This window comes from Lytechinus variegatus, chromosome 18 (genome assembly GCF_018143015.1).
Source record: "Lytechinus variegatus isolate NC3 chromosome 18, Lvar_3.0, whole genome shotgun sequence".
In the NCBI taxonomy this organism is placed as follows: domain Eukaryota; kingdom Metazoa; phylum Echinodermata; class Echinoidea; order Temnopleuroida; family Toxopneustidae; genus Lytechinus; species Lytechinus variegatus.
Window position 1 is genome coordinate 22752661 of NC_054757.1, and position 144179 is coordinate 22896839.

The 144179-nt window shown below is 36.6% G+C and overlaps 8 protein-coding genes across 12 annotated transcripts in view; 7 read left to right on the plus strand and 1 right to left on the minus strand.

Annotated features, from left to right (window-relative positions):
• The window catches only part of LOC121405568 (nuclear receptor coactivator 4-like), a 13898-nt gene extending 1636 nt beyond the window's left edge, over positions 1-12262 (plus strand). Inside the window, exons 2-8 of the mRNA XM_041596496.1 lie at positions 3041-3244; positions 6062-6291; positions 7108-7261; positions 7932-8079; positions 8722-8938; positions 9794-9863; positions 10691-12262. Of these exons, the coding sequence (XP_041452430.1) occupies positions 3125-3244; positions 6062-6291; positions 7108-7261; positions 7932-8079; positions 8722-8938; positions 9794-9863; positions 10691-11563 (1812 nt within the window). The 5' untranslated portion in view covers positions 3041-3124 and the 3' untranslated portion in view covers positions 11564-12262. The remainder of the gene's footprint in view (positions 1-3040; positions 3245-6061; positions 6292-7107; positions 7262-7931; positions 8080-8721; positions 8939-9793; positions 9864-10690) is intronic.
• Positions 12263-19342: 7080 nt separating this feature from the next.
• On the minus strand, positions 19343-28741 carry LOC121431837 (thioredoxin domain-containing protein plp1-like). 2 transcript variants are annotated; one of them, XM_041629597.1, is made up of 7 exons: positions 28646-28741; positions 28325-28511; positions 26905-27029; positions 26391-26505; positions 22026-22144; positions 20827-20903; positions 19343-20005 (listed from the first exon to the last, which is right to left on the minus strand). In XM_041629597.1, the coding sequence occupies exons 2-7, from the start codon at positions 28412-28414 to the stop codon at positions 19911-19913; spliced, it is 621 nt and encodes a 206-aa protein (XP_041485531.1). In that variant the 5' UTR covers positions 28415-28511; positions 28646-28741; the 3' UTR covers positions 19343-19910. The 2 variants fall into 2 exon arrangements, with proteins under 2 accessions (XP_041485531.1, XP_041485530.1); XM_041629596.1 differs by having other exon boundaries at positions 22011-22144.
• Positions 28742-31920: 3179 nt separating this feature from the next.
• LOC121431950 (biogenesis of lysosome-related organelles complex 1 subunit 2-like) lies at positions 31921-38719 on the plus strand. Its single transcript, XM_041629744.1, has 5 exons — positions 31921-32131; positions 32775-32897; positions 33718-33837; positions 35631-35735; positions 36295-38719. Exons 1-5 carry the CDS (start codon positions 31978-31980, stop codon positions 36324-36326), a joined length of 534 nt encoding a protein of 177 aa, XP_041485678.1. The 5' UTR covers positions 31921-31977; the 3' UTR covers positions 36327-38719.
• A 1681-nt stretch (positions 38720-40400) lies between these two features.
• LOC121431731 (stearoyl-CoA desaturase 5-like) lies at positions 40401-61767 on the plus strand. 3 transcript variants are annotated; one of them, XM_041629419.1, is made up of 5 exons: positions 40401-40549; positions 54037-54283; positions 55625-55755; positions 57056-57261; positions 60558-61767. In XM_041629419.1, the coding sequence occupies exons 2-5, from the start codon at positions 54058-54060 to the stop codon at positions 60985-60987; spliced, it is 993 nt and encodes a 330-aa protein (XP_041485353.1). In that variant the 5' UTR covers positions 40401-40549; positions 54037-54057; the 3' UTR covers positions 60988-61767. The 3 variants fall into 3 exon arrangements, with proteins under 3 accessions (XP_041485353.1, XP_041485354.1, XP_041485352.1); XM_041629420.1 differs by lacking the exon at positions 40401-40549 and adding an exon at positions 48498-48698; XM_041629418.1 differs by lacking the exon at positions 40401-40549 and having other exon boundaries at positions 53842-54283.
• Positions 61768-68397: 6630 nt separating this feature from the next.
• Positions 68398-89441, plus strand: LOC121432073 (acyl-CoA 6-desaturase-like). The gene is made up of 12 exons (XM_041629917.1): positions 68398-68678; positions 71865-72068; positions 76665-76820; positions 78754-79002; positions 79646-79705; positions 80793-80919; positions 81494-81570; positions 82676-82773; positions 83278-83377; positions 85823-85902; positions 87312-87437; positions 88567-89441. The coding sequence occupies exons 1-12, from the start codon at positions 68496-68498 to the stop codon at positions 88634-88636; spliced, it is 1530 nt and encodes a 509-aa protein (XP_041485851.1). The 5' UTR covers positions 68398-68495; the 3' UTR covers positions 88637-89441.
• A 3066-nt stretch (positions 89442-92507) lies between these two features.
• Positions 92508-93139, plus strand: LOC121431913 (late histone H2B.L4). The gene has a single exon (XM_041629694.1). It carries the CDS (start codon positions 92662-92664, stop codon positions 93031-93033), a length of 372 nt encoding a protein of 123 aa, XP_041485628.1. The 5' UTR covers positions 92508-92661; the 3' UTR covers positions 93034-93139.
• A 3868-nt stretch (positions 93140-97007) lies between these two features.
• Positions 97008-97954, plus strand: LOC121405574 (late histone H2A.2.2-like). Its single transcript, XM_041596501.1, has one exon. It carries the CDS (start codon positions 97070-97072, stop codon positions 97442-97444), a length of 375 nt encoding a protein of 124 aa, XP_041452435.1. The 5' UTR covers positions 97008-97069; the 3' UTR covers positions 97445-97954.
• Positions 97955-127695: 29741 nt separating this feature from the next.
• LOC121432091 (neurogenin-2-like) overlaps positions 127696-144179 on the plus strand; it is a 17589-nt gene continuing 1105 nt past the window's right edge. Inside the window, exons 1-2 of one of the 2 annotated variants that reach the window (XM_041629939.1) lie at positions 127696-128091; positions 143334-144179. The exon at positions 143334-144179 is cut by the window's right edge and continues 1105 nt beyond it. In XM_041629939.1, coding sequence (XP_041485873.1) covers positions 128062-128091; positions 143334-144179 — 876 coding nt within the window. In that variant the 5' untranslated portion in view covers positions 127696-128061. Of the gene's footprint in view, positions 128092-137892; positions 138346-143333 lie in introns of those variants that run through there. The other variant, XM_041629941.1, reaches the window with a different exon arrangement.

Genomic DNA, 144179 nt, shown 5'->3' on the forward strand with positions numbered 1-144179 from the left:
CAAGTATTGGCGTGTGAAACCCTACCCTTAACAAGTATTGGAAACAAAACGATACTCTTGGACAATATTCCCTGAAATGAACCCCTAAACAAGTACAGGAATGTTTTATTGTTACGGGTCCTTCGGTCGTCGGCTTTACCTTGTTTGGTTTAGTACGACCCCACCTTCTACACCTCTTGCAAATCGGACTCTAAACACGAAGTGTTGGGGGAAAGAGGACATCCTTTATAAAATACTTTTTTATTTTGTTTTATCATCCCCGCAAATTCGACCCTAAACACGTTATTTTCCTAGCGAAATAGATACCCTTTTTTCCTTATTTTTGTGTTTTTGACACCCTAATCACGTTACATGTACGTACGTAACGTTACATGTACGTACGTAACGTGCCCTATCGTGAAAAGGACATCCTTTTTACGTGTTTTTTTGGTCGCGCATGGTATCCACTCGTCAATGTAAGTGGCCCCCCCGGGGACCACACATGGACATGCATGTATTGTAGGAGAAATTTTACACAGAGAAAGAGGTACATCACTACATGTAATATATTTTGCATACCAGTAATCTGGTCTAAAAATTGCTCTTAATTGGATGAAAATCATTTGACTTATTGAAACTAGACCAGAGGACTTGTTAAAATTACCTGTAACCATCTATCTGACAAACCTGTTACACAACCAAGGTTTCTCAGGAAATGAACAATTTCTGCTGCTGTGTGTTCTGACCTTGTCCAAGGTTAGATTGTATTCTGTATCTAAGTAAAATTGCATAGTAAAGCTTCACTGTCTTCACACTAACTATTTCTTGGTCGCCCGATCAGTCCACCAAAATCATCAATTTTATATGCTTGGTTGCCCTAAAATAATGAAAACATTAAAATTTATCAAAACTTTGGTAGTCCAACTGGGCCAGCAAGTGCAGGCTTTTACAGAATTTGGTTGCCCAACTCTCATTTTTTGGTTGCCCCAGGCCACTGCTATAATGAGTATAATTTTTTTTAAGAGGAAAAAATCTGAAACCTGTGTTCTGAAACCATCTACATATTCTGGTCAGTGGAGGTACAACAACATGTATGTGTAGTAGATTTAGCAGCACTTGACACGTTTTTTATGAGACAAGATTCAGCAAATTACCTGCTGGTATTATTTGTCTTAAATTAAATGAAAATCAAAGTCAGATGTTTCAACAGTACTCTAGGACAATTCAGGAAAGGTCAGGTCATTAATCAATTGTGCCTCATGGTCATCAAAATGAAGACCATACAAAGACAGGAAATCTGGCAGCAATCGCAAGACAGACAATAGGCTGTGTTCCTTTGATTTGATCCATATATACACGACAATTGCTTCTTCATGTACACCTGACTGACCTGGGATGTTGATTTATTTAGGTTTTTAAAAGTGCACAAATTAACCTATTGCACAGTTTCCACAATGCACAATAATACTCCTGTACTTTGTGACCTCCGTCTTCATCATCATCATCATCCTCATACAGGAAGAAGCCGTTATTCTATTATTCTTGGTCACTGCTTGTTGGTTCGTCAGCCTAATGTCTGGTTATTTGCATGCAGAGGAGTGATAGTCTTGAGCAGTGAGCGATACTCCTCCTTTTAACATGTTTGCCAATTTACCTTTTTAGTTCTGGTACATGTAGGTGAATTTGTCTCTTGTTCAGACCACTTTATATTTCTCAGCAAGCTACATATGATTATCTTTGAAAATTTTTGGATGAAGATTGCACCTTAAAAGATAGTGAAGATGATTCTGAAAAAAAATTTTGTTTCTAGTCTATTAATACTGGTCACTACATAAAGGAACTTTTTCAGTTTCCTCTGATTGGACTTGTTTACCTACATGTATTTAAGTGTGTGACTGTATGTGGTAATTTTCTTCTGGATTTTTCTTGACGATGTGGACAATCAACTACCTCTCGGAGACTCGGACTATCTACATTTGTACATGTATGCAGGCTTAGGTATGCTTGAAGCTGTAAACAACGTGTATTAAGGTGACAGGGTCATCATTGTTGATAGTGGTTAGAACCTTTTCAGAAAAAAATTGTCTAGTATGTCCTTTTTTTATATTCCCTTTCAAATTTGACCTGAAATGGAAATTATGTTTTGTCAAAGGAAGTGTACACAGTCAGCATCAACTTCAAGGGCCTGCTTCATAAAGAGTTGCAACTGTTGTAACTTTGCCATTATGGCAACTACCATGGCAACCTTGATTTTGATTGGCTGCTGAGCCCTAAATCTGTTTTTGCAACTTTGGTAAATATTTATTCAATGAATTTAAATTAAAGTAAAGAACCAAGTAACCAATTGAACCAAAACATATTTTCTGTTTTGATTTACCTGTAAATAGAAAATCACTGTCCCTTTTGTTGTTTTTGTTTTCTAATACTGTGTACAGCATTACACATTAAAAGGAAATGATACATGTAATGCACATGTAGAGAAAATACAAGTTTTTATACTTACCTTTCTGTAGGGCTACATGTGAAAACACATACAGGTAAGGAAAGGTAGGGCATGTGTGCTGTAGCATGAACAGTATACTGTACAAACAACAAGAGGATATTTTATCACTATCAAGTCAAACTTAGATTAGATACTTGTATTTAGATTTTCAGTGTTTTGCTTGCTTGATTTTCTTAAAGTTTGTAACACTAATTGTAATAATAGACCCTTCATAATCATTTCAGGCAGCAGAACCCATGTAAGCATGGTCTTTTTTTGTTCATATGTTTAATAATCCTATTATATCTTAATGTACATACATTGTAGGTAAATGTATGCACACAGTGCATGCCCACAGTGTATGCCAGTAAATGATAAATATTTTTTCTTCTATTACAATTATTCATTGATTATCTAGATTTATTATACAAGTATGTACCTGTTTTGTAGTTTGCTTTTTAACACAGTATTTGCATCTTGTTAGTCAGATTCTTGGCTTATATCGATTTATGAAAATCAAGATGAAAAATATGAAGAAATACTATAATTGCCTCTTTTTTCTACCAAATTTGTATTCAGTGAAGTGAATCCACCATCGACCACCAGCCTTCATTCCAGTTTAAAGCAATCTGCTTCCTGCAACCTCCATCCCAGCATCACGGTATGGACATGTCGCATCAGAAGACGGTTCTTCACAACCTGGAGCTGAGGTTGGCCCACATCCGTGCTGCCCTGTCAGAGCTCACTGATATTCAAACTGAACTGCAGAAAAATGCCACAGAGGTAAGAAAAGGGATTTTGAAAATTCATTTTATTGCACGCACTACAGGGTAAGTTGCCGTTAATTTTTACAAGATAACCTATTTTTAATAAGAATATTTGTATTTATGAAACATCTCGGTATTGTCTTGAATTGATTATTTTGGAAGATATCAATTCAGCCATGTATACTCTTGCAGGGGGTTTCTATTTACTGACACCCCAATTTCTGTCACCCCTTTTCCCCATTCACTTTTTACATGTGAATATTCATTAGTGCCTCATGTATTTTTCGCCAAAATAGGCGTGGTCACATTTCCTTTCTTTGATTGGCTTTTATTACTATTGACTATCCACTGGCCATCAACGCAATCTTCATATCGAAAAAACAAACTTTTTCAGAAAATAAACATGCTCGTATAACTTTTATGCGAGAAAATTTAGAAATAATGATCTCTAATGTATGGTTTTCGACCCTGAGATATTCAAATGTTATGAATCTGATAAATATTTGTTCTCATAACCAAGTTTTGGGGGGTGTAACATGGTAAAAATGTTTGTTTTCAAGTTATCTTGGCTCGTCGTCACTTGCTAAATGGGCATAATCACATGTGTGCAAGTGACAAAAAGGGAACCATGTCCAAGCATGGCTTGGCAGTCGACTAGTCAGCAGCGAATTTTGTCTATTTGGTGGGTAGAATACCGGTAAAATAATAATAATAAGAATACTGCATTATTGTTATCCGTAACCAACCAGGCGGCTGGGCGGCCAGCCTTGGCATATCCTGGCCTGGAAGGGATGGCAGATCGCTAGGGCAGGACCCTGGTACAGTATACCATTCTTGCCCTCGCACAAAGAAGCGTTGATGGCTAATGGATATTCAATAGCAATAAAAGCCAATCACAGAAGGTGAATTTGGTCACACCTCTTTTTGATGAAAAATACATGAGACACTAATGAATATTCACTACATGAACACTACATGAATGCAGATAGCAGGTTAGCTATTCCATTTCCATAACTGGCAGGCCCTTCTTAACATGCTTTCATTATTACCCCAGGTTTGGGGCTTGGCTTCCTTGAATATCACTTGACCAGAGCAAATAACGTATGCTAGTGCATGAAGGCCTACAACATACTGTAAATGCTGCAATGCTGTACAGCAGTTGTGTTTGTTCATGTACAATGCAAAACATTGAAAATTATACCAGATAGCATACTTACCCATGATAGTGTCCATTTTGGAAAGAAAATGTACTGTCATTCTTGATTTCACCATGTTGCACTCCTGACTGAGTTAGGGAACCAGATCTTTTTATTTTGTAAACAATTTTGTATTTTTAGTGTCCTGCCCAAAATGACACAAACCTCAATATTTTCTGTTTATGTGACTGATCATGTGACTTCCTTTGGGCTTCCCTGACAGGATATGAGCGAAGATACGTACCTCCTCTGCCAAAAAACAAACTTAAAGTATTTTCTTGATTCGAGGCCATACAAGTATATGTTGTGACTTGTTCACATTTTTACTTGTAGATAAATGTTAGCACTGAAATGGGGAAAAATTTGTATTAAAAAAAATACAATTTTGAATTATCATTTATGTAGGTTTTAAAATATAAAACAGAATGAGGATAATGAGCAAGAAGTTTAGAAGATTCCATAAGTTTTAAAGAATGGAGAGAAAAATAAATGTTCAATAAAAGAAAGGAAATTTTTATGAAATAAGAGGTGGTTAGTTGAAGATGACTTGACTACAGTGGTGCCCAAAGAGTTAGTAAACCCCACCAGAAAATGAGCTTATTTAAAGTGTTCTGCCATGTTTTTGTGATACATGTATATACTACAATTTACACAGGCACCTCTTCCACTAAGAGCACATGTGGGTCTGCTTACATTTAATAACATGAAACAGACAGAAGACAAATTCTGCTACTTAATACAGTATGTAGTCTAATTATTTTTGCCTCTGTAATCCAGTGATAAGCATTGACAGCTTCAATATTCACCTTGTGATAGGTCATTCCCCACTTCACCCCTTGATTAGTTCTCCTGAAATTCCTGATCACTCCCATAAAGAACATGTTTGCAAAAGCTGCCTTAATAGGGATGATGGGTTGATTGTAACCAGATTTTGCTCCATAAAGTACATCACATGACCACAATGTTGCCAGGGTGACAAAAGCTCTTATCTCGCATTCAGGGGAAAATCAGTTTTTTCTGTTTTTCATGATATGTAGATAAACCAACCAGTTGATAATGATATCCAAATCCTAGCCCCCTACATGTACATGTACATACATCTTGGAAGATGAAATTAATTTCCTTTGTGAAATTGGAGACTGTTTTTCTGATGGCGAATTGTCTCAGTGTTAAAGCAGCTATGTTGGTCTTTTTTCTCACATATGATGTTTTGTTTCGCCATCAGCGGCATGATATATCATAAACATTCCATTCAGGAAATCCTTTGATCTTGGGAAAAAAATGGTGTAAAATTACACTGGGAAAAAGAGTTAATCATGTACATGTTGCTCATCTGTATGAACTGTGTACATGTATGTACTTGTATGTACTTGCATTGAAGTTCAATGTTCATTCTTTGGTATGCTTCCTCATTAGAAGTTGGCTATGTGTTTGTGTTCTGACATCTTTATTGGATACATGTAAGATCAATTTGAGCATAAACTTGATTTTCTTAATAAAATTGACAAATTTGTTAATGTGTTTTTAATACAGACTGTTGAATTTCATTGTCCTTACATAATCTTTTGCCCCCATAGTCTAAAAACAATATCCATGTCTGATGTCATTGTCTATGTGAATCTTTTTTTACCCAACAGTCCAAGAACAACATCCAGGCCAACTTCAGTCGTCAGTTAGAGAACCTGCGGACCAGAGAGGTTTACCTTGTAAATCAAGTGGACACACTGCTTCAGGTCAAGCAAGAACACCTTCATCTCCAAGCCGATAGCTTGAAGAAGGAACTTGGAGCTCTCCAGGCCCTGCAGGAACACACCAGGTCTGCCAAGAAAGCCGTTGACTTGCAGGACATTGAAGACATCATGAAGAGGTATTGTCAGATTGATGTTAACTATGTTGAGTTTGTCAGATCTTTGTGAATATTGAAATCATATTGTTAGAGCAGGAATTCTCTTATAACATGATAAAAAAAAATAAGTGAGTGCCAAGCCAAGAGGTGTTATTTTGTTACAGGAAAACTGTTGATGCATACTGTAATCAAATATCATGAAGATGTATTGTCTCATTTCGTAGGATTGTTGGACATACAGTGTAGAGTTTTGCGGTCAACATTTGGTATGACAAAATCCTTTGGGAGCATTACAATCATTGTTATAGCAGGGATTCTTTTCTACTTCAGTAAAATTAAAATGGACATTTTGATATGCAAAGAGTCATTACTCTGTTACTAGTGCAGACATCAGGAACATACATGTATGATAACAGACCACTTTGCATCAAGTTTAGAATTGAACTTTTCCACTCTTCATGTGCCTTTTCCCATCCTGTTTAAATAATGAATTTTGTAAATTGCCATTGCAATGTACAGAGACCACCTACATGTACGCACAGGTTTTAGCCTGAATAGATATCTCTAAAGCTCCCTGTCCTTTTTAAAGTGGTCAGACAAATGGGTCCACTTATAACACTTGAATTGTAACAAATGAGCATAACAGTGCTGGTGCATAATACAGCTTTTAGAAGAAAAAAATATAAAGTTACATGGGCAAAGTATTGACATCACGATTCATTCATTGTGATGTCATTTTGTTTTAATTATGATGTCCCAAGTGTTTTCTCTTTGAAATATTTCACAGCATCTACCTGGTATGTTATTCTTCAATTTTCTATTTGATCATGTTTACAGATTCCAAGAATTTCACCTTGAACCGGAGGAAAATGGAATTCTAGAGTTTGTGAGTGATCCCAAACGCCTCAAGAAATGTATATTGACCTATGGAAGCATCAACCCAAAGCGCTTTTGCCCTTCCAAAGATGATGTACAAGGCGAACCAAGACAGGTATGTAATGATAATTGATGTTATGGGTAACAATGTGGCCAGTTAGATGAATTGAAATGAGTCACATGTGCAATTTTTAGTTTTGCACTAACATGTACCAACGGTGTGCAGAAAAACATATAGCATACACTCTGAATAGGCATATACTATATATTCTCATTTGATTATTTGTGCATGGTTTTATTGGCCTAGAGTACGGTATATGAAACAGGGACTTTGAACTTTATACAATAGGGGTGAAATGTACCTTTTGGTGTGATGTCTTTAAATTTACAGCACTCATCTGCATTATTTATGTGTTGCAGGATTGTAATCAGATAGTCGCATCAAAGAAAAGATTGATCGTGAGAATTACATTGATAACCCCAACTAAAAAGAGACATACATGTACATTAAATTGGTTTAGCATTCAACAGAGTTATTTCAAGATCAAGTTTAAAAGTTCTGGAGGTGTTTCTTTAATCAAATTCCATTCTGTACACACAGTTGCTTTAAAAATGATAGGTACATCGATTCTTTGTACATAAAAATTCAATGCATAAATTCCAGTGTAAGCCTAACCCAAAATAAAAAGAGTAGGGGAAACCAGTTTTTCATATGATGATGTAAATGTTTTAAAATTTTCATGATATGATTGATCCACCTGTTCCTTGATGTACTTCACTTATAGATTATGGCACCATTTGAGAAGTATGCATGTGACAAGGTTTGGTTGACACCAAACGGTAGCAGTGGGATCAAGAATGGTACTACACACACAGTCTTTCCCATCTTCCAAGAGAACCAGGATGCAGAAGGCTGGTTGGCCAAGGACCATGGTAAATTGTCTTGTCTTCTTGTAAAAGGGAATGTGCACCCTGACAATGAATGTTTTTTAATAGAGTAATAATAATAGTGTATATTTGTAGAGTGCAAATCATCTTTCCTTTAATCATATATGGAATACAATAAAATACATTTAAAATCAAGGGGAAATATATGATAGGAAATTTTCACATCCCTTCCCCCATGAATGGTGATGGTCAAAGTGGTCTTTAGCATCTTGAACGGTCCTTCTTCTCGGGATTCATCCTTGCCCTCTTCTTTTCTGGTTACTATGAATCACTGAGCAGGCCTTGGGGAAAGTAATCTCTATCTTGTGCTGTATGTGACAAATGTGCTTTTTCCTTATGGACTGTTGTTCATTTTATGATTTTATTGTACTTTTTGAATGAAAATAATTCCATATATACAGGAATATAGGTTTCAAAAATTCAGATTTTCATAAAGATTTTAAAAAATGGCATTGAAAAGTTAAGATAGCAAACTAGGTATTCTTGACTTTGATTGGTCTCATAATAGAGTAAGAGAAGTGGTCTTTATGATTTTGATGGTGCAGACTGAAGTTAGAGGACATTTTTTAGATCTTCTAAATAAGAATTCATTGATCAAGATAGATATTCAATCTCTGTCCCATGCAGACATTCCAGTGATGGAGACATGCCAGAGTGAGAAGAGTGACGACGATCAAGATTCCTTCGTCATGATCCCCAAGGAGCATGAACAGAGCTCACGTAGTACCATCTTGTCTCAGTTTGCTAGCATCCTAAACTCACCAAACATCCAGTGGATTCGCCGAACCCCAAAGACTGATGGCAGTGGAGCAAGCTGCCAGCAACTTAACAAGCCTGCCTACTAGTAAGTATCCTATTAGCTCACACGAAGCTGCCGTGCCACAGCTATTTTGAATAGTATCATTTCAGTTATGTATAATTCGCTGACAAGATTTAATGACTGACCAATGCAGATATGAAATATTGAAAAACTCAGTTTAAGGCTAACCCAAGTAGTCACAGCTCACAATGATTTGAAACAAGTATTACTGAACATCTTGCCTGAGTTACAGGTCAAATGACCAAGGTCAAAGGTCATTTAAGATCAATTAACTTTGCCCTTGTTGGGGGAAATCCACATCAACAATTTTTTTTTTACAATCAAGGTTAGTTGTTATAATAGGGACCTAGGTCCAATATTACAATGAAGATCTCCAACACAAAAAGCACATATGGGTACATTATTATTATTGCTTTGAAAATTATCCATGGGCTGACAGGAAGGGCTTGCTTGTTTTACTAATGTTTCAAGAAAGCCATGCTTATATTTCTTTACTAATAATCTCAACAATTGCCTTTTCTACAACAATCATTATGCTCATGTTTTTAAGTTATACATACTAAAACTTGGGTTGTTATTTTATTTGAACCTTGAGATTGTTACCACGACCTGCACTGTAACATACAATTTACAGGTAACTTTGTCTAATTCAAATCTCATGGGACCAGAAATATCTGGTTTACTTTGAAATTTGACCTAAAAGAGATAACTAACACATTTTTAATAATCTGGTCTAAACAATTGCTTCAACCTGGATGATTAATCGAACTTCTGGAAGGTTGACTAAGGCAGTGCTACCTGTACGTTTAAATGGATTATATTTGTTTATCTGAATATTAGTCCAATGATTGCCTTTTTTGTTATTTGTAAACATTGCAGTAGCCCATCAGGAGGAACTAAGGGTTGGTTGAAGAAGGAGACATGTCACCCAAGTCAAGTACCAGTGAAGGTAAACAAACTCAAATTGTTTAAGTTCTCAATATAACAAATAAATGGCTAATTTTCTGTTAATTTCATTACTATTGGATAAATAACAGAACATTTGTGGAGCGCTTCATCAATAATTTCATCCAACAAGTTGTTAGATCGGGCATCTTATCTTGATTTTGATTGGTTGAGAAGCACTGTTACTGTGGTAACTGTTGGATAAAATACGACTTCTTAGATAAAACATTCTACAAGTCCTCTCATGAAACGCTTCCCAAGAATCAATAGAAGGTCAATTCTATGAATTATGTACATCGGAGTGCGGAACCTTCCTGAAGTAATTTCATTTTTAAGTAAAGTAAGAATGAAAAAAAAAAAAGAGGTGGGATGTACAAAAAGGTTGATTATTTTAGGGATTTGCCCAGAAGTAAAACATTATTTAAATGATAAAAAATGAGCCCACTTTTTGTCTGTTAATAATCAACAATAATTCAGTTTTAGAAGAAAAAAGAGAGAAAGTTTATCATTTCATTGATTATACTAATTAAATGTAGAATCACCCTTTTGTGATTTATCTTTATTGTAAGACCAAACATATAAGAGAAACCAAATCACAGTTTTTATTTCATTTGGATCAATTTTCTCTGGAGGATTAAGATGCAATGCTATTACTGCGGCTTTTTTAAGATGAATTTATTCCTCTGTTATTTGGTTGCATCACATTACTCTTGAAGATGTAAAATAGTAGAATTTAAATCAACTGATTTAAGCAAGTAGCTTTAAATGTTGAGATTTGACTCCAACTGGTGAATTAATTCAGATTCTGGTATATTCCATTCTTTTCCACAGCCCATTGAAATAGAGGATCTGGCAGAGATGGCCTGTGTACAGGACACTCCATCTGGTGCTCCGAGTCCATGTGGCCCCAAGACAAGACCTAGACAACGTACCCAGCGCAACCAGAAGAACACATGCTGCTCATCCAAACCAGTCCAGGCCACGACCACTGATGTCAACATTGATGACGTCTGCAAAGGTAACGAGAAGTGCAAGACGTTTGACGAGTGCCTCTGCGATGAGAACTGTGCTGATACTGCAAAGGGTGGCTTTGATGGCTTGCCAGAATCTTCCAAGAATCGATGGCTCTCTAAGGGACAAGCTGGAGAGGAGAATCGAGCTCAGGAGGCCAAGGATGCAAGACCAGAGGAAGAGTTACCCAAGGAGGACTTTGTCAAAGAATGGCTCGCCAAAAAGACCGCCCCCGAAGAAGGCTACGAGTCGGTGATAATTTCATCCTTCCTGAAGTGGCAACTTGAGGAGAAACCGGCTTGGTTGAAGAAAGGGGATTTTGCCCAAAAGAAGTCAGACCAAACCTCTATCAGCCAGTGGCTCTTCAAGAAAACCGAAGCTCCAACAGAGCCGATGGTTGTCGACAACAAAGAGATCTGTGAGGATGCCCCTTTGAAGACCGAATGGTTGCTTCCGAGGTCACCTGCCTCTGATGGCCCTGCTCTGAAGGTACCCACGCATGATTCCACATCCTGGCTTCTGAAGGGAAAGAATGAAAACTTGCCACAAGAATCCAAGATGGACACCAACCAAGATGGCTTACAGGAAAAGTGGCTCATCAAACAAACCACTGGAGGATTCGCCCTTCCAACTAACAGTGGATTCACTTTCGCAAGTATCCCTAAAGGCATCAATCAGTGGTTGAAGCAGTAGAGCAGTTATAATTTCGAAAGGATTCTGGGTTAAATAAGATGGTTTATGTTGCCTCTATGTCCATTATATAGCCCAATCCATTCTGAATAATCATTTCCAATTAATCAAATTACATGGCATTTTCCTTTCTTTGATCCTGAATCTATGGAACAATTTCTGAGAATTTGAACAAGGCCTTCATGATTTTTAAGATGAGAAAAAGGCAAAGAGCAGACTGAATTTTAGAACTTGTTGTAAAACTGCATATGACATGTAGGTAGCTAAATTCATACCTTTATTATTGAATGGGGTACAACACTTCCTCTATATTCTCTTGAGGGACTTTCATTTCTAGTAACCTTCTTAGATGTAACCTCTTATTTTATAACTGTTAAAAGCAGTCTGTTATAGTGTTGCATAATTACCCAGGCTGTAGCAGAACAGCTTTTATATACTCTGCGTCTCAAGTAATAGATTCTATCCGGGTTCCCATTCACCTCGCGTATATTCTTACGTATGTTGAGTGCAACACAGTAGAAATTAATATTATTATTGGACAGATATGTAAATCAGGGATATTTTGGGTAGTGGATGTGATGTCAATGATTGACTTACAGGTTAATGTCCTGTCATATGGTCCTTAACCTTGATGCCATGCTAAATGGCATAAGCTTTTCATTATGGTTTAGGGTCTCTGTTCTCATAGTTTGTAATGAATTCTTGGATCCATCGTGGCTTTTTTCATCACATTTATGCTGCATATTCTCAAATTTGATGTTCCATCGTGTGAACTATATTCATGGCATCAGTGGTAATGTGTGGATGAAACTTCAGAAAAAATAGCATACTGCATGTACATGTGTGATCCGTATTCTATGGTATACAAATAGCGAATAGGCATGAGTGCGATGGTGCGAGATTTCGCATGAGGTGAAAGAAAGATGCTCTATTCAACGAGGCGTTAGCCGAGTTGAATAGAGCGTTTCTTTCTTTCACCGAATGCGAAATCTCGCACCATTGCACGAATAAGAATATTCGCTATTTGTGTTGTACAACGCCTCGGAATCTAGCGAAAATATGAAAAAACACAAGAGTTTTTCCCTCCAGTAATCTATGAAAAGGGAGCAAAAATATTGAAAGCAAAAAGCAAAATCCCACAAGCCGGGCCCACAAGCGCGCATGATCTTGTACAGCATTGCGCATTTAGCCAGCGGGCTGTACGCGCATTGTTACCTTATTCAATGAAATCGCATTGTGACGTCACCTCCTAAGGCCGTGCAATGGTACATTTTGGATGGTACGTCTTGTGTGCAACGGTACGAATGTGTGACATTCAGCCTCCCATTTGATCGCGTACAACAAGCTTAGTAGGCGTTGTACAATAATGGTTACACAATATGTTGGAAATATTCTAATTTTATACTTCCGGCTTCCATAATGAATGAAATTTAGTGTAGTATTGGAACTTGGCAATTGGCATAGTATTTATCCTGACAAAATAAAGATATGTATTGTTTAACTTAATTTAAATGTGTCAAATTGACCTTCATTGCATGTCGGGGAAGAAAAGCTATGAAGGCTAAACATTATTCTTGATTCATTTCATTAGGGAAGGCAAAAGATATGAGAATTGACTCTATTTGAACTCTTCTGATCCATCCTAATGCATACACTCTGTAAAGTGTTTTTAGTTTGCAAGCATTGTCTTATAATCCACTAGGGGGAAAATATTGGTCCATCATTTGATTAGAATAAGAAATACCCACATACAATATTATGCATCCTTTTATCAGGCCAATACATGTCATGTGCATAACTCTACAATTTAACTTTTATCTATCTAGGAAAAAATGGGACTAATCAGTATCAAAATATTGATTTGATTGATTTTTTTAATGTCTAAGTATTGTACCACTTGACACCGAAAAGTATTTCTGACATTTTTAATTTTTAGGGGGAAGGGGGATTACCAAAATGAATTTTAGATGTTTTTATCATTTTATCTAATTTTGAATCATTTCATCTTTTTTTTCTTAAAAAAGGAATTGATGTACTTATTTGATAAAAACCATGAATTTCCATTGTGCTTGACCCTTGATGCTTTGGAAGGCAATGCCTTTCAAGGACCTCCCGCAGGCTTTACCAAAGTCAACATAGTTTTTCATGGTTTTTGTCTTTTTTTGTTACTTTTTAGACCAAATTGCATTGTTGGAATATGGGGTTCTGAAGATATTGTGTGTAATCACAGAAGTACTCAAATATCTCTGTCAAGAGAGGGTATAACACTAATTGTATTAATGATGAATTTCAATCAAATGTAATATCTTCTTTCCATAGATATATCCAAATTGGATGAATTATTTGTGTGAAATCTGTGTGAATTAAGGCGACCGCACACCTTACGATTGGTCTGCGACTCAATTTTGAATAAAACGTAGAATTTGATGCTAATATTGAGACTTGGAATATCTTACTGTGAAATGTTTGAAATCATCGTAGGAATACGGAATACCTATGTTCAAATCTGTGACTATGCTATCATCCTTAATAGAATAAAAGCAAATGTAATATCTAGTTGTAATGACGTCATAGCAGTCGTACGATTGGCTACGATTTGAAACTAACTTGGCCTTTACTCCAAAATAGGGTTTGAAATCTTTCAAAATGGTTATATTAGTATTTTCAATTAATTTTAACCTAAAAAAAAATGATATGTTCCATCCACGTTTTAAGAAAATGAGCAAAATGCGACTTGTTCCAAAATCGGATCGCGAACAGTCGTAAGGTGTGCGATGGCCTTTATAAATGTTAACTGTGTCAATTCATTTACATGTATGATGAATGAAATGGTGTAAAAATAGTAATGTTTGTTGGTGTGTATTTAAAACAGAAAAAGAAAACTATATTTTTATCATCTGATTGAAGCATATTGCAGGTACAGGTACTTCATGTGCTCCCAGATACAAAAAAAAAATAAGTGTAAATTCTCTATTAGTGTCACAATAATGACAAGATGCTGTGCATTTGTCATGTTAAACTACATATTGTTATGTGACCATCAAGTTCATAATCCACGATAGGGCATCAGCCAAGCTTCACAATATTAATAGACATGTAGTCCTTTCAGCTTTGAAACAAAACGTGATAAGCTCATCTGATAGAGGAATTCTTCATATTCACCATCACAAAATTTATTCTGGCTGCCCTATTGTGGGTTTCGAGTTGGATAGTCACATAAAATGGTTAGGGGAGAATAATATATGACTTTTTTATGTTTAGTTTCATTTCATTTTTGTTATATCCCATTTAGTTTCTCTCGCCAAATGAATCAAATGGACTTACAAATTAAGCGAGAATAGTTTAGCATCTAATCATGGATGTTCTTGAGCTCGACAAGATTGAATGAATCAAAGTGTATAACATTTTATCTCAAAAGCTAGTAATTTTTCATTGCAAGGTATCACTATTTTTAAAATCTGATTTACAAATTCTCTGTAGGTTTTTATCTTAGTATCATTGAAACTTTGAAGGTCAGCATCGAATAAGCTTGATAAGCTGCACTTTGCAAGTGTGAATAGATGATTTTTTCCGCAGAACTTACTATACATGTACTGTATGTTGCAGTGCACTTTGTAGAACAGTAGCATTTTTCCTTCTGCAGCATAAAAATGCAAATGTTTTATTTGGCGAGTCCTCTGCATATATTCGCTTGCATTTTCATCTATCTTAGGGAGCACATGGCACATAATTAACCAAAAATGAAAATGATGAAGTGCAAATAAAGTTGTTTCATTTCATACCAAAATTCAGTTTGAATTCTGCTTTGTAGAAATGAAGTGTTGGTTGATGGATTGTGTTTGTACAGGAGATGGGGGTTGGGAGTTCCAAACCTTTTTCACTTCAGGATAGTGGTTTGAATATGCAGCCTTAAAGGCCTGGTCACACCACCCGAGCGTTGTTGGAGCTGTCGTAGAGCGGAGAGAAAAAAAATCATCACCACTCGCTACCGTTCACCATTTTCGATTTCGATTGTTTTTTATTTGTTTTCGATTTTTTTCCCAAGTTTGTGAGCGAAATTCAACCCTCTCCCTACCGCTCCAACAACGCTCGGGCGGTGTGACCAGGCTTTAAGATCCTGACTGAACCTCGTGTATTGAAGACCCGAAACTAAAATGAATTGTATTTGTGCTAGTCTTGTGTCGAGGCTCTTGGGTTGATGAAGTTTCAGTCAGGGTATATGTCTGCAGACTAGTGATGGGGGGGGGGGCTGCATTTGGTTCACTGACAGGTACAATTATGAAATTTTGAGAATTTTTAGAACAATCTACTGACCTTTGTGTGCATTGATCACATACAGGCGCTTAGATCCAGCAAGCAACAGGTTAACACTGGTTATATTCTATAAATTGATTTTGCTCCAAGTAATTCCATCCACCACAAAGCTTGCATAGTGATCCGAGTTTGACCCAGCTGAAACCATGTCTACCTTATCGATCAGCTTTACTACCCACAACACTGTTAAAGGGATGGTCCGGGCTGAAAATATTTTTATCATAATACATGAAGTAGAATTCACTGAGCAGAATGCCAAAAATTTCATCAAAATCGGATAACAAATAATAAAGTTATTGAAATTTATAAAGTTTAGCAATATTTTGTGAAAATAGCCGTCATGAATATTCATTAGGTGGGCTGATGTCGCATCTCCACTTTCCGTTTTATGTTATTACATAAAATCATAATTTTGTCATTATTTCATACTTGTGTGAATAATGTCTCCCTTATAATGAAATAAGTTGCAGCAATAAATATGTAATGCACTAAATCAGCTGTTAATCCAATTTTTCTAGTTCTTGGTGGAAAAAATGAATAAAGCTAATTTCATGTATTAAATACTAAAGAACAAGTGGGGATGTGACATCAGCCCATCTAATGAATATTCATGACGGCTGTTTTCACAATTCATCGCTAAACTTTAAAATTCAAGAACTTTATTTTTATCTGATTTTGATGAAATTTTCGGCATTTTGCTCAGTGAATTCTACTCTATTTGATAAGCTATAAATACTTTCAGCCCGGACCATCCCTTTAATCTTGCCTTCAATCTTAAACGCCATTTTGTGTCCCCTCAACCGCCATGTCCGTCACTCCCTAAAAGTAGCGTATTTTCACAATCAATACGCAGAAGCTTTCTACAATGCACCAATTTCTTTGAAAATGCATGTCAAATCACTATGGACAGCCAAGAGGTTTTTGTTTAAAGTGGGTGGGACCGGGACAGCAGATCGTATTGCAAGTATGCCACTCCGAGTCCAGGACGATTCTTTTGTTTTGATTCACAGATTTTTTGACAAAGGCTGTTTTTTCATTGAAGGGCCTTTGACAAGCCATTCTCTGCATTATAGAAAGTGTCTGCATAGAGTAATTGGAAAAATGTAAACAAATTGAATGTTTGTAAGCATAATTTACATGCTTAAAGGGGAATGAAACCTTTGGAACAAATAGGCTTGTGTAGAAACAGGAAAATCAAAGAATAAGAATAAACTTTGAGAAAAATCGGACAAATAGTTAGAAAGTTATGAGCATTTGAATATTGCAATCACTAATGCTATGGAGAACCTCACTTTGGCAATGCGACAACGATGTGTGATGTCACTGATGAACAACTTTTCCTTTGGTGGACTATAAAATACCTTCAAAATGTCTCTTTTTTGCTTTTTCTTATGATGATACAAACTCTTTATGCATGATGTATTCTTAAAAAATATGTATTACATGCCCTCATGTAAACAGAACACATGATTTATGGATAGATGTGATAAAAGAGGCAATTCTAGTGAAATATATACCAAAGTAATGGGAGAGTTGTTCACAAGTGACATCACACATCTTTGTCGCATTGCCAATTTGCTATCTCCATAGCATTAGTGATCGCAATATTCAAATGCTCATAACTTTCTCATTATTTGTCCGATTTTTCTCAAACTTTCGTTGATCTGTTTCTTTGATTTTTCTGTTTTCACACAAGCTATCTTGTTCCAATGGTTTCATTCTCCTTTAATAAGGCTGGTCTGTGAGCTACATGTAGGGTAAATGTATCATTGTAGGTAATGAATACTCATACAAAGTTGTGGCTTGAATTTGGAAATGTTAATTTATTAAATAAATCCACATCAATACATATGCAAGAGCATAAAAACGGTACATCACAAACAAATGTTTCAAAAAAGACATACATACAAGATACCACACTCTTCCCTTTTTCCCCATTGCTCCCTCCAACCCAACCAGACCCCTCCCCTCCAAGAAATCTAAGCATCTCATTCAAACTGCAGCATTTTGTGTACAACCTCAATGGCATATAAGGCAATCAAAAATGTCTTCTGCATCTTTGCAAGCCAACAAAAAGCCGTTGTCCGATCAGATTCCCCCAAAACTTTGTGGAAAATACACTTTCATAAAATTGCAAAGGATGTGCGGACATACTCATTACACCTTGCATGGGTCATGGCATGCCATCATTGTGAAATTATTGTGATGTAATTAATTTGTCTAACCATATTTCGAAATCGACTACAAAAATGTTGCTGAGCTCAGGCGTGGATCCAGCCGGATTAGACACAATGTTTATTGTAAGGGTCATTATCATATTGTTTTTGCACAATAATCGGCCTCTCAAAACCATTGGCCCGTATTCTGAAGTCGGGTTCTACTTAAACTCAGGTTTAAAGTTGGGGTTTAAGTATGGACAGCCAATTGTTACATAAATCACTAACTGTAGGGATATCATATTTCAGCTCATGTGGCTCTCAAATCATTTATCATTGTCCAGGAAATATAAATAGATGATTGTCTTCACCATCGATGAATCAGGAAAGACCACAGTAAACATAAGAAACATACAACTTATTAAAAATTTTGAAACTTCTGGCTTCCCATAATTTTAGTACAGAGTTAGACCATGGTCTAAGCTGAACCTGACTTCAGAATACGGGCCATTGTGTCTAATCCGGCTAGATCTACGCCTGGCTAAGATCTGTCTCACCATATCTGACAAGCCTCGAACCGATTACCTGTGGTTTCTATTCCTCTTCAATGACAAATTGCACATTTAAAAAGATGATCCTAGAACAGACTTCTATTTATAGATATCGGGTAGAAGCAAGCGGTAAAGTGAAATGAATGTAGGAATCTGACAGACAGAAATTGAATCAATCCCACTGGTCTTGTAGGTCTGATAAAGGAGAAAAGTATAAAAAGTATTACATAAACACATGCAAACACTTTCAACTAACAATAAAAAAAGAAAACACAAATGTACAGATATTTTAGCATTATATACAGAATAGGTGTATACAATAATAAATGAAAGATACTTAAAAAAAAGTCTTTTAAATCTTCAAATACAAACAAAAAATGTTTTTATTAAAGTAGTTTGGTAATGTATAGTCCGTTTATATACAAACTACTCAGTGGAAATTTGAAATATATTACTTTTATTTCTTCCTAATAACTTGATTGTACAATAAATTTACCCTGGAATGTTGTACACATGTGACCCTCCAACATAAAGGAATCTGGAAGTTAAAGCCATAACAGGAGGGTAAGGTGTATCTGTCAAAAATTCTGGGTCAGATATTATATATGCACGTACTCTACAAATACAAATTTTCAGTTTTTGAAAATGGTGTGCCCACTTCCATTAAAATCCCAAACTCACAAAATCTTGGTCTACTGATTAAGATAATTTTAACATAAGTGAACATGATAAAAAGCTATTGTCAGACTTTTGCGTTCAGATCAGGAAGAATGTAAACCTAAAGACTGCCGAGTTTCAGGTTAATCCCTTCACACTGAAAGAGGAAGTTTGATTAAACCTTTTAAGCATAAGAAGAGGTCTGCATGCTTGAGTTATCCCAATTTTTGAGACTCATTTTCTCCCTTATTCTGGAAACTTTGGAAAGTTACAAGTCAGACTTTCTCACATTCTTGGTGATATTTCAAACAATTTTATTCTTCCAATCATAGCAAATTACATAGTACTTAAAAACCATTTTTAAGCTTAGAATTTCCTCTTTGAAACGTACATCTTAAAAACATTGATACTGAAATCAGCAATTTATTGGTTTTTGTGTGGTGGAGTGTCACATTTGGTTTACCCTTTACACCTACATCCTGCACCTTCAAAATAATGAAAGGAGGGTATAAGAGCCTTTGATACAGGGTTCTTATGATAGAGCTTTAGCCTGGGATGTCTTCTCCAGTGGCTGTGTGACTTGGATCTACTGATCTTGACTCCATCCCTGTCTTTGTGGGAGGTTTTACTTGTTTATTTAAAGAAGATTATCAGGTTTCCTGGGAGGTGTCATCAAAAGTCTTCATCACTGCTGTCATCTCTTCTCCTCTCAAACCCAAAGATTGTTTTGTTGGTGGACCCAGCAGCAATCTGAGGCTTGATGATTTCTAGAACAGGGAAAGGGATTACCACAAACTAATAATAATTTCAATAATATTTAACATATGAAGCATTTAATACAATGTTTCTAAGCACTGTATAATCTATTACCTGGGCTTTAGCACAGCCACCCTGAGCAGGTGTTAAAGCATTCAAGGGATTCCTTCCTACCACGCATCTATATACTACAACTGGGTGGAGGGTGGCAAATGTAGATAAATGCCTTGCCAAAGGACATGGGTGAGGCAGTGAGATTTGAACCCTGGACCTTATCTACTGAGCCAAAACACCTATATAATAATGATATGCGTTGTGCAATTCCAGCATAAAAGACATGACATTCACATTGTTCTCAACCAACCCTATTTAAAACTAACAGTATTCAAACAGTTCTTGTTTAGTCCATCATACACATACATTTAACACTCTGGTACGGACAAAACAGATTTTCATTGGAGTTGTAGATACATGTAAATGTAATGCAACTGTTTTGATCATAACAAACACAAAGTTTGACATAACAAACACAAAGTTTGACATGTTTTTTGTCATGTCCTTTCAAAAGTGTAATTTCTCTCCCTTTTCTAAATAAAGTTTGGTAAGATTCATTGTGCATGGTAGCTGAATGGTTAATCTGCAAATCTCTCTGGCACCAAGTAATTGATGAGTGGGTTGAGAATCAAACCAAAAACAGGAATATGGTGGGATTTACATGCAGGATCTGGTCATGCCACTTGAAATAGTTACTTCTATTTTATTTCAGGTACTTGGCATTCCAGAAGTCAAATATATGAAGAAAGAGGGGAAAAATCAGAAATGGTGATCTTACCTGATTTAGCTATCCTCTTTTCTAAAGTAGCTGTTGTGAATGAATCTGTATTTCCTAATTCCTCAAAACCAACAATCCTGAAGAAAGCAGAAGACATTCAAGATAAGGTTGAAAGAATCATTGCAAGACTATGACACACAACAAACTTAATGTTCTACCACAAAATATGATTGGAATAAAAAGCGTAAGTGTAAGAATGACAAAATTATGGCAACTTAAAGTTTTCATTAGTTTTGTGATGCATGTATTAAGAAATATGTTTTGATTGATTGATTTTATTTGTCAGGTAACTGTGAACAAGTACATGAAAATATGAACAGTAGTGTATACCTTGACAGGATTGCCCATGAAAGCCGAGATGGCTTATTTCCAATGGGGTCCTTACATCAGTAATTGACAACAATGTACATCTATGAAAAACACCTATAGAAATCTACAAACTACATCAATTAAGTCTAGACCACTAGAATTACACGAAGAATTGTAAAACTTAATATATAAAAAGACAAAAACAAATAGGTTTGCCATGAAAACCATTTTCTTTTGCTTTTTATTACATGAAATAACAATTATTCAAATATTCTAGTGCTTCAGAATTTGTGACACAGGCAGAGCTGCCAACCTGGACAGGCATATTTCAGTACTGTAAAAGCTGAAAATCAGTATTTTGGTGACCAATAGAACTACACATAAAACTGGAACTTTAGAAATCAGTGTTTTGCTTAAACAAATCAGGATTCTTCTAATATTCAGAGCTAAATATGGAAAATCCATACTACTCGGCAGCTCTGTACAGGTGTTTTAGCTAAACAGAACTGATTTAAATTCAAGTAATTTTGACATGTGCCATCTTTGGGCCTCTTTGAATTAGGGCCACATTTCACTATGATAATTTTCATAAACATACCTTATACCATGGTCACATTTGTTCTACGGCGGCCGTACGGCGAGTCGAAAACAGCCGTTTTATCAATTTTTATTCAAACCTCCTATATGTAGTTGGACAAAAAATGTTAAAACGACTGTTTTCGACTCGCCGTACGGCCGCCGTAGAACAAATGTGACCATGGCATTACTAACAAACCAATCAAAATCAAGGTTTCCATAATGGCATAGCTACCTAAAACCTAAGTATTTATAAAAACATGATCCATTGTTCCATAAAAAGAGAACATCAGAATTACCTATCTACAACAAACCCGTCAATAAAGAGGAGAACAGCGGGTAGAACTTGAATCTGGAGTTTATCTACAAAGAATGGTACCAGATCAACGCAAACCTTGCTGAACTTAACATCTCGATATTGCTCCGCTAGTACCTAATGATAGGGGGGGAAAATACAGCTAAAAAATGTGAAATCTTTGAAAAGTCAAATATCAATACAAGAATCCTACTTTGACCCCATCCACCAACCCCTTGAAAATATACACTGAGCATGTACTAAAATGCACAGGGACAATGCCATAAGAATAAGATTCTATCAAACATTTCTTTTGCACTTTTGCACATCTTCAAACACTACACTGGTGGCATAGATAATAATAATAAACAGTTCTTGTATAGCGCATATCACAATTATGAATAATGTCTCTATGCGCTTCCAAAGGACTTGGATATTATTACCCCAGCTTTAGCTTGGCTGCCGTAATTACTATGATTACAGCGCACACGCATTTCAAGGAATAAATTCCTGCCAGGTACCCATTCACCTCACCTGGGTTGAGTGCAGCACAATGTGGATAAATTTCTTGCTGAAGGAAATTACGCCATGGCTGGGATTCGAACCAACAACCCCTGTTTCAAAGTCCGGAGATTAATCCACTGGGCCACAACGCTCCACATATGTAGATATATAGGCCTAATTTGAAAATGTTCCTGGATATTTCTATTGTAAGTCATCAGTATATTTTTAAAACATGATTGAGTAATGATGCTCATGTGAAGATAAGACCCAAGTATTTATCAGCAGACAGACCTTGGGATTGGTCCAGATTTAATTTCTAAAATAAATTTTCAATTTTGAAAGTATCTTACATGTGTATTCAGTTTGTACTAAGAAACCTCTCATACAGGTAAACTACTGCATGCTTATGCTGTAGCAGCCTAGTGACATCAAGTTCTAAAACAGAATTCATGTTCTTGTATCTATTCAGCCATCTCCCATCACTAATCAATATTGACAATAAATGTACATAATGTTCATTCAAGTATATACATGTATGACAAGACCATCTAACAATGAATTTATATAGGGAAGGGGTATAAGAATTCTGCTAATTTGATGTCAAAATGTATTTTCCATGCAAAAATGCATATGTATGTCAAAAGCAGAAATTGAATATGTAATCACTAAAAGCCAAGAATCCCCTGTAACTATGTTGCCCGTATTTCCTTTAAAAGTACAACAAGAGAAAGTAAAATACAGTGCGTCCCAGAATAAACGAAACCGAGATTTAGCGATCATTTATCATAACTTAATCATAAATAGAATAGACAAATGACCTACCAATTTAAAGCTTAGAATCTCCTCTTTCATCTGATATTACTAAGGTTATTTCTTATCCACGCATGAGTGAGCAAAAACAATTTGAAGAAAGGATACCAAAAACTAATTTGGCGGGGGTTATCTGGGTTTCAAAAAGAAAACCACATTTCTGAAAAGTTCAATATCTGCTCTTTAATTTGATACCAAAATTACAAAAAATGGTCAAGAAATAAAAAAGTTCTGTTCATTTGAAATAAGGCTTGTATTTCCATAATTTCATGAGATAAACGTGTTTTCACCGGTTTCCCACAGAAGCTTTCGCATGGTGAACAAAAGATTTAATGCATGGCTGATCGTCAACAAAACAGAGTGTCGAGAGATTTTGAAAGCCATCCTGGAGAACCTCTTCATTTTATGAAATTATTGAAATTCAAGCCTTATTTCAAATGACCAGAACTTTGTTATTTCTTGACCATTTTCTGTAATTTAGGTATCAAATTAAAGAGGAGATATTGAACTTTTCAAAAATGTGGTTCTCTATTTGAAACCCAGATACCCCCGCCAAATGAGTTTTTGATATCTTTTCTTCAAATTGCATTTGCTCACTCATGCGTGAATAAGAAATAATCTAAGTTATATCAGATGAAAGAGGAGATTCTAAGCTTTAAATTGGTAGGTCATTTGTCTATTTTATTTATGATTAAGTAATGATAAATGATCGCTAAATCTCGGTTTCGTTTTTTCTGGGACGCACTGTATAAACAAACAGCAGACTACAGGCTGGCTGTCTACATTTGGAAAATAAACCTCAAATAAATAGGCTCATCAAATATACCAATAAATAACATTGCATCCATAGTATCAAAATGAACAGAGCTATATCATAATCATTTACAATAAATTACATGTAGGGCACAAATAAGAATTCAAAAGGACAATGCCAATTTGTAAGAGAACCATTAAAGGAAAGGCAAGACAGTGCTCACTTTAGCAGTCAGACTGCAGGTCCCAAGAAAGTGGCTTCTTTCATCCAAGTGATATTCGTGACTTGAGTTGTTTTGCATATTTAATGAGCTTGATACGGACCAAAACACCTCTTTTCATTCGGTCATTGCTACTCTAATTGTGCATCGAATTTCATGAATTTGGTACCATTGTAAAGAAGAAGAATTATTCTTTCAGGTCATGTGTTTAGATTTATTCAAAGATTTGGTAATATAGGTTAAAATTTTGATCTAAAATATGCTACAAAATAAATATTTTCACCTTACAAAAGCTGCTATTTTCACACTTTATTTATGTTTGAGCCCAAATGATTTTTATATCATGATAAATCTGAATATGTATGCTTTTAAATGATATAGGTTTCAAAATAAGAATTGGTTTAATCAGGTCAAGATCACACTTTTCATTTGCCAAGTACATAAAGCAGTTTGAAAACAAGAAGAGACCACCCAGTGGCAAATTCCAACGGTTCCAGTGCCTGGGTTCGTGGGAAGGTCACACTTCCCATGTGGTAATCTCCTCAAATACCCCGCGCCTGTTGTTCTGTGAACCTTATCCAGCCAATCAAGACTCTGGATTTCATGCAAGTACAAAATCTCCGAAATCTCGTCATGTACCTTGGTGGGAAAAGTGTGATCTTGACCCGATTAAAAGGTTCCGCATATCAAGACTGGCATTGTGAGAAAGTACAGAAGTTCAGCTTTATGGTGATATAGATATCATTGAGGCTCAAAATAAAAAGTTTTGCACAATTTGCAAAAGAAAACAGAGGAAGAAAATTCAGTTTTGAGGCACACTTTCAGGCCAGAAATTTACTTATTTAACAAAATATTGTATACAAAATAAATGACCAATATGAAAGAGTAACTTTTACTCTATCTGATGGTGCAATAATATTTCATTTAACTTTAGGTTAAAACATGTAAGTTCTTAGAGAAAAAAAATCTCACGAATCACGAGATTTTGCAAGGAGGAGGATTCAGCCACGAGATGATTTGGATGAATCTGGCCTTTTTGCTCATCAGCACAGGGACCTGTGGTCTGACTGTTAGGGGGCATCCAAGACTACATGTATTCAAAAGAGCATCAACAGAAAGTGTGCTCTTCAATGAAAAACATGCACTGGATTACAGCAGGGCACCAAGGTGGCAGGAATAAAATGGCACTTATTTGACCTTAAGTCTACAAATATTTGGAAGGGTATCCAGGCATTTTCTGAGGGCATCGGAGGCCATGACCTTGGAACGATTAAAGTCCTGATCATTTCCTTACAACAAAGTAAACGTCGTGGTGTAGCGGTTCTGACTCTTGCCTTATAATCAGAGGGTCGTGTGTTCGAATCCCACCATGGCCTAGCGTCCTTTGGCAAGGCGTTAATCCACACTTTGCCACTCTCCACCCAGGTGTTAAATGGGTACCCGGTAGGATGTGAAAGCCTATATGTAGTCGTATGCCTAGCAATAGTCTTGGAACTCTTGTTGGAATGCTCCCCAGGGAGTGGAGAAGGTGCATACATTGTATGCGGGTATGCAAGGATCCGATGACCGGGGTAATAATATGTCTGTAAAGCGCTTAGAGACATTGTTTCGATGTATTAAGCGCTATATAAAAGCGGAATATTATTATTATCAAACTTCTAGAAGACTAAATTTAGAACAAGGAAATACTGCAATAATCTCACACCAAGCCTTGAAATAAGCAGCTGCAGGCCGGGGGCAATTTAAAAAAAGAAAAGCACGTGCGTGCATGTATTATAGAAAAAAAAGACGGACGTAGCTCACTTTTTATGATACTGAAAAAACACGCACTTGGCAATTTGAAACTGTGCTTATCGTAAATTGAAAGTTACTTGATTTCAGTTGGCTTTTCAGATATTTAAGTTACATGTATGATATGGCTTCACTGCTCACTCACGGCGGGCGCAATTACCTGGAAAATATTTGCGCCCGGTCTTCAAAATTTTTATGATTTGGGGGCTTTATGGGCGCAATTGCATGGCTTATGAGCGCGAATTTGTGCTCAGCGCCTGCTTATTTCAAGGCTTGTCTCACACTGTCAGATAATTAATACTTACTTTTAAATGTTTATCAATTATGCTACAACTTTTGAAGTCAGTGTGGTAGAAGTGAATGATAATTTTAGGAATAGTAGTCGTTAACTTCAGCACATCACCTTCCTTTTCAATCTCACTGTATCAAGAAATGGAGAGGAGGAATTAAAAGAAGTATGCAAAATCAAACTGATATGAAAGCAGTTCATGAACAATTTTATTCATTTTGTTTGACCATGAAATTTACGTCTCTTTATTCTAGATTTTGACTACAAGCTAAGACTCAGGAACATTTTTCCCAAACTAATAAGATTATTTTTGAAAATGAAAATTTTGTAGATTGAGGTATTTTCAAAAAATGTGACCAATTTTTTTTATGGAGTTTAACATACAAGTTAGGAAATAATTCTTAGTCCATACTGTATGAGGGCTTAGTAGGAAAGTGGTATAATAAATATTGTCCTTGCTGTAGATCTTATCAAAGCAAATTCAGCTCTAGTATGTCCTTGACAGATTCAATACATGTTCATTAACTTACGTATAAAGTCCAAGTCCCTTGTCTTCCATGGCTCTGGCCGCTTCAGCTTCTCTCTTCATCTGATCCATCCTAGCTTCACGGATGCTCGCTGGAATGTCCTCATTTTCTAGTTCGTCAAAGAGTTCCTGTACAAGTACATGACACATATGTAATTATAATACTCAGGATGCCTATGTGACGTTGTCCATATTATCAAGTTTACATGCTCCTCTGATATCCATCAGGGGGCCGTTTCATAAAGCTGTTCGTAAGTTAAGAGCAACTTTAAGAACGACTGGTGATCCTTTCTTTTTTGTAAATGATATTCACCATTAAAAGTTCATTGGTGATTATTTAGCTCATAATAAATGTTCACCAGTCGTTCTTAGAGTTGCTTTTAAGTTACGAACAGCCTTATGAAACACCCACCAGATATGAGAAAAGAACTTATGTAAGATCAATCATAGTCTGCTTTCATTATTTTGGGGATTTTAACATGCATCATTGGGATGCATCATGCTTGTAAAGCAGAAACATTATCAAGGGTGAAAAGCAGGTTGTACCAAACGGACAGTCATAATGCACTGTGTATTCCACTCATTCTATTTACAACATGATTATGTATTAAAACTTGTCATCCCCCCCAAAAAAAATCTACAAACAAATGCTCTTATTTTAACTTTGGTATGAATACTTTGCAGAGAATCAAAGTAAGAAAATATATATTGAGAGTTAAGGGGAGGTGCACTCTGACAAAAAGTTTGTTGTAAAATAGCATCAACAAAAAATTTTAAGAAATATTGTTGAAGGTTTGAGAAAAATCCAATAAAGATTAAGTTTTTAGAATTTCAAGTTTTTGACCTGAGCATCATAAAGGAGCAGCTGCCCCATATTTTGTTAAAATGCATGAATTTCATTTTTTTAGTGGTTCGTGATGACTTTATTTTTTTTAAAAGCTGGTTCTAATTATTTTAACTTAAGTCACTTCTTGCCATGGCAGAAGAAAACTACAAACTCAACTGAGTCTGTTGTAAATAGGGTCAATTACCTCAACTGAAAATCATCCTTAAAAAAATTCAATTTTCATAAAATTTGATTTTATTCTATTTAGGCCTGGATCTATTCTATATTCTCTTGAGCATATTTTTCAGGTCAGGTATCAAAAGCCTAAAAAGGCTGTCAGTAGAACCCACATTCTTTTCACAATTCAAAGGTCAGCAAGGTCAGCCCACTCCCTATACATTTCAATGCCCTTTGCCAAATTTGCTTACACTTCATGCTTTTCTCTTTTTTGGGGGGGTGCACATTTTGTGGGGTCGCTGGCCACTGACATTGAGACTTTTTCTAATTAAACTTTCCAAGGCCAAGCAGAAAGCACAATAATATTTATTTAAAAAAAGAAATAACCCACAAAATTGATGAACTTATTCCATATACTAACATCTTCATCAACAAAACCATCATCACAATCCTTTTCCGTATCTCTTCCAACGTATCCCGATCCGCTCGCTTCACCGGCCTCTGTATCCATGGTTTCCAAATTTCAATTCCAAGGCAACACGGATTTCAGTAGATGGGACTGATATTGAGAAATGGTATTCCGGCTCCCTCTGTATTCAGCTTGAACCCTGAAAATGAACCATGAAAATCATGTTTAGATATAGGTCTGATTATTGCATCATCTAAAAAAAAATTTGTTCCATGCGTTTTGATGGATTAAATTATCAGGAAATCAATCAAATATCACTTTAAAAATACTCACTCGCAGTCCGTTTTGAGTTTGAGCAAGACGCTTTTGAAACTGAAGTAGGAGCTTAATTTCTTACCCATCCCTGGCCCTGCCTTGCACCCAGCAGTAAAAAAAATCTTCCCCAACCACTGATCTGTTCAGATCAGGGATCAGTGTCCGCCAGGGTCCGCCGGATTGTTTGTATCCTGGGTTGCAGCTACACTGCAAAGTGAAATTCAGAATCATGAAGAAGTGAGAATGCTTATCCGTATTGTTATTTTATTTATGCTTCCCATTGGCGGCGAACCGTGCACCCCTCGAAAGGTTCAAATGTTTGTACAGTCTCGCTGTATAGTCACTTCTTAGCTTTATTCTTATAAATCATAATATATTATGATCTCATTCAAAAAGTCTTGCTTTAAGTAGTGCGAAGCGCGAGCTAATTTTTTTATATGTATTTTGTCCTAATATTCTGGGCAATATATGTGAACAGATGTGTATGCAACTAAGTAATATATCCGTTTTTATCTGATCGAAAAGTCACTGCTTGCAGTTATAGACATCAAGACGCTACATATTTTACTGCAATCAAATAATGTGAGCGCAAAAAAAGGCTTAAGCTGAAAATTTTTGATATTTGTACCAAAAGAATGGAAATTCCAAGCACTTTTTGTAATCATGAACAGGATAGGTAGGTTTTACATAGCCAAACGATTGATGCGAGCGCGAAGCACGAGTAGAAAAATTCTATTAGACCTAAAAACGGGACACATTTATGTTTTAAAAATCATTAATCGGGGATCTTCCTATACAGTGCGTTTAAAAAAAAATTATACTTTGAAAAAATTCCTGTAAAATTATACATTTGTAATATCCTGAAGATTTTTCCCATTTTCACATTGTTACAGATCCATTTAAGCAAATGAAGATATAACTATCGAAAAATATTTCCGCTTGAGTGAGCACCACTTACTTTTGAAAAGTTGGTGAAAAATGATTTGCGCAAAACTTTGAAATAGCTATGCGAATAAAATAACCTTTATCATGAAGAACACGTAGAATTTAGCAAGTAAAATTGATTTGGAGATATCTTTGACCTCTTTTAAGTTGTTTCCTTGCCCAATACAGTTCAAAGAGTGCATTGCGCCCCTCCCCACTCCTCCACACACCAAGGCCATCAAGACGATATTTGAATTACACCGAGCTGTGATTTACATAAAATTAATTAGGCTTGATTTTCATTTTGTTAATCATTGTCAAGATTGGGAAAAGTGTATTAAATGAAAAATTACATGTCAACCCACTTTAAATAATAGAAACTTAGTGAAAAAGTGCTGGAGATGTCTGATGATAACTTTTGTTCAGATTCATTTATGTCCTCAGATCCAGCTGGCACAAAAAGGGTAAAAGTTGTGCTTGCTAAGTGTTGAAATTTCAATTCGGGTGGCAAATTTGTTTAAAAATGCTTGAATGTATCTGTTTCATTTTAATTGACTCAAAGTGCAAGGGAAATGTATAGGAAAAATGTATCGCAGGGTAAGTTTAATTTCGCCCTTTCCCCTTGACACTGCGTGAAAACGAGCATTTCTGCGCAAACATATTTCTGCCAGCTTTATAAAAATGGACAGTGCTCACTCAAGTGTAACATTCTGTCAAAACTTTTACTTTCATTGGATAGATGAGACCCAAACCCAAGATTATATGTGAAAAAATTACCCGCATGTTGTATATATTTGAATTCCCAGAGCTTTGTCAAAGTGTAAACTTTTTTTTGATACATTAATAATGCGAGCCGGACTCGGGAAGCGCGAGTTGAAAAAATTGACATTTCTGCCAAGTGGAAATTCCAAGCACCTTTTTTAGTAATCCGTGATATCTAAACGATTGACTGTGAGCGCGAAGCACGAGCGGAAAAGTTCGAAGTTCGGAACTAAAAACGGGACACTCTATTCATGTTTTGTAAATAATGATGAACTGGATAAGTAATTGGAGATCTTCCTACATTAATAATGCGAGCGCAAAGCGCGAGCAGACAATTTTTTATATTCTGATCTGAAACTGCATGGATCCCCATATGCATGCTTGCGTGTGTTTCACGGATATAGACCTAGAATCTGGGCATTCTGAATGCCTTTCGAGCATGAAAATAAATAAAGCGAGCGCGAAGAGCGAGCTTAAAATATTTATATTCAGATCTGAAAAGGGCCAATTTAAGCTCTAGTTTCAAGCACATGGTAGGAAAATTATGGATTTCACTTTACTTTTTAATAACAAAGAACTAATATTTTTCATTATCATTGGGTTCTGAGTTTTTGACATAGGACTGAGACATTTTAAGGATATTTTGTCATCATATGAATATAATGCGGACGATCTCCCTATTCTCTTAAGTGCGAGATGAAACTTGTCGATATTATTCCATTCTGAAGAAAGGACAATTTAGTTATTGACTTAATAACTTATTAATTAATTTAACAAGCCCATCAGAGCGCGAAATTTGTTAATATTATGGCCTGAAAACTGGACATTTTAAGCACTTTTGTAATTATGATAAGATGCATGCATGAGCGCAAATCTCGTGCTGAAAATTTTGATAAGCTTTCATGAAATGTGAATTTTAAATTTGTTAAAGGACAAGTCCACTCCAACCGTTGATTTGATTTGAATAAAAAGAAAAAATCAACAAGCATAGGCACTGAAAATTTCATCAAAATCGGATGACTAACAAAGTTATTGAATTTTAAAGTTTATCAATATTTTGTGAAAACCGTAAGTACATCGTCATGAATATTTCTATTTGTGAACTGATGATGTCATGTCCCCACTTTCCTTTTTCTTATATGTTATTACATGAAAGTATAATTGTTTCATTTTTTCATACATTTGTAAATGATGTGTCACCATTTAAGTTGCAGCAATTAATATCTAAAGCACTAAATCAGTTGTCAATCCAATTGTTTAGTTCTTGGTAGAAATTTTTTGAATAAACCTAATTTAATATAATAAAATACAAACGAACAAGAGGGGATATGACATCAGCAAAAATTAATATTCATGAAGACATGCCTAGAACGTTCATCGGAATAATGCAAATCTTTGAAATTCAATAATTTCGTTATTTGTTATCCAAATGTGATCACATCTTCAGCAAATTGCTCTGTGAATTTTACTCTAATCATTGAGATATAAATATCTCAAGCTTTGACCTAACTCCCAAACATACGTCCACCATGCCCGGTTACCCTGAATTTCAGAACCCGTCATCCATATTCTATGGGCTACCATAACTTCAACACCACCTTCCTTGCACATTTATCGGTTAATTCAGTTACACAGTACATAAATAAAACACTGACTGGGCTAAAATGTCGGATAATCAAAGGTCTTCTGAGCCTGAAGGTGGGGCTGTAAGAGGAACGGGAGAAAGTAGCTCTTCGTCTGAAGCTGTACCTCAGACTGACAATGAATCCATCACTAGATCTACACTAGAATTAGAAGCAGAGGATAAGAAACGAAGAGGTAATATGTGCAGATGCAGCAAGAACTCGAGGCGCGGCGACGAGAGAGCTCAGCTCAGCCGGCTACTCGGCGCGCCGGGTCCCCACCGTACCGGCCCACCTAGCCCCGGCCGCGCTGCAGTAGGGAATGGAGCTTCTTCATAAATCGTAGACTGTCTCAGTGTCTGAGCACAAGATAATTTTAAATAGATCTAGGCCTATGCCAACTTTATTGGCCACCAAAACCTATACTTAATACTAGGCCTACTGTTGTACTTGTAGTGTATTAATTTGTAAAGTGACACAAGTGTAAAACTAAAAGCCCATGATGATGCACAGTGCTAGTGCCACTGCCTGCGCCTGCCTGGTGGCGCAATGGGGCTCCCAAAGTTTTGATAATAAATGTCTCTAATAGTGTTTGAGGGCCTCAAAATTTGTTTCCGGGCCACCAAAAGGCAAAAGCATGAAATCGATTATTTTGATGGACTAATCAGGCCACCAAGAAAAAAAGAGTTAGTTTGGAGCCTTGCTTGTTTAAGCCTTTGTATTTTGTTCTGACAATTTCAATGTTCCTAATGTTCTAGTAGACTATTGTCTCACTGCACTGACATCAACTTGAAATTGTAATTTTTTTTTCATTATGATAAAACTTCTTTTATCTTCAGAGAGTACAGATGCTGCTGTGGAGACGGCTCAAGAGGCAACAGTAGAAGCAAATGCAGATATTGCAGAGCTGACACGAGATATGTTTCAGAAGATGATTGCATATCTTCAGGGTGATCTATCAGGTACTGCTTCAAGCCAATTCAGGGAGAATCTAGAATTTCCAACTATATATACGGGGCAGGAGGGGGGGGGGGGGCGCAGAATAAGTTTGTTTTGAATTCGCCTATAAGCCACTAAAGATTGAAGGTGGGCAATTTCTCTTGCCAGAAATCTAATCAGAATTTATGTTCTTTATAAACAGACATAACAAAGCAATCACTCCCCCCCCCCAGAAAGACAAAATACCCAAAGTATTTATTTGTCTGATTTGGAATAGTAAGTGCATTGTAGATGATGGTGTTTAGGTAGAATTAATTTCACCTCTTTACCAGACATGGTCTCGATTAAGCTAAGAAAATCTTTTGTCATTGGGGCCGTCTCATCATTTATTTTTTTTTCTAATTTTTTGATAATCCACAGCCAAAATACTTTAAAACATTGCATTTGAATACTGAATGATGAAAATAAATATTCAGTTCTGTTGTAATGCATAAACATACATTATAGCTAAGCACATGAAACAACAAAATTAAAGAAATGAAAAGTAAGTGAAGAGTAAAATATTACTGATGAAGCTTGGAAAGTACAAGAAAGCTACATGTAGTTTCCAATTGTTTGATTCTTAATCTTATTTCATTTTGTTGTTTTTTTGAGGGGAGGAGGGCATTAGTAATAGGCCCTACCTAGTATCTGTTTAATCCCATTGTTGTATATATATATATATATATATATATATATATATATATATATATATATATATAATATTCTTCCAAGCAGTAAAAACATGTAATTGTTTACCTCTTTCCACTTCTCTTTTGTCTTCCTTCACACATTTGTCTGCAGCAACTGCTGAGGATTACAAACTTCTAGAGCAGATGAACCTGGTTACTGCTAAGAAATATGGGGACATGAAGAACATAGCTTTACAGATAGGGGACTCAATGACTGGGCTACAGAGCAAATGTTAGTAAAAACACTAGTGTGCTTTTGTTCATTCATACTGTTTATTGTACTGGTAGTTTGGCTCTCTTAGCTATGTTATTTATGAATGGTGGTATAAGAATTCACCTAAAGTTTAAAGGCTTTCTTTCAAGAACTGCTACAAATGATGTTTGGCTTTAGTTGAATTGCGAAAAGAAACCCAAAATATTGTTAAAGACTGATTATGATAAAACATTAAGGCACCCTATATAGGAATTACAAAAAGTTTTTAAGACTCAACTTGTATTCTGTCACAATTGCTTATTATGAGTTTTTCTGTTTGTTTAGGGGTAGTTGTGTTTTCTTCCTCCTCTCTCTTTTGGTGTTGTTTGAAGGTGAAGGTTAGCTTGGTGGCATGTACAATCGTTGATGTGGTTTACGGTACACCATGTGGAGTGTTAGGCCTATAGAAACAGTGGATAAAAGAAGAAAAGAAATGGATAGGCGAGAAAGTGGAAATTTGAGAGTAGAGAATTCTTGAATGTAGTCCTGAAAAGGACTGTAAACTAGAAGAGGTTGATGAGTTGAAAAAACAGCTTGAGTATTAGGATGGATGAGGAGACGGACAGTCAACCTGCCCGAAACATCGAGTCTCTCTACTGCTTCTACCTAGTCTTGAGGACGCAATGATGATGATTTTTTTTTAGATGTCATATATACTTCATCATTGACGTCTTGACACTCTCTCCATAGACTCTTCAGCGAACGACCAAAACAAAGATGGATTCCCCCAAAAAATCCATCTTTTTAAACCGAAATCAAGAAAATTCATTTACTTTTATTAATTCTTACACCTTCCTACGCCTAATGCGTAGGAAGGTTTTAAATATTACTTTCAAAAATGTAAAAAAATGAAGATTTCTTACCTAACTGATGCCGCGTAGACCCCTCGTTCCACATGTAAACAACGGAAATACAATAGCGTCGACCCTTGAACCGCTTATGTATGACGTACTTCCGGAAAGCAATGCCGGCTTAACGAACAATTTAGAGATAAAAAATCTTATTTAACAAATATCAAAATTTATTTTGTGATCATAAATAATTCATATTAATATATATAAATTATTTATGATCACAAAATAAATTTTAATATTTGTTAAATAAGATTTTTATCTCTAAATTGTTCGTTAAGCCGGCATTGCTTTCCGGAAGTACGTCATACATAAGCGGTTCAAGGGTCGACGCTATTGTATTTCCGTTGTTTACATGTGGAACGAGGGGTCTACGCGGCATCAGTTAGGTAAGAAATCTTCATTTTTTTACATTTTTGAAAGTAATATTAAAAACCTTCCTACGCATTAGGCGTAGGAAGGTGTAAGAATTAATAAAAGTAAATGAATTTTCTTGATTTCGGTTTAAAAAGATGGATTTTTTGGGGGAATCCATCTTTGTTTTGGTCGTTCGCTGAAGAGTCTATGGAGAGAGTGTCAAGACGTCAATGATGAAGTATATATGACATCTAAAAAAAAATCATCATCATTGCGTCCTCAAGACTAGCTTCTACCCATCATCTCTACTCCCCGACTCAAGCCAGCATCTCCTCATCCATCCTACTACTCAAGTTTTTTTTTTTTTCAACTCATCAATCTCTTCTGGTTTACAGTCCTTTTCAGGACTACATTAAAAAAAGAATACTCTACTCTCAAATCTCCACTTTCTCGCCTATCCATTTCCTTTTTCTTCTTCTATCCACTCTCTCTGTTTTCTTTGCTTGTAAAGTACTTTTAGCAGAAAAAATAATCAGATTCTTAAATGATGTTTCATTGCTGTAGATCAGAGTCTTCAACCATACCTTGACCAGATAGATCAAGTGGAAGAAAGTGTAACCAGTCTAGAACAAGCTGCTCTCAGATTGGATGCATATTCAAAGAGACTAGGTAATGTTTATTTTGCTACGTGTAGTAGAAAATGTATTGCTACAGATATTATCTGTAAAAACATGCTTGAAGACAAATGTTTCCAAGGAAAGTATGATCATAGAGCAATGGAATAGGGCCGAGTCATGTTAGAAATCCCCCCCCCCCCTTCTGAATCCAATAGTTTATTATCAGTTGGAATTTGATATGCCTGAATATGGATGTTTTTCCACACTAAAAAGGAATTAATAGATTTTCATGATCCCAATGACTAAAATTCACTACCTTTGAATAATGAACAATATTGGCTGCACTACATGTGTATTTGTCAACACAGAGGGCACTTTGCTGTCTCCTAAGTGCAAGTATTAAAATATGATCTCCACTTTGGGGAGAAATCAAAGACTTCAATGAGTTTTGACGAGAAATTTAGGAAATGTAATTGTAAACCTCCTTCACTTGATGAAAAGACATAACATCCATTTAAAGAGTGAAATCAAATCAAAATCAAATTAATTTTCTTGTAACTAAAATGTTATGATTTATTATCCTTTCTCCCATTTCTCTGTCTCTCTTTCAGAAGCCAAATTTAAGCAGCTTGAGAAGAGATGAAAACCTATTTGAGGAGATAGAAGGACGCTTCGTAAGATAAAGTGATCAATGTATTAAGTCATTGATTGTCAGAACCAGATTGTCCCAGCTTAAAGCCTGTGGGAGTAAAAGAATCCAGTAATCAACGTGTTAAGTGCTCTCTACAATAAACATTGAATCTATATAGAGCTGAACCATATGCAAGAGATGGAATATGTGACTTCTGTATCCAGTTGGAATTGATCCGAGATGAATCAAAGACAATGACAAGGATATACATGCAGCCTTGACACGTGAAAGCTGATCTTTCTGGGAGTGATATGAATCATGATGAAGACATCTAATTTGATCTTCAGAAACAACTGTTTGTCAACATACTGTACTCTGTTTAATCATTTTACATATATTTGTGATATGAATACTGTAAACAGTTTAAAAGACAATTCTTATACTGTGCATGAATGTAATCTTCAAAGATCTGTCCGGCCATGTCTTACATGCAATAACTACTGATCCGGTCAATCTGAAGTATATCGAAATCCATGAACATCATAAAAAAAATTTAAGGAAATTTGCACATTGCCCTTTGATAACAGAGAAAAGCACACTTAATTGTCAAAGAAACAGTAAAGGTATGAATATACATTATATCTTGAAAGTATTTTGAACAAACATGTACTTTAGATGTTGACGTTACTGGCTTTCCATAGTTGTGGTCGATTGGATCAATCGTAACTTTTTGTAAGACTGGGCCCTGGTTTCGACAGTGAATAATATAGCATGATTGATCTGAAAAATAAAGAAAAATATGTAGAACCAGTAGGATTTGAACCTGTTATTTACTGTTTGCTGGATGGGAACTCTACCACCTGGCCATGACGGTTTCATGGTACAGTCTTGGTTCAAGTAGGGAATTTTTTTCATGCAATAATTTTCAAAGAATGCATATCACCTGGTGGACATACATGTATCCCTTGAGTCAGGGGCTAATCTAAGATTTTCCAAATGGGGGGGGGCATATTTTCCCGAGGAAAAATTTGACGAAAAAAGGTCTTCGCTTTCAAATGCGGGGGGGGGGGGGCACTCTTCTGTTTTAACAGCACTTTTACTTTATAAATTTTGTGCCTCTCCCCCCCCCCCCCTGAATCCACCAGTACCTTGAGTAGCTGTTTTGCAGAGCATAAGGCGATAGGTAACTGTAGCAAATCAGATTACACTCTTTGTAACAGGAAGCAGATAACAATCAGTCGCAGATTTGCAAGACATGATTGATTTAGGGACTGAATATTGACTTGCAATTGATTATAAGTTTCTTGCAACTCTCCATGATTTATTGTGGGAGTAGTCCTTCAGGGAAGGTGCCCTGGAACTGTTGTAAATTTGGATGATTATAACTATGCATAGAACCTAATAATGCTTGAAATAAATGATATTTATTACTTATTTTATGTAAAAAATCAGTACTGGTTGATAGACAAATAAATGCCTGGTCATGTTTATGCTCTCAACCAAAATGGGTCTGCTTTTTCCCTCATATAGGTTCTCCCATGTGTGTTCTATGTAATTTTTGTGAAGAATTAATTAAGTACTGATTGAAAGAAAAGATCTATGCTTATATGAAAATGTACTTTATAATTCTGGTTCATTGATGCTATAGATCTATAAGAATTGCTTTGACTACCAGCAATTTCTATGAATGTTATGTAAGAGAAAACTGTCATTACTGCTTTCCTATCTCTTGCCAGAATATACTGTCTCACATAACATGATAGTGCATATTGTAGAGTGTTGGATCATACATTTAATCTCATGGGCATTCAAGAAACTTGGAATCAACTGGAAGTCAATTTTAGATCCCAATACTATCATAACTCTGGCAATTAATTGCATGATCATAATTGCGTACTTGTCTTGAAGCATGAAGTAAAAATACATTTTGCTATGTACTTGTAATTGATATATCAATTTTAATTTAGCAACAGAAATTTGCATTTGATTGCAAATATTTTCTTGCAACACGGCCTTAGATTTCTTATGACATTAATACATGCTTTTTTTTATGTTAGTCCATCATGGAACCAGCAGACAGCATAACATGCATACCAGCTTAGCAGGAGTATAGTGTATACACAACTCACTAATGATAATGTAATGTATGGAATTATATGCACAGGGAATCGTTTGTTATAATCGGTGAAATATCTACAAGGGCAGACAATTAAGAGAATCTTGTGAGAAAAAGGAATGTAAAATAATGTGTAAGAGACAATTGGTATGTTCAATATTTGTAAACACGTGTACATAAAGTAGTACAAATATTTCAAAGAATTTATGGATGTTTTTCCAAACTCAGAAGCATTCCTTATATTTGTTAAGTATTGTATACAATGAAATAAATATGTACATCATAGGTATGATTATTTCTGTATTGTATTGTATTTGTTCCCCGTGAGAACACGTGGCCGTGATCACTTCATTGACAATGATGACCGCAATATTTGATATTACTGATCAATGAATCTCTTTTGAGGATAACAAGCATTTGATATAGCGCCATCTATCTGCAGGTGCACTCAAATGGTTGATTATCCATTCACAATGTCCTCCATTGTCATCAAATGATAATTATTCTAGGATGATGGTGATGAAGATGAATGCAATGAGGGTGATTATGAGGAGGATGATGGTGGTGGTGGTGATGATGATGATGATATAGTGATGGTGGTGGTAGCATAGAGCTATTACAGATAGTTCTATGGTGGTAGTAATACCAGGTAGTATTAGTAGTAGACAAGTAGTGATGGTAGTGGTGGTGGTGGTGGTGGTGGTAGTGATAGAAGTAGTAGTAGTAGTAGTAGTAGTAGTAGTAGTAGTAGTAGTAGTAGTAGTAGTAGTAGTAGTAGTAGTAAAGGGTTTGCACAGCAGACTAGTCGCTATACTGCGTGGGTATTTCTCGTTTGAGAGAACTTTGATTTATTTGCCTCTGTATGTTGGGGGCGGGGGGGGGGGGTCATTTGCCTCTCTAGCCTCTAAAGACTGTTTTTATTTTTCAGAGGGCTGCAACTCTCTAAACAGCTTTACATATGACACTATATTTCAGTCCAATTTCAATTCAATTCAATCTTTATTTCGCAAAATAGGATAAAAATAAAAAGAAACATCAAATAATGTGATTAGATAATATAATACATTGCGTGGCTTTCCATGAAGGTTATCAGAAACCTGTAAGGCTGGATCGCCAAAACATAGTAAAAAGACAACAATATTAATGAAAAAGAAAAACCACAATATCATATCATTGTAGTGAATACAATGTAGGAAAAGGGACAGAGAAAACAACAAAAAATACAAAAAGACACGAATCAAAGGGGGGGGGTAGATAGGGTACAAGTAGTGCATTGCCATATCAACTGCGAAAATTAATAATCATTCACTAGAAATTTTTTGTACTGTTTTCTAAAGGAAGATATAAATTTGGTCCATTCACATGTATCTCTCTAATAGAGAATAACGAAAATTAGTATGTTATATATCTATGATCTCTTCACGTCGTTGGCATTCCATACACACACCATCGTGCGATCTTCTGCTCGTATCAGAAGTTCACCTCGCAAGGTCATGCGCTGTTTATTACCGCCACAGACACTCCATTTATCTGTATGCTCTCAGAAACAGCACGGCTAGGACCACTCAATACCTTTTTTATTATTATATTTTATTATTCCTATTCCATGGCTCGAATAAGAAAATAATAAATGTTCGCACTTAATATGTAGCCGATTATCCAGACAGCATACAAACGGATAAAAAATAGTTTCCTATCGATTATGCTGACAGAAGCGCTGATCTAAAATTTCAGAAAAAAATGTTCCAGGCGTCTGAAAATATTTCAAAAAATTGACCGTGCGATGGCAAACGCGAGATACATGTATGTGGGGGTTACCTGTAGAGATGTATATCTCTATGGGGTTACCCAGCCGTGGTGGAGTGACGAATCAGATCAGCTGTCCAATGAAAAAAAATATGCAGCTAGCTAGCACGCGTGTAGGGAGGTCAAAGGTCACGATCACCACAACAATGTGGAGCTCACACGATCGGACTAACTGTGCATATCATTATCTATAGCTATGTCTGGGTATGTTAGCTGTCTGGCTAATGTTGACGGAGAGTGATAAAAGAGGACAGCTTCCGAGATTTTCAAGTAAATCTTCAGAGGAACATTTCGCCGGCTGAAAGCAAGCTCGGTAAGTGAGGAAATATGTTTAATTCAACATAAATGTTCTCATTAGGTCTGTCTTAACCATTCATGTTACCGGTCGATCTTATGTTAAAAATAAAATATTTTCATTTTACTACGATTTCACCATGCAGTGTTATTTCAGGATCTTTATCTTTCCTTTGCTCCTGGTTGAAACACAAATATGTTATTGATATTCAATATACTAATGTAATGTTACATATGCTTGTGTTGCTTATAAAAACATTGCTTAATCGTGTTAATTTGAGGTCTATTTTCTTTGTAGATATGACTTTCGCCCGACATTAGCCTTGTCGGATATGCATTTTCCATGTCCCATCCACGAGCCTCAGTCGTGTACTGTAGTGTAGGCCTATGTAGGCCTAAATCATATTTATAACTGCAATTACTGTAAGCGCTTTATTATGTACACCAGATATAAGCCTTTGGATCCCGGCAATTACAACATGTAATTATCATAGCGTTTATAACGATACAATATTTTCATAAGGCCCTCTCAAAATGTTATTTTTATGTATTTTTGATATTATGAACAGCATGAGTAGATGAGTAAGCCTAAATTTCCTTGCTATACGTTTTAGATCACTTTCATCCAACCTTATTTTCCTTGTGTTCCTAATTATGCAACTGAATAAAACATTAATATAAATCTCTTTTTGAAGAAACTGAAAACTTAGCCAAGATATTTCACTTTTTTAAGCTTTTCATGAAATACTGAAGAGAGCAAAACACATCTTGATCTTTGGAATCCCGGTTTGGAATATTGGCCCGTTGATACCAAGACATGATTTGTTTTAAACATGCATGTTTAAAAAATTTTTATTGGTATTCCAGTCAACATGATTTTTTTTTTGGGGGGTATAATATTTCAACATGAGGCCTTTAATATATTTCATTACACATTTTTAATTTCCATAGTAAATATCTATGTCATCTTCGTCTGCATCAAGACCAAGATGATTGAACTGCATGATAGGCCTACAACTTCTATCACGCTTATTTGATTATTTTCTGTCAAATTCGTTCAAATGAAGTTATTGCTTGAGTGGGATTTTAGAATGTAATGTTTTGGATGTGTGATACTACCCCTGTTTCACCAGTTATACCCAGCAACCATGCAGCGTTCTTAATTTTTTGTTCAATCCTCCTCTCCTACTCCAACAATCCGACATAGGCACTGTAAACCAATTCGGTTGGATGCTTCTTTTGGTAATTTCTACCTGGGCACCGTCTTACAAAGAGTTACGATTGATCTGATCACCCTAAGCTATATGGAAATCCATCAGTGTCATAAATTTTTTTCCACATGTAGCAAATTTGCACAATGTCCTTTGTAAAGAAAGAGAAGTATACACTGAATTCTCGAAGAAATGATGAATGTATGAATATCATAATCCAGAAAGTATTCTGAACAAAACGTGCATAATTAGATATTGACGTTGCTGGCTTTCCATAGTTGTGTGTGATTGGATCAATCGCAACTCTTTGTAAGATGGGGCCCTAGGGGTTCAAGCATGCCTAAAAGGGATATTTATACACTGTCATGGCAACGCACCTGGCTTATTGCATTCAGTGAAATAGCTTTTGTTCTCCCAACGGGAAAAACCTCAGGCCGCCCTAAAGTTACTCCAATTCTGTACCATGTTGATCATCGTCGGATCATGACCATGCAGGTGCAATCATGTTCCTTTGACATATATACCTCAGTTACATTTCATCTACGGCGAGTCGAAAACAGCCCTTTTATTCAAGCCATGTAGCTGATGGTACGAAAAATGTTAAAATGGCTGTTTTCGACTCGCCATACATAGGGTATCACAGGCCTAATTCATTTCCCATAGACTCGTGTGTTAAAGTGGCACTTAAAAAGAATTCATAAAAAATAAGGAGGAAATTCGAGGGTTGAATGTTTACTACCAGTGGATAGGATAAATGTCTGACATTCCATATCTGACCAGAAAAGTGTACCTCCACCGGCTCATTTTAAAAATAAATCAGCATATAAGACTACACCTGACGGGACCAAATTCATCACTTGAGAGAGTAAAATTATTCTAATTCTTCCGCCAGTGAAAATATAGTTCCATAGTGGTGAAATATCTTTCCAATTTGGAAAAAGTAAGTTCAGTAGGTACCCTCCCTAGAATCAGTGTTGGATTGTCAGTCATATTCATTCATTTTTGTCAATCAGCAATATCAAATTTAAAAATTGAGCAATGTGGTTGGCTCAAATGAATATCTTTGGCCTGCCAGTTGTGATTAGGCCCGTGCAGCCATAGCCCTAGGGGAATGTGACTGAGGTATTAACCAAACTATATTCCCGACCAATAAATCTTGGGGGGGGGCAAAATAATTAGGGCTTATATAGTCTTCTAAGAGTTACGACTGATCCGATCAACCACAACTCTGGAAAGCCAGCAACTTCAAAATCTAAAATGCATGTTTGTTCAATGTAAAGCCATTCATTCATCAATTTCTTGAAAATTCAGTGTGCTTTTCATTGCTTACAAACGACATTGTGCTATTTCCTGGAGAAAAAAAATTATGACAAGGTTGATTGGATCAATCGTAACTCTTTGTAAAAAGATGGGCCCTTATGAACACAACCATCCCTATATACCCTTATTCAACTTATGCACTTCATGGACTCATGAAGAATTGCGTCGCAGTGTTTGTTCTTCTTACCCCCACGAACGAGAACATTTTTTTCTTCGTCTGCTTCTTTGAATGATCCGTTTTATTTCAATCAATTAACATAATTATGAACGTAATAATCGCCAGTTTCATTACTGCTGTATCAGACTGGATCAAAAGTTTTCAGCGACGTTCATGTATATTATAGAAAAAGAAAAAACGCACCCAGAGCAATAGTGCACTATTTTCATTTAACGACTGAGCTTGAAAAAAGTAATAATACATTTTTGACACAGGTATATTCGTCAGATTTATACACTCTTAAGGATGATTTTGTTGTTGTTGTTGTTATTTTAAAGAAAACAGATATGTTCGTTTTCCCTCTCTTCGATCCATTCTTTAAAATACCCTTGAAATTGGCGCCTGGGACACGTACACCCATGCTCCTTTGTTGATACGCCACCCTTAATATTTACTAATAGATATCGCGCAATGCACGTGCTTCTCTCTTCAAAACTAAAACGATTCATCTTGATGACATGTTGACAATAAACATCCATGCCATCCTGCCATGGAATGGATTGATGTAATCATTTATCTATTTCTCAAAATTGGTGAGACGACAAAAGCTGTCCTCACCTGCTCCCCTATTATTTTACCCACCCTTTCATATTGACGATATAACAGTCATGTCAATTCATTTCATCATGAATCTGAAATGAAATACCTTATAGAGATCTCCTTGTTTTCAATGTAGTGAAATTTGAAAGTATTTCAGGCTTCCTCCTCGCACTCACAATAAAGCGCGCTTCGCGCATTGTACCAGATCCTTCCCTTTTAATAGCCACAGGAAACGTTATGATGAACTGCTCATGTTGGGAACGATGTGGAGTTGGTCGCTTATCACGACTTTCTTAGATAGAATTATAGCGGGATTAAATAATCTTATGATTCCAATATTTACTGTATAATGGATTGAAGAAGAAAAATTTTTCCAAATCGGTCTGAACTCTGAAATACGGTATTTTTTATAATTCATAGATCTACTTAAAAGTACTATTTGAAAAAAAAGATAGCAGATCAGTTAATTGCTGTACTGTTCCCCATTTTGTCAGGCAATGTGCCAAATTGAAATCAGGGAGAAGATAAAAGCTAGCGATCTGGAAGGTATCCAGTTGATAAGAACTCTTTTTGGTAGCCTATATTCATATAGTAGAATTAATTTTTAAGAAGAAATGTCGATATAATTTGTAAATCTGATATCGACAATTGACACAATTGACATGATTAAAGTGAATGAAATGATTGATTGCGTTTTGGTACTGACTTAACCCCGTTCTTTGCAATTAAACAATTCATTATTTTATTACCATACAATAAAATAATTTAATAAATACATTCGTCTGGACTGCAAAGAAAATACTCATCAAAACACAAATGAAATACCAAACCGCATGCCATGCCTTGTGATATTGAGTGGAACGGGAGGCGAGTAGTTCAGCTGAGGATAGCTTATTGAATAACAAATATTTACCTCTTCATCATCGAGATAAATTACAATAGACTACCGTTTCTCTGTTATCACTAATTAGTTGGTTAATTGGAATGTCAACGTTAATATTTAGGTCAAGATAATATATTGAAGTGGGACTGTTATCTTACGCAACGTCTAGAGGTCATTGTATTTCGACGTTCAACCTGACCTTCCCACAACGATAATTTCAAGATACAGAGTGATGTAATAGAACAGAATCGAGATAAAATACTATCTACATAGTTAAAGACATGCAAGCTTAGTAAGAATGTGCTGGCGGTGCAATATTTCATTTTCATTTTTAGTGGCGTTATCTTTTAGATTAAAGGTGTAATGTTGTATTTGAGTTGTCTGTAAAGTAGTTACGAACCAGTATAGCACAATCTTAAGCCCTCAACTATTCACACCTTGGCGCCGTTGCAGATAGAGTTGCAATCAATCGCAACTCTAAAAATCATACGCAACTTGATTTTCAACCAATCAACAGCGCGCATTTGGGACTTTCGATTGATTTTTAGAGTTGCGATTGATTGCAACTCGTTCTGCTACGGACCCCCTGGGCCCCGTCTTACAAAGAGTTACGATTGATCCGATCAATCGTAACTCTATGGAAATCCATCAGTGTCATAACTTTTTCCTACGAAAAATTTGCACAATGTCCTTTTTATGCAAAGAGAAGCGTAGTGAATTTTCAAGAAAACAATGAATGCATGAATATACATCAAAGCTAGAAAATATTTTGAACAAACATGCATAATAGATGTTGACGTTGCTGACCGTCCATAGTTGCAATTGATCGGATCAATAGCAACTCTTTGTAAGACGGGGCCCTGCATGGCCATGTTCCTAATTAACCCATAATGCAACATTCTGGCCAGTGTAGTCTTGTGATATAGACCAACTTGAATGATGACAATCTAATTCACTACCCAACACTCTTTAAGGGCAACAAATACCCAACTTTTAACCAACCCTGGGCAACGTATACTGTCCACATAACTATTGGTTAAAAGTTGTCTAGACTGGGTATTATAAAGTAATAATTGGGTATTATTTGCACAATTGGATAATAATTGCACAGAATATATATATTTTCAACCAACATACATTACCCAACACAGTGGACAATATGTTGCACAACATTTTAATTGTGAATACATTCATATCGCAATGTATGTTACCAAGTCGCAAAATAGGTACCTTTCCAGTATAGAAACCAGTTTAGATACACATAATTGGCTGATTTATTCTCTATATTACTTTTGTAAAGGTATATTTTTAGACCAACTATTTTTTAATCTTTCAATATTCATTGAATATAAATCGACATCAACAGTTACAAAATATTACAGATACAAACCGCAGTCTTTCGTTCCGGTCATGCCCGGATACACTCTTTCCGGATTTCTTGAAACAAGACCGGTGCCGGTTATCCGCTAGGTTTTAAGATCATGGATAATTTTCAATCTAATTATTCAAAGCTGATAGGCCATGCAGATTGATTTTTTTTTAAGCTGGGTTCAACTTCAGGGATGGTGCCTTTTTCATTTTATTTTAGGGGGGGTATTCATTTTATTTATTCTTAGGCTGGGGGGGGTAAGAATACTACCTGAATGTGACGTCATATTTTGTCCTCAAATTTAAAGTTACACGAGTCGGACCTATCTCTTGTGTTCTTTTATTTCCTCCTTTCTATCACACGACCGTCGGCCTATATACCCGTCGGTTCTTTCCCCTTCTATAAATTTGCTTAAACTTTATTTCGCATTAGAAATATTCATTAAGTCTTACTCATTTGGTATACACTAGATTTACCCCTACCAGATCCTTCAATGTCAATTAATGGAGGAGAAATATATCGTTTTCCTTACAGTTATATGATCGCCATTGTCGTCCCTCCCTCGTGTATGTGTCGCACATAGCCACCAAGGAAAACAAAATCAGCCATGTTTCCAGATAATTATGTAATCATTTGGATATAGGGTGCGTTTATTCGACACTTTTTTACCCTAGAATCATGATTCAAATCACGATTCTGCAGAATCACGATTGCGTTTAAATGGATACTTCTCTTTTTAAAAAAAAATAATAAAAAAAACCGAGGGCAGTAAAAACCTGTAAAAATTACCACCTGATTGTGTGTATTTAAGTCCCCTACTCCCATGCACACTCTCAATACCGTTCCATGGGCCTACTCTGGCTTTAATTCGAGGAGTTATTCTGTTGCCAATAAGTAGAAAATGATCTTGCGAAATATTAGAAATCATCATCACATGTCTGATATGTAATCTTCACAATAATAGACCGATCGGAAGCACGACGTGTGAGCTATCTCTACGATGGAATGTCATTGACTTGATTTTGTTATTGTATCTGGAAGTCATTAAGGTCCTTCTGTATTTGCACGATCACCAATATATCCCCCTGATGTTAAGATAGTTGTAACCATTCTTAGTTAGGTCATAGGGCCCCAAATTAACACACCTAGTTACCAATAATGCATATAGCATTTCCATTTATTTGAAAGCATGATAAAAGAGTATTGTAGATTAAATGCCTTGCTCACGGGCATAGGTGCCGCGGCCGGGGATCGAACCCCGGACTTTCCATGCCTGATAGCCAGGCGCCTTAGACCACTCGGCCACGGCACCTCCCAATGTGCACACCCACACTCACCCCACACACACACTTGTAAATGTGTCACTAGTGGACTAATTCAACTTTCAATGCCAAAGTGGGGGCGTGCGTGTGCGATGTTTCTATACACTGCATAATTATTTTGAATTTAAACAACTGATCAGACTCATTTTCGGACATATACTAAACACAAAATATGAGCGTAACCCGGGAACCGAGGACGCTACCTACATCCTACAAATACAATTATATCCAAAGAGGTAGAAATTCCCCTTGATTAAATCATGCATTGACCCCTCGAAAGAAAAGCCCGCGGCTGAGAATTCCATACATCTCAGAAGTCTAAAAGAAATGAATTAATGAAACAAATGAGTAAAAGTAATTAAAAAAGATAAATTATTGATTAATTAATTAATTCATTAGAAGATAAACAAAGAAATGAATTGATGAAATAAATGAGTGAAATGAATTTTAAAAATGATTAATTTATTAATTGATAAATAATTAAAGAAATGAATTAATGAAATAAATGAGTAAAATGAATTTAAACAATGATTAATTAATTAATTAATTGATAGATAGATAACTAAATATTTGAAGAAAGATGAAAGAAAGACATAAATCAATCAATCAATCAATAAATAAAAAAATAATTAATATGAATTGCATTAAAATGTGACTAGGTAATATACAGGGAATATCCCCTTTGTATTGCGTCCACGGTTAGTAGATTAAAACACAAATTTGTCCCCATTGGTATGCCCATCACTCCCCTTCCCCCAGACACACTGCACATACATTTTACCTCTGTCACATTTGCTCTTGGACGGCCGTACGGCATGTCGAAATCAACTGTTTTATTTATTTTGTTCAAGCCACCTAATTGCACCTATGTAGCTGGTACAAAACTGTGACTGAGGTATTCCAAATAAAAATGCCTTTCTCTCTTGGCTACAATTTGCCATTGGAAGATATGTGTGTATACAGCACGAGGTACGACATACGCCTGTGTGACCTTCACTTGACTTTCAACGTTGCAAAATGAAAACAATTTTTTTTTTTCATATTTATTCCCCAGTTGGCAAATACAATTGGACTCGGGGGTTGTACTGTAACTGTCTGTTAAGCAACATCATACACAGTATGCTAAATATAACTGATGAACACTCGATATACGTCATAGCGAGATCTACCTCAATTGGGAATTGAGAGTAATTCGATTCATTGTCATGAATTTGTTTGATTCTGTGTGCATGTGATGTTTGGTTCTTCTCTGGTCCTTGTGTTGTATCCGTCTTCTTCGTAAGCTTGCTAGCTGAACTTAGTACCGGTACGTAAATCGTTATTATTTATAATGCTCGGTTTAATGTCAGGCTCAGTAACTTGTATATCAATGATGGTGCAGGCATTAATTGCATTTTAACTCATTGTTTCTTGAATATATTAAAATCTTTGCAGTTCATGTTCAAGCCAATAAGTGAGTGAGCTTCCGAGTGCATGATTCGAGCAGGCCTAGCTATTGCATGGATGTATAGTTGCGCATACATTGACATATACGGTAGAGCAAGGGGCACTCTGAAATTCCATGCTGATTAAAGAAATATAATTGATTTTTTATTGCAAAATTCCTTCATTTTTATTTTAAATGCAAAATGACACTTGATCATGACAAGCTGAGAAATGCCTGCCCCCACAATTTATTAGTGGAGGTGTCGCGGTGTGGTGGTTCAGTCACTCTTCATCCAAGGGTCAAGGGTTCGAGTCCACCCGGCGCGAATAGCGTATTTTCGCGTCCACCTCCCAGACCAGACGCTCTCTGGAACGTTGAGAATCTATTGAAAACGCCCTTCAGATCACAATGGACAGATAAGGGGTCATTGTCGAAAGTGTATCGTCACAGCACATCGTCGATTCGGACCGGACGGAAAATTGCAAATACTAGTACTAGTATGTCGTTTATCCATACAGAGTCCAGTACGACACTGCTGTTTAATTCACTGATTTTCGACAAAGACTACTTTGTTATGAAGGGCTTATACCAAAAGATAATTTGCGTTATAGAAAAAGTCTGGGAAGTGATTGTTAAATCAGGGGCTGTTTTGACACGCAAAAAAAAAGTCTTCAATTTCAAAAGAGGGGCACACCTCTGTTTTAGTGGCATTTTTATACAAATCTTTATTTTACTTCTCAGAAGCGGGCAAGTGCCCTCTGTACCCCCCCCCCCCGACCCGGATCCGCGCCTGCTAAATGCGGTGGCAAGGCAGTTATCCACGTTTGTCACTCTCCACACATGGGTAAAATGGGTATCCGGTAGGATGTGAACGTTGATTAAATTGGCATGTGTGCAACCGGTTGCCTGGCTATGATGCTCCTCGAGGAGTGGATATGGTGAAATTTATGTGTGGAACAGCCTATGACCGGAGTAATAATAATTACATGTAAAGCACTTAGTAACACAGAGTATATGAAGCGCTATATAGGCCTAAATGTAAATATCATTTATTAATATTTACCCGACCCTTGAGTATTTCTTGCTTCCTATAGTGACTCGATGTTAGTTAATGTTATGATATAGAGGCATTCAGCAGTGTTAGCAGCAAAATGAAAAAAAAAAACAGAATTAGTAGAATATATATTCATCTGAACCTGATTAAGGATTGTGTGAATTCGTTTGCACGACAAAGACTACGTTATACCTGTGCGAAATTACTATCAGACATTATTTCTCAATTGGGTGCTATCGAGGTGAATTATGTATTGTAACCAACCATCGTATATCTCCTTGCTTTGACATACTTTGTTGCGTGTTACCATGGACATAGACCTATTGTGTACATTGCATTCATTTCATATAGTCATTGTCTCCGTCAATGTAGTTTCTTTCGAGAATGAAATGGAGAATAAATGATATTCGAACTCCATATTCTTTGGTTTGAGCTCATGAGGTCTGCCAGTAAAATGGAAAAGAATAAGAACAGTGATTTTATAAATGATGATATCATGGAAAACAAATCTGCATTTGTCCGACCGTTGTGCCTGGGGCAGTTCAGGGGTGGATCCAGCCTTCGCCAATAGGGGGGGGGGGGGGGGGCGCTTGGATTTTTTTAAGCCATGCACATTTCCCCCGATCGGCCGCTCGGGGTTGATTTTTGAAGGGGTAGTCCCAATAGTCACTTCTCTATAAGCTTTATACTTATAAATGAACATAAATATATAGTAATCTCATGAGCCTTTTAAATAGTGCGAGCGCGAAGCGCGAGCTTTTTATTAATTTCTTGTGTTTTGTTCTAAATTATAAACAATCTTGGCAATGTTTTTTATCCTAAAAGAGGTGTGTATCTAACTATTACTAAGAGCGCGAAGCGTGAGCAGAAATGTTCAATGTACGTTTTTATCTGATCAAAAAAGGATCTGTTAAGGGCTGCTAGCCTTTGATCAGATAAAAACGTACATCATTTTTTTTGCTCCGCCAATAGGGGGGGGGGGGTCAGCCCCCCGGTAGATCCGCCTATGAGTTATAATTAGAAGTTGTTACATTAGTTACATCTTGAAAATATGTTTAGAATTATAAACGAGATTTGATTTGATTTTTATATTATTTTATTCATATATGTATTATATACATCATCATTGTCAACATTACAAACACATCACACACAAAGGATCATCATATTATACAATGGCTTAAAATTAATGATACAAGCATCAAATTAAAAACGGAATAAGAATTAGAGAGAAAGGGTGGGGGTGGTTAAAAACACAGAGTGGGAGGGAGAAAACTGAATAGAGAGGTAAACAGTCATGAAAAGAGGAATAACACCGCATAGAATATAGAAGACATGATATCCTGCCTGAAAACCTAAGACTCGTTGCTTTATATACATATAGGTTGTTTGTTTGCATAATAATACTCGCAAACAAAAGATACATAATTTATGGTGGCACATTATTAACCATGTATTAAAAAAAATAACATATGATATACATCAGCTTTGTAATTCATATTTGGAAAGAAGGTATTTTTTTTTACTTGCCTCAAAGGAATTTTTCGTTGGGCATGATCGAATATTAAGAGAAAGAGTTCCAATTGTCGGGGCCTGTATCATGTCTAATAGATCTTTGGGCACGAGCTTTTCTTGGATTCTCTAACATGTCTTAGTGGATATTTGAAGAGGATTGGGTTGGGTAATTATGAATAGACGTATTGAAACGGAAAATTTTAACAAGTTGTTTGGAAGTTCGCTGATTTGGAATCTATACATGAAAATAGCAATTTGAAGGTAATGAATGTCATGTATGGTAAGGGTACCCAGCTTATGGAACAATGGGTTTGAACGAGCTCGGTGGTCTGAGTTTGTACAAATATACGGACAACTTTTTTCTGACAAGCCCATACAATATTATAGTATGAAATATAAGGCAGTATGATAGAATTATGTATAGTAAACAATGTATGGCGAGGAAGATAATGATCTGACCTTATACACCGACTCCACGTGATACAGAAGTAACAACATTAGCTATATGTGATGTGCATTGCCGTTTAATCTGCAATCGATAATACCTAAAAACTTTGGTTTCTTTTTGATCGAAATTCATATTATCAATAAAAATATCGAGATAATGAATATCAATATTAGAGCGTTGACATTTAAAGTATACATGTATATAGTTAGTTTGTTTTTGTTTACATTTAATGATAACTTGTTACTGGGGCCCGTTGCAGAAAGAGTTCCAATCAGTCGCAACTCGAAATTTGGGTAATTCTTTTCAATGAGATAAACATTGGTCATGGTGAGAGATGATGGTTAGATGTCGAGAAAGTGCGATTTAAAAACACTACTTCTCCTAATTGTTCCACAAATTGGACGTGTATTTTGCTAATAATGTTCTTTGTGGTGTGTGTAAAACGTCCGAGTCAGTAACAAAACACCTTTTTCTTAAATATCACCTGCTTGTTCATTTTAATTTTGCTGGTCTCAGATAGCATCGTGAATATCTTTCCGATATACTCTCAAAGAACACCATTAAAAGTCATCCCGATGAGATCGAGGATTGTCTTCTTTGCCGTTTTTTTTTAACCAGCACAAGGGTATTTATGTGTCCAACCAATTTTTGGCAGTATTTTACCCAATGCGGGAAGCATATATCCTGATAAGGTTACAAAATAAACAGCAATTACTTTAGAATAGGCTCCATTTTCATCACACTGGATAAATAAAAATGACCAAAGAAATACCCAATGTTGGTTGGACACGTAATTACCATCATGGAGCATTTATTTTTCAGAGTGTATGTTATCATTAATTATGCACATAACTAATCAGCAGGCGACGAATTTCATGACCAATATGGAAAGAAACATTCCCATCGAATGTCCATCTATAATAGGTCAATATGGCGTTACTGTGTGGGTCCATGACATTTGCTCCGGCGACAATAATATTGGTCAGAGAGAATATCTGCATGTTAAGCCAAATATAGTATCCAACCTCCATAACTAAATAAACCCTAATGATTATCTTTACATTATTCTGAACACCAAACTCTATTTATTACAATGCTAACTCTGAGATATCAAGACCGAAAAAAATCGTAAGAGCAATTGTGTCACCACTGTTTGATCCCCTGGGGTCCGTTGCAGAAAGAGTAGCGTTTAAACGCAAGTCAAAAAATCAATCGCAAGTCCCAAATGCGCGCTGTTGATCGGCTGAAAATCAAGTTGCGTTTGATTGCAGCTCTTTCTGCAACGGGCTCCTGGAGGCCAAACCCCTTAAACCCCACAGTGCGTCGGTGTGCCGGGCGCAACACAAGCCCCCTTCCTCCCGCGCGAAGCGCAGCCATTACGACTTAAAAAAATATCACATGCATTTGAGCTTGTATTATTTCTCTTCTCTGGGAACCTAGCAGCAAGTTTTTCTTTGAACCTATAAAACTTTAAAAAAAAATCATCACTTTGAGAATAGGGTTCGCATACCTTACTTGCTGCAGGTAAGCTTTCCCGTTGTCAAGAATATCACCTTTTGTTTAAAAAGTATGCATAAAACTTGAATGTTCGTGAAAAGGTCTAAGTGTATGTTATCGGTGACGTGTCTTATCGTTTACCGGTATGTGGATGGATCATGGTTTATTCATTTCAGTTAAACATGATGCAATAAACAATTTAATGAGATTTTTAAATCAAATTGCATGTGTGTTTTTTCAAAAAGCATATCATGTACGAAAGTCTCAACAACGTGTATCTGAGACGTTATTTGAATATATTTTTATTTGCACCACCTATAAGACGGCGTATAAGGACAAGGATCTTACCATTCTTATAAACGCAGTGAACCAATAGTTGCTATGGATCTCTCTGTTCGTTGGCTATTGTTCACAATTGTGATTTAAAAAAGGACATTTTAAACCTTTAATAATCTGACCACTGGTCAGTGGTCACCAATATATGATCTGCATTGTGCAACTATCCAGTCGAGCGAACGGATGGCGTGATCGGGTTTTAACCCTTCCCTTACAGAACAGCTCCCCGTCATGCTCGATGGGTCATACTCTGAGCAGTTCTCTTCTCTGGGGTTAGTTATGCATGCACTAGCATTGCTTGCAAAAAGCATTCTGATGATATGACCGGACACACCATACCTAACAATCTAAAACAACTCCCCCAACAGGTTATCGAGTATTCCACCACCATGGCACCCAAGAACCCGGTGATGAACGTGGCCGTGTCTCCGGAAGACACCCCCCTGGATGACCTGGAGCACACACCCTACCCATCCGGGTACCAACAGGAGCAGAAGCGGCCACCTTCAAAGATCGTCTGGAGGAATGTCGTTCTCATGTGTCTCCTGCATCTGGTATCGGTCTACGCTCTCCTCTTCACCATCTGGAAGTGCAAGATGTACACCATTGCCTGGAGTAAGTTACATAATCATGTTCATATTATAGTTTTAATCTGACCTGAACCAGTGGGTGACCAAAATTTCCCTACTTAAATCCATTTGAGAAAGTACGAATGTTAACATAGGCCTAGCGAGGCAAGAAATGACTGAGCGTACGTCAATAACTACACATAAATTATTTATACCTTTATTTATCGTCATCATCATCATCACCATATCATCACCCAAACCACCAACAGTCCAGCACCATTATCATCACCACAACAACCAGCACCACCATCACCACCACCACATTACCATCACAAACATCACACCACCATTATCATCGCCACCACCACCATCTTCATCGCCACCACCACCATCTTCATCGCAACCATCATTATCATCATCATCGCCGCTGCCATTATCACAACCACCAACAATAAAATTGTCAATATCGTCATCTACCGCACCATAACCATTATCATATTCGTCACAAATCTTATCACAATCACAAACATTATCAACTTGTCAACCCCACCACCACATATAATTGTAGCTCCCTTAATTTTTTTTTCAAAACTCTGTCTACTTTTTGTCAAATGATTGCATGGAGAGTAAGGGGATTTCGGTTTCCTGAGGGAAGTTCTATATGAATTAACAGACAACAACAACGGTGACGTTCGCGAATCACTATAAGGAGGGGGGGGATAAAGAACTTCGAAGAACTTTATAAGATGTTCAGATGTTTAAAAACCATAAGAATAGAAAAGTAGTTAATCTAAAAACGATCAGTGTTTTTTCTTTCTGATATTGTGTTGCTTCTCCGTGCGTCATATAAGACTTCTATAAATTTGTTAAGATTCTGAGTATTATCAGCTCGTAATGCTAAGGTGATTGTCTGTCTCCTCGGGATTATTCTATACTTAAGAAGAAAAGACAGAATCAAGTCTAAATAAAACGAGGTCGATTATACAACACGCGTTTTTCCTTCTTGGTTTACCCACATCAAATTAAATGGTAGATGTTTTTATAACTCTTACACATTTATGAATACATATATAATTTGTCAATTTGTACCAAACCCGTCAGTGAGCACATTTTCACCACCCCAAGTTTAATTAAACGTTATGCCATATAGAAATAACAGTATTTTGTAAAAATTGAATGTGAAATTGATTGATTGATTGACTGACTGACTGACTGATTGATTGATTGATCAACTGATTGATTGATCGATTTATTGATTGATTGATTAATTGATTGATTGAATTTTTGATTGAGTGATGATTGAATGATAGATTGATTGACTGATTGATTGCTCGATTGGTGACTGATTATTTGATTAATATGCTTTTTTTCTCTCATATCCATCCAGCTGTTTTCCTTTACTTCTTAACTGGTCTCGGAATAACCGCTGGAGCACACAGACTTTGGGCTCATCGTTCTTACAAGGCAAAGCTCCCTCTACGAACATTCTTAGGCATGTGCCAAACAATGGCCTTCCAGGTATATAATCCCAGATTTGATGACCATACATCTTTCTTCTTTGTGCCTTACAGTGACAAATCCAGGATTTCATTGTTAGGGGAGGATTTTTTTTTCCCTTGCTGGTTGAAATTATCATTTAAAGTAAAGATTTGTTGTAGAATCTTTTTAAAGGCAAGGAAACACGAAAAGGTCATATTTTATTCTCACTGCCAGAAAAAGATTAGCGTACTGTTTTTCGACAAAAGATCATCTTGACCAAAGGGGGAGGGGCTTGTCTTCCATCCATAGTTTTAATTCACCCTGTCAGTAATTCAAGTGATTCGTCTGGTTTCAAATATAGCACGTACTGATTCAAGAGGGGTTTTATACAAAAGGGACATGATTGGATTATCAATATTATCAATTTATTTTTGAAATGATTGATACGAGTCATTAAAGGAGAATGAAACCTTTGGAACAAGATAGCTTGTGTGAACACCGAAAAATCAAAGAAACAATTCAACGGAAGTTTGAGAACAATAGGACAAATAATGAGAAAGTTATGAGCGTATGAATATTTTGATCACTAATGCCATGGAGAACCTCAAATTGGCAATGTGACAAAGATGTGTGATGTCACTTGTGAACAACTCTCCCATTACTTTAGTATATATTTCACTTAAATTGCCTCTTTTATCACATATATCAGTAGACCATGTGTTCTTTCTATAGGAGGGCATGTAATACAGTTTTTTAAAGAATACACCGTGGATAAAGAGTTTGTATCACCATAAGAATGAGCAAAAAGATACATTTTTAGGGTATTTTATAGTCAGTCAAGGGGAAAGTTGTTCAAACGTGACATCACACATCCTTTCGCATTGCCAGTAGGAGGATCTCCCCAGCATGACAGATTGCAATATTCAAATGCTTATAACTTTCTCATTATTTTTCTGATTTTGCTCAAATTTTCTTTGTTCTTATTCTTTGATTTTTCTGTTTCGACACAAGCCTACTTGTCCTAAAGGTTTCATTCCCCTTTAATGGCTTGATTACAATATGCTTAATTAGGAAAGAAAGATATCATATGTCCTCAAATATTGTACTGTTATCTGTTATTCATTTCTCATTGGTAATTACCAATGTGGCCAAAACACATTGGTAACCAAAGAAGTGAACAATAACACCCAATTAAATGCATGAATCAAATCAATTCGTATTTATTTTCACTCATAAAAAGTACAAACATATAAATCGAAATAGAGATTTGCAAAACTAGAATTATTTTTTTTCCTCAATGATTTATGATAATAAATTTGTCATCCGAATTGTTTTTCAGAATGATATATTCGACTGGGCACGAGATCATCGCGTCCATCACAAGTTTTCCGAGACGGATGCCGATCCCCATAATGCATTGCGTGGTTTCTTCTTTGCCCACGTTGGCTGGTTGCTAGTCAAGAAACACCCGGATGTCTTCGAGTACGGAAAGAAAATCGATTTCTCTGATCTCCTGGCAGATCCAGTAGTCAAATTTCAGAGAAGGTAAATTTGATTCAATAAAATTTCATCTGATACAAGGTTAATTCATTGACCTCCTCGCTCTATTTATTAATTATTTTAAGTCATTCCAACGTGTTTTAGAGATTACTGCATAATGTTTTTCAGGTTTCTTTGAAATCCAGTGGTATTTTCTTTTCCAGTCAACACATCCTCCACACCTGTGTCACCGCCCTTGAGTCGTAGAAGTATAGTAGTGGTGGTAGTCATAGTGTCAGGAGCCGTTACTCGACTGCAGATGGCAGGTTTGAGGTGACTTGTCCACCCCCCCCCCACACACGCATAGAATGACCAAAGATGGAAAATGAAATGGACAAGGATAGTAGTAGTAGTAGTAGTAGTAGTTGTTGTTTTTGTTGTAGAATAGTCGTAGAAGTAGACAGGTAGTAGTAGTACTAGTAGTACTAATAGCACTAGTAGTAGTAGTAGTTGTTTTTATTGTAGTAGAATAGTCGTAAAAGTAGTCAGGTAGTAGTAGTTAGTAGTAGTAGTAGTAGAAGCAGTAGTAGTAGTAGTAGTAAATGTAGTTGTAGTAGTAGTAATGTAGTTGTAGTAGTAGTAGTAGTAGTAGTAGTGGTAGTAGCTTACAAGACATGCATGTCATTAATCATTTATGTATTTATTTGTTTATTTATCTAAATGGGGGACCGGGAACTAATTGATAACAAACTGGCCTTTGTCAGGGCCCAAGTGCTGAAATTGTACTTAAATGGAATTTCAGTGTTTTCATTTCAAAATAGGTTTGCCATGAAAGGAAAACTGTGGCTCATTTTTTAGTAACTTGAGACCTTTTTTCATTAAGTTCCATGGCATAGATAATTTCAAAATATGTATATTTGTATTGTGTTGCGTGATAAGCACGTACGAGAACACGCAGATATGAAGCCATTTTTTATTGTCTCACCTGCGAAGCAAGTGAGACTATAGGCGCCGCTTTTCCGACGGCGACGGCGGCGGCGGCGGCGGCGGCGGCGGTGGCGGCGGCGGCGGCGGCGTCAACATCAAATCTTAACCTGAGGTTAAGTTTTTGAAATGACATCATAACTTAGAAAGTATATGGACCTAGTTAATAAAACTTGGCCATAAGGTTAATCAAGTATTACTGAACATCCTATTAGAGTTTCATGTCACATGACCAAGGTCAAAGGTCATTTAGGGTCAATGAACTTAGACCATGTTGGAGGAATCAACATCGCAATCTTAACCTGAGGTTAAGTTTTTGAAATGTCATCATAACTTAGAAAATATATGGACCTAGTTCATGAAACTTGGACATAAGGTTAATCAAGTATCACTGAACATCCTGCATGAGTTTCACGTCACATGACCAAGGTCAAAGGTCATTTAGGGTCAATGAACTTTGGACGAATTGGGGATATCTGTTGAATTCCCATCATAACTTTGAAAGTTTATGGATCTGATTCATGAAACTTGGACATAATAGTAATCAAGCATCACTGAACATTTTGTGCAAGTTTCAGGTCACATGATCAAGGTCATAGGTCATTTAGGGTCAATGAACTTTGGCCGAATTGGGGATATCTGTTGAATTCCCATCATAACTTTGAAAGTTTATGGATCTGATTCATGAAACTTGGACATAATAGTAATCAAGCATCACTGAACATTTTGTGCAAGTTTCAGGTCTCATGATTAAGGTCAAAGGTCATTTAGGGTCAATGAACTTTGGCCGAATCGGGGATATCTGTTGAATTACCATCATAACTTTGAAAGTTTATTGGTCTAGTTCGTTAAACTTGGACATTAGAGTAATCAAGTATCACTGAACATCCTGTGCGTGTTTCAGGTCACATGTCCAAGGTCAAAGGTCAATGAACTTTAGCCGAATTGGGTGTATCTGTTGAATTACCATCATAACTTTGAAAGTTTATGGATCTGATTCATGAAACTTGTACATAAGAGTAATCAAGTATCACTGAACATCCTGTTCCAGTTTCAGGTCACATGATCAAGGTCAAAGGTCATGTAAGGTCAATGAACTTTGGCCATGTTGGGGTTTTTTGTTGAATAACCATCATATCTCTGTAAGTTTATTGGTCTAGTTCATAAAAAGAGGACATAAGAGTAACCATGTATCACTGAACATCTTGTGCGAGTCAGAGTAGTATGCAAAGTCAGCACTGCTGCTATATTGAACCGCGTGATGCAGGTGAGACGGCCAGAGGCATTCCACTTGTTATGTTTTATATGTCTCTCTTTTTCACCGCATATGGGTAGGTTTATCACGCGGTAGATCCGTGCAATACCTCTCACAGCGAACCCCTAATTCACCATGACTTGTCAATAAAACAAACAAAATTACCTTTGAAAATCTGATCAAACTATTAAAGAACCATAAACCGCCCCTCGAAAGAAAAAATGAGACTTTGATACAGTCACAGTCGTAAAACATGTGTTTCGTTTTTTATTTGCTCTTGTATTATGTTTCTGTGACATAATGTGAAGCGAATGTTTCTCAAAAACGGGACCGCCTGTATCCATTGACGTTAAACAAATTGCATATATATCGGTAAAACTTTAACATATTTGGATATGAAAGTCATTTTCATAGTCAATTGGAAAACGCTGATATGTTTATCATGCTTACTTTTCATGTACACTGTACAAACGCTGTTAAGCAACGCTGTTTAAGCCCGCCACTCTAACATATTGCTTAAACTTTTAAACAATTAAACTTTTTCAAACTCAGCTCGCCTGGCATACCGTGTAACATATTCACATACTTTTAGAGCTTTTTCACGTTTAAAGTAAGACATGATAGGTGAGCTTGATCCGATTAGGTTCAACTATGGAAAGCCAACAGCGCCATATTTTCTTTGAGAAGTGAATGTACAATATTCGTTTGCAAACAAGATCACATTGATCAAGAACCAAAACAATATTTGATTTCTTCATCTGTTTTTATATTTTCTTATTGTTGTTGTTCTTGTTCTATATTTCTCCTTTTCCTAGCTCCTCCTCTCCTCAATATTCTTCTCTTACTTCTTCATTTTCTAAATCTTTCCCTTTTCTCCTTTCTTTTCTTTCCTCCTCTTCCTCTTTTCCTCTTCCTCTTTTCCTCTTCTCCTTCCTCTTCTTCTTCTCCTCTTCTTCCTCCCGAGTCTATCCTCCTCTACTTCTTGGCTCATCTTCTTTTCCTCTTCTTCCTCCTCGATCCTCTATGTCATCCTATATATTCTTCTTGTATTACCACTTCGTTTACTTCTTTCTTTCTTGTTATTATACTTAATTCTCCTTTTTTTTTTTTACTCTTGTCCCAGGTTTTATCTACCACTCGTTATATTATTCTGCTTCATCATCCCTACGTACGTACCTACCTACTGGGGTGAGTCTGCGTTGAATGCTTATTTGGTGTGCGGTTTACTCCGGTACTGCCTCAACCTGAACGCCACGTGGCTGGTGAACAGCGCCGCCCACATGTGGGGCCAGCACCCCTACGACTACACCATCCACCCAGCTGAAAACCCCCTCGTCACCACTCTAGCCCTGGGCGAGGGCTGGCACAACTACCATCACGTATTCCCGAACGACTACCGTACCGGCGAGTTCGGTTGGCGGATCAATCCGACTTCGATATTTATCGACGTCATGGCGTGGTGCGGTCAGGTTACGGATCGTAAGTTGATCGCTCCTAATATCATCGAGGCCCGTAAGCAACGCACTGGGGAGAAGGTTCAACATAGTGATTAGATCTCGTTTACGACACTTTTTTCAGCGTGTACAGAGTAAAGACTGAATGATGTATTATGGGAGAGGGATGTAGTAAATGCGTTCTCTTTAATTCCCGCAGCAGTATTCGAATTATATTTTAAACGAGAATCTAGTTTTCTTTATATATTAAGGCGCATGCACACCGAATACGATCCGGCAAACCGTTCCCATAACCGTATAATAATTGCGAAATAACAGTTCAGGCAATATCTTTTTGCCTTATAGTAACGAAAATCATCTTCACTTTTCTGTGAACTGTAGTGCCGCTGAACCGGATTTGATCTATTACAACAAGTTTATTTTCTTTAGGTGAATATCTTTTTCTTGTTATGAATTCGTTAGTCTTCAACTTTTTTCAGTAAACAAGTACAAAAACTCTGTTTTGATAAATATTACTGATTTTTAGCATGGTCAGCCGCCCCGCCCCACTTATAAAACCTTTAGGGCGATTCGAACTCAAACTTAGCATTTGAAAGTTGATAGATGTGTTTGATTTCAAACAAATAAAAAAGGGGTCATTTATTGTATGGCCCATTCATTCGGAACATGAGCGTGATGAGAAGAAATAGAAGTCTTATTATTCAGACAATATGTTCACATATATTATGGAGCTGTGTAGAAGAATTAAAACGAACGATGACTATTTTTATGCGTAAGTATTGAATATATATTTTTTAGTCACGTGATGCATTTCGCAGAAAGGAAACAGCCGAAAATCTTTTCAAAAATGGGAAGCAATCGCGCGCGCTGCTTCAATGTAAGTTATCTGGGGTAAAAAAAAAGTATTTACAGAGTTATTCAAATGAGAAGACTTCAGAATACTGTTCTTCCCAGTGTAAATATTCATTGATTTAGAATTCAAGAATCTATTTGAGAATGCATTTGTGCGCTTTGTGCTTATAGTTTCAATTTTGAAGAGGATAACTTGATGTATAAGTGTTTCGTAATGAGTATAGTCTTAGAAGTCGATATTTGAAATTGATTTTGACGACGAAATGTAAGAATCATTGTATATATTTTGTATACAATTATATATAATTCATCTTGGTTGAATTTTTTTTTAACAACTGCCCTAAACACTTGGGGCCTAGAGTATGTATTATCATCTCTGGAGATTATTATAATATTTTTTTGCAAGGTCGATGAAAGCTGATATTTTGTCTTTCGGTAGTATTTGTTTTTAGAACACCGACGTCTGAAGAACATTTTAAAGTGAATGTTATTCTTGTAGATCATGAATGTAATTTTGCTTGATGGTTTTTGCGATAGATTTCATTATGGAGAGGCATTTTATGTTGTTTAGGGATTGGTGATGGTTAACCAGTTTGATGTAACGTACATGCAATGAGATTGTAATGGTTGATTGGAAATTGGAGATATAACAAGTGATCAAAATCACTATCAGAATAAAATAAGTTTTGATCGGTGGATTTTGTGATAGATTTCTTTATGGAGAGGCATTTTGTATATTGTTTAGGAATTGGTGATGGTTTACCAGTTTGATATAACTTGCATGCAGTCAGATTATAATTGGTATTGTAAATTGCAAATAGGAGATATAACAACTGATCAAAATCACTATAAGAATGAAAATATTTATATTGTGATCGTAACAAATATGTCTACGCATTGATTGAAATAGAAATGTTTAGGTATGGTGCTCGTGTGGTTCTTAAGATATCGAATATCTCCTTTGTACCAAGGATTTATTCTTCTTCTTCTTCTTCTTATTCTTATAATAATTATTATTGTCATCATTATGTTCTTCGATTCTTCTACTACTTCTTCGTCTTCGATTCTTCTTATTATTCTACTTCTTCTTCTACTACTACTTCTTCTTCTTCTTTTTTTTCTTCTTTTTTCTTCTTTTTCCCCCTACTTCTTTCCCTTTTATCTATTTTCCCGTTTGTTCTGTTATTCTTTTAATAACTTTTTTTGGCCTTTGTTTAATTGAGAATACTTTCCTGCGGTCAAATCGCTGACTTTTATGTGTTTTAATTCGCCCCCCCCCCCTGTGCCATGTGACATAAAGCTTGGTGCTTAATCTTTGGACAAATTTCTGCGATTGACTGCATTTATTAAAAGTGTATCGTGCAACGCACAGGTGTATCATTGGACAGTACACTTAAGTGAAACCTGTATGCAACACACAGGTTTGTAATAAGCCAGTTGGGAGTTACGTTCTGCGCATGATCAGAAGGTCATTTGAACTCTTAATTGCATGGTGGTTTTATATTTAATGAGATAAGCACCAACTCTGATATCTGTATTATTCATATATTCCTTTTAAATGTGTTTCCACCATGTTTCCACTGGAAAGCAACAATGCGTTCAGAAACAACTGGTATTTAACAGTTGGCCAAGTACAATGTAATATAGCAACACGCGAATGCATTCAAAGTAGAAATGCATCAAATACCTTTATAAAGTGTTCATTGATGTGCTATTCTAGTCACATGGTCTATGCAATTTGTGCATCCTGCTTTGTCAGACCAGCTTACGCAATATCTTCCTTTGAAATTAGCCTATCCAAATGGAAGAAATGAGAGGTCCATGAAGTAACTCCGAACTGGTCTATTGACACACCGATTTGAGCTGTTAATATTCCTCGTCCTTCAAGTTCTCTGCTGTATGCCATTTGAATCTAGAATCTTGATTACAAAGGATGTCACCTATACAGATAAATGTTGAATGTATTGTTTGTTTTATTACAAATATTTGGTTGCCTTGGTCATGTTCGCTTAACATGTTCAATGTGTGTGATCCTTAGCAGTATACCCTAGGAAATTCTTCATGTTTTTTGTCACGTTTAAAACAATGACTTTGTAAGTAAAATTTTGTTTACTTTTGTTTTGCGTTCGATGATGTGTTGCATGTAAATATGTTAATTTGAACATATAAATACAACAGGAACGTATGTCATGGCACCAAGAATTCTTTTTTAAGAATGTGTCTCGTCATAACTGCAAAATAAGATAAGGATTTCTTATATATTTGTCTTCGTTTTTATTAGCTACAGAGAGTACCGAAGCGATGACGTCAGTTGTCATCAAATGAACCCGACGAATGAAAGCGTGTGTTTCTCATATATAGGAGAAAATTGCTGCTATCTCAATTTTATCGCTTGCAACCCTTTTTTCAGACGAGCCAGTCATTTGCAAAGTGTACAGACGACCGTCAGCTGCGACTTTGTTTAGAACCAGCCCGCCATGACACCATGGCAACTAACGTCACATTTCGGTACTCTGTAACGACCTTTTAATTTGACTGACGCAAGCATTACTCGTAGGAGTCTGATGTCCCTTCAAACAAATATTTTTAAAATTCTGATTTATTTCTTCTGTAATCAAGTGCCAGTCAACTTTTTGTTTGCGTTTGTTGAAAGAATGAAAATTTATAAACGACTAAATAAATGCACGCAATTTATCAGTGTAACGTGATAAATTATATTTGACTGTGTTGCATTTTATTAATTGAGGTTTTTTTTCTTCTCTTTCTCATAAATTTAGACCTATTAGTGTGTTGAAAATGAGTGATTAAGATTAAAATGCAGAAGATGGCAGTTAATGGAGATGGGGAAAGAGTGATTGATAGAAAAAAAAACAGAGTGAATGAAAGTGAAAAGTAAAAAGGATTAAAATCAAACCCTAATCACGCTTACGTAGGAAGAACAAAAATACATATGATCATGTGGAAAAGGGATAGCATATACCAAAGATAACATGAAAAATAAAAATGATTAATAGTTAAAAGATGCGATAAAATTAGCGATTTGTTTAAAAAAAAAGATTGAGAGAGAGACAGTGGTCGGGAGGGGGGGCAAGCTCCCAAAATTCCCCGGTCATATTCTGATGTGAACAGGATTTTCCATGATGCTCTATATGCGCAGGGGTCAGGCAGGGGTAGCGTGATGACCCCCCCCCAAAAAAAAAAAAAAAATCAGGGGGGCACAGTATGGTATGTGTGGCAAATATTTGACATAAAGCGAGCGAAGCAAGCTAGAATTGTTTGGCTTCATGAAAATGACGCTCTAATTATTTCATCAAAGGGGCGTGTTTAGCCCTCGGATAGTCACGTAGGTAATGCTTGGGCCCTGATTGCGGACCGTTATTGCATGACGTTAAACAAGCTATTCTTTTTACCTCCTCTTGACCTCATGCACATATGCCATTCAATTCTTTTTTCTTTAATTCTCAGCAGCCCGGTCGTATTCTTAAATTCTCTATTGTTTCCTTTTTTATTTTTTCTTCACTTTTCAATGCAGCTTTCCATAGCATTTTAGCGCCGTCCTTTATTCTACCATTTCCCGCTTTTTTATTCTCTCTTCTTTCCCTTTCCCACCATGATCAGATGGTTTCACGTTCCAGTTTTGCTATCTCATAATTAATTTTCTCTCTTTTAAAGGGATGGTCAATGCTAAAAATATTTATATCTTAATATATAGAGTAGAATTCACTGAGCAAAATGCCGAAAATTTCATCCAAATCGGATAACAAATTAATAATAAAGTTATTGAAGTTTCAAGGTAAGTAATATTTTGTGAAAACGGTCATCATGAATATTCATTAGGTGGGCTAATGATGTCACATCTCCACTTGTATTTTATTACATGAAATTAGGTTTATTCATTTTTTTTCCTGCAAGAATTAGAAAAATTGGTTTGACAACTGATTTAGTGCATTAGATATTTATTGCTGCAACTTATTTCATTATAAGGGAGACATTTATTCACACAAGTATGAAGTAATGAAAAAATATGATTTTATGTAATAACATAAGAAAACGGAAAGTGAAGATGTGACATCATCAGCCCACCTAATGAATATTCATGACGACTGTTTTCACAAAATATTGCTAAGATTTAAACTTCAATATCTTTATTATTTGTTATCCGATTTGGATGAAATTTTCGGCATTTTGCTCAGTGAATTTTACTCTATGTATATATTTTCAGCCCGGATCATCCCTTTAATAATTTTTTAGTATTTCGGGATGAAATTTGTTCCTTCTATGGCATGCTCTCCGTTGTTCCTCTTTCTTTCCATTTTACCTTTCTTCTATTCTTGTTCTTTTCCCTTTTCCTTATTAGTTTTGCGTCTCTTGCGTTATACTAGAGGGCGACAAACAATATTCACAGGTGGTCCAATAAATTATCTTCATGCAAAGCTCATTTTATAATACAGTATTGGAATGATATATAGCGATAAATTCAATATTATAAAATGTATCATAATACCATTTTGCATGGCTAAAAGGTGAAAGAGATGGCTTTCAGTTTGGCTGCTCTCTCTTCAATTTTGTTGTTGTTTTGTCTTTGTGTGTTTTATATATAAATCTTTAGTCAAATTGTTGTACACTTTCTATAAGCATAAACGTAGAGACTTGTTTTTTGTGTGTATTGTCTACAGAATATGGATATATATATATATATATATATATATATATATATATATATATATATATATATATATATATATATATATCACATAATTATTGTCGAAATTTCGAAAATTTTTACTCCCTCGCTTCGCTCACTCGCAAGTTTTTATAGAGTACCGTAATACGACATATCAGGCGCCACGAATTGTTTTGCTCATTACGCTACTATTATGAGTCCAAACGGAACGTAGACAAAACGGGTGTAGACCAATTGGCAATTTGAAAAGTTCTTTGCCCCCTAATATCAAGAAATTCACCGGAAACTTTCCGCGAACACAAACTTGACCTTTCACCTCGTGATTGTTCACGTGTTTATGGTACGAGCAATTCAAATTCAAGTGTGATATTTCCGTATTATGCCAGCTGCATTTGAATATGGTGCGAGTCGAATAGTCTCAGCACCAGGGATCGTCCCCCTCCCCAGGAAGTTTATGTTTAACTGTTGCATATACCATGACCGTATTTTCCCCAAGCTGTAGGTAAATAAAGATGCATCGTGTGTCTTGTTGAGAAGCTATCATCTATGTGGCGTGTAAATCGTCTCATTCAGCGTTCCATCATCAAGTCTTCATGTATTGCAAGGGCAAGGTCGATCGTACGATCCTACGTCACAATATGGAGAAAGCTGGAGACCCCCCCCGACGAAGGTTCACCGGGTGCACTACTTAAAATTGTAACCAAAAGAAACCCTAAATTCCGTCAATGTTGTCAGTGATAACCATTTTTCTTTTCTTATACGAATTTCAAGGACTATAATGCACATCCTTTAGAAAAATCATGGAGTCGCCCCCACCCTGGTCGAACGGAAGAGTGAAAGAAAACAGAGGGGAAAGCAGACTGTCATGAAAGCACCGAACTGTCCTTTCATCCTCGTCTTCTTTTTTTTAATGGTTTATCGGTAATTTTTATCTTCTCATTATTTAATGTTTTATTGATTCCAGTCATATAAGATTCACTATATTTACAAATTTATATATTAGCCAAAATAAAAATGAAATAATGGTAATAACAACCCAGAATAACAGTCGATTACAGCTATTGAACTTGTATTTGTGGGTTTCATTTACCTTTCCCCACAAATCCAGGTGTTATGTAACAGTTTATAGAAAAATAAGCTTTGTCTTTTTTTTCATAATGTCCCTTTTGCCGTCACTCTCCATTATTATTTTTTCTTTGCATGCATATTATTAGGCCTATAAAATTTTTTGTTCATAGCGCAAAAGTTTGTTAAGGTAACCTTACAGTAGCTTCAGTCCTCACCCACCATTTTTTGTCAGAATATGGTGCACTATTTACGAATCGGCCAAAATAACTGGGCGTTGTGGCGTGCGCCTGTAATCCAAGCTGTGGGGAAGTTACAAATTGATGCAGAGGTTCGAGGTTCGAGCCCTGGTCACGTCTTTCGGATGGTGACGTTAAAGGTCGGTCCCAGACGTAAATAATCATATCTGATTGATACACGTCTGACAAAACTCAAATACACACACACGATAACATTTTTGATAAGTGAATTTGTAATAACTTGACTTGTATGGTCAAATTTGAAAAATATTTTTGAATATTGAGAAGGTATCATTACACAAAATCCCAATCCCTATAGGCCTCTGTATTGCTATTGAATTAGCACCCTTCCCTTATTTAATTGATTTATTTAAATGAATAAAATTACCAAGAAGATTGTGGGGAATTGCAATAAAGGGGTGGTTAGCTGTTTTACTCCATTCCCCGCTCCATTCCATTTTAAATACCCTGGTTGTTTTTTTCTCTATCATGAAACAACAGGAAATGATGAAAGCACATCTTACCATAATGATTTATTTGTTATAAATCACAGGACTGTAGGGATTCCTCAGAAAAAGAAGAAAAATATAAACCGTAAGCAGCAGTCAAAGTTTGTTGAACTCGCCCTTCCACAAAGAGCTTTCCATAGTCATCGAGTGGCTCATTCGACATGCGTGCGATTCGTGAGCCGAGCGCTTTGTTCATTAATATTCATAGGGGGAGAGAGAAAGAGAAAACGCCGGTGAAAAAAGAAGCTGTACGAATGGATGAAAATCCTGAGTTTAATACATTCATTAGTGAGAACACCACATTTCACAATACGACCTCGGTCATCTGATAATCGGTCGTCCGCAGCAGCAAGAGGGAAAGATATTACGTTGTTTTTTGGCAAGTACACTTCCTTGAGCGTCTGGTCATCATTTTTTTGTTTAATTTATTGCTTCTCCCAGGTAAGCTTTATTCGTTTTTTCCATTTAATTATTACCAGACAGCGGAACGCATCAAAGTGTTTGCTATACAAGACTTATAGAGTCGCATTCGTAGATACATAATTTCTCAGCATTCGTTGAATTATTATAATTATGCCTTTTTTTACAGGCTTCTATCATTCACGCATTATGCCTGTATCTTACTGAAATTTACATGGAAATTGACATTCCTTTGCTTACCTTATGCAAGCTTTTTCCCCCACTTTTTTTGGGGGGGCGGCGGGTACGTAAAGGATTTATGTCATCTTTTTAGCTTGTTGATGCTCATAGTATTCTGACGTTAAGAATCGATTCATTTTGTTCGAATAGAATTGTCAAAATTATATTTTCTTCACAGCTAGCCGCCCCTCATCCTGATCCCTACACCCTTTTAGTCCAAGCCCATACACACAAACATCAATGAACATTAGATTACAGCTCAAGTTTTCTTGATTACACTTTATTTCAGATTCATGGGATCGTTCGGCTTATTCAATATTTCAATCAACCATATTTTTCTTGTGGGGGCGTGTTGCAATTTGAAAGCACAGTATAAAGCACAGGCGCCTGGCTATACATGGAAAGTCCGGGGTTCGATCCCCGGCCGCGGCAGCGATGCCCGTGAGCAAGGCATTTAATCTACAATGCTCTTTTATCTTGCTTTCAAATAAATGGAAATGCTATATGCATTATTGGTAACTAGGTGTGCACTTGTTTAAAAATAAAAAATGAATAAATAAATAAATAAATTCAAACTTTCCCCCTATTATTTGTCCTCCATTGTTAGATGAAAAATTTACAGCATAGAAAAATGTGAATAAAAATAACTAGGTGTGCCGCATGCCTGTGTGCCTAAAAAAATCATTTGAAACACATCCCCAGTTTGAAGTCCCGGGGAGAGAAAAATCCATAAAATTTGAATGACTATCAAGAGCTATTTGAATAGCGAGGTCATGTTTTGTCCATGTTTTAGCCTGTTTATACATATCCTTTATTGAGCTCCTAGAATCGTACCATTCTTCATTGACCTCGTAGTATTGTATCCATTCTGTTTGGTCATTCCATCATGGACCTATACATTCCTATGGTCATTCTTAGCTTATCTAAATCACTTCTAGAGGACATCCCCATCTATTAATATTCTTTTCTTCAAAATATCAGTCTGTTAATTTGTTTATTTGAATGGAAAGGAAATAAATAAAGAATTGAATTTAATGGAAGAATTGCTATATAGATGACGGTACCCTTTACTTGTCTAATGATAATTTGTGTATCGGTAAATATAATTTCTGATAAATTTGGATATTTTGGTCTAATGTTCAGGTATTTTTTACACTAAGTTGTATATTCATTTTAAAATATCTTGCTTATCATTAATTAACTTAAAACATTGAACGCAATACAATGTGTATAGATCTAATGCTTATTTAATCATTATTGAGGGGTATTGTTGTATTTATAAAGGAAGGTGGATAATCACGAAGGCTGAGTAAAGCCGAACACACGTTTTATAATTGGCTCCATGATATTTGCTCCGGCGACAATTGATCCGATGGAAAATCTACACGTTAAGCCAAACCAGGGATGTGTTCGAAGGATAGGAAACTCAAGCACGATACATTCGAAAATCTACAGGAATACAAAATCATTCCGAGCATTGACAAAGCATTCCACAGGGGTTTGATATTCCATGTGGCGTGCCGATGTTATAACCCTTTGGATCCGACTGGATTCTGCCGAAGCGAAATATCAGTACTTACGCTTTTTGTCTCTGAAATCATTGTTTTTCATCAATCTCTTTTGAAAATTTCAAATTAGTTATGGACAGCAAAAGAGAAGCCGTCGTGATGTTTTCATGCCAACATGATATAAAATAATCGTGAAAAAAGACATTTAATTTTATAACTACTTCCAGAATTGACAAATTTCAGCATTTTCCGACAATTTGTGCTATTTTATAGCTCACTCATTTTGAAAAATATATTATTATTAAGATATTTTGTATAACAATTTATTCGTGGTCATGCGTGATACTGAGGTAATTAGCTTTTAATATTACTCGAATTATGGTGATTTCTGTTCGCTGATACCAATTATATGTACCAATGCATTATCAAAAACTGCACCAGCCAAATTAAAATCCGAATTTCTCTTGTTGCTAAGAGAAACTGTCGGCAAATAAAAATGCCTGTATTGTTGAAACACCTGAAAAGACATTCACATGTTTAAAGACAATATCCTGTCTTCGGCTCGTCAGATGGGGTTAAAGCAGGCTGGTACTAAAGCGAAGAGATTCATATCCTTCCTAACACATCCCTGCATGGCCAAACATAAAATCTATCCTCCAACACTAAATAAACCTTAATCCATTCCTTACATATTTGTTTCTTTTTCTTAAGTATTATATTCATATTTGTAAATTTCAGAACAAACCACCAACCTTTGACGGTTATAAAGCATATTTGACCTCTAATAAGGATATTGAATATCGTATTGCCAAGAAAAATAATAAACTTACAAGCCATTTTCGGAAATGGAGATTTAAGTTGTAAGATATTCTATCATCAATTTTTGTAACTGAAGAAAATCTTAATATGCCTTCTGAGGATGGAATTTTGTTAATCTTTGATAATAGGTGAATCACCTGATTTTTATCCCTCTGTTATTACATTCTTGCCTTTACTATTCTATAGGGGATGATGAATACTTAGAAGAGACAAAGTGACTGCTTTTACTTTACTACATGTTTATCAATTATTATCTGTTGATAAGCTGTACTTCTTCTAATGTAAACTAGTGTGTATGCTGCTTTTTTTTCTTTTTTATTTATTCTGTTAATTTTTAAGTCACTTGTATTAGTTGTATGTGATTTGTTATACAAAATTATGAAAACCCAATAAAAACTTTTAAAAAAATAAAATAAACCCTAATCCTTATCTTTACATTATTCTGAAACAAATACTGTATAATACAATCCTAACTCTAATCCTATGTCCTCTGAGATATTAGGTCCAGAGCTAATGTCGCAGGAGCAAAAGTCGTGTCACCTCGAAATTTTGTAGGGATGTCCCTATTATGGCACACTGATAATAAATCTCCTCCCCTCTTGGAGGCACAGCTCCTTCTTGATTGACATACATGACTGTGAATCTTGATTTGCATTGGCAGACAGCTATGTGTCCGAAAGGAGAGAACTCGAAGACGGGTTCGACCACGAGCGCGACGTACACCTGGGAGGAAGTCAAGAAACACACCAAGGCCGATGACAGGTGGTTGGTGATCGATGGCGATGTCTATGACGTCACAAAATGGACCAACCGACATCCCGGAGGAAGGAGGTTGATAAGTCATTACTCGGGTCAAGATGCAACGGTGAGTTCGATAGACCTGATGCCCGTTTCATAAAGCTTTTCGTAAGCGACTTTAAGAACGACTGGTGATCCTTTCTTATGCGCTTAACCATCGTCAATGAACATTTTGTGTATACATACCATTCACCGCAAGAAAGGATCACCAGTCGTTCTTAAAGTCGCTCTTAACTTACGAACAGCTTTATGAAACACCCATCAGGAACCCGTAATACAAAGCTTAGAAATGATAGAACACTTTCTACTACAATGTACACTCAATCGTAAAAATCAAGTGTACAATTTATTGCTAACATTTGTGTTACGGGACCAAGATCGTAGTTACTTCATTTACATTTTGGTCAAATGACCTTTCATTTCTTTCATTATGATAGGAAGATTTCAAAGCAAGAAATTACGTAACATGCCTTACATAGTCAGGAAGAAGAAATTGAAAAGACCAGGTGACTAGAATAGCACACCAATGAACACTCTATTAAGGTATTTGTTGCATTTTAATTGAATGCATAATTAAAGCATGTTGTACAATGGCAAACTGAAATATCAGTCGGCTGTGGACGTATTGTTGTTTTTTGTGGATGTAAATGACAAACACAATTCAAAAGAATATATGAATAATCAAAACATCGAATTGGTGCTTATCTCATTAAATTTTAAACCACCATGTCACTCTAATATTTTACCTTTAAATGAATAGAGAAAAAAAATCCGACAAGCTTTTTACACTGATAATTGTATCAAAGTCGGATGTGAAATAAGAAAGATGTGACATTTTAAAATTGGCTTATTTTCCCCATTAACAATTAATGCACAACTAAATGATCTGGTGATATGCAAATGAGAGAGCTGATATGTCACTTATCATTATTTCTTTTTATATCATATTGTTTGAATTATACAATATTTCTTTTTTGTAAATTTGACAAGGAGACGCTTTATAAAACCCCAACAGGTTACTGGAATGGCAATTACACATTTTCAGGAATGAATCACACTTTATTTCATATTACAATGAGGAAAAAATTGAAATATTTCGTATTTCTTTTATTCGTACCAAAAAAGAGTGGGTGACGTCATCGATTCCCTCACAATGTGCACATGGATAAAAATGACCACATAACTGTTTTGTAAAAAAAAATAATAAGCGAAACTGTAAAACGGTCCTACCTTTTTTTTAAATCCGATTTTGATGAAATTTTCAGTGTTTTGCTTGTTTAATTTTTTTCTTTACGTACGATGATCCACCAACCTGGTGGACACTTCTTTAACGGATTATGATGATGAAAACAACTTTGTGGTGGGTGAACTTTCCCTTTAAGAGAAAGTTGGAGAAGACAGGTTATCATGGGAAGCCGAAAATGTCGAAATCTTGTTTACAATGTATGTTACTTAAGTTTACTGCACAGTACACTCCTGAGTCCTCACTGCTACAGTATTGCTTGTATAATGAAGGAAGGACATTATTAAGTAATCATTTCATACAGTTATGAATTCATTTTACCGAAATTAAACCAACGACATACATGTTTAACGTTTTCTATGATGTTTAATATGCATTTTTCATACTTCTTCACAAAACTGTACTTTTGGGGTTCAGATTGTGTTTATTTCATTTTTTTTTTAGTGAACGCGTATAGGGTTGACCCCTATATAGTCTTTGAATTTTGGGATATAAAAGAAAGGGAAGTTTGTGGCACTATTTATAACTTTTGATATTTGTTTGGGTAAGATCGCCACATACCTTGACTATTATTACCTAGTTTGTCTGAGAACAGTATAATAACCAGTTTCTATTCAGAATATCTACTGGCGCGATATATATCTATAAATCTGTACCCTTTCCTTTCTGTTTTTGAAATAAAGTAACTTGATATGCTCTTGTTACACAAAAATGAGCCTTGACCTGCTATATGATTTGAGATACGGATTGAATATTTTGATGATGAAATAACACAATTTGTTATTAGACGAAAATACACGAAGACAATAAATGAACAAGACAAATTATGTTATGTCTATTCAACTATTTTCAATTGTACCACCGCTTGTCATGGTCACTGAGGTTAATTTCTACCAGTTAAATGAATTTCAAACATTGATTGTTTACCTATGAAAGCTGAAGAAGTTGAAAAGTTGTGAAGAAATGAAATATTTGTTCAAAAAACAAATATACCTTTTGTGTGACTGTATAATAAAAATTTCCGTACCCCGGTTTTAAACCTTTAGTCCTTTCCAGTGGACCAAAATGAATTAAACACAAATGTGACAAAATGGAGTTGATTATCTTGTATCTGTTGTTATCTATTTCCATTATCTTATTGTAAATATGATTTGTTTGTCGATGCACTGTTGGATTATCAACTAAATAAACATTATAAGGCCTGTATACCGTCCGATTGACGAGTTAAAATCTTCCGATGGAATGGTAAATAATACTATATTTGACGATGGATTCGAGAGATCGAATCTTTCGATCGAATGGTAAATAAATACTTTGTATGACGATAGATTCGTGAAATCAAATCTTTCGATCTAATGATAAATATACTATTTATGCCGATGAATTCGTGAGATCGAATCGTTTGATCGAATGGTCGATATATTGGATTCTCGAGTTAGATTCTTTCGATCGAATGACGAGTAATATACAGTCCCATATCGTGCATTTTATTAACAAAACGAGAGAAATATTGCCATGAACATTTCTACAACATGAAAGTATAGATTAGATTTATAGTTCAAAGATGAACACAGTAAACATTTTAAAGAGTAAATGCTCAAAATGTGATTTTGTTCAAATCCGACAAACTGTGATTCACCATAAAAAAGTCATCAGTATATGATTTTTTACAGCTTGTGATCAAAATTGATTAATTTTAGTCTGGATATGATCAGAACAGAATTGCCGTCGAATTTCATCGAAAAAAAGGATAAGAACGAAAGTCGAAAAACTTTACAAGTAGTGAAAGAAAATTATTTTAACTATTTGTTATGTGTTTACTTGTTAACATCACTGCATAGAGAAGTTACAATAAAAATAAAATTTGTTTCTTCTTTAATTCCAGTGATTCATAAAGATATTGATAATATATATGCATGAATTAGCATAATCAGGTACGTGAAACATAACACTGGAAATTGGTAGATGAACTTTAAAGGGGTATACTCAGGGCTAAAAATAATTATGTCAGAATAAAAAGAGTAACATTCATCAAGCAAAAAGCTAAACAATTTTAATCTAAATCTGATAACATCGAAGTTATTGAATAAATTTCAAGTTTTAGCAATATTGTGTGAAAATAATAGCAGGGAGAACAGTTTTCGGAGCTGAAGTGGATACCCTGGGTAAATATGACGCTATTATTATTATTATTATCATACATGCATATTATTATTAAACATGCAGTTGCTAGTAAATGCATTCCGCCATGAATATTCATTATGTGGGCTGATGATGTCATGTCACACCGTCAATTTTCTTATGTCATTACATAAAATCATAATATGATATTTCATACAATTAATATCCATTGTCACAAGAAAAGTTACAGTAATGAATACCTCTTGCATTAAAAAGTTGACGATCCGTTGTTGTTTTTCAATCTTTGTGGACAAAATTTGAATGAATATATTTTCATAAAACAAATGCGAAAATACAAAAGAATATAGGGACATGATATCATCAGCTTGCTTATTGCATATTCATGCGAACATGCACAGATACCGATTCACCCAAATAATGCAAATATGTGTAATAATGCAATAGCTCCTGGTGCGTGTTTCATAAAGCTGTTCGTAAAGTTACGAATGACTTTACGCATGACTGGAACATGTTCTTAGGTTAGAACTCAATTACATAGGGATAACACATAGCATAAGAAAGGATCACCAGTCGTGCGTAAAGTCATTCGTATCTTACGAACAGCTTTATGAAACACCCACCGGGGTTTTTTTCCTCGCCCGTGCTGGTTTGTACTTTATCTGTTCAAATAATGTCATCCCAGTCTAGAGTACCCGCTTTAAGTCGTTGGAGCACAGGCTTCACTTGCAAGCAACCTGACACTTTCTGCTTTATTTTTTTAGCAATGTTAACTTGTATGGAATCCTTGATCTTGATTGGCTGTTGATCAGCGTTGTGGTAGTTCCAATTTGATGGCAAATTTACAATACAACGGGATCCTGCCCTCTTAAAACAATCAGTCAAATTGGCAATACCAGTAGTCAGCTGGGTGTAACTGATATGTCTTGTCACATTCTGACATTATATTCTAGTCAGAAATCACTATATGTTCTAGTACAATACGACTAGAAAATAGTCAAATATGACTATAGAATAACAGTTGCACCCAGCTGATCCTATAAACTAGTCATGCATTTTAATCTGATTTGTTGTTAGAGTGTGGTTGCTAAAACAGAAAGTGTCAGGTTGCTTGCAAGTGAAGCCTGTGCTCCAACGACTTAAAGGGGTACTCCAGGCCGATATAGATTAACTAACGCAAACTTAATATTATTAATATAATTATATTTTTGATTATGTTTTATTGTTTTCATAAATAATCAATTACAAGAATTAATATAATTAATATTATCGTTATCCCAGGATGCATTTGGTGCCTTCTCCACGTATAATCATCGTGATCGTCATTACGTCAATAAATATCTCAAATTGTATCGCATTGGCCGGGTCGACGGTTACGGTAGGAGAAGTGAGCTTGCAAACGACTTCGAGAATATGAGAGAACTTACAAAGAAAATGGTAAGCATAATGGGTTTTCCTGATATAGCAGTAAATGAAAGTTTGGCATCAACATAATGGGTTTGATCGGCAGGCCAAGCGTGTAGGAATACGTTTAAATATCTACATTCATCTACTTAACTTATCAAAAGGAGTGATAAAAAACTAACTTGTGTTCATATTATGTTCTAGCGAACGCAGCGAGCGAGCTATCATAAAGCAGAAAGATGATATCTTAGTGGTTATTTTGACCATTTGTATCCGGCGAACGTTAATATATATTGGCAACTTATGGGAATGGATAATTATTCAATTGCGAAATACAGATAATACCTTGGTCACATTTGTTCTACGGCAGCCGTATGGCGAGTCGAAAACAGTCGTTTTATTTATTTTTATTCAAACCACCTATATCATGTATTATGTAGCTGTTACACACACAAAAATGTTAAAACGGCTGTTTTCGACTCGCCGTACGGCCGCCGTAGAACAAATGTGACCAAGGTCAGGGGCGGATCCAGCTTTTTATAAAAGGGGGGTTTGGGTGGTATGCGAGGGAGCGTAGCGACCGAGTCCAAGCGAGCGGAGCGAGCGAGGGGGGAGGGTGTGGGAGGGGGTGTCACAGTAGGGAAAAATTTTGAAAATCTGTGTGTGAAAATGGCGTTTTCTTTCATCTAAAACACCACTATTTTGGGGATAGAGGTCGTTGCCAAATTAACCCCCATGAAAATTTGTAAAATTAAGTTGCATTTTCCTGCAATGTAAGGCCAGTTAACAACACAGATACAAAGAATTGGGGACCTTGGAATAAGCACTGCTGTTAGCCTAATACTTTTATTATGAACAGCTTGTCACTGGTACTCACTGGCAAATCTCAGTCAAATATGATGGACTGGCAGAAGAGACGCCTTGGATGTTTCTGTACAAATCCCTGTGACATTTGTTCGCCCAACCCCCTCCCCCTACCCCCAAAAAGAAATAATAGTGATAATAATAATAATAAATGAAATAAATAAATAGAAATAGAATCAAATAAATTTACAAGTTTAAAAAAAAAGATAAGATTTAAAAAAATGGTCCCCGGATTTTTATTTTTTTTTGGGGGGTTGCAACCCCCCCCCACCCCCCTCTAGATCCGCTTCTGAGGGTATTAGTAATTAAGTGGTCACCAGCTAAAGTGCCGTTTTGGTGCTTTTGCTCGAGACCAGACAGCCCCCCCCTTCCTATACTGGGCTAAGTGTTATGAGTTGGGAGTGCCTACATTTTATCATTATTATTTTTTCGAAACTATAAATTTTTAAAAACTACAAACACATCTATTTGATTAATAACAAACAATTCAACCGTCTTATATAATTCCGTAGAGTGTGTACTTTTAGTTAATAGCTATTGAATCTATTTTAGTTTGTTTGAATGGATGTTTGGGTGATGTTTGAAGGTTGGCGGTATAGAGGTAGTAGAAGTGAAATGGAGAGGCGAGAAAGTGGAGGTTAGGAAGCAGAGTATCTTTCGAAAATGAGTGTATCCATGAAAAGGATTGTAAACCAGGAGTGGAGAGCTTGAGTATTAGGAAGAATAAGAGGCTTGCGTAGAAGTCTGTTTGAGTTGGAGAGGTGAGAGAAGACTGGCCAGAGTCGGTGAATGGATCTGTCGAGCAGGAGCGGGAGAGGAGACTCGACGTTTCGGGCAGGTTGATTGTCCGTCTTCAGGGTTCTTTTAGTTTTAAGGACTACACTTATTTCCGAAAGATACTCTACTTTCTAACCTCCACTTTCTCGCCTTTCCATTTCACTTTTAACTCTATCCATTATTAACTCAGTCCTTTTCAGGACTTTACACATGGTCAACCTAAACCACTCCCTCGTTTGTTTGTTTATTTGTTTGACAAGAAAATGATGTTACATTTGCAAATAACATTAATATTATATTATTATTATCATTATTATACCACCAGGATCTATACAAGCCAAATTTCTGGTTCTATGCGTTCCAGCTCGGCCACATCCTCGCCCTCGAAATCCTTGCCTATGCCAGCATCCGTTTCCTCGGGGCCAACATCTTTTCATTCCTCCTGGCCGGTCTACTGATCGGAACCAGCCAAACACAAGGGGCGTGGCTCAACCACGATTTCGGCCACCTGTCCGTCTTTAAGTCAACCAAACTTAACTACATCTTGCAGGTGTTGGTTTTCGCTGGGATTCAGGTGAAGATTTGTTCCATATAAAGCTGTGTGCAGAGGTGGTACTATCTTAAACTTTCATGGATTTTTCTCAATCCTTCTCCAATATTTTGTATTATTTTCCTGCATTTTTACGACAGATTTTTCTTCTCGGTGAACTTTCCTTTTAAAGAGATTATTAATAAGACTTAATATTGGCAACTAACGTGAACACAGTAGGCTAGTTTAAGCGAGATAATAGGAGCGCATTGAGCACCTGACAAATATTACATGAAACGAAATAAATGATAGACACAGAAATTAACTGTAATGGGCTGAATAGCTTTCTTCATTGGGGATTCTGTTCTGTTTCAGTACTGAATATAAAGAACATTAAATCACATTATCAGGAAAACAAGTGACAGTAAACACCCTCTCATCACTGGCGTACTAAGACTAGATAGGGAGATATTTTGACTGACCGAATCAATTTTGTCTTAGATCTGAAAAGCGAGCAAAGCGATCAAGGAAAATATTTAAGTATATAGAATGATTCAAATATTCATATTGTCCTTGGAATCCTATATTGTTCACTATCGTCAGTTTACCTTGGTAATTTCCTAGATAATTTTATGTTATCAACCTTATTTCCTCGCTGTTTTATATAATTTCCGTCTCTGTTTTATAGGGCGCACCAGCTTCTTGGTGGAAGTATCGTCATTACCAGCACCATGCAAAACCTAATGTGGTAAGTTGTCTTCCTAAACAACCCATTGAATGAGACACGACTAGCAACCTCGTTTGAAATCCAATTATGTCAAGATCAAAATATTCAAAGAAAGTGTTTTTTAATGATTTGAATATTGACCTCCTTTGATTGCCCCCTCCCCATTTCACGTTCTCTCCCGTCTTTCTTTCCATCCCTCCCTCTCTTTCTTTTCCTTCTCTCTCGCTATATCTGTCCATCTATCTATCTATCTATCTGACTGTCTGTCTAGCTGTCTATCTATCTATCTATTTATTTATTTATCTATCTATCTGTCTGTCTGTCTATCTGCCTGTCTTTTTGTATGTCTGTCTGTCTATCTATCTTTCTATCTATCCCTATATCTATCTACCCATATATCTATCTATCCATCTATCTATCCATCTATCTATCTACCCATCTATCCATCCATCTATCTATCTATCTATATCTCTGCTCTACCCAGGATAATCATACTGATTTATTGCACTGTTTGTCTGGTTTTCCTTCCCCTTTCCTTTCGAGGCCTTTATCAATTTCAAGCTCTAAGCTTGAGATGGACGTCTCCCACATTTCAAAATGTATTATGTCGATTATGTGTATACCCTTTTCTGCTATTTGTTTTAATAATACAGTAATAAATTTAAAAAAAATTGTCAGGTATAAATATATATCAATTAGATTGTTAGAATGTATGTATGCACGTTGTTCATTATCATTTGCTTATTGTTGTGTTGTGCTGAGAAAAAAAATGGTTACACTTGTATATTTCATTTCATTTCATTCGTTTATTTCCATTTTCAACAATTACAATTTCTTCTGTACATGTTGACATATATAAATAACAAAACATATTTCAAATATTCCTGTACAGAAAATTATATTCAAGATTATTACAAATCAGGTTGGAAATGGAGGAGGCTGCTAAAAAGCGGAGCTTGTAGAGTGCAGCCTCCTGCTTTTGTTGTTGGAATGTGGAGATCAGTAAATCAAATCAAGTTATTGTTCAGTAATAAAGACAATTTATATGTTATTATCATTATTATTGATTTTGATTGATATCAATATATTCATCTCTTTCGCTATGTAGATCAACAAGGACCCTGATATCAAGATGGAGATCTTTTTTCTTGTAGGCGACACGGTACCGAAGGAAGTGGCTAAAGCAAAGACAGGCTTTATGCCTTACCAGCATCAGCATAAATACTTTCCTTTTCGTAAGTAAAATTTATTTCATCATTGATTTATTATTAGGGGGATAAATCACATTCAAACCTACTTTTTAAGTGATCTTGGACAATAGATTTATCCGACGAAATTTCTCGAAAGTGATCAGAACGGAATCATTCATATGCATTTTACTGAAGACGGGACACCATGATGGACATTAATAGTTTCGTGGGGATCATGTCATCTTCCAATCATCTTCTGTCAAAAAAAATTATGCCCTACTTTAGGAAGCGAACATGTTAAATATATATGTCACAATTAAATGGTCATGTCCACGGTTTTGTACACGTTAACTTAAAACAACAAGTGTTTAGGCCTCAATACTCCATGCTATTTAAATTAATTCCAAAGTTGAGCCAATCAAAGAGTTGCTTTTGTCTTCCTGTGATCATGGTGGTGTTGCTTGGACACAGACTGACTTTAAGATTTCAGAAAAATAATAATCAGAGGGCTTGATCATTCAGAGCTTTGTAAGAAAGTAGAAGATGTCACTATATCATTTAACTTTTCCTTGGTAATATGTACATCTAAGACTACTATCCCAATTCTGTTTTATTTCAGTTTTGCCGATATTTTTAATTCCTGTCTACTACACCTTTGAGTTTTTCCGTTACGTCATAAAACGAAAGGAGTGGGTGGTAAGTTGATTTTGATTTGATTAACATCATGTTTAACCCCCTTTAAAATTCTAAACTTTTTCGTGCATTAGTCTGTGAGTGGTTATGGATGTCTCTCCTGTGTGAGATTGGTTGATTACGCAACAAGTTGTCACTCTTATCATTTTTTTTCATTGAATTAACTTGTTTCATATTTTAAATTTTTCTTTAATAAATAAAATGAATCAACTAACCCTTTCATATTTTGATAACTAATGTTTGCAACTAGTCATGATGACTGTCATTTCAACCAAATCATATTTAGACATTGGCCCGAAATAAAAATTTAAAAAAAGGTGTATATTGCAAAATCCAGAGATGTTCGAATCTACGGATTTTTTTAATCCATGATCAGACTGAATTCCGGTAAATGAGTCTGAACCAATGATTAAAATACAAATCTTGAAAGAAAACATCGCATCATGGCTGAATTTTCCTGTCTGACATTAGGGCTTCTTCGCAACCACTTCGCAGAAGTATAAACTTTTCATGGTCAAAAGCCCTTAATAACAGAACAGTCTTTGCCGAACATCGGTGAATCAAAACAGCAGTGTCGTCCTGGGGAGCGTTTCATCAACATTTTTGTCCGACAAGTTGTCAGATCTGACATCTTTCCTTGATTTTGATTGGTTGATAAGCAATGTTACTATGGTAACTGTCCGACAGTCTGTCGGATAAAATAGGACTTGTCGGATAAAATGTCTGACAAGTCCTTTCATGAAACGCTCCCCTGGACTCTGGAAAAAACGACATATTTGCAATTTTGTTGTCCGGTCCGAATCTTCGGACGGTCTGCTGTCCCGGTCCACCAATCAATAGGACAACTCCCGGTCGACAAAAACCTCTCAGCTGGTGCTTTCCATTGTGATTTGACTTACTTTGTCAAAGGATTCGGTGCGTTGTAGAAAGTGTCTGCGTAATGATTGCGATTACACGCTATTGGCATTGTTGGCGGCATCGAAGGTCGGCCTATACGCCTTGCTTTAAAACCAATTTCTGACGATGTAACATTATTGTCAGCAATCCCATATATTTGAAATACATGTTTTATTCATATATTACATGAATACATTTACTTATGATGCAGGAGCTGACCTTAATGATCCTTTTCTTCGTCCGGCATTTCTACCTCTTCGCGCCGTACCTCGGATACGTCGGGGCTTTTCTCCTCTTCATGCTCGGAAGGTAATTTAGACCAGATAATTTCTCTTAGGAGTTGATTCCCCAAGGGCGTAACAGACCCCCCCCCCTCCCATTCCTTCACGGTAAGCTCCCTATGGCAAGTCACCCCTATAGGAAACACTGTAATGTCACCTCCCTCGTAATGGAAGGGGTCTTAGAAGCTTGTGATGCTTATCCTATATAAGAAAAACATAAAAAAAAAAACTTGCAGGTCCTTGGTTCCTGTTGGTCCATTCAAGCAATGATTTAGAGGGTGATCATGGGTCGGATCTCTGTTTTTTCATACTGTAAAAATTTCAGGAAAATATATAAGGGGTCATTTTCCAGAGATTATGATTGTCCCTCTGGTCATTTTCCCTTAAGGTATGATTGTCCTGCATGGACCGTTTTCATAAATATAACTTTCATTGAGAGCAGATTACAAGCTACTGTTACAAGCTACTGAAATCAAAGTTTTTTGATTGGCTAACAAAAGAATTTGTTTTTAAATTCCTTTTTATCTTCCAGGACTGTTCAGAGCACGTGGTTTGTGTGGGTGAGTCAAGCAAACCATATCCCGATGGCCGTTGAACACGATGAAGCAGAGAGACACTGGGTCCATCTACAGGTATACTTATTACCCCCATGCCCTCACCCCCCCTGCCTTCACACTGGTAACGGACTCTACTATGATACCTTTAATAGCGCCATCTTGAGGGTTGGGAAAGAGAATGAGCTAGGCCAGTGAAGAAGGGACATGAAAAGGATACATAATGCAGGGGCCGCGGAACCGGGGGGAGGGCCTGGAGGGGCTTCAGCCCCCCCACACTTTTTTCCAAAGCCGTGTGCAAAAACGTAAAAATGACGACCATATGATTTGATTTTTAGCATGGTCAGCCCCCCCCCCCCCATTTGAAAACCGTTCGGCGGCCCATGTAATAGGACATAAAAAGATAAACACATTAAACTGGTGGAACAAAGTTCATTGACCCTATTTGCAGGACTATTTTCCGTTAACATGTTGGAATCACCTAGTATAATGACATTATTTGCCAAGGAAAATACTTGATCTTAGCCTGCTTCTAGACTTTCAAAGAATTATATAGAACAATCCGGTTTACGATATACGACACCTACGAAAAATGTTAGTCGATTTTTTGGTTCATCTCAAACCACATTATTTTTAAATCGTCTTTTCAAAATCATGTCTTCTAACATATTCTGAATTATTTTTTATGTAACATTCAACTACACCACCGCGAATATCTCTATCTTTCCTTTCAATCATGTAACCTGATATATCTAAGCTCTTTGATGTACATGTATTGCCAACATATGTCTCAGACATTTGTGAATAAATCAACTGAATTGTTATGAAAAATATATTCGATTTTTCCTTTTTATTTCGTAAACTTCTGACGTTTAGATGGAATACTGACAATCCTTGATAACAAAAAATACTGAAATTTCGATCTTTACGTTTTTAGTCAGGTTGATGTCAAGACTCGTTTCCGCTACATAATTCACAATCCACATTTAGAAATAAAATGCAAATAGGACAACTCCAATTGAAACAAAAAACCTATCTTTGTATAGAGATTGGGTTACATAGGAACACGTAATATGATCCCAATGTTTGCAGTAGGTACAGAGAAGGGCCCTCTGGTTGCATTTTACTGGTTTCTTACAACAAACACAAGCATACTTAATTGTCAACGGATAAATCACATGGCATAGGAAATGAAACAAAAAGCTTAATAACGAAAAATGAACGTCGTGAACCAAAAATCACGTTAAAACAAGATAGCACACATTTTAATGAAACAACAATATTTCGAAAAAGAACAAATTGTTCAACAATAAACACCACGATTTACCTCTAACTTTGTCTGCAGAAAGTTCAATTGTTCAGTTAACTGTCATCAGGTCCTTTACACTGACTTTAGACACCTTTTCGTCGTCCGATTTATTGACAATCTTATTTTTAACAGCTTGTGTCCAGTGTTTGTAATCTTTGGATCTGAGACTTTTCTCTACTTTCCAGTATAATTTATTCCGCTGCTATGTAGATCTTTCATTTATATGGATGTCCTTTGACTTCTTCGATGTCTTTGTAAGTTGAATCTGGCCTGTTAAATGGAGTCTCTCTTTCGATAGTTAGTAAAGTTTACTATGACGTCCCGATGTTCTTTGCGAGTCTTCTTTCCCTTCTGGTTGGGGGTTCCCAAGTCGGTGGCATCCGTCGACGTCGCTCTCATCGACGGTAACCGACTATTTTCCCTTCCACTCCCTCGTTCTGCGTCCCGTTGATGTCGACAAATATCAGACAGTTTCCTCGAGAGTATTGCTCCACCTCGTCCGTGGCGTCCTCGACGACATCTACTCGTTTTTCAAACAACGCCATTTCGTCATTGGCGTTGTCGATGCCGAATTGCAACGAGTCTCTCACTTCCGACCTCAGAGATTCACACATCTCATCCAGCAGCTTGTTTTGATAGCTGAAGCTAGCTTGGAAATAAAATTATCATTAGTGAGTAGTTCATCGATGGCTGCTTGGATAGCATTGTCGTCATCAATGTCGTTATTTTGGGCAGCAGAATTTCCGGCAGGAGAGGAACGCTTGGGATATGATTTCTTGTTGAGCACCATTAATGCTGGAAAAATTGGATAAAACATCAAAAGTTTGCATTGTAAAATTATTTTTTGAATATCTGAAGATGAAGAGGCGGTATATTAATGCTGATCTCAAAACTCCACACTAAATAGTGTATATTTCATTGGTCTTCGTACATTTTCCAAATCTTACCTCAAAAGCGTTTTTCAATGTTTCAGTTAGTGTGGTGCGTGGTATTGTAATTCGACGGTGCAGGACTATATAATCGAACATTAAAGGGTAACTTTTGGCCAAAAACAATACAGTTTTATTGAATATCGTAACATTAACAAGCAATAAACTGTGGATTTCATCAACATCAACTGAAAAATAAAGAGGTTATCAAATTTCAATGCTGAGCATTATTTCAGCGACAATAAACTGATGTAGTCATGAATATCTTCATTTTCCCCATAACAGATGCATGCAACATGTAACTTAGAATCGTCAATCTTCATTGATTGGTTTACCGGGCATCTTAATTATCAAGTTGAACATCAGTAAGTATTATTTTATTTATTTATCTATTCGAATATATTTTAACAGGGTAAAAACGTGATAAGGGACAGCTGTTTCGCATCATGGTCCGGTACTGCAAAGGCATAATAATAGCAACATCACACAGTTTAAAACATGTGTTAATTAAATAGAACTTTAAAAGAACAAACGGATATCCAATTATGCAATTCAGAAGAAAAATCAGAAAAGTAAGAAGAGAAGTGTGATGAGCTAAGGGTACTCTGGTTTGAACAGACTTGGATCCAGAGAGGGGCAGGGCTCATTGGAACCTACCCCCCCCCCCCATTCTTTGGTTCAGTGATGTATTTTCCAAGTGTTTTCTTTTTAATCCCCTTTTCCTCTCTTATTTTAGTATATAAAGACCCTGTGGGGAAGAAAATTTTGGCCTTTTTACCAGCGATTACCTTTATTTGTTATTTGTGTTGTCAAAAATATTGGCTTATAGGCGACCCCCCCCCCCATCTCTTACTATAAAAAAAACCTGACATTTGTAGGGCATCACCACCAAGAGGACAACTCGGGCTATTGTGACTATTAAGTTGCCCTCAAAGTATTCATAACTTTCTTATATACACCCCCCCCCCCCCACTTTAATGAAATCTTCAATGGTATACTTTATAAATTGTTTGATTTTCTTTTTTTTCAAATCAAGTTGTCGGTATAAACATTTTTTTAATCCATTCTTATATTTATGTTTTATATTCATGCAGTATTAATGAATGCGTTTACATCTATCGGGCTACTACAAATGTGAATGTTTAATAGTTATTATAATTATGCCTATATTCAATTCAATGCAATTCAATTCAATTCTTTTATTTCATTTCCATTCAAAACATAATACAATGTAATATAAAACAATACAAATCAAATACAATTTTACAGAAGGGCATTCTTACTTCGTAAAAAAAACAACAGTATAATATAGAGCATAAATGGAAATGGAAATGAGGGGGATCCACTAAAAAGCAAAGCTTGTAAAATTGTAGATCCCCTTGGAAAAGAAGAAATTATAGTCGACTTACTATATGCGTACATGCATGTATTACAGGAAAGAAAAAGAAATCATATTGACGGAAACATAATTACTGAACAAATGCAAAGCTTTATCATGTTTGTATTATCTTTGTTTTGAAATAAATTGATGATATTCGATTAATTTTGAGAGCCTTTTTTTATGTAAATATGCCGTCCTTACTCAAGTGTGTCCCCATCCCCTGAAAGTGACAGTATATATCTTTAATGAAAATATGTCGTTCATACACAAGTGAAGAATCTTTTTTTTTTGGCTTGTCATATTTTAAACGGGAAAATGCGCCCTCCCCCTTGGAAAATCCTGGATCCGCCTCTGATATTGATAATAATATCATCTTTGTATCTTTCATTATAGTCTTTTCCCCACGATGCCTAGACATAACCTTCATAAGATAAGACCTTATGTGCAATCGATGTGCGAGAAACACAATATTCCTTATATCAGGAAACCATTCTGGACTGCTATGGCTGATATCCTTCGGTAAGAATATCATATTCCATATGTTTTCTTTCGTTTATATACAGTGCGTATCAAAAAAAAGTTTACACTTTGAAAAAGCCCTGGGATCCAGCTGGATCTGAGGGCATAACTGAATCTGAACAAAAGTTTATATCAGACATCTCCAGCATTTTTTCACTGATTTTTTTTTTATCATTTAAAGTGGTTTACATTTCATTTTTAATTTAATACTTGTTTTCCACACTTTTCCCAAGCTTGACAATGATTAACAAAATAAAAATCAAGCCTATAAGCCGTTTCATGTAAATCACAGCTCAGTGTAAAGCAAATATCGCCATGATGGCATCGGTGTGTGGGGGAGTGGGGTGGGGCGCAATGCACTCTTCAAAGTGTTTTGGGCAAGGAAACAAGTTTAAAAAGGTAAAAGATATCTTCAAATCAATTTTACTAGCTAAATTCCACGTGTTCCTCATGATTAAGGTCTGCTTTTATTCGCATAACTATTTCAAAGTTTTGCGCAAATCATTTTTCACTAACTTTTCAAAAGTAAGTGGTGCTCACTCAAGCGGAAATATTTTTCGACAGTTATATCGTCATTTGCTTAAATGGATCTGTACCAATGTTAAAATGTGGAAAAATCTTCAGGATATTACAAATGTATCATTTTACAGGATTTTTTTCTAAGTGTAAACATTTTTTTTGATACGCACTGTATATTGTAAATCGTTTTTTTTTACTCGGAGTGCTGATATAAATTTGAAAAGCAAAAATAAGGGGAGGGGCTTTCACGAGAAAATGAAGATCAATTTGGTCCAGAGAAATTTTGACAAGAAAAAAAGTTTCACAACTACATATAGTACGTCATTTTGGTTACATTTTTCAATTCTTATCACAATTACAGGGGGTGCTGCGTATGGAGAATAATACATACAGCACCCCCTGATAAAATCTTGGGGTGTTTCATCACCCCCGCCTCCCGGGTCCAAATACATCTGTTGGGTTCTGTGGAGGGGAAAGCAATGAGGAAAACATAACAATGATATTGACAGCAATTAATATTTATTCTTCTAAGATTAGAAAAATACAAAACTATAATAAACGCCTGATAAGTTGTTTTTCTTTTTCCTATTTTGTTTTATCTCGTATACAGGTCTTTGAAGAAATCAGGCAATATGTGGTACGAGCTGTATCACATGCTTGACCCAGCCAATGACCACTGACGATCTCTATCACATGCTTGACCCCGCCAGCCAATGACCACTTACGAGCTCTATCACATTTTTCTGGGGTGGACTTGACCTTTAAACATCTGGACCAGCGTTCATTATTTTTGCCTAGCAATTTTCCAGTGATGGCAAATACTTGCACGCCGTGTTGCTCCCAATTGGACCCATATTATCATGATTTTATTTTTTAAAATGCAAGGGATTTTCGCGGCCTTTTTGAAGAAAAATTGTAAGGAAAATAAGGAAGTACTCACGAGTAAAAGAAATATATATGGATATGTATATATGAAAATTATGGAAAGCATTTGTCTCGTTGCAAAATCATTGTGTTGATTTTATTAATTTTCAATTAAACCTTGGAGATAAAATACCTACATGCTTTTCTGAACAATTTTGATTTGGTTTGGATTCCCCATACCGTCATGTTGAGAGATTTTCCTACCAAAAAAATGCATCGGTACCAAATATCTTTCTATTGTCTATGTTTATATACATGCAAAGCAAACTTGTTAAAGGCTCGCTATGTTAAGTATCAGTATCAATTCTTGCTTTTGCTATCAAGCGATTCTTCGATATGCGTAAATTACCTTGTTTGAACCATCAACAAAATTGATGTTACTCAATTTGTTTGTTTTAACAGTAATATGAGTATTATGCCTCGTCTATGCCTTGACATTTAAATGAGTCATGTTTTACTAATGTAACTGAACAGGTCTTAGGCTATTCATACATACACTGTAAAAACGCTGTTTAAAATTTTAAGGACGTTGTTTAAGCCTGTCACTCTAACAGCTACTGTTCAAACTTTTTAAACAGCTGTTTAAAGTTTTTAAACAGTTGTTTAAATTTTTAAACAGTTGTTTAAATTTTAAAGTTGTTTAAGAAGTTTAAGCAATTACAAAAAAGTCTTAACAACCTGTTGTTAAAGTGGCAGGCTTAAACAACTTGCTATTTTTTTTACTGTGTACTTAATGTGTGTATCAATGGTTGACTTGTTTTCTAAAATGTCAATAATGATGATTGTGTTAGATATTCGTTCCTTCTTAAGCTTAATAAATACGATGAGGAATAAATTACCTTCTATAAATGGACTGTTACTGTGAGCCATACTTATCATTTTGTTTGAATAAAGATGAAACTGATGTGTAGAGATAATTTTGAATTAGTTTTATGGGCATCCGCCCTCACCCCCCCCCCCCCACCCCCTGGGTTAAAAAGGAACTTAACCCTGACGAATTTTTTTGGGTCAAAATAGCAGAAAAGTAGTAAACAAATATTGGTTAAGGTTTTAGGGAAATTCATTAAATATCAAGAAATTAGAATGTCAATTTTTGGCTTTGTGACGTCATAAACGAGCATCGTCCCTATATGTTGTGTGTTATAAAATGCATACATTTCAATTTTTAGTGGTTCGGGATAACTATGTTTTATTTCCTTTTAGTCAAATGATTTGTTCATTGATATACTGAATGCGCAGTAAAAACCATTTTTAGTTTTCTGAAAAAATGTCATTTCATTGATTTTTATTTCACAAAACGATATGTAAGAAGCAGCTCGCATATGACGTCACAAATCAAATAAATAAAGTTCTAACAACTTTTTATCATTTTATGGAACTTTCTCGAACCGAGAATATTTTTTACTATTCGTCTGGGTGAACTAAGTTTCCCTTTAAATTTCACAGTAGAGCCTTCTGACATGCCTAATGGGGCATTGCAAGAAACTTGCGATCAATTATTGCAAGTCTATTTTCATTCCCGAAACCAAGCATATATATGCTGTGCAATTAATTGGCGATTGATTGCTAAATCCGCTCCATGAAGCAAGGAATGTAATATGATTTGATATAGTTAAAAAGGGATCAATCAGTTGTAAAATTGCAACAGAATATTTGCGATTGATTGCAAATATTTTCTTGCAACACCCCTGAGTTGTTCATAAGCCTTTATATTACCAATACCAGGGTATGTGCTAGAACTGATAGGAAACTCAAGCACAATATATTAAAAAAATCTAGGAATACAAAATCATTTGTTCAATCATGAACAAAGCATTCCACTTGGGTTCCATGTTTGATATTCCGACGTTAAAGGTCAAGTACACCACAGAAAAATGTTGATTTGAATCAATAGAGAAAAATCAGACGAGCACAATGCTGAAAATTTCATAAAAATCGGATGTTGAATAAGAAATTAATGACATTTCAAAGTTTCGCTTATTTTTAACAAAATAGGTATATGAACGAGCCAGATACATCCAAATGAGAAAATCGATGATGTCACTCACTCACTATTTCTTTTGTTTTTTATTGTTTGAATTATACAATATTTATTTTTTTACGAATTTGACGATTAAGACCTCCTTGCCTGAAGCACAAAATGTTAAGATAATGAAATTACACGTGTTCAGGGAGGAATGAAACTTCATTTCACATGACAATGACGAGAAAATAAAAATATTTCATATTTCATATAATAAAATACAAAAGAAATAGTGAGTGATGTCATCAGTTCCCTCATTTGCATACCGACCGAGATGTGCATATAACTGTTTTGTGAAATGAAGCGAAACTTTAAAATGTCATAACTTTCTTATTTTACATCCGATTTTGATGAAATTTTCAGTGTAATGTTCGTTGAATTTTCCTCTTTTTATTCAAATCAAGTTTTTGTTGGGGTGGACTTGTCCTTTAACCTTCTACAGAAGCGAAATATCAGTATGAACTATTTTCTTTTTCTCTAGAAGCATGTTTTTGAATCAATTTCTTTTGCAAATTTGGAATTAGTTACGGACAACTAAAGGAAACACAACCATATTTTCATACAAACATAATTATACACAAAAATATCTGGGGGGAACATATACAACTTTGAAACTTCCTAAAAAATTGACCCATTTCAGCATTTTCCGAAAATTTTCGCTATTTTAGAGGTCACTTATTATCAGAGGCGTCGATTATGGGGGGACAGGGGGGCGATCGCCCCACCAATGAAAATATTGGGGGGCAAACATATCATTTTGCCCCCCCCCCCCAATAATTCCGCATGTGCTAAAAATAAAATAAGATTGTAATGTTACACAGAAATCAGCAAGCGAGATTGAGATACACAACTCGTTCTTCGTCTAAAATCGTGCTCAAAATGTCCATTTTTCAGATTGGAATATCAAAAAATTTCAGCTCGCGCTTCGCGCTCGCATCATTTTGTAACAAAAACCCCATACTTTCCATGATTAAAAAGGTGAATTTGGTCCCGTTTTCAGTTCTAAACCTCAAAAGAACTCCCACTTCGATTTGAAAAAAGTCTTTTGTTGGATATATATATCTTGTTCTTTATTAAAAACGTCCATTAAACTCAATTTTTTTTCCAGATCGAAATATCAAAATTTTCAGCTCGCGCTTCGCGCTCGCATTAATCTGCTGGTGAGATATATATATATATATATATGTGTGTGTGTATATATATACATATATATATATATAGGCATATGTGTGTGGGTGTGATCGAGCGCCTTTGGAAAATTGATTCATGATTTTGCCCCCCCCCCCCAATCTGAAAAATGGATCGACGCCCCTGCTTATTATAACAGATGTATGATTCTGAACATGGTTTGCATAATACTGATGCGTATTTTTGCTTAAATCTGAGATAATGTATATACTCGGATTGACAGAGAGGGGTATTGATATCGAGCGAAAGACAGAGGGAGTATGTGGAAATATAGAGAGGAGAGGGGGATAGAGAAAAATAAAATAAAACTATAAAAAAGATCACTGAATGGTTGAGCGGTCTTTCCAACGGACATTTATTGTCCACCTCATTACGTAACTTTACAGGGTCAGTCCAGACACCTTGATTTGCATTATCGATCGATGGATCGTGCGGGGCGGTCTCTCATTTGCATACTGGTCAATTGCCGCTTTCGATGGTCACTGCGTACGGTACCTCGGATCGCTATAAATAGCGGGACGCTTCAAGTGTCCAATCAGTTGATCTACTCGACACAATCAAGTAATCATCATGCCTGCCAAGACTAGCGGAAAAGGAGCCAAGAAGGCCGGTAAGGCCAAGGCCAGCCGTGCAGCTGGAGACAAGAAGAGGAGGAGGAAGCGAAAGGAAAGCTACGGAATCTACATCTACAAGGTTCTGAAGCAGGTCCATCCCGACACTGGTATCTCAAGCCGTGCCATGTCCATCATGAACAGCTTCGTCAACGATGTCTTCGAACGTATTGCCGGTGAGGCTTCCCGTCTTGCCCAGTACAACAAGAAGTCCACCATCAGCAGCCGTGAGGTCCAGACTTCAGTCCGTCTCCTCCTCCCCGGTGAACTGGCCAAACACGCCGTCTCTGAGGGCACCAAGGCCGTCACCAAGTACACCACCGCCAAGTAAATTGGTCATTGCCATTTACAACGAACGGCTCTTTTCAGAGCCACCAATATTTCAAGAAAGAACAGCGTTATCTCGTATTACTTTCAATTAGTTTAACCAGTACTGTTAGTTATAAACATCAAGTTTTTTTTGTATTCAAATACTCCCTCCGATGTTATACATTCCAGACATAGCACTTTCACTTATCCCCTCTGCCCCGGCTCCAACCTTCCGGGTGTTGTTCAAAATATAGAAGAGGTCTCATGGTGATGGGGTTATGAACGAAATGACTGAAATCAAGGAGCTTCCTTGCTAAAAAAAACACAGAGAGCACGATCGAGCGGCAGCGAGAAAAGGAGTAAAACTCAGAGGGGTGTGGAAAAGAGAGAAAGAGAGGGAAATGGTTTCTGTAAGCTTAGTGCGAGACGTTGTAAGGGAGAGGGGAGAGAATAAAAGTGCAGAAATTGATCAGAATCATTTCTGATGATTAAAACCTAAACTATTTAAAATCCTCTTCCGATTATAGTGACGGTAACAAAGTATTGTGAGAAGGGCAAGCCAAGATGTCGACTTTATCCTGACGTCATTTTTTCCTCAGTCTATAGTGTTACCCGATCCATACGTATTTTCATATCGCTCTCCTTTTTGATAAATGATTTTGTAAATACATTCATTTGATGATTCATTCATAATTCAATTGTCTTATTACCACCGACACATGACCGAGATCAATAAAGGACTTGCCGACATTTTTACCTACATTGATTAACCCAGTGCTATCGATAAAGACATGGGTGTCGATCGGTATTCTTGGTTGGGGGGGATGATTGACACAAATTTTCTTGTGGATGGGGATCTTTCAACATATACCCCCACTAAAATCACAAGTTAGGACATTTGGGAGTGGTTGATATGCATGGTGTTCTTGGAAATTCCTTCATTGTTGTAGTGTACTATACTTGTATAATTTTTTTGAAAATTCAATTTGTGTTACAAGTAAGCCTATTCTAAACTCATACCGAGAAAACAGGACAAAAATTGACTGGACCATGTACATAGTGATCTGTTTATTGAGCATGATGTATACACAGGGGCGTCGATCCATTTTTCAGATGGGGGGGGGTGGCAAAATTATGAATCAACGTTCCAAAGGCGCTCGTTAACAAAAAACGAACAAACTCACCCACACACCCCCACACACATAGGCATATATATATATATATAACTCATGAGAAAGAGACACATATTTCACCTTCACCAACAATGCGAGCGCGAAGCGCGAGCTAAATTTTTTTAGTATGTCATGAAAACAGGAAAAATGTACCTGTTTAGGTTTGTTTGTAGTAACTCATGAGCAGGGTCGATACATGTATCTCACTAGAGAGCGAGCTAAAATTTCTTTATATTCTGACCTGAAAGCTTGATATTCTAAGCATTTTTGGCACCAATGATTAAGATGGGTATCTAGAAGAACAATAGATGCGCGAACTGAAAATTTTGATCTGGAAAAAAAAGACACTTTAATGGAAGATATATATCCAACAAAAGATTTTTGCAAATCAAAGTTCTTTTGAGGTTTAGAATTGAAAACGGGACATTCTATTCACCTATATAATCATGATAAGTATGGGTTTATGGTACATGATGCGAGCGCGAAGCGCGAGCTGAAAATTTGTATATTCCAATCTAAAAAACCGACATTTTGAGCACGATTTTAAATCAAAATCGAGTTGGTATCTCAATCTCGCTTGCTGATTTCAGTGTAGCATTACAATATTATTTTATTTTTCGTTGCACATGCGGAATTATGGGGGGGACAAAACGATATGTTTGCCCCCCAATATTTTATTGGTGGGGCGATCGCCCCCTGCCCCCCCCCCCACCCAGGATCGACGCCTCTGTGTATACAACTTCTCTCTTAAATCTAACCTGACTGGCAATATTTTTATTCTTCTTAATGCATGATGATAAAATGCAGATTCGGACCAATTAAGACTAGCACAAATTCAACCTGTGTGGCTTCTCGTGCGCCATCGGGCTTACCGTCATTCCTTAGAGATTTATCTTGCCACCCTTTTAATCCCGTTTATTTTTCCACCCTTTTGAATTAATGATTTATTTAAATTAATTTATTCACCACTGGTGGGATGGAACACCCTATCAACAAAAGTTGATTTTCGTTGGGGTCCAGTAAGGTCATGTGCTAAACATTTCATTCTTTTTCATCTTGAACCTCCATCCATCTGTTTAATAGTCCTGAATAATAACAATATACACAAATTGCTAGGGAAACAAACTGATTGATGGCATACTATAATCACTTTGTAATTGTATATTCTCCTGTAAATTTATTGTAAACTTTTTTTGTTGAAATGCCGAATAAAATAATAATAATCATGATCAAACTTTTCATTTTTTCATCATCATTATTATAATTTTTCTACCCTAAATTATTGGGGGATGATAATACAGGCCATCCCCCCACTTGAAATATTGGGGGGATATATCCCCCCATCCCCCCCGTGATCGACACCCATGGATACTGATCATATTATGTGAAATTTATTTATATATTTATTTTCTTAGAGTTTCCATTTATCGCCGAGGTCGGTAAAGTGGATGACGACATTTTACATAGAATAACACTGAGATATCGATAAAGGTCATTGACTGAGAAATTTATGCATGTATTTATTTTTTAAAATCTATTTTGTACTTCAGGGTTGGTTTAGTTTTTTAAAACTGCTTTACAAAGGGGCCCCGTGGTTAAATAAAACATCATTCAACATGAAAATGCAAAGTAAGGAAACATCATTAACTACTATTGAACACAAAAGATGATGTATGACATGACTATTCTCGATTTATTCCAGTTGGGGGTAGAGCAAGTGAAACGCCAATGTCAGCCTCGTCTGCATACACAATTCAATAGTAGCAGTGCTGACTTTTTTAAAATATAAATGAAAATAAAAAAAATAGAGAAGTGATGGGTATTGAAAGGGTAGTGCTTGCCCATGTACTATATATATATATATATATATATATATAAAGCAAACCCCCTATTTTTCGTTGAAGAAAAATTAGTCAACTGTATTTAGATCATCTCGACAGGAATATTATTCCCTTAAAATAGAAAAGTAAATTGCCGCTAAAAATATGTTTCATAAAGTAAACTCAAACTCAAATTGATACAATATTACTTTTTACTTTTACTTTAAAGAGATATATAGAGACTATGGTATTATGCGTCTCTATGAGAACTGCTTACTCTAATTATTATTATAACATTTTTCCAATTAAGATATTTGAGGAACGATAAAAATAGATAAAAGCGTGTATATAATTTGAGTCATAAGTTTAAAATATTGGTACCTACATGCAAAGTGTACATTTGCTCAAATCGTAACATCTACCATATCTTCCAACATAATGATAATAGTTCTACATCAACATGAATCATAACAACTATGGTGTGGGTTAAAAGAGTTTAGTCTAAATTAAACTAAGATTAATGAGTTTTTCCCCAAAAATATTAAAGAAGTTTTTACAACGGCGGAAATCACGATGAATTTTAATTCAGCATTATTGAAATAAATAGTTACATGGGAGAACACGATGAGCTCTTTCATTATTATCACTGTATCACTGTTTTTTTTTTTGTTAGATACATGTGCGATTTGGTCATCAAGTGAACACTGCGTAGAATGGCTCTAGTACTGGTGTTTGAAATTGACGCCACCCGTATAACCGCCAAATTGCACAGCGCCTATTACAGTTGTTACGTAATCATCCGTCTGGTGTCCCCTATGGTGGCGGAAAGCGGCATTATGCAAATAATATGTAAATTATATGCAAATAACCCACCGGAAAGTCAGGCGGACGGGCGGTCCGGCACAACAGAATCAATACACATTTTGGCAGCTCAGGTGGATGGGTGAATTGTTCATCGACCCGTGTCAGAGTTGGGGCGATCTTTCGGTAGGTATAAATAGCTAGCCGCGGAATTTGAAGTTTCATTCGTTTCATTTCGCAACGACTACATCACACTAAAATCATCATGTCTGGACGTGGTAAAGGAGGCAAGGCCAAGAGCAAGGCCAAGACCCGATCAAGCCGTGCAGGTCTTCAGTTCCCTGTCGGTCGTGTACACCGTTTCCTCCGCAAGGGAAACTATGCTGGCCGTGTCGGTGCCGGTGCTCCAGTCTACCTGGCTGCCGTTCTCGAGTACCTGACCGCTGAGATCCTCGAGCTCGCCGGCAACGCCGCCCGCGACAACAAGAAGAGCAGGATCATTCCCCGTCACCTTCAGCTCGCCGTCCGTAACGACGAGGAGCTCAACAAGCTTCTTGGAGGAGTTACCATCGCACAGGGTGGTGTTCTCCCCAACATCCAGGCTGTCCTTCTCCCCAAGAAGACCAGCAAATCTGCTTAAGAAGGGACATCTCTTTTGATCAGATCAAAACGGCTCTTTTCAGAGCCACCACATCTCCAAGAAAGAATACAAATTGACATCTCAGTTTAAGATTATTTTTTTTTATTCGTACGCCCTTTTCTTCGTTTAAAACAATTTTATTATGTTCTATTGTCCAAAGAATAGGCCTAAGTAACGAAAATTAATGCTGGGCTTCTCCGGCTATGCAAGCAGCTCAGTGCTTTATTTAATTCCCTTATGAAGATATTTGAGGGGTGCTTATAATTCTATTAATATCTTGTCTATTTTTGATAAACAAACAGTAAAATTAAACCTCAAGCCTTGCTAGTATATCGTCCTTGTTTGATAAACACATTAACCTAGTGAACGATAAAAAGTGAATTATTATTTGAAAGTTCTGAAATCTTATGACGTTTTGTATAATTTTCTTTCCAAAAGCCTGTTTAGATTATTATTCAATTAGTCCTATATAGGTTTTGATATGCAATCAGTTTTAACTTTAGTTCTCAAGAAAAATGTTATTTTATTTTTTACTTTATTTTTACTTTATTTCGAATGAAAGATTACCGAGAGGGGTTTTATCGACTGTACAGGGGGGGGGGGGGGCGGTATAGCATAAAACGAATCACATTTTTCAAAACTGCAAAATGAATGACAACATCATTACAACAGCAAACATCAAATGAACTTTCAAAATCGTAAATGACCCAAAACACTATTAAGTAATTCTTAGCATCATTGAGGAGGATATTGACAAATACTTTGTGGCGCAATGAGCCCACCCCCCAAAAAATAGTAATAATAATACTAATAAAAAAAATAATAGGGGCCAGTATGGCGGATGGAGCAAAAAAATATGCAAGCGAGCAAGTAAACAATTGATTTCATCAGTTTATATATTTTCTTTGGGGACATTGCCCCTAGCCCCCATTTGAACGCCTGTGAAAATCAAATCAAAATTTTAAAACCAAGAGACTTTAACATGATATGAGACCATAATAGCAACAATCTTCACATCACCAAACTCACTCTATAAAAAAAAAACTTGATTTCTTTGGCAAGAGAATATAATGTGGGTTAGCAAAACGCGATGCGATCTCCTTCTACTCATGGTAAATCCTCTGGGCAAAGCGCTTTAGCGCCATCATACGAGTAGAGTGAGATTGATTGTAGGAATCGGTGCAATTGCAGACATTTGCAGCGTAAAAAACATTGAAAAACATATGCAGATATACCAAAATTGATATAAATGACATATTAAACTCATATCATAACAAAAACAAAATATTATACGACATGTTTAAAATACTACAAACCAATAGTGAATGAACAAAGTTACAGAGAATTCAATACATAGAGTGATATGTAAAAATAAATAAAGCAGATAAACATAAAATATTTGATTCAATTTAAAAAGGCAATAACAATGCTTAAATTTTCAAAAGATGCGCTTTCAGATTTTGTTTTCTTTTCAGTAAAGTAGCTGTAGATAGGGAGACAAAAGGGCTTTTTAAATGTTTTAAAAAGTTTTCATTTTTATTTTATGTTAAATGACAAGTTATTCAAAAGTAAGTAAATTTATTCATGTTTATTCAAACCATATGAAGCTGGTACAAAAAAATGTGACTGAGGTATAAGTTTGCTCTCGTTCCTAGCTGCCGACTGATGCACCCATGGTAGACCCCTATACATAAAATTGTATTTGTGTGATGATCTTTGTCATTTCATGTACTGATATTGATCAGTTGATGTCGATTTATCAAGGTACACTTACATGTATGTGTTTAAAGTACCGAATAAATAAATGCGGGTTTCGAAAATGCCTTTAACTGAGCATGCTGGGTGTCACAGCACGCACACACAATTTTTCGCGAATTCTCGCCCAATAAAAACACAATGAATGGGAGAAAGCGGAAAATATCTCATGGTGTATATGAGAAAGCGGAAAATAATAAATAATAAACTCACGATAGGAGATAACGTAAAATAACTAACGGTGTCAATATTTTGGCCTCAATCATCATCATGATTGCTCCTCATCCACCCCAGCAACCGTCATCCCTGGATACATTTTCATTCTCTGTCCATTCCGATGGGAATGGTCTCGAGATAACGTTCCCATGTCGTGATCGCAGCGCCGAAGCCCGGCCAGGGCACGGTGGTCACGGAGCCGAGGATGAGGAACATGGCGAGTCACGGTCCAATGGCTATACTTAAGTGGCTTCAAATCCGCCACTGACAACGTAACTTTCCAATGTTCTTTTGTTTTCCCTCCACTCACGCCTATTGTCATGTCTATGGATACCACTCACTCACACGAGACACGGTCGCGCGCTGAAAGAATGAGTTTATTCGTATACTGATAGAGAACATAAGCTGGGGTATTAATTTCATCTTAGTGAGATAATAGCTTTCCGATAGTGCGTAAGGCTTCAGCTCTAAGTGATCATTAATGATGTGAAGAAAGTAGTTTCCTTTATCGATGTGAAATAAAATAGACATACATGTGCCTGGTTCATCAAATTGATATGACATGATAAGTATAAATCTATATAGATGCCAATGGCAGGGCAAAAAAACTTCGTGTATATAATTGATAGCATAGAGGTAGAAGGAAAAGGAGAGAAAAAAGAAAATAGAGAAACTTAGGGAGAGAGAAAGAAAGGAAAGATAACAGAAGAAATAAAGAATGAAATGGAGGTAGAAGTAGAGAGGGTAAGAAAGGATGCAAGTATAGGCCAACATAAACATGGGCGAATATGGAACACTAAAATTCCATCTTTTTTTATAACTTATATAGAACTGAATACATGATGGGCAAATGATTCATCGACATTAAAAAGTATCAACTAAACAACTGTAAACGTTGTTCTTTTTTCCTTGTATTCGCTTTTCCGAGGGAAGATTCAAATCATTAATCGTTTCAATCAAAAGAATTTTGTTTTAATGTGGCCATGGTATGCTATACATTTCGCATTACGTATCGTAGTAAAATCCACATAACGTGCCATTTGAATATATACCTGAATAATATGAGATTATTGTTAAATTAAGTCATAAAAACAGTTAATCCATGCCATATCCGTATAGTCATACGCGCACCAAGGCTTAATTATGGTTCGTATATATCTCGGTGATAATATTTTGAAAAATATAATTATACCGAGGCTGACACTGACCGCCCTTCACGCGAAACATCTCCAGTTTTCTCCCTCGCTCCCTCTCTTATTGGGAGGGGTCAACCGTTAAATGGTTACAAAGACACTATAACATGCATGGTCGCTTTTGATGACACACTCGGTTAGCACCAGAAATAAACGTCGTATTTTTGCAACGAAAACAGCTCAAAACGACGAGATAGTCGCTTCGATCGGCGTATAAATATCAATTTCTCACGATATTTTAACGATGGAAGGAGGCGAAGACGATCTGGGATGTATTTTCCCACGAGTTTTAGCGAGAACCTTTCAGTCGGGGGTTGGTAGGCAATTATAACCCATTAATGACTGACTTAATTACTCACCTCTGTGAGCATTGGGTAGAGAGAATTCAATTTAATACGACTACAACAGCGATAAATTTTGGCAATAGTAAAACTATTGATAAAGACGGTGATGGCAATGATGACAGTAATAATAATAATATTATTAATAGTAACAATAATAATAATATATCAATGTGAATATGAATTATAATATTTCACCATGTGGGGGTAATCTATATACACTCTAAAATTCGAATGTTAAATCAACATTTGAAAGGTTGGAGGAGTGACAACCTTTTCCGAATGTTACATCCAACCTTGTATAAAGCTGAATCCAACCATAGTAGGTCCATGATCCAACATTTTAAGTGTTGGGTAGAACCATTTAAAGTGGTAAATGCAACATTTAGAAAATGTTGTCACTCCTACCTTTCAAATGTTGAGTTAACATTTCTTGTTTTAGAGTGTATAATTAGGACCACAATTCATAATACATAATGGGGGTCCTCTATGGAGAGGTCGCTATTCAGCATGTGAGAAAATATCAGTGGCAGAGGGGGTTGGGGGGTTTAACCCCGCCCCCCCTGGCATGCCTGGCCTGCCAAGTAAAAAAAAACACTCTCGGGAAACCCCCTCTAGAAAGAAAAAAATCCTGGCCAGAATGGTAACCATTTGCAGGAATTGTTATTTTTTTTAAAATAATGACACTTCCGCAGGTTATGAAGAACTTCCGAGGTTATGAAGCGAACACCAGAACTCCTTATGATTCAACGATCCTTTTTCTGTGTTTATGATTTGCGATCTACTTCTTAGGTTATTGATAGCGACCCATCTGATTTCATGAATATACCCTCTACCAATAAACACCTATTCTCAGACGTAGTCATAGGTAAACTCAAGAAAATCAGACAAAAAAGAATGGGTGTAGCTTATAAATGTCTCCATAGCAACCATAGCAAGAGGGGAGAATACTTGATCCAATTGGCCCTCCTTTATCAAAAGTCTACGTATCTTTGATTGACAAGATAAACAGTAAATTGTTTTTAAGTAAAAAATAATTACTTTAACAGGCAAAATTTACAATATCAAAGAAGACCCCTCAGGCATACGAGGGTAGGTCAATTATTTAATAGTTAGTTGATTAATTAGTTGTTGTTGTTTTTTGTTGTTGATTGGCTTGTTTAGTCAGTTAAACAGGTAGTTAGTCCATTTAGATACACCTCCATATTTACCGTGGCAATATGTTGTCGAATGTATTAATGCGTGTCATTTTTTTAATCAGTGCTAATTTTTTTTTTAGTACTCTTTTATTCTCTTCTCTCATAAAATAAAATTGAACATAATTACAACATTCATGAACATAAATTAAAAAGCGATATCGAATCAAATTGACCATAATTACAAAGTTTGATTTAAACGTACAAATATTGTGATTACATTTGACAATTCTTAACAAAAATGAAGTTAAACAATGTCATAAATAAATTCTAAATCAATTCAATTTGTTGTAAATATAGAATATAATGAATATACATTAAGATACACTTTACAAAATGGTTACCCAATATTGGGTTAAAAGGAAATCCCGGGGGGGCCACTTACATTGGCGAGTGGATACCATGCGCGACCAAAAAAACACGTAAAAAGGATGTCCTTTTCACGATAGGGCACGTTACGTACGTAACGTGATAAGGGTGTCAAAAACACAAAAATAATGAAAAAGGGTATCTATTTCGCTAGGAAAATTACGTGTTTAGGGTCGAATATGCGGGGATGATAAAACAAAATTAAAATGTTTTATAAAGGATGTCTTTTTTGCCCCAAAACTTCGTGTTTAGAGTCCGATTTGCGCGAGGTGTAGAAGGTGGGGTCGTACTAAACCAAATAAGGTAAAGCCGACGACCGAAGGACCCGTAACAATAAAACATTCCTGTACTTGTTTAGGGGTTCATTTCAGGGAATATTACCAATAAGAGTATCGTTTTGTTTCCAATACTTGTTAAGGGTAGGGTTTCACACACCAATACTTGTTAAGGGGTGCATTTTCAGAAAGTGGAAATTACGTGTTTAGGGTGCTTTTCGAGACTTCATGGTCGCGCATGGTATCCACTCGTGAATGGAAGTGGCCCCCCCGGGAAGGAAATATGTATTTGTTGGGTAGGTCAACGCCTGATGCTATGTAAATTTTAGGCGGTTTTGTGTAAAAAAAAACTCCATGAAACTGTGTAATTTTCTAACCCAACAAACATGCATATAAACCCAATATTGGGCTACCTTTTACCCAACGGTATTGAATAAAATGTGAACATGTCTTATCGGATAATCATGTAAGCATAATTAACTATTGATGAATCTTTTCCAACGAACTCCAGATATATGCTTTTCACACTGCATTTCCTTAACCCCATACTATCCTTAACCCCATACTATCTTTTTTTTTCGATTCACACTGTCTTTCTTAAAGGAAAAGTCCACCCCAACAAAAAGTTGATTTAAATAAAAAGAGAAAAATCCAATAAGCATAACACTGAAAATTTCATCAAAATGGGATGTAAAATAAGAAAGTTATGACATTTTAAAGTTTTGCTTAATTTCACAAAACAGTTATATGCACATCCTGGAGAGTATGCAAATGAGGATACCGATGACGTCATCCACTCACTATTTCTTTTGTATTTTATTATATGAAATAGGGAATATTCTATTTTTCTCCTCATTGTCAAGTGAAACAACGATTAATACCTCACTGAACATGTGGAATGAGCATTGTTATTAACTATATGATTCAGTCAAGTTGGTCCTTATTGTCAAATCTATAAAAAATGAAATATTGTATAATTCAAACAATAAAAAACGAAAGGAAATGTGAGTAATGGACATCATCAACGGACTCGCCTATAGTAATTTTGCATATCACTGTTTTGTGAAAAATGAGCGAAACTTTAAAATGTTATAACTTTCTTATTTTACATCCGATTTTGATGAAATTTTCAGCGTTTTGCTGGTTTGATTTTTCTCTATTTATTCAAATCAACATTTTCTGGGGTGGACTTGACCTTTAACCCCATACTATCTGCTCAACCGTGGATAATGCCTTAACCCCGGACTATCGCTCAGCTCATGAATATTGATGATTTTACCATACAGAGCGTGATTAACGTGCAATTCGACTTCTGTGATTGGCTAATGCTTAGCCCCACTTTCCCTAGCTCTGTTTCGTTTTCACACTGCATCTCTTAGTCTTAGCACCACAAAAATGTGCTAGCACCACAATAAGCCGACTAATGGCGCTGTCACACCTTGGCGTTTTAGACAGCGTATGCCCGACGTATCAAAATTTCTATAAAACGTCGGCATACGCTGAACTTCGATTTTTTTTCAACTCTGGGCGTATACTTAGCGTATTCATAACGAGTTGGACGTATACATAACGTATTAGTAACTTATATCGAACGCTTCGTTAACTTATAAGTAACGTATTCAAACGAATGCTTAGCGTATTGCTGGCGTACACAACTTATGCCCTACGATAGCCTAACTTACGCATAGTGCGCGGCAGCGTATCGCTGACGAACACGTGTCGTAGCCTATAAAAAGGCTGCCGCTCGACTATTGGAAACGAAACGGCTGACTTCTATGCAAAGGCAGCCCTAAAACAAGAAATAGAGATTAATAATGGTTTGAATATCCAAGAAACAAAAAAGATTGTAAGAGTTCTTGCAAGAAAGGAATGGCAGAAGAGATGGGACAAGTCAACTTCAGAATTAAAAAAATACCAGAAAGCTGTCTCCGAAAAAACTCCCTTTGATTATCTCTGCACAGATAAAAGAGGTGAAAAAATGATCCACAGATTACGTTTGGGAGGTTTGGGTTTAAATGACTTCCTTTTTAAGAAGGGAAGACACACGACTGGATTGTGTGAATTTTGTAATGAAAGAGAAACGATATACCATTTCTTATATGTTTGCCCTAAATTTATTATTCAACGAGCCCTATTACTTGCTGAATTAAATGTTAACAATATCCCTGATGCGGAACGTAAAGTGGAGAATCTCACACTTAAGACACAAAGTGCTCTAATCAGATATTTCAAAAGGACTCATAGATTTCAAATTGGCTGCCCGGATGGCAACCATCTTAACAGGGTGTAGTCAAGAGTAAAGAGTTCTAAACTTTAGCAAATTATTACTTTCGTGACCAGAATACCTTGCTGAGCAAAGTTTTTATAATTATTCATAATTTTTCGGGGGTAATTCTTTATGATGTTTTCACCGAATTAATCTATGTGTGCACCTTTATTGTCACTTTCACTTTATCACATGGCCCTTAAATGTCAGTATTTACTCTACTATAAATGTTTTCGTTTAAAAAAAATAATAATGTTGATATGGTTCCGATCGATTTGACATAAATTTGCACCTGCAGAATTTAAATAAAGTTCCACGAGGTATTGGATAGAGCACCCCCTGCTCACGTTTGAGAGACATAGGGAATACAATTTTTTTGTACTCCTGAGACGCCCTCGAAATGCACCTCGAGCGGGCTTGTCAGGATAACGTACTAATACAGGGCAGGAGAGGTGGTCTTGCACAATTTCCTGGGAACTTTTCTTACCTTTCTTTCTTTTATTTTTCAAACTGACATAATTTGAACAAAGAAATTATCATATTTTGGAAAAAAAGAAAAGCATATTTATAAGGCAACAATAGTCAAAACTGACTAGTTTGCCTATTCAAAATAACAACAACAACATATTCAAATCATAACCGCACGATACATCACCGTATCAACACCACCGCCATGCCGAAGAAAACTACGCCATTATACGGTAGCTGTAAGTTATAAACACGTTCAGTAAGTATTGTGGTCTTCCGGAGCACGTCTTCATACGTCAATATACGTTGGAGTTAAGTTACACATACGTTCAAAGCACGTTACTCATAGGTTAGAAGTAAGTTTTAGGGTACGCTGGACATTATCTCGACGTACATCGACTTATGAGTAACTTACGAGTAACGTGTGTCAACGTGTATCAACGATCGCGTAACTTGCCTACAACTTATGGCCCGCGTATGCGGGACGTATGAGCCATACGCTGGCATACGTCGAAAATTTTTGTGCTTGCACAAAATTTTTCGACGACCTCGCCGTATGACGACGTATACCAGCGTGTTTTAGCGTACTCTTAACGTATGCAAAACTTACCCGTAACGTATTCGACGTACGCCAGCGTATTCGCCAAATTCCTCATACGTCGGGCATACGCTGTCTAAAACGCCAAGGTGTGACAGCGCCTGCTTTTTGCAGGGCCAGATAGTACCGTACTATTTACCGTGCTAGCCCACTTTGCTAAAACGTAGTGTGAAAACGAAGTTGGCTAAGCTGAACCCCGGGGGCTAAGACCCCCCCCCCCTTAGCCCACCAATTTCCCGGGGTTAAGGGAAAAAAAGTGCAGTGTGAAAAGCATATTAGAATGTTTTTACAATTCCGGATAGTTGCATGATGGGCCCAAGTATAGAGGGGGCCAGATATGGTGTATTGGGCAAGATTTTGACATTTTTATTACAAAAATCAAATTTTGTGATAGATTTTGACATTATAGTCAGATTATAATATTTCATTCCTCTCTCTGCCACTTTCTTTCTGTTTCTGTTTATTTGTTGATCATGAAAAAATGTGTGGGGGGGCGCCACCAAGCCCAATCATCTGTACGCCACTGCTTATAAAATTGATATTCATGGATACAATGTAAAGTAAATGATGATAAAATACGAATATTAAAGTCAAACGCATGACTGAATACACTATGCAATAGATCGTACTTACATTAATAATATCTATCGTCAAACCGCACATGTTATGCAAATTAAGGAATCATATCAACATGTTAACCATTCGTTCGCCTTACGAGTTCACCACGATTTATGTGAGGGATATTTTTATGCAAATTGGGTATCGATTAAAATTGAACAACAAATATGGAATTCAAATGGGATATCATAACTTGTCATGAATGTCATGCCTCAATGATATGATAAAAAAGCTTTATCAAAATTCAAATTCATCAAACTTGTGGTTAATGAACTCTCTGGATCGGATCGGGGAATTAAAACCTATTATTAATTATCAGTCACTGCAGTGCCGTGCAGTGGTGTTTTCCGCCATCAACTACGCTATTTTTTTACACCGCATTCATACCGAGGAAGACGAATAGAAAAGTTTTCCGCTCGATTAGAAAAGGAAACTAATAAAACACGTCCAGTATAAATCGGATTTACAGGGCTTTTCTTCTTCTTCCCAAACACCTGCAAACAAAGAAATGAGCGGCGTAGATCACTAAGATTTTTTTAATGCAATGCCGCTCGCGATTAGTATTCTTGTTCAGGTCGCGCGATGTATATAATTATATAGAATGCGCACAAAATTGAAGTATTATCTGATATATGAGAGATATATAGCAAGCCAAATAAGAAAAAGATGATAAAGTTGATTTTATAAAAAAGCAGGGATACTTTCTGCTAATAAACCTACGTCATTCGCTTCACTATCACCATACTCTTTGAGAGAATACAAATCAGTAGACGCATTAACTGTATACGATTTAATTCGATAGCTGTATTATAGTAATGTATCTCCTAATGTAATCAATATTTAAAATAATTATGATATTATAAGACATTGAATAATGTATTCAACATCATGTGATAAGTTGGTCATATCATGAAATACAATATTCATATATCCACAATGGTGCATCATAGTATTTCATGGACCCTAGGGTCCATGATTTTTTCCGTAGGTTTATGCCCTGTCGTTATTTGCTACAATTCGGACAGATTATTTCAGAGTATTTTTGTATTATTATCTTCCTCTTCTGTATATACTCTACATGTATATTTGCTCCTATTATTCTCCGTCCCTTCTTCCTCTCACAATTCTATAATTTTCTGTATGATTGTAGTTATCTGTCATTAACAATTTATTGAAATTGTCGATCTATTCTCACCTCTAGTTTGGAAGGCTTTTCCCAGCTAAATACTGGCAGCAAAAAATAACTATAGAAGACATGTTGAATTTCTTTTTAAAAAAAGTCACATCAATCTAACCCCATTTACCGTGTTTTCGTTTACTTCAGAGCAATTTGTGTATTTGTTAGTGTTGAAATGATTATGTGATTTAACTCAAGATGAACATCTGGTATCGTTTAAGTCTATTATCGTCCTAAATTTGTCAAACGTTAGCTTATTAATGTTTTTGTGGTAGATTCTATACAACTTTTACAACCTCTTCTGGAAAGTCATACTTTATCACGCGAAAGGGTGGAAGATAATGTTCCTACATGCAAATTCGAGAAATTAGAATGCAAATTAAAGCAATCATGGCTGCTGTAAATGATATATAAACCAAAGCTGAGTAAATAAAACAGACAGAAACTTATCTGGGACTGTATATGAAGGCCACGTGAGTCGCCAACTTTATGGCTTCAAAATTAGGGAAACTGATACAGAGTCAAAAAATCAACGCAGAAAAAAATAATTCATTATATTTCATCACTTTTGGTCGCGCTCGATGAAAGATATTATATGGGAACGGGGTGATAAAGGGGAGGAGGGGCGGGAGAAGGTCAGATCAGAAATTAAGGTTCAAACGAAAGCTCGATTGAATTTTGACAAGTGTCGTTACAATAACAATATTCTCTCTCATCGCGTTTATTTGACCCTAGAGAGCCTTACGTTTCCAATTAACAAGGTGTTCTTTCTCATTCTTCTATTTCATATTTGGCGTTTGTTAAGTAAAAATAGCAGACGATAACACGAGCGTCCGTTTTCTTTTTCAACCATAACTTCTGTGAATGGCCGATTGACTGCCGTTGCGTGCTGACAACGATGCCTTAATTACCGAGTGTGCTGTTTTTGAAAGGCAATTTTCGGCTACTCGGTAGCCATGAAAGGTTATGCTTTCTGCTTTTTGTGGTAGCGATTTCGTTGTCCAAATATGATTTACTCTGGAGATTCGAGCGAGATGGGGTCCCAGGAGACTTGCAGGGGTTCGTTTTGGCCGAAGAGTGGTCGAGTAGTCAGCAACGTACAGCTTCCGAAGTCCCATGGGACTCTATACAAGACGCGCGCCAACTGAAAACTCCGCGCGCCACTCAGAGCCAAGTTTCGGACGAACAAGCCTGAAAGTCAAAAGTGTAGGCTGAATTTTCATGTCAAGTTATCATCACATCACTTCTAGTTAATAAACAATAACTATATATAAATTATATGATACGATAGTCCCGACGATAGTTTCTTGGGTCAACGGACATACATCGCGCCATCTGAGTTGTCAGCATGCATAGCCTATGAAACATATACCGAGAAAGAAAAGGAGTAGGTAGCCACAGCTCCACTGAACGAAACTCGAATGAGAGAGAGAGAAAAAAACGTATTAATGATCGAACTCTCTGGGGTATTGGCACGCGCGGAGCACGGACAAAAGTTAGGAATGACCAGCGATATAAAGAAAGAATTCTAAAACACACAAGAAATTTGTGAACGAGCGTCCCGCCGCGCTGCCAGCGAGAGTCTTCCGTGCGGCCATTCATAGCCCGGGCTGCCCCGTTGTTGACATAACACAGCAAAACTCAATATTACATATTACCCCCCTCTTAAACAAATTGTAGATTTATCAAGCATACATACTGCCAATCGTGGCACTGAGGTTTCTCCCATTCTCGCTAATTTTCCTCGATTTAAACATGAATCAAATAACGTTTTGGTTAAGCGAGAGAAAAGAGCGGTGAAAACACTAGGTCTTTTGTGCGGAGACGTGTACTGCGCCTCCCCCTTAAATTCAGCCCCTTTTTTTATTCGATGCTACGCAAACTGTTTTCTTTCGCATCTTTTGTAACTGTGTCGAGATGGGGAAGTGATTATCAAATTTGTTCTACACCCTTTGATACAGGTGCTGTTCCCTTTAAAGGAAAGAACGCCCTTATAAAAGAGAACGCACTTTTTAACCTTCAACCAGAAACACGTGACCATTTATTGTACGAATACTTATGCTAACTTTTTCCCCTTTTGACTGTTGAGAGTAATTATTGATTGGAACACCGTAACGGTGCTCACTTCTCTGTGTTGTAACGTGTTCTTAATTTGGAAAGAAGAATCAAATAACAAATATAGTTCATAAACACAAGTTTAGATTTAAAATACATGAACATCTGATGGTAAGAAAGTTAAACGTTAACACCAACACAGAATTCGACATCCCTAAATTTACAAGCCTTGTTTTTTTAGCTGATTTCTTCTCATTTCCCACATATTCAAGTTTTGTTTTCGTTATTCTACCTATTAACTTAATCTACACATAATGTATTGTCCAATTAAATGGATACTTTTTGGTTGGAGCGTTGTGGTCCTGCATGTGGATTAGTCTTCGGACTTTGAAAATAGGGTCGTGGGTTAAAATCCCAGCCATGGCGTAATTTCCTTCAGCAAGAAACTGATCCACAATGTGCTGTACTCAACCCAGGTGAGGTAAATGGGTACCGGTAGGAAGTAATTCCTCAAGAAGCTGTGTGCGCTGTGAACGCCTTGCTTAACCGGGTAATATAGGGGCGCCTTGAGCACCTAACGAGGTGGATATGTGCGCAATATAAATACCCTATGTTATTATTATTTAAATCTTATTCATTTTCATATTGTTTGTTGTGAGAAGTAATAAATAAAATGCAAATGAAGTCTTAATGAACACTTAATCAACGAGGGAAGACTTTAAGATAAAAAGGGTGATTGGAAGAATGGCGTCGCTGGTATTAAGGGAGAGTAAGAGATGGAGAGTGGGGTATGTGAAAGAAAATATGAATATAGAAAGTAGAAGAAGATGGACTGAGGAGGGATATAAAAATTGATGATAAAGATGATGAACAGCATTTGTACAGCGCCATTTACCTGTAAAAACTATATAAATATATAAAAGATAATGATACTTCGATTCAGAAAGGGTGTGATAGAACATGAGAGGGGAGATACGGTAACCATGGTGATGAAAGTGTGGATATGGTGAAGGGAGAGGTGATAATCTCAATTAGAAGCAACAACGCATGAGCGGTCATAACAACATGGTTTAAAGAAATAATTTGAGGACGTCCGCCTCTTCAGAGGAAGTGGGTAAGTTCGATCCCAAATCGACTCTTAAAAAATGAACTTCTGCCGTTTTGCAGGGCGCTCAGCTTGTAATGAAAATGATGTTACATGTGTTGATATTTATGTAGTGATTACCGCCCTCCTTTACCACAAACACTTAGAAATCCATATTTCTACTTACATGTTTTCTGGCATTCATTACCCAATATTCAATTAAGGTATGTAAATCTTTCAAAGTTCAAAAGATCATGTCTCCAGAACCATGGTTTTCCTTTCATTCTGAGGATTTCTTTCCTCTCTCTCTCTCTTCGTTTGTTAATGTAACAGATATACGTATTCTTCTTTACATTGTTTTTTTTATGTAATTATATACCTTTACTTGCCATATCATACGAATAATTGATTTTTCGTAAAAGAACAGTTGTTGTTAATTGTTGCGACGTTTTGTTCTGAATCAATAAAAAAGTGGCAGGAATTTGGGGATAAACGGAAATAATACTACACATGTTCTTTAAATCATGTACCATGAAGTCGTGGTCTAGTGGTTACAAATCTCGTCTTTCAATGAGAGTGTCGTGGGTTCGAATCTCAGTCACGGCGTGTTTTCCTTCATCAAGAAATTTATCCACATCGTGCTGCACTCAACCCAGGTGAGGTGAATGGGTACCCGGCAGATTTGATTCCTTGAATGCTCCTAGCGCCTTAAGCAGCTGGAGCTACTGCTGGGGTATTATATAGTGCGCCATTGAATAGGACACTATATAAATCGGCGTCTCATAAATGCTATAATAGTGTTAATCAATCATTTCTTTACGTGTCATCAAATGCAAATGGGTATATTGATTTGATTTGAATGTCATTTGGGCTCCTCTTGAAGTATAGAACTTCAGCAAACACGAGTCATAATTAAATATACATTCACTGTAAAAAACTGCGGTGTTAAAACTGACACCAATTGGTGTTAATAGAGGACCACACCCTGAGGTGCTAAAATTACACCCTAGAGATTAAACATAACACCAAAGAGTGTAAATGTAACAACCAAAGGTGTTGTAATAACACCTATAGGTGTGAAACTAACACCACCAATTTAACACCGGTGTAAAAAAAAACTGGTGTGGTCCTCTATGTACACCGGTTAACACCACAGTTTTTGCTGTGTTGGTGTTAGAGAGTTTTTAGTAATATCAATTCCTAACTCACACCTGCTTTACTTCTTTAATTCTTAATACCTTTCGAATTTGATTAGATCTTGGATTTGTATGCTATGATTGCATCCATCGAATATGACATGGTTTCTACCTTTAATTCACAAATTGGAAACAAATAGAGGGGGAAAATGTCGAAATACTTTCTCCATTATGTATATCAAAGGAGGTATGTATGAAAGACAAGACAAAGTAAATTAAATGGAATGATGAAAGGATATCTTCAAACAAACGATTCATTCGCCCCTCTTTTGCAAATAATACGAGTTGATTTGGTAAGTGGTGTCTTCTACACGTCGAGAACGGGCGAATTTTGGGAGAGGTGCGTACCCGAAAGGCGAAACTCGTCACCCATCCAAGAGGACACGAGCCCTTCTACCCGCTTGTGTAAATAAGAGGATGGACAGACGAGACAATGGAGGACCAGTTTTCAAGGTTGTTAGGATGTCCAGTTACCATGGAAACTTGCATGTCTGTTGATAATGGCGTGGTAACAAGTCATAGAATCATAACGATTGATAACGTTGATAGGTGTCATAGAATGTATGGCTCGAGTGGTAAAGATAGGGACGGATGGCGGTGTTTGTTGATGGGTCGATTAACGTGATGATGATGAAGAGGGGTGCAGGTGGGTTTGGCGATGATGTTAAGGGGTTCTGACGATTATGGTGACATTGATGAAGTTGATGATGAAGAGAATGATGATGATAAAGATAAAGATGATGATTGTGTCGATGGCGGTAGTGGTGTTGGTGTTAATGACCCACTATACATGGTGTAGTCATTGTGAAAATTTTCATTTTGGTCGGATTCTCGATTAAGGAAAATCCGCATTTTATTTTTATTTTCCAATTTTTTATAAGAATCAAAGTATCATGCATATCGATGATGATAATGTAGGAATATGATTTTTTTATATAGTTTTCTGATACCCTAAGACTAAATTTGTAAGATAAGTATTTAAAAGTCAATTCTTTTAAGAAGAAATAAAACAGTACAAGGAGAGGGCGCCAGCTATGGCCCCCCAAAAAAATTTAAAAAATAAAAACAAACACAAAGAAATAGCGGTATATAAGAGATACGACAACAACCGCATTTTTTTAAGATTAGAATGCTAAATGATAATGAAACCTGGGTATGACTCAAGAAATGTATTAATCCAGATAAATTATGAAAATTGTACAATAGCTGAAATTTTAGATTCACATTATTTCCCAATTGACAACACTCCATACAGGATTTCATATTTTTTGCAGGAGTTTCTGCATTTTATTCATAAATCAACAAATAAAAATAGAATGATACAATAACAATGACATGAATGAGTACATTTTTGTGTGACAATCGAAAATATAAAAAATGTGACATAAATACAAAAATGAAGCACGTAAAAAGTGTGTAAAATGCAGGGGCCAGCTATAATAAGCAGGTAACTGCTTGAAACAATAGCAGCCATGAGGGAGGGCTACATGGGAACCGTAATAGGTTATAAATAGAATTCGATAAAATGATGTCACAAAAGAGAAAGTATAAAAGTTTAGATATTTAATGGGGAGAGACAAGATAAAGTTTTTTTTATGAACGTAACAGGTAAAATGTACAAGAACATATATAAAAGCGAGGGAGCGAAGCGACCGAGTGGTTGACTGCATGGTTGAGACGTTGACTGCAGGGGCCGCGGAACCGGGGGTGGCTTGGGGGAGGCTTCAGCCCCTCCCCCACTTTTTCCAAAATCGTGTACAAAAACGTAAAAATTACCATATGATTGTGATTTTTAGCATGGTCAGCCCCCCCCCCACTTTGAAAACCGTTACGCGGCCCCTGGAATGTTATGAAGCCCGTGTTACAAGGAGTTATGATATATATAATCAAACTTGAGTCGCGATTGATTGTGTAGTTAAGAAATTGAAATTTTAGATCACTCTCATTTGACTTCAGAGCATCGCAACTCGTTTGAAGACGGGGTTCTGATGGACACATTTTTCTGGATTTAAAACAAAAATAACAATGAACAAAATTGTTTTTTTCAATATTTGATAGAGGCAAGGGCTCCCATTGCAGAAGCAGAATTCCATGCATGTGTGGTGGCGATAATAGTATTTGTGATTGTCTTTTCATATCCAAGTCATTAGGTTCTTGCTTTTTGTCCATTAAAGTTGCCCATTTTGAGTAACAACATCGGCCGTCGCACCAAGTTTTCGTTTTCCTAAAAAGTAAACTTTCGTATTCTAAATTAAGCAAGACCGTGGTCATTCGGTCTGACAAGTCCATACACTACAGTACACCCAAACTATGGTTTTATTATTCAGAGTATTTCGATGGTCTTTGATAAGGCCTCGGGCTTAAATTATTGTCATGGTAACCATTGAAATCCAAATATGAAGGCTTCATGACTTGGAGGGTAGAAAATGCTTGCGGCTATTTTGAAAAGTTTGGCAGGAGAAAAAAAGTAGTCCTCGATTCCGGAAAAAAAATCCAGAAATATGACAGATGAGATTAGCCTTGATCATAACTATGAACCGTGCCTTTAAGAGGTGAATCGTCAAAAGACATTCAAAAGACTACAGAAATACTGATTGTTTAGTACTTTCTTGTTCTTAAAACCGAAAAGGATTAATGTGAGAGGGGCTTCCAAGGTTAAAGTGTCGTCGAATTAATGATTTATCATTTAAAACTTTCATTTTTTCTGAGCTGTTAAATGCCGGTGGTCTTTGTTACAGAAGTCACATATAGTGCATTGGGAATTCACACATATTGCGAGTGAAATGGGCGTGAGATTGGTATAAAAGAACATGATATAAACACAGTCGTGCGACCCCTGGCCGATGCCCCCCTTCTCGCCGGGTGCCAGGCGATGGCGCACTATTGAGCGCTGTACATACCTCTGTCACGAAGGGCGTGTGTCCATACAGAGAATTTACCCTGGTTTGATTATTAGTACTTCTACGATTTTCCCAATTTCTGAAACATGAAAACTGAATAAACTTTTTTAAGTTGCATTGATTGATCGTTCTCTTGTATTTTGTTTAGATTTTAATTGTAAAAGGCGAACCCCTTCATCTATTTCATTTGTTAGCAAGTGCAATAGAGGAGATATTGTGAGATAATATATGAAAATTAATTCAGGCCCTATAACACCATATTATTCAATTAAGGAAACAAGAAAGTCACCTTTTTAGGTAGTAGAAATATCAGCCAATAAGGCGTTACCTCTCAAGTTTAGGCTTTCGCATTTATGGTATAAGACGAGGAAAACAATTCTTGAATAATTCCTACAAATGTTTTATGAAAAATTAGATGAAATTGCATTTCAGGATAAATCAGACGAAGTGTTCGTATGGACACACCCAATGTGCAAATAAAAAGAGTAAATGGAGTATCGAACTTTTCTGCGGTAACAAGTAAGTAAGGGCGGGCACCGCCGTTTATATGTGTCAGAGGGATAGAAATTTATGGAAATCTGAATATCTCTAAGCGCACCATATCTGCTATTCAACAAAACAAAATTAACCTACAGATTGGCTTATTAAAGTGCTTATTATAATCTCATTTATGACATGTCAACGGTACGAAGAAAAACGATTTTCCTTCATTTTCTTTGCTTTCTTTTTTTTTGGTCAGTAACTTGGGCATTGTCAATAAGCGAAGTGTCCCCCCGTGGATTGACTAATGCACGATGAACACGTATTGTATTATAATTTAGTTGATATTTCTGTTAATACAGCCCCGGGCTTGTTTAGACTGTACTTTTTTCTACCCCGGACCGACCTGTGTGTTGGCGCGGAAGCCTTCCCGTGGTTCAGAACATAACAACTATGTTGCTCGCCAATTGCGATAGCGCCGTTTGAGGTTTTCTATGAACACAGACGGGTGAGCCTGCCGGCAGGATACTGGGAGCGATGGTCTTGTGTCATGCACTTGTCGTTCAGTTTGCGACAAGTACACGGGACCATTAGAGGTGACAGACCAGACATGAACAGAGTTACACAACCTTCTCGAACTATTGATTATTAGGAAGAAAAAAATCGTAAAATAGCCTTAAAAACGGACATACTTAAGCTTTTCGACATGTGACGGTAAAAAAAATCGTAAATTGAAAGATGATTTCAGTGAAAAATGATGCTAATGACGAATTTTTAGCACGTGTGAAACCAAACTAGAATCACGAACGCTAATCACAATCATGAAGTTTTACTCAAATTCCAGAACGAATTTTGCGTGTGAAAGGCTTGACCTCCAAAATATTTTTTTCTTTGGGGGGCGGAGCTTAGGTGTCGTCCTTTCAAGCACTTCGTAGATAATACAATATTGTCATGCACTCATCGTAGTTTGTATCTGTGATGCATTGCTTTGATTGACAGGTAACCAAAGACACATACCGCCTTCGCTCGGGAATTCGAATTCAAATCAGTTTCCGAGTGAGCGTGTGAAAAGTCCGATGATTATAAAGACGAATTGCAATCATTATTACAATGATTCACGATTCACGTGTGAAAAGGCCCATGCTCTCATCGGAATAATGCCGCGGGAATGATCAGAACACTATAACAAATTAATATATAGTGGAACCGGAGTTTTACTATGTTAAGGCTATAAAATAAAATCCACCCCTATATACAAAAGGTTTGTTTTGATAAAATAAGAAATTTTAAACAAGTTTAACGCTAAAAAACAGTCATCGAAATTTCATGTAAACTGATATATTTACAATATATTTTTGAAATTTTGCTTAAAACCTCCCTTTTAGGCTAAGGAACGCAGGTTTTTGACAAAATTTAGGACACGGAGAAGGTCAGTAACTCGGCCGACAGAAATTCACACTAAGAAAATCAACACAAATAGAGTTGGACAACCAGGGAACATTTATCTATTTAATTATTTTAGATGTATAATAATTTGTTAATTTCTATAGATGGCATAATAAAAATCAATAGGGCTCATCTATTGTAGAAACCACTATTTAAAGATTCTACAAAATGTAAATATCCATCGAATGATTGATTCTGAAAATGTAAGGGTTTCATACGGTATGACTAAATGTATCTCACTTCGACTGCAACAAAAATTAATAATACATAAACTTAATCTTAGGGGCCTATCGTTTATTCAAATAAACGGTGGGGACCTTACTCAAAGACTATGGTGATATGTGTATATATTATGAGCAAGAGGGCGCTTTATGAAGACTCTGAACATCGTGCGCACAGCGCCGCTTCCTTTATCCATGGTCCTATTTGTGATATAGGTCCATGCTTTATCTTCCAACTTGTTTCAGAAAGTGGAAGGGCTTGAAATAATTACACTTTGGGCTTTCATTGCGAAATTTCACTTCTAAAATTCGGTATTCTTAATCCCATTTTGCATTATACCTTTATCCGGATGTTTTTATTGTTTTTTTAACTACATGTGCATTGTGCACGCAGATTTAGGCGCCGACCAACATGACCAATGGGACTTTCGTGTAAGCACCCATGTGTTAAGTAGTATAAGCCTACATCCTTCCACTTAGTAAGCGAAGATGAAAATAGTTCCCTTCTTTTAGAGGGAAACTTTTTTAATTGGGGACGAGAACTATCAGCTCCACTCTTTTGCGGCGAGTAACTTTGCCTATTATTTTTTCAGACAAAATTGAATTTCCTGTGCCCCTCCCTCAATTAATTCCTTAATCCGTCCTGACAACGAAAACACAAAAGTTTATTCAAAATTCACATTACTAATTCGATATTAACAATTTATTGTCATACTCAAAGTAAAAATATATCAACATATAAGCATACAATTCATATATTCTGGCTTTTGGTATGCAACATTATGGCACTAATTATGATACAAAATTATACGACCGCAATACATGATGATACTCAGCCAAAAACAAACCCAATGAACGTTGCGGAAACAGCGGCGCAGAACTTAAAGGGGAAGTTCACCCTGAAGAAAACTTTGTTGTAAAAATAGCATAAAAAATAGTAAAAAAATATTGGTGAAGGTTTGAGGAAAATCCGTTAAAGAGTAAGAAAGTTGTTAGAGTTCAAAATTTTGGATTTGTGACGTCATAAACGAGCAGCTGCCCCATGTGTTATGTAATATAAAATGTATGAATTTCAAATTTTGTATGGTTCCTGATGACTTAATTTTGTTTTCTTTTCATGATCGGGTGTGAAACGATTTGTCTATTGATATACAAAAGTTACAGTGAAAACCATTTTCAATTTTCTGAGAAAATGACATTTCGTTGATTTTTTACCATTCGCTATGTAGGAATGCTGCTCGCATATGACGTCACAAATCAAATAATTGAAATTCTAATAACTTTTTAATTATTTGATGAATTTTTCTCAAACCTTCGGAAATATTTTTTATTATTTTTTTTCTGCTATTTCTACAATAAACTTTTTGTCAGGGTGAACTTCCCCTTTAATCAATTAATTGGTGCTGCGAGAGGACCGCCTCAAGCAGGAGCCGGTCCAAACACCCATTGTGCCCTGGTTCGACACCAAACAATCACGAACACTACACCATAGCACACAACACAACACTCCACATCACAAAAACACCGCACATCACAATACCACACAACACATCAAAAAAATACCACACCAAAAATAGCCTAACTTGTATATACAAAACGAACGAAAATCGAATATTCAAAAGGAGAACGAAAAACTAATTTACACAATTAAAGTACGTATAATCGACAAAGAAGAAGTATACGTTTTAGACTTAGGATTATTATTAGAATCACATGGACTACAAAAAAATAACAAACGAAATATTTCAATGTAATTGAAAGTAAAAAATATTCATTAGATAAAAAATACTATGGGTGGTAATAAGAAAGCCTATAGAACAAAATAATCATGTTAATCGAATAAAATGATACCATTAAAAGCAGTATTACATTGTTCTTTGAGGCCAATTACCAAACTAATGAAAGTAGTTAATATAGTGATTAAAAATTGTTGTTTTAGAGGCAAATGTGAAAACTTCTGAAATATAAATCGTTAACTATTACCAAGGAAAGAATTAATGTCACTTTTAAAATTTTTACTTAAAATCATTAAATCATTGAGTTCATTCCTTTCCTTTGGGATCTATCTCTTATGAATCCAGAGTCATTTCCTATATTCGCCTTCTCTAAATATCTCCAGCAGCTCATTAGACCTTTCCCCCGTCTAATGGTCATTCTTTCATCATTATTAACAACGAAGATTAATATGGACACGCGTTCCAATTCACACGAATATGAGCTATATTTGGAGCCTGGAGCGACTGCCTGAAAACAGACGGACAATTGGACATATACTTGTCGGCCAGTCACCCGACAGGAGGACAAGAAAGTTCCGAAACAGATGCGCACCGGAAATTGCGCTTGCTGCTATGTCGTTGTCTAACGCGGAAATCACGTCTTGTTGTCTCGCAACGGAAAAAAAAAGAAATTTTGACGTTCCTTCCGCCGAAATGAAGCTGTGAAAATGTGTCCAAGTCGGGTATCCATTTAAACAACGATCATGTCACGGTGGCGTAATCGAGTGGGTTATTGATTTCAAGTTCTGTCGCCCGTAGCGAAAGGTTCGACTCCCAACGCTCCCTTGTCCGCCATGTTGTTCTTGACCTCGCGCGTCATCGAAGGTCACGGAAAGCGCCCGGGGGTGACACCCTGTAAATGGAAGTCGGGTACTATTTCATAGTCATGATGTTGGTAGGAGCGAGGCATCCAATGCACCGATCTTCTCGCCACGTTCACCTCCTCTCTTCGTCGAGGCATGAAAACGTCACCGTAGCTTTGTAACATATAGATTTAAGTCGATACGCTCGGCATGTGCTGTTCTCTGTCCCCCCCCCCCCACTTTTTTTTTTCTTATTCAGCACCACTGACGGTAGATATTGCCTCTCCAATGTTTATCTTTCCCAGGTCGCTGCGGATATGTGCGCTGTAAGAGCCCCAGCTTTGAAAGCTAGAATTACAACCTTCCAGAAAGAAAATGGAAAGAAAGACGATTAGCGCTCTGAGGATTAAATTTTGCCTAACAAAAGACTTGTCATAACGGAGAGTATCTTTTTAGCATGGTATATAACCTTGGTGTTGCCCCGTAACTTATAGCTAATTAGTAAGGCGTCTTTTGGCGGCTTAGCAAGCACTTTTATTCTGGGGCTAAAAACGATCGTCATATTTCCACAGTAGCAAGTAATTAAATATAGGTGATAACACTCTTACGAATGAAATAATATTAAACTGAAAAGAAATAGAAAGATTCAAAGAAAATGAAAGAATGCACGTGTGAGAATACAATGCCTTTGTGCCCTGTAATGTACGATTGTATACGATGTTTTTTTTAATGGAAATGATATTTCCACATAAGGAAACAGAAAGTGAAGGTTACTTAGGCATGTTAGGAGCTAGGTAACACGAAACGTCACGGGTAGAATTGAGTCCCGATTTCTCAGCGGAAAAAAAATATAGAAAGTTAGGAAGATCACGAAATTCACGGGAAAGGCATTTTTCAGTCCAAAGAATTTAAATCAATTAAAAAAATCTATAAAAAACAGTGAAAAAGAAAACAATAAAACAAAACTGCAAAGTAGAAATGTCCAATAACCTTGTTTTCAGTGTTAATCTATTCATGGCCGTACGCAAAGGGGAGGGCCGGGGCAGGCGGGCAGTTGCCCCTCCCCTCGAAATTTACAAAACTTACAATTTTTAAGTGAAAAGGGGGTTCAAATCCCAGTGCAGTATACCATCGGTCAGTGGAATTTTACCCTGACGAAAAGTGGTTTTTATAAAAGCAGAAAAAATAAAGAAAATATTAGTGAAGATTTGATGAAATCCATCAAAATTTAAAAGATTTATGTTCTTTTTTTTAGTTCATCATGTCATGTGAGCAGCTCCGCATGATATATCAAGTAATGTATTTTTCATAGAGGGAATGGAGTTGTGAAGTGTTATGTCTGATGATCATGATATATCTATCACACAAGTAGAATTTTTCATTTTTTTAGAAAATAACATTTTCTTTTATTTATATCACCTGGAGGAGCTGATCGTCTTTTACCCCTTTCATAGTAAGAGCCGAAGTGGAGTTAGTCCGGAGTTCAGGAGGAGGAGTTACTCCACTTTGGAGGGCAATATGAAAATTCTGAGATTAGTTCGATTCGGATTCAAAGCGGAGTACTCAACCCACTTCGAGAAGAGGGTTACAAACGGAGTTACTCCGCACCGTAAATGCAGTATGCGCTTATCGCTGTGATCTCGCCACACGTATGGCGCGACTGCGGATACACCGCTGCGGTGCTTGCCAATATGAAAGGGGGTTTAAAGTCGGTCCGCAGTACAAGCGTATAAACTCAATCCGGAGTTATTCCGGAGTAACTCCACTTCGCCTTCAGTATGAAAACGGTATTTGACGTCACAAAAGCAAGACATATAAAAAAATCCTATAAATTGTCATCAATATTTTCTCTAAATCACGGTAAAATTCTACTTTTTATGTGTTATCCGCCTCATCCTCTTCTCATCCGTTTGTCGCTGTTAAAATCTCTTAATTGAATTTCTTATAATCGTCTTGTCTTGAACTGGTATATAGTCAGGGCATGTTACATAGAAAGTTTTAATTGATACTCACAACTAGATTGTGCACACTGTTTATACTAGAGACGAATAAGATGGTTTACCTAATATCAGGGCCGATAAGTATTCGCATCCCACCCATATCAGCATGATGAATAACTACATTAACGACAACAAAAATAATCGTCTTACTATACTTTCTCTTAACCCCCCTTGTCTCTCTCTCTCTCTCCCGTGTTTCTCGCCCTCACACTCCCTTCTTGAATCGCCCCCCTCTCCTCCCCCCTCTCTTTCTTCCCCACTCTTTCTCTTTCTATCTACCTTTCATCCATTCATCTATCTATCTATCTATGTACCTACCTACCTATCTATCTATCTACCTATCTACCTACCTACCTACCTATCTATCTACCCACCTACCTACCTACCTATCTATCTACCTACCTACCTATCTATCTACCTACCTACCTATCTATCTATTTATCTATTTACCTACCTACCTATCTATCTATCTATCTGTCTGTCTATCTGTCTATCTGCTCTTCCCAGGATAATCATACTGATTATTGCTAAGTAATAGAGACTTTATTCCGCGCTGCTATAAGCAAGAATTAATATCTACATCCATCTATCTACATATATAAATCTCTCTCTTTCTATCATTACCATCTACCTATTTATTGATATCTCTATATTGATCTATCTTTCTCTCGCCACACACCCCTTCATCGTACTCCAAAATACATCTCTACCATATACCATGATCTGATAAGCTTTTGTAGAAGGAAATGTTACCATTTCATTTATCATTAATGATTACATAGTTTCCGAATGCACCTTTGTTAAAACCGAAACCACTGGTTATTGATTACCCGTTAGAAAGGAATAATGCTTTCATAAAGAATCATAATAATATTTCCTAAGTTGTCATTCATTGATGAATTAACATCCGAATGACAGGGCACGCGAGGAGTCAACCGCAGTATAACAATATCTCTTATTGATATTGAGAGATATGAACAAAATACTGCTTTGATATGATTTATATCTTTGTGTGAAGTTGGCACGCGAGAACTCACCACAGATCAACGACGCAACTCGTGAATATATTCTCTACACAGTGTCTAATAAAAATTACGAAGCAGAGCTCACATGAACATTTCATGAGTTCACATCGTCAGACGAAAAGAAATAAGATACCAGTGCGCCATGAAAATGATTGTAGATTATTAAAGGTGACAACAACGATCGCTCGCATGGAAAATTATTCTGATTCTTACCATCATCATAAGTGGAGCGTTGTGGCCCAGTGGATTAGTCTCCGGACTTTGAAACAGAGGGTCGTGGGTTCGAATCCCAGCCATGGCGTAATTCCTTCAGCAAGAAACTGATCCACAATGTACTGCACTCGACCTAGTGAGGTAAATGGGTACCGGTAGGAAGTAATTCCTTAAGAAGCCGTGTGCGCTCTGAACGCCTAGCTTAGTCGGGTAATATAGGAGCGCCTTGAGCCCTAACATACAAGGTGGACATGTGCGCAATATGAATACCCTATATTATAATGATCATATCATCGTCATTAACAGCAACGTGATCACCACCATTTTGTAATATATCATAAAAATTAAAACGGTAGATATCACAATTAGATTTGTTTTTTTTTATAAAAACAAACGTCCATGAAATTTGATTCGATGACCAATTTCTTGTTTCTACAAAGGAGAATAAAACTCTTGGAACAAGTTAGCTCTGTGAAAACAGAGAAATGAAATAATAAGTTCGGAGATACAATTAGATATATGATATAATACAGTTTCCTAAAACCTCTATTGCATCCTCCGATTTAAAGGAATATATATATATGCCGATAGATTTGATGAAAGGGACAGTGTAAATGAAACATATAGATTAAAAAATACAGAATGAAATTCAAATTTAAAAAAGTAAAGAAGAAGTGTGAACAGAGTTTTGGTCTCACTACCAATGGGAGGATCTACATACTGTTAGAATTATCTCGATATTTATGTGGATTTTTGAAGTATACAATTAAACTAGTTTCGAGTGATTCATCGACGTTAGAACATAGAATTGCAAGGTTTATGAAAATAATTCGAGTTTAAACTCAAAACACTATTTTTCATATTTCGATTACCAGTTCGTGAAAAATTCAACTCAATCACAATTCTAGTTCGCAAATATGCTATTTTTAATGTACGTGGGTTTTAGAACTACCGCACTTGCTCATAAAATTTCATATAAAGTATCTGCATTTATTGTATCGTGACTGAAAACATAACAAACGATAATAAAGGTCGACGCTCCTTTTTCTTTGCTTTCTTTTTCTTATTTATTTTCGTTCGTCGGACACGCGAGAACCAACGCCACAACAAAAGGGGATACACAGTCTTTGTATGGTGTCTCATAAAATAATAAAGTAGAGCTGTGTTGACGAACTGTATATCTACATACATACTCGGAACCCCAGCGTTTTAAATTCGGAACCTTAACGTTGAAACTGATGGATTGTTCGATAATCTATGAATAATGACTATAATTTTTAATCTGTTTGCCATCATGTTCATGTTAAAGGTCAAGTCGACCCCAGGAAAATGCTGACTTGAATAAATAGAGAAAAATAAAACTAGCATAGTACTGAAAATTTCATCGAAATCGGATGTAATATAAGAAAGTTATGGCATTTTAAATTTTCGCTTATTTTTAACAAAATGTGTGATATGCACAACTGGGTGCCTCAGTCGATGATGTCACTCACTATTTCTTTTGTTTTTTATTGTTAATTATAAACTATTTCCCTTTTTATAGATTTGACAATCAGGACCAACTTGACTAAACCATGCTAATTCCACATGTTCAGGGAGGATTTAATCATTGTATCACTTGACAATGAGGAGAAAATTAAAATGTTTCAAATTTCATGTAATAAAATACAAAAGAAATAGTGAGTGGATGACCTCATAATCTCCTCATTTGCATACAAGCCAGGATGTGCATATAACTGTTTTGTGAAATTAAGCGAAACTTTGAAATGTCATAACTTTGATGAAAGTGTCAGTGTTATGCTTGTGGGGTTTTTCTCTTTTTATAAACCTTTTGTTGGGGTGGACTTGTCCTTTCATTCTTTATTCTTCTTTCATGTCAGTGTTCTCCCATCTCTGTCACTAAATTGAATATGTGAATACGTTAATATTATTGTTGATACACAATTTGATAGGTATTTTTATTAGACTAGTGCATATAAATTGGCATGAAATTATATATAATTCAGATACAGTGATGATATCTTTCCTATATACCTTGCCATAATACTGGTGGCTTCGGGGTTGTTTTTTGTGTGTGTGTGTTTTATTTTTAGGTTTTATTTTACACGTTATACCATTATGGACCTGCATTTTTACCCTACTAGCATTTGTATGCACCGTCAAATGTATTTCTCGTTTTTTTGTTCTGGGATTTCTTTAAAGGGAGAAAATGTTGCTTTGAAAAACAAGAACCAAATTTACACTCACCCCTGTAGACCTTCAAGAGATGGATCCAAAATGAATGCTTTCTCAGGAGGTATACCAGTAATTGGTACCTCCCATGAAAGGTTTCTTTACCCTTAGATCTTCTTCTTTCTTTTCTGACGTAACAAAAGAATGTGTAAATAATGGATTGATGGAACAGGCACGCGAACCTCGCGAGAGTGCCGCATCCAAAATAGGCCCTAAAGAAAAACATGCAACAAAGTGATAATTGGGTATTCAAACTTGGATAATACCGGGAGAAGATGACAAAAACCTGACTCAAAAAGTGTTGATGTTTTTTATCTCCGAGATGTAAAACCGACATAATTACGATGATGACAGCGACGGAGGACAAAATGTCTGCCCAAAATCATTACCTGTCAACAAAAACAGCATGCCCAGCGGGGGCACCCTATAATTATGACCCATTTTTCAAAGGATTATGGTAAATAAAAGGGCATTTGAAATTCTGCATCCCTCTAGTAGTTTAGTCGTCTACGATTGTGTATCTAGTCTTTTCTTCAGGCTTTGCCACCATGAGCAATCAATTATGATAATTGGGATAATCCCATCGAACGGCTGGATTTAGAGGCTTTGTTTGCCCCTCAAAGAGACGTCCGAGTACATCCCTTTGTAATGGACTTATCAAGATTCTAACTGTCCTAAAACTTTATCAAGAGGATAAATGAAATTGGATAATTGGTGATTATGGTATGTGTACATAGGAATGGACAACATGGATTAGATTTAGCGGGTTTCTTTTGCGTGGTAATATACTGAGAAATAAAAATACCTTAACACCAAATCTTCGTACAACGCAATGCAAACATGTTAGAAATCCGACCCCACCCCCAAAAAGGAAGACCATGATCATGGGCACCATTTTCAATCTTGAGTGTTAATGTCCATGCGTGTATGTTAATTCTCAAAGTTTATAAAACAAAATGTTCTTTGCATTAAATCATTAGCACATGCAAAAAAAAGGAAGAAAAAACCCATTTTTTAGATCTCTGTTGTTATAATTTGAATTGATTTTTCATGTATGTATATGTGTTAACAGGACATTAATGAAAAACAACCTTATTGAATCGATCGTGTCTTTTTAAATACTGTACAAATATGTTGAATGAATAAATAAATTAATTAAAAAATAAACAAGTATAAAAATAATTAAATGAATAAACAAATATGATAATAAATGATGCAATTATATACCCTCCAAATGCAACTTGTGAGCTCCTTCTGGGGAGCAACTTTGCACCTTTAATGGCGCAGTTATTCACACAGAGGGTGCAGAGCCGTACCGTCAAGCAATTAAAGGAAGCTGCAAATTTGATTCTTGTACGGTGAAACATGAACAGATAGGTATATTTGTGACATTAATTTTGCAGACGTGTTCGTAGTGTGTTACCATTAATACTACATATGAAATTGATTCAAGATGAACATGAAATTGAGTGTATGTGATTGAAAACTTTCTTGACTGATTCATTCTTTAACGTCCTCTTTATTACACTTCCATAAATGAATTATTCATAATCCTTTTATTCATTCAAAACATGAATACTTTACAGAAAACCTAACAAAGAATGATGAGAAAATTAAAGCTTTTAAAGTACTAATTTTGCAACGTCACATGCGAATATTGTTGTCATATATTAATTTCATTGGGTGCAATTTTCTCAGTGGATCGAAAATTATACATTTTACCTCTGCATTCAAGATAATAAGACACATCATTAAATAACTATGATAATACACCTGTGCAAAAACAAGATACAAGTATATTTAAAATTATTATTACACAATTAATATAAAGAAATGTGATGAATTGGATTGAATTAGGCCTACATTAAAATGTATATCGTTTGATTAAGGAATATCCGGGTGTGGGGGTTTTCCTCCTCGTGCAAGATTATTGGTTCGTATTTTGGTAAAAAGCAAATGTGTTGTAAACTGAACTGGACAACTCACCCCTCAAAATTCGACAAGCTCACAACAGACTCGTCGATTAAATCCGATCATTTTGGAAGTGCGCCATCTATGTTCGGGTCAATGCACAAACGCCCTCGCCCTTTTCACGCGCATCAATTAACTATAGATATTGAGAGAGTGAATCAGATGAAAAGAAATAGAGAGAGAGGGAGAGAGTGAAATGGGGTGGGGTGAAGAAGGAAAGTCCGGTCGATACTTATTATGTGTGTGTGGCTGTGGTAATTCGCCTTCTGTCATACCAAAGATAAAAACACTCTCTCTAATTGGTCAATCCGATTTTACCCCTCTCCGCCACAAAGGAGAGAAGGGATTATATAAGGGGGTGAGCTCCCCTTCGTGGAGGTAGAATAGTGATCGCTGGTGGGACATCCCCAAATATACTCTGACCTTTTTTCAAACCATCGGAATATTCGTCCATGCAATATTACCTTCATGTAGGATGAACATCAACTTATATTAATCTGAATATTATCTAGAACTTCTTCCTGTTCGCTCCTCAACGCCGAGGGTATACATCTCAGACTTTTTTTATCACCATTTTATCGAAAATTCAAAACAATTATTTTTATTCAACTCTGTCAGCTGGATACGCGTTTCTTGGTTTAAATCAGAGTTAGCATAAACTTTATCAAAGAGAGGGTGAAAGGAAATATTTTTTGTGGAAGGAAGACAAAACGATTTAGCAGACGAACAAAAGAGAACAAAACGATGGGTCAACAGCGCTGTATTAAATTAGAGGTAGGTACAATTCTTTATTTTAATTTTGCTATCTAAATTAAAAATGCAATTTTCTTCAGTGTATGTGGGATTGTATAAACTTGTTTATATGTAACGATTTCAACGGTGATAATACGGGTGAAAGGTAATTTGCTTTTGTTAAAGCAATTCTGTATAATGTATGTTAGTTCAGCGTCATAGCTTTTTTTAACATTCCCTCTCTCCCACCCTCCCCCCTCTCTCTCTCTTTCTTTCTTTCGGAAAGACTTTCCAGTGGTACTAATCCATCATTATTATTTAAATGACGATTGTATTATAAAACTGCAATTTGCTACATTTTTCAAAAAGAACTAAAGAGAGGGAGGGGAAAGGAAAGAGAGAAAGAAAAAAAGATAGAAATAAAGAAAGATAAAAAAAGATAGAAGGAAGAAAGGAAAATAAAGGAAGATTTTTTTTTTTAAAGAGAGGAAAGTGGGGAGGGGAATGATAGACTCGTCGACAGATATCGACGTAACAAGAAAGGAAAATAATGGATAGAGAGCGGCGATTGAGTTCGAGAGAGGGATACACAAATTAAGAGAGCAAGAAATAGTAAAAAAATACAAAAAGTAAATGTTCTAATTACTTGAAAGACGAGGAAAATGTTCATTCATCTTCTTCTTGTTGTGGCTCTGTGGATAAGTCTCCGGACTTTGAACCTCAAGGTCCGGGGTTCAAATCCCACCATATGGCACTCTCCTTTACCCAGGCGTTTATCAATATTTGCCACACTCCACCCAGGTGTAGTAAATGGGTATCCGGTAGGAAGGAATTCCTTGAATGGTCGAGCGTCCGATTAGGGTAGCCGTGTTAATAGTAGGCAGCGCTAGAAACATTGTATTAAGCTCTAAATAAATGTTGCATATTATTGATATAGTTAAATCCAACACCGCTCGTGTCTCTGCAGTAAATCAAATGTATCCAAATTCTTTTTTCTATATTAATGGGTGAAATCGTGAAAATTCACACATTTGAAGTGCCGTGGCCGAGTGGTCTAAGGCGCCTGGCTATACATGGAAAGTCCGGGGTTCGATCCCCGGCTACGACACTTGTGCTCTTTTATCCTGCATTCAAATAAATGGAAATGCTTTACGCATTATGTGTAACTAGGTGTGTACTTGTTTTTTTTTTAATAATTAAAAAATAAATAAATTTAACTCATTTTGGAATGTTCCGAACATGAAAAGGCCTTTAATGTAAAACTACGTGAATTGGTGTAACCTTGAATGAGAAAAAGATATTTTTAAAGACTTAAATCAATATTTTTTAAATCACCAGCGTGACATCCTAGCAATATTTTTGGGGGACCATCAACAATATTTAGATATTGCTTAACAAAATACGTTACCGCTATATTGGTTAAAACACACCTCATACGCATTGTATGGGGGATGCATATTTCAAAACACATTTTCGTTTCTTTAACGAAATGGAAAATGATGAAATAAGTGTCAGTCCATGGCGCAACGAAGTTTAATAGATTAATATAACTTTAATTAAATTATGTAAACATTTATATATTACTTGGAATAAAATCACATTTATCTCGCCGTATCATAGCTTCCTTCCCCAGAATCAGGAGTATCTTTTGATAAGCAGTTATAACATATATATAGTATTTTTATATGGAAATTCATAAATTCAACTAAAATTAAATGTTGTATTACACAATTGCCATGCCATAAAGTACGACGTACAGACCACAAAGAAATAACCGAACTCACGCCGACCAATCTTTTTGTGTTGGCGCCCTCTAGTGGCGAAAATGCATTTCATATTTTTCGCAGCGCGGAGATTGTGTGCGCAACTGGGACAATGGTGTTCGGTGTGTCGAAGTCGTGCCTTGTTGAAGAGAATGTGCTATTACAGTGAAAGTTTGAGTGGGGGTGCTGACATCTATTATTTGCTGATATCGGAGTTGAAAAGACCTGTTGAGAAATCAAGTAACGGTGTCGATCTCGATAAGAACTATTTCTCCATCCGTTCTTACGTACAACATTGAGGTTTCAGCTTAACGACTCGAGCTCTAGTATGAGCTCCTCAATCTCTCTTTATTCTATCTCCCTCTCCATCCCTCACTCTCTCTCCATCCTAACTTAAAATACACATTACATTACATTCTGCATGTCTTTCCTTGTATTTTATACATGTTCGTATCTCGTTGCAGATACTGACAAATCGTTTGTTTTAAACAAAATTTTCAGTGATTAAAGTAATATGTTTAAACATTATTTTGTGCATCACTGTTATGCTTTTTTTCATATTCAAAGAAAGCTCCATAATTTGTATTGTTTTATGCCACTCATTAAGTCAAACAGAGTGCTTGATAATAAGAGTACTAAATAGCTTTAAAAATGGGAAAGACTTTCTCTTCACTTTAGAATGTAGAGATTAGACTTCAATTCATGTTCAAGTGATGTTTACATAAGTTTGTCATTAATTTTCCTCAATTGTATTGCGATTATTGGACATAATATAGATATTAATAAGTATTCATAAATAGGTCTTTTGTTCAAATTGACCACAGGTTATAACATTGAGTGTAGCATCCAACATTAATCACTTTTTAATTCGCTTGCAGATTAAATAAAACTAATGCAAAGGAAGCATGAAAACAAATTTAATCTCCCATTGCAAAATATATACCAATAACCAATATTTACTTACCGAAATAAAAATGAGCTCAATTAAAGTGAAGGGTTAAACTTTTAGTTTTATTACAAAATAATATAAATAATGTGTGTGAGGGAGAAAAATAACATCGCTGGAAACAAACAGAACATGATATGAGGTTTATCTAGGAAAGACGGATAGAGAAATAGGTTTGCTAGTTGACATTAAGCGAGTGAGTGAGTGTGAAAATAAGATGAGAGATTAGGAGAGCTTTCTCTGTTCTCAGTTAATTACACGTAAAGTGTGGCCCCCTTTTTAAGAAGAGTACCTACTGGGTGATATCAATGAGACTCAGTCGGGTAGCGCGTTATTTAGGCCGTCCACATCTCTTTCTTTCGTTCGAAAAATTTTCGCACCCTTCCTATTCTTCGTAACAAGGTGAGCGTCAAGTTCTAGTTGATCGAAACAAAAAGGAAAGCATACTTCGTGCGCGAGAGAGAAAGAGAAAATCAGAGCGCGTTCCTTTTCGCTTGAGATGCGAATTGGTTGATTAGGTCGGTTTCTCTGTGACTCCACGCGACGATTAGTATTAATGAAGTGCAGTATCAAAACTCTTCCAGGGCGTGAATTTTCTGTAATTAATGCTTTGTTTGCTCTCGACTCTGAGTGCGAACCCTTTGTTGCCATTCAATTTTTGGTGATGAAAATAATCGGGGAAGTCGACCCAAAAGGTGTAGCTTTTCAATCCAAAATGTCGCCCCCTTTATTCGCTCCCTTTTGACGTTTTTTCGTCCCGCATTTTGGGGATAGGTGAGTCGCGTGCAGGAGTCAATGCGTACATTCACAACATTCAGTTGACATGATTAGATGAATGGCACTCTCATGGAAGATTATAATTAACACCATTTAATCAATTACTAGGGATGGCTTGCACCACGCTTGCCTATTTTTCAGGGGAGCTCATGTAGTTAAAATGCTTCGAAAAACTTGCTGTTGATGTCATTATGGACGCAGCCGGGGACTTTCAAACCTGAAGCCCGTACTTTTTATATCTAAAAAAATCTATCAATTAAATTATTAAATGACTAATGTGACCCTTTCAGGAGAACACTAACATTGGGTACTACATCAAATTAGTATTATTTAAATTTCGAAAGATTAGTTCCACACAATTTCAAAATAAATAGAATCTTCTAAAAGTATCTGACGACTTCCCAATTGGCCAACAAACCTGTAGATTTCTATCGAGGATCGAGGTCAAACTCTCATATGTTGGTGTTTAGGCTGCCAAGACCCTCTATTGATTACACCCCCCCCCCCTCCATGATGAGAAAATATCCTCAAGATTGACAGTAGAGAAATATAATCGACAAAGCCTTTTTATCCCAATAAACCAAACTACTGTCGCTTAAGAAGCAACACCTGTTAAACGCTAGGTTTGTAGTCGAGCGGAGGCATAGACCTCCCCCGGAGCTGCGGGGTTAGGTTATCGTCACCCTCCCGCACTCCTTATACCAAACCTAGCCACGACTGCCTAGTCAAGCGTATTGAAATGTATACAATGTTTGTCAGGTGGAATGGCCAGGTTTCTTCGTGATTGTTGCCCAGAATTTTGACAGGCGATCGCTGAAAGTTGAGGTTTTCTGTTTCGATTTTGCCCCCAAAAAAGTTTATTTGCGGCATAATAGGGATCCCTGGTCCCGTTTGGCCGTCGAGACATGACGGCTGATGGCCAACAACACACGTGCTTCACCCTACTTCTTAACGTCTCTAGATTAACAAATACACAACGTGCATCCAGTCTTGCCCCACCACATCTTCCATTTTCCTTCGTCACTTTTCTTTTTTTCCCCAGCTAAACCATGAAAAGATTAGGAGGAAAACACCAATACAATGCCTGTGATTCGTATAGGAGGTACTAGCACAGAGATCATCCTATTGTTTATATGCTAATGAGCTAATGACGTCATACTAATCTGATGTCTGTATACTCAGTTTTCAGCGTTGATCAAGGCGATTCGAATTCAAACAAATGCCGAATGAAATCTCCTCAAAACTTGAGTTGATATCAGTTATTTCGAAACAAATTTGTTTCGTATATGATATTTATATGTACAGAAAATGGCTATATGACGACATGGGATTGATTACGTCACCCCATATGCAAATGAGATTTGACAGGAGGGTATGGAATAATTTGCATATATTTCGTAAATCCAAGTATCAAAGCACGCGTATGCCAAATTTTAATCAATTTGAAAAATGTTTTCTGCTTTTTTGTACATATTTAATATTTTCTATATTTTCTCCCAGCATTACATATATACAAAGAAAAAACAAAGGATTTTCCCATATTTGATCATTTATATGCAAATCAACCGCACAATTAGGGGTCAAAGTTGAATTAATTGTGTAAAACCATCTTGCACAATGTTTGGCAAAGCTTGTTTGCCGATAAAATTTTGTTTTCGAGGCAAACGCCTTAAAAAATACCAATATAAGTCAAATTTGTTAGGTTTTTCCAAATAAATGCTGTCTTCAACGTGAGTCTCTTTGACGTATATTACGTCATCGTCACCTGACGTAATCATTATGCTAATGAGCATTGATCACGTGTAAACTGCCTTTAAAAGACGCAATGAAGGGTTGGGTGTGTGTTTATGATAATTTCCTGTTGATTTAATTAGGAAAATATCAGAAAATAGCAGAAAGAAATCCATCCAGCAACTACAAAAACATGACTTTTGGATATACCATATCATTGCGTATGTGCATGCATATAATAGGGATATATTCAATGACGTCATATGTTAATTAGCTTAATTAGAATGACGTAATATATTTGTATAGGTGCCATAAGCATAAGTGTGGAATTTGTTGGTGTTTTTCTGTCTTTAAAAATACACAGAAAGCAAATTTGTAGTCGCGATTTCACGGTTATAAATGTTGACGAGTGTGTAAAATCCGCAAATATCAAATTTATGATAAAGTGTATTAAAATCGACACCCTACTGTTAATATGCAAATTAGGTCGTGCTATACCCAAAACTTGGTATAATTTGAATAACGATACAGCAAAGAACGTGTAAACATTGGCTTTTGGTGACATAAAGCTCAAATTTTTGTTTAAAAATTGACAACATTTTCCAAATTTGCCCATATTTTATACACTTTTGCACTTCTATATTACACGTATATTGGTATATGTGGCATGATATGACCTCATTTGACCTTTTGGTCATTCTTTATGCAAATAAATTACGTCATAATACCGTAAGATTAGTGTGATTCTGTCGTATTTGCTAAGTTTGATACATTTATTCGAAAAAATAAACAAAAATGTTTCCCGTCCTCGTTAGTTATACAATTCGTGTTGTTTGGGTGACGAGTTGCCACAAATATAGAATTTCAAAGATAAACATTAAAAAAATGGTGACGTCACCAGTTATAATAGATAACAAAGCGATATCGGATAACAACGGCAATTGTGCTTTGTTAACTACATATAGTCCGCTAGGTATGCCCGGGATTTCAATGCATTTCCACTAATTATCATCATTTTATCATTAAATCTGCAATTTTCTCCATTTTTCATGCATGAAATATCTTCAACATGGCGTCCCAAGTTAACGAGACGATTTTAACAAGGGCAAAATGCCGAGCGCGGAAAACCACGTGATTATGTAAATGAAGCCCATTGTGGAGAATGACTGCCACACTCCCATGTCTCTCGCGTCTGTCAAGAGCAAAAGTGATGAATTTTCCCCATTAATTTTTATAAAAGTGGAAGAAAAAGTTGGCTAATCTGATAAATTTGCCTCGTGAACTGGGCAGGTCGTCACACAGAGCGACCGTAGTATAGGTCTGATGTCTGGCGGTCTGCCGGGCTCGCCTATGCAAATTGTTCTTGATTCCCCCCCCCCCCCCCATCAGGCTTCCCTGGTATTATATCGCACTATACTTCAGCCGCTCTCTTTGATTGATTTCTTCCAACTTTATTGAAATAATATTTGGAGAAGAGAAAAAATGGACGACTAAAACAGGAAAGATTGGTCGGAACGACGTCCTGACTATTCTCATATTGTGAGGGACCTGCCGTGCCGTCTGCATTGGTTACCCCTGTCGTATGCAAATTAATTGTTGGCTCCGTGCACCTGTTTTCACCCATTTGAACATCGAGAAATTGTTAACATAGGAAATACAAGCTGAAGAAAAGGAACGTTGATTTTTTTTCTCTCTTTCTCTAATTTTTGAGGGATGTTTGATTGAAAGTCTGACTGCGGTAAGTCGAACAGATTGCGCATTGCAGGCGGCTTATTGCGCACGCGGCTAACTCTGGCAAAGTGAGGACATCGTATTTCATACTGGTCGAACCTTCCCCAACAACGATTGACCCCCGCTCAATCAGCGGTCCGTAGAAAAAAAGCACTTTCAAAGACCGAAGCGTGCGACCACGCGGCTATCCAGTCGTTCACAGTCTTTCTGTATTCTCTTTCCAATGACAACTTTAATTAGGCACACTCACAGACTACTGATTTGATAAGTCACCATGAGTTGTAAGAGGATGTAGACTTCTTAAAGTTTACGACCGAATCACTGGTAGTATTTAATTTACTTTTGTTTCACAAAGGCAAGGCACGGCTTGATTTTAAAATCATTGCCGATTGTCAAAGGGGAAAATCAGTGCCAGAGAATTATGTGGCCGACAAGTGTGTGATGTGGCTTTGCTGCGATAAATAAGCGACAGCGATAAAAGAGAGCGATGTGATTTGAGCTTACCCCCACGTCTATACGTAAGCGAGCAACTAACAGCCAATGAACACGGTGAAAAACATAAAACCGCGCGAAAGAAAAAAAGAAAAGAAAAGAAAAACCCTGGCATATGGCTTCGAGTCGGTTGCTCCTCCCTGACACAGCCCCGGAGTAACAAAGTGACTCCCGGCCATACACTCCGATAGCATTGTCTCGCCTCACCCTTATACTAGAGGACAATAATGTGCATGGCGCAAGCACACTGGCAAAAGGTTTGACAATTTTGTGCCTGCCATTGTTTTTGGAGATGGAATTCTTCGCACAATGGTTTGCACGGTGCAGTAAGGGAAAGGCAGATGGAGAAACGGTGTAAGTAAACAGCCTGGTCTGGAGGCGAAGCAGCTTCATGACGCACGACCAGAGTCTCAGCAAGGGTAAGTAAACGCTAGATGACATGAAATTGAGCGGCGGAGGGCCCAACAAATAGACGGCTGCCATTTCAAGACACGTGCACTGAGTTTTGGGTAGGCAAGCCTCTATGCGACTATACAGTAAACATCTAGGGCACAACGCACCCTAACACTGCTAGAAATGATCAGACCGTCCTGAATTTCTCTGGCGACCTCCGCTCCTGAACAATGAACGATCCAACTCGAACGACAGGTGAAATTGTACGAAGTCGACAGATCGCCACGTGAATGATTAATGCTACCAAAGTACCCCTAATTAAGTCTAAAATTTAACCATCTTGAATGAGGAGGTGTTTATTACTGCTTTACTCCGGAGCTAAACCCCAGGTGTAGTATTGTGAGCGAACAGGCAACAGCAACCGATGCACAGATTGAGCACGTCACAAAATTGTCGATTTCCTTCCGCTGATTGCAACGAAAGTCAATAAATATGACTTAATGTGAGTAAACCAGAGCTAACACCAACCATTTCACCGCCCGACCGCCGAAATCCACCCGAGACCTAAAGCGCCAGGCGAAAAGGGGACCAAAGGCAAGCAGCAAAGTTCTCCCATTTCGAGCGAATCCTGCCAAAACTTTTTCAAAAGGAGCGCGAAAAAAGTTTCGACGCATGCGCATGGCCAGATATAATAGGCTGTGTGTTTGAGTGCATTCTCTGTATAGTGGATCCAAACAGCTCGTGTAGTATACTTCTGTCAATGACAGACGCACGTCATGGCAGAAGTCGGCATTGATCTTACATGGATAAAAACCAACACACAAATCTTTTCCATCATTTTTTTTCTCTCCTTTTCTTCTTTTCATCCTTCTCTGATTCTTATCTGATATTTCTATCATGCATTCCCCCCGATTGTTGACGATTACTTTTTTTTAGTTGCTGGGGCACGGGAAATCGGGGTTATGTCTAAAAGCGGTTGACAGTCCTTACAAAAATAATTGATTTCCCTTTAGAAAGGAGGTGTAGTGGTGTACTCGCCGCGTACGCACCTTATTGCTTAATCTCTTTTGTAAGCCTTTGTAGACCAAGACCAATTTGATTGCTCGTTGACATAGCGTGTACGCCGACATGAAAACATTAGAAGGGGCCAACTGCGTCCTTTAGCAGAGACAAAAGATGAATAATGAAGATGATTGATTCGAAGCTACAACAGCGACTCCAGGAGAATATAGACTGGGGGCGCTATAGCTTCTTATCCAGATCAAAGCTTTTTTAATACTTCACCCTTGAATGTAGATATTTGAAAGAAATATGAAAAGCTGAGAGGTTAGTGGAAATAGGGCAACGTAGGGCGGTGTCTTCGTGTATTTAGGCACCTAATTGAGCATAACAGTTAGCCTTAGCATGGATGTATGGCTTTAGCCATCAACAAAAGGGAGTGATTATTAGTAAGATCAGACATCCCTCTCGCAAAGGCTTTAAGCTCCCCTCATAATGTCAGACAACCTCCCGTCTTGAAGATCTCATGAAACTTCTAAATCCCTGCCTCACACCTCATACCGTCATGTCACTTCAGTTATCCTCGCTAATCTCCACTCCATTAAAGTCACTTGCTGTAATATCCCAACTTTTCTAAATCCACCCTCTCTTCTTTCATACCGTCACTCAATCAGAAGAAAAAGGGGTCCCTTCCAGACATTGGGTCGGGCCTTGTAGACATCTTCAGAGCAGGTTGATCAGCTTTCATATATGTGTCATTGTCAACGTCTAGGCATTGTCTCTCGGCTAAAACGTGTGCTGGAGCAGCGCCTGTGGAAAAGATTTTTTTCTTAACTCCAGAGAGGGGTAAAGAAAAAAAAGGGGGGAGGGGTGGGGGAGCTTTCCCTCTAATACATCACTTCGACCATTCCCCGCGTGCGCCAACTTACATTCAACCATCCCCTCGTCCTGCCAAATCACCCCCTCTCTACTTCTCTCTTTCGCTCTCTTACCCCCTCAAAAGCATGACAACTCGTTCTCCGATCTTCATTCAGGCCCTTTTTCGGTCTGCCACGCACCGTTATAGCCATACCAGGGACCTCTCCGTCACCCTCTCGCACCCCCTCCTACTCCGCGTACGAATAAAAGAGCCCATCACAATCAGACCGTCGCATCATTTGCATCCTCTTCCTGATAACAAGTCATCTCAATTCTCTCTCTTTCTCATCATCACGTCGTTAAGGCCGGATCCTCCTCTATTGCCATCTATTTAAACCGTCTTCCATATACCCAGCAACCTGCCACTGCTTTAGTTTCTCGCGTGGAAAACTCGCCATCTGGTGCAGATTGGGGACAAATTTGACTTTTAAACAAGTGATAGATTTAAACAGATTTCAATCCACCTGTTATATCTCTGTTGTGAAAACCTTCTGCTCTTGGACTACAGGTGTTACCAATTAAATACCACTCCACATGCTCACACAGGTAAGCTTTTCGACTCCCTTAGCCTCAAAATCTTCGAATATCTTGCTTCTCCAGTACAGCTCTTCATACAATTTAGCTATTTATGAGTTTGTTTTATTCTAAGAGGTTTTATTCATTTATGAGAAGTATCTTCGACTTTTTTTATGTTCTTCTCGTCTTAGAGGGTGAACATAATTCTACATTGCTCTGATAAAGCTTAGTTCGACAAATTACATTCTTCAGGAATCTCCACGGTATGTCCATTCCAAATTTCTGAATAAACTGTTTATATGAGATCTTTTATTTACATCCAACTATTGTGCTAATCTCGGGCTTTTTGCGTAGATTTGTTTCCATGTTCAATGTCCATCCGAAAATCAGTATTCATTAGTTTGTTGTTTTAAATTCGACCATGCATTTTATTGACCATCATCAAGATCGTGATTTTTATTTCGTTGGTCAAGCTCACTTTACTCTAATCCTCGTGAAAGGGTCTTCTGATGGCAATCACAGTTCGTGAGGAAATCACTTGGGAAAGCGATTAGCAAAGTAGGACAGTGTACTTGTGGTGAAAATGAATATTTCAAAAGCCAAATATCAAAACGGAATTCATCCTCAATCGGAAGTGGTCAGTGCGATGGCGGAGTGTCGAGATGACCGCGGCATTCTGTAGACCAGCGCTGACCGGTGGTGACCACCAGTTAAACACTTGGTCAGTGCCGGTCATCTGGTCGGGGGATTTGCTATCCATAAGATCAGATTAAAAAATAATGAAGAAAAACGGGCAATACTCTATTTTCTATTATTTTGCTAAAATATAAGCCGATTGACTGTATACTCATTTGATTATCACTTTTGATTACTATTTATCATTCAATTATTCTTCTCCTTTGGAGGAGGAGGAGGGCAATATGAGCATAGGCCCACTGCACAAAACATCCCATCTCGACTAGGAATGTGTGTTCCTTTGAGTGTAATCACCTGTATGTGTATACTGTCGCCAAATTAATATTCAGACATTAGCAGTTGCAACCAGAATCGTTGTCATATACTTTCAACACGAATTTGACAACACGTCTTTTTATGAAATACTGAATAAGGTTTAAAAAACTTCAAATTTCTTTGTCACGATTGTGACACATTCATTTTTTAAACAATAAGCACGTAGTTTTATACTTTATTATCCATCTACTTTTAATCAGACTAAAATTTACTTTTTCAATCTTAGGGCGATTAGTTGTCTAACATTTTAGGCTAATTTAAAAGGAATCTCATTTCATGGATATATTATCTGAACTCTTCTTTACTATTCAATTCACCTGCCTCAGTCATAGATTAACAAACGATTTAGTCATTTTTCTATATTGCTTTTCAATCGACTCTTTAGTTGACTGTGTTTAACATGAAACAATCGCTTCTTTTACCAAAGCTTATCAAGGGACGCCAACTCGATAGCCCTTCTTTTGCCTCGTTCCATTAACTCTCTATCTGGCAACTCACAGCCATAGAACCAACATTCACTGGCACTACTTGTACTTTCTCACTTTGACATGTGTCAATTTTGTGACGCAAGATCAATTTCTCAATTATTTTATAGAGTGGTCTTTTTCAAAGTACTCTCGAGAAATATTGTTGATTAATGATTTGTAAAGTTCTCTTCAGAGTAAGAAAGGGTGCATACACGCGCTCTAATAATCCCTAGCAGAGAGGGAAAGTGTGCGTTCTTTAATAAAAAGGGAAAAAATCACATTCTGTCGTCTTTTGGGGGCTTTTATTTTCATGCTAGTTGCAACATCAAGCTTTGCTACCATATGTCATTTCTCGTTGGCAAGAATATGAGCGGATAAGTCCATGGCACGAGTTTGTAAAGTACAAAGAGGGAAAAAAACAAACGAGCGTCTATCTTGGGTGAATACTCGCCCCTTCTTCATTGGAATTTTAGATGCGACCGATCCGCCCTGTCACCCGCATACCCCAGTACGGCACCATCAACCAGCCCGGCCGTTGCCCGTGCCAATCCCTCTACCATATGGGAGATTCCCACGCCTTGAACTGTCAAAAAGGCGTGTAAAATCAATGCGATTTTCACGGTCTGGTCTGTGGCCCCCATTTAGCCGCTCTTTTCTCACTTCATCAATCCTCTAGAGAAAATCACTTATGAATCTATTAGGATTGTTAACAATTCACCCCCACTGCGTTAGGCCGTATGCATGTTCAGAATTTAAAGTCGTGTTTCGTTCTTATAAGTAGAATCAGAATGGAAAAATAAACAGAAAAGACTGAACAAACAAGAAATAATCATTATTAACATAAAATGTGTTGCTATAAATATTATATGATATGTAAAATTTATTTGGCATTGTGTTCCTATGTGTCCTATATCTTAAATACGAAACACTGCGAAACTCACGCACTTTTGTACTAAGAAAGTCAATAATGGCCGAGTTTTGCCATATGCGTTGTTCTGATTGACAACCTACATTGCTTCATAGTTTAAAAAATATATAATTTTATTCTAATAAGTTAGTTACCTTTTGTCGATTTCATTATTTTCTTTTTTTTTCTTTGTTGACGTCTGAATTAAAGTATTCAATTACAAGGAGCAATGTGTATTTATTACATCATCCAGCAATTCGTTGGCCATAAAAGCAAAAACCGTGCTCTTTGATATACATTGCAGGCGGGATGGGTCCTGATTGGTTGATTGGATTGATGCTTATAGCCAACCACGAAACAGACAGTATTGCGCAGGCGCAATTACTGAGAAGCTAAGGAAATGACTTGGTTGGTTGATAATTTGAGGCACGCGTGCAGCGAACACGACGAGAGACGAACTACCGTGAGGGGACCAAAGACGAGGAAAATATAAACTAAGACATGTAAGAGAAAGAGCTAGTGGTAAGAGGGTAGAAGGAGTTGGAGTAGGAGAAGAAGAAGGAGGAGGAGGAGAAAGGGAATAAGAAGAAAAAGAAGAAGAAGAAGGAAGAGAAGGAGGAGAAGAAAAAGAAGGAGAAGAAGAAGAAAAAGAAGAAGGAGGAGGAGGAGGAAAAAGGGAAGAAGAAGAAAAAGAAGAAGAAGAAGGAGGAGAAGGAGAAGAAAAAGAAGGAGAAGAAGAAGAAAGAGGAGGAGGGGAGGAGAAGAAGAAGAAGAAAGAAAGAAATGTGACGATTGTAATGATGAAAAGAAGAAATGAAACATAGAAAGCAGCTTAAAATTGGAGAAGTACAGGAGATTGAAATTAATTTCAACAAAATAATGAAACAAAGGAAAGAATAGGGTTGGGAAGCCATGTTAGATACAAACGATGACAAGATGAACATTCTTAAAGGATAGGCAACAAGAACAAGAACGAGAATCAAGAATAGATTCGCTTTGAAATAAAATATCCTTCCAGTAGCCACGATCGCACTTGTTTAATAAATTTATTCAAGGCAATGAATGTATTATTGTGACAGTGATGGTTGGCCATGTTGTCTTAAACAAATCTTCTAATTGCCATGAATCGAAATGATGATATCATGACAAGGTTGTCGTCTGTATTGAGTCCTAACCGCACGGCTTGTGCAGCGGAAAGGCAGGATCGGCAGAAAATTGAAATGACTTCCCATTATTTGCCTTCTCATCGATCAAAACCCCACCAAATCAACCAGAGTGAAGAGGTCCCAAAACAATCCAATTAAATTGATTTCAAATGCCGCTCAAGCACGCCTCTCATACCAGAGAAATGATAGAACACTTAGAACAAAATAAACAGTTCTGACTAAACGCGTGTTCTGTTTGGACAGCGTCCGTTTGAAGCGCTCAGTGACGGTGTGAAAGGAGAAATGCTCTTCATTAAAAGCTAATTAAATTGTCATTGTCTCTTATTTGTTGTATTTATATATTCAATTTACGTCGCTATTGATTCGTGAATATTATTGTTTGAAATCATCCATGTGCTTGATCGCTGTCGTGCTCTGTCGACTTAATATGATTGAATGAGGGGTAACAGTTTCCATTGAAATAAATGCTGAGAATCTGATGGCAATTAAAATGTGTTTGTCGAAATGAGAGGCATCCAATAGCGTTCCCCCTGCCCCATTCCACCCGGACAATTGCAAAATGACCAACAAGAAGGATAGGGAGAGGGGCACACTTGCCTCGATACGGTCACTAGATGTGGTACCTTTAAACGTAGCAAAATGAGACTAACACAATACAAAAAAAAATAGTCAGGTGCTGTTTATTACGACTTATTATATCCGCTTTTTGTGTTTTTTTTAACTATTTCTTTATGGTATCTTTTGAAATGAAATTGAATTAAGAAATAACTGAACAATTATGAATTAATGAATGGATGAATTAATGAATTAATAAATGAATGAATGAATTTATTAATTGATTAATTCAATATTTGATTAATGAATTCAAGAAATAACAGTCGGACGAATCTTCTTCAATATTCAAATAGAGCTTTGTTTATTTTGTATATTGTTCAAACTATCATTCTGTCCCCTTTCTGCTCTCTCCATTTTCAATTTATCATTACACAATATAATCACTGCCATGACTGCCGTACACTCTAAAAAATATTGGGTAAAAATGCTCCATGAGGGAAATTATGGACCTCACGTCGTGTCTAAAAAAAATGAATATGGGCTATTCATCCGTTTTGTATTTTTTTTCTTTTTATACGGAAAATAAATACTATACTATACTACATGTGTCCAACCAACATTGTACATTTCTTTTGGGCATTTTTATTTATCCAGTGTGATGAAAATTCTGCCCGTTCTAAAGTAATTGCTGCTTAATTGTTTTAATTTTACTGGGCAATATGATTCCCGCATTGGGTAAAATACTACCACATATTGGTTGGACACATAATTACCCTCGTGCTGGTTAAAATTTTACCCAATATCTTTTACAGTGTAGTAATTAATGGAATTTGACATTTAAAAACAGTGAAAAAATATGCTCGGTCTATCTATCATATTGTTTTCTTCTTCTTTTCTTTTCCATATTTCCAGGAGAAGGGCATATCCATTATGCCAGCTTTATATCCAACCCCGATGACCCGAACATTACTGAGGAGGGATCCCCCGTCCTGCGCACGCGCATTCACAAGTCATCCAACATATCCAGAACAGTCTTCGCTGTCCCTCTGCTCCAACTCTCGTTTCAACATAACTCCGGAACCAGCGAACAACGCCGCAGTACCCATGGCAACAAAAGTCGCCGCAGCACCGAAGAGCGATAAACCTGCGAAAAGTCATAAACGTCGCCAGCTGAATAACTGCACGAGCTCGAAAAGAGTGAAGCTTGCGCCTGACGTTCCATCCACGAATTCGTCAACGACTACAGCGATGCCAAAGAGAAAACGTTACCAAAGAAATCGATGTCGCACTCGAAGCCCCGCCTGCATTCAGAAAATTCGTCGTCATCGGAGACTCAAGGCTAACGACCGCGAGAGGAACCGCATGCACAATCTCAACTACGCTCTCGATGGTCTAAGAGAAGTTTTACCCAAGTTCCCAGACGACACAAAACTCACAAAGATTGAAACCCTTCGGTTCGCCCATAATTACATTTGGGCTCTATCTCAGATGTTGAACATGGTGGACAGCAGCGAAAACGGTTCAGGAGCGGAGAACCCGTTCTCGGCTCTTCAAGCGATGACGGGGGCTATGACGGGAGCGATGTCGGGAGGAGCGTCGGCCGCAAGTATGTGCCAGCGTGTGGCTCATGAGGCGATGAGGAACGAGCAAAAACAACTTTTGAGCTGCAGGTATGAACTTTCTTCCCCTATGGTGAAGGAAGAAACATCATCTTGGGATTATCTATATCCAGAGAGTCCCGAAACATCGGACTCATCT

Bases quoted from the DNA above. Each gene is read 5' to 3' on its own strand.
- LOC121431913 (XM_041629694.1), top strand. From the start codon at position 92,662: ATGCCTGCCAAGACTAGCGGAAAAGGAGCCAAGAAGGCCGGTAAGGCC.
- LOC121432073 (XM_041629917.1), top strand. From the start codon at position 68,496: ATGAAAATCCTGAGTTTAATACATTCATTAGTGAGAACACCACATTTC. The intron at 72,069-76,664 runs GTGAGTTCGATA...TCGTTATCCCAG, and splicing joins ACTCGGGTCAAGATGCAACG to GATGCATTTGGTGCCTTCTC. The intron at 76,821-78,753 runs GTAAGCATAATG...TTATACCACCAG, and splicing joins GAGAACTTACAAAGAAAATG to GATCTATACAAGCCAAATTT.
- LOC121431837 (XM_041629596.1), bottom strand. From the start codon at position 28,414: ATGGATACAGAGGCCGGTGAAGCGAGCGGATCGGGATACGTTGGAAGA. The intron at 22,145-26,390 runs GTAAGTATTAAT...CCCTATCATTAG, and splicing joins TAATTGATAAACATTTAAAA to GTACTAGCGGAGCAATATCG. The intron at 20,006-20,826 runs GTAAGATCACCA...TCCCTGTTCTAG, and splicing joins AAAGAGGATAGCTAAATCAG to AAATCATCAAGCCTCAGATT.
- LOC121431731 (XM_041629418.1), top strand. From the start codon at position 53,989: ATGACCGGACACACCATACCTAACAATCTAAAACAACTCCCCCAACAG. The intron at 55,756-57,055 runs GTATATAATCCC...ATTGTTTTTCAG, and splicing joins GCCAAACAATGGCCTTCCAG to AATGATATATTCGACTGGGC. The intron at 57,262-60,557 runs GTAAATTTGATT...CTCTTGTCCCAG, and splicing joins GTAGTCAAATTTCAGAGAAG to GTTTTATCTACCACTCGTTA.
- LOC121405574 (XM_041596501.1), top strand. From the start codon at position 97,070: ATGTCTGGACGTGGTAAAGGAGGCAAGGCCAAGAGCAAGGCCAAGACC.
- LOC121431950 (XM_041629744.1), top strand. From the start codon at position 31,978: ATGTCGGATAATCAAAGGTCTTCTGAGCCTGAAGGTGGGGCTGTAAGA. The intron at 32,132-32,774 runs GTAATATGTGCA...TTTTATCTTCAG, and splicing joins AGAGGATAAGAAACGAAGAG to AGAGTACAGATGCTGCTGTG. The intron at 32,898-33,717 runs GTACTGCTTCAA...ATTTGTCTGCAG, and splicing joins TCTTCAGGGTGATCTATCAG to CAACTGCTGAGGATTACAAA.